This window comes from Salvelinus fontinalis, chromosome 39 (genome assembly GCF_029448725.1).
Source record: "Salvelinus fontinalis isolate EN_2023a chromosome 39, ASM2944872v1, whole genome shotgun sequence".
NCBI lineage: Eukaryota > Metazoa > Chordata > Actinopteri > Salmoniformes > Salmonidae > Salvelinus > Salvelinus fontinalis.
This window is the reverse complement of record NC_074703.1, coordinates 3,379,841-3,512,565: the sequence shown is the minus strand read 5'-3', so window position 1 is coordinate 3,512,565 and position 132,725 is coordinate 3,379,841. Positions and strand designations below refer to the sequence as shown.

Below are 132,725 nucleotides of genomic sequence, written 5' to 3'. Positions count from 1 at the left end.
TAGAAGACTGAGAGGCCCAAGACAGCTAGTGGTGGTGGTAGTAGACTGAGAGGCCCCAAGACAGCTAGTGGTGGTGGTAGTAGACTGAGAGGCCCAAGACAGCTAGTGGTGGTGGTAGTAGACTGAGAGGCCCCAAGACAGCTAGTGGTGGTGGTAGTAGTAGTAGTAGACTGAGAGGCTCCAAGACAGCTAGTGGTGGTGGTAGTAGTAGTAGTAGACTGAGAGGCCCAAGACAGCTAGTGGTGGTGGTAGTAGACTGAGAGGCCCCAAGACAGCTAGTGGTGGTGGTGGTAGTAGACTGAGAGGCTCCAAGACAGCTAGTGGTGGTGGTAGTAGACTGAGAGGCCCCAAGACAGCTAGTGGTGGTGGTGGTAGTAGACTGAGAGGCCCCAAGACAGCTAGTGGTCGTGGTGGTAGTAGACTGAGAGGCCCCAAGACAGCTAGTGGTCGTGGTGGTAGTAGACTGAGAGGCCCCAAGACAGCTAGTGGTGGTAGTAGTAGACTGAGAGGCCCCAAGACAGCTAGTGGTGGTGGTGGTAGACTGAGAGGCCCCAAGACAGCTAGTGGTGGTGGTAGTAGTAGACTGAGAGGCCCCAAGACAGCTAGTGGTGGTGGTAGTAGACTGAGAGGCCCCAAGACAGCTAGTGGTGGTGGTGGTAGTAGACTGAGAGGCCCCAAGACAGCTAGTGGTGGAAGTAGACTGAGAGGCCCCAAGACAGCTAGTGGTGGTGGTAGTAGTAGACTGAGAGGCCCCAAGACAGCTAGTGGTGGTGGTGGTAGTAGACTGAGAGGCCCCAAGACAGCTAGTGGTGGTGGTGGTAGTAGACTGAGAGGCCCCAAGACAGCTAGTGGTGGTGGTGGTAGTAGACTGAGAGGCTCCAAGACAGCTAGTGGTGGAAGTAGACTGAGAGGCCCAAGACAGCTAGTGGTGGTGGTGGTAGTAGACTGAGAGGCCCCAAGACAGCTAGTGGTGGTGGTGGTAGTAGACTGAGAGGCTCCAAGACAGCTAGTGGTGGAAGTAGACTGAGAGGCCCAAGACAGCTAGTGGTGGTGGTGGTAGTAGACTGAGAGGCCCCAAGACAGCTAGTGGTGGAAGTAGACTGAGAGGCCCCAAGACAGCTAGTGGTGGTGGTGGTAGTAGACTGAGATGCCCCAAGACAGCTAGTGGTGGTAGTAGTAGTAGACTGAGAGGCCCCAAGACAGCTAGTGGTGGTGGTAGTAGACTGAGAGGCCTCAAGACAGCTAGTGGTGGTGGTAGTAGACTGAGAGGCCCCAAGACAGCTAGTGGTGGTGGTAGTAGTAGTAGACTGAGAGGCCCAAGACAGCTAGTGGTGGTGGTGGTAGTAGACTGAGAGGCCCCAAGACAGCTAGTGGTGGAAGTAGACTGAGAGGCCCCAAGACAGCTAGTGGTGGTGGTGGTAGTAGACTGAGATGCCCCAAGACAGCTAGTGGTGGTAGTAGACTGAGAGGCCCAAGACAGCTAGTGGTGGTAGTAGACTGAGAGGCCCCAAGACAGCTAGTGGTGGTAGTAGACTGAGAGGCCCAAGACAGCTAGTGGTGGTAGTAGTAGTAGACTGAGAGGCCCCAAGACAGCTAGTGGTGGTGGTAGTAGACTGAGAGGCCCAAGACAGCTAGTGGTGGTGGTGGTAGTATACTGAGAGGCCCCAAGACAGCTAGTGGTGGTGGTGGTAGTAGACTGAGAGGCCCCAAGACAGCTAGTGGTGGTAGTAGTAGTAGACTGAGAGGCCCCAAGACAGCTAGTCGTGGTAATAGTAGTAGACTGAGAGGCCCCAAGACAGCTAGTGGTGGTGGTAGTAGTAGACTGAGAGGCCCCAAGACAGCTAGTGGTGGAAGTAGACTGAGATGCCCCAAGACAGCTAGTGGTGGTGGTGGTAGTAGACTGAGATGCCCCAAGACAGCTAGTGGTGGTGGTGGTAGTAGACTGAGAGGCCCCAAGACAGCTAGTGGTGGTGGTAGACTGAGAGGCCCCAAGACAGCTAGTGGTGGTGGTGGTAGTAGACTGAGAGGCCCCAAGACAGCTAGTGGTGGTGGTAGTAGACTGAGAGGCCCCAAGACAGCTAGTGGTGGTGGTGGTAGACTGAGAGGCCCCAAGACAGCTAGTGGTCGTGGTGGTAGTAGACTGAGAGGCCCCAAGACAGCTAGTGGTGGTAGTAGTAGACTGAGAGGCCCCAAGACAGCTAGTGGTGGTGGTAGTAGACTGAGAGGCCCCAAGACAGCTAGTGGTGGTGGTAGTAGACTGAGAGGCCCCAAGACAGCTAGTGGTGGTGGTAGTAGTAGACTGAGAGGCCCCAAGACAGCTAGTGGTGGTGGTGGTAGTAGACTGAGAGGCCCCAAGACAGCTAGTGGTGGTGGTAGTAGACTGAGATGCCCCAAGACAGCTAGTGGTGGTGGTGGTAGTAGACTGAGATGCCCCAAGACAGCTAGTGGTGGTGGTAGTAGTAGACTGAGAGGCCCCAAGACAGCTAGTGGTGGTGGTAGTAGACTGAGAGGCCCCAAGACAGCTAGTGGTGGTGGTGGTAGTAGACTGAGAGGCCCCAAGACAGCTAGTGGTGGTGGTGGTAGTAGACTGAGAGGCCCCAAGACAGCTAGTGGTGGTGGTGGTAGTAGACTGAGAGGCCCCAAGACAGCTAGTGGTGGTGGTGGTAGTAGACTGAGAGGCCCCAAGACAGCTAGTGGTGGTGGTAGTAGACTGAGATGCCCCAAGACAGCTAGTGGTGGTGGTGGTAGTAGACTGAGATGCCCCAAGACAGCTAGTGGTGGTGGTAGTAGTAGACTGAGAGGCCCCAAGACAGCTAGTGGTGGTGGTAGACTGAGAGGCCCCAAGACAGCTAGTGGTGGTGGTAGTAGACTGAGAGGCCCCAAGACAGCTAGTGGTGGTGGTGGTAGTAGACTGAGAGGCCCCAAGACAGCTAGTGGTGGTGGTGGTAGTAGACTGAGATGCCCCAAGACAGCTAGTGGTAGTGGTGGTAGTAGACTGAGAGGCCCCAAGACAGCTAGTGGTGGTGGTAGTAGACTGAGAGGCCCCAAGACAGCTAGTGGTGGTGGTAGTAGTAGACTGAGAGGCCCCAAGACAGCTAGTGGTGGTGGTGGTAGTAGACTGAGAGGCTCCAAGACAGCTAGTGGTGGTGGTAGTAGACTGAGAGGCCCCAAGACAGCTAGTGGTGGTAGTAGTAGACTGAGAGGCCCCAAGACAGCTAGTGGTGGAAGAAGGGTCGTACTGTACAGATGTTGTAGAGAATGAACGTAAAGGAGCGAGTCGCTGCTTTGATGTTTGCAGATGTTGACTGGAGTTTTGTCCAGGGTTACGCTAAGGTTGTTTACGCTCTGGGAGGGGGACACCGTGGGGTTGTCAACCGGGATGGAGAGGTCTTGGAGCGGGCAGGCCTTCCCCGCGAGGAAGAGCAGCTCCGTCTTGTTGAGCTTGAGGTAGTGGGCCGACATCCAAGCTGAGATGTGTGTCTGGCACGCAGAGATGTGTGTCTGGCACGCAGAGATGTGTGTCTGGCACGCAGAGATGTGTGTCTGGCACGCAGAGATGTGTGTCTGGCACGCAGAGATGCGTGTCGCCACCTGGGTGTCAGAAGGAGAAGAGTAGCTGAATGTCATCCGCATAGCAGTGATAGGAGAGACCATGTGAGGATATGAGGGAACAGAGTGACTTGGTTTATAGAGAGAAGAGGAGAGGTCCATCCGCATAGCAGTGATAGGTGAGGATATGAGGGAACAGAGTGACTTGGTTTATAGAGAGAAGAGGAGAGGGCCTAGAACTCAACCCTAAACCTAGAACAAATGGCACCCTATTTCTCTTTTTATAGTGCACTATTTTGTTTTTTTTACCAAATCCCTATCAAAAGTAGTGCACTAAATGGGGAATGGGGTGCTATTTGGGACGCATGAAGCCAGTAGACACAGCTAACACACTGTGACCGACGGCTTCTTTTTCCACTTCCATCTTAAATTATGTGGCTTCACGTCTGGCTGAGGGAAAAACACGGCTGTTAGAACAAGCTGTTAGCAAGATATAAAGACTGTTGTGAATATTCTCTCTCTCTCAGTAGCAGTATTTCTATTTTTACTCTCTCAACTTTGCAACTTTATGAGGCGAGTCGGCTCTGCTTGGTTTGTATTCTGATGGTTTTATGAGGAGCGTGGCTGTGCCAGAGGTGGTTCTGAACCCTGGTGTTAGAGCCGCCCTAGGCCTGTCGACAGTTTAGGGGAGAGGTGGTTAGAGCCGCCCTAGGGCTGTCAACAGTTGAGGGGAGGGGTGGTTAGAGCCGCCCTAGGGCTGTCAATAGTTGAGGGGAGGGGTGGTTAGCCGCCCTAGGGCTGTCAACAGTTGAGGGGAGGGGTGGTTAGAGCCGCCCTAGGGCTGTCAACAGTTGAGGGGAGGTTAGAGCCGCCCTAGGGCTGTCAACAGTTGAGGGGAGGGGTGGTTAGAGCCGCCCTAGGGCTGTCAACAGTTGAGGGGAGGGGTGGTTAGCCGCCCTAGGGCTGTCAACAGTTTAGGAGAGGGATGGTTAGAGTCACCCTAGGGCTGTCAACAGTTTAGGGGAGGGGTGGTTAGAGCCGCCCTAGGGCTGTCAACAGTTTAGGGGAGGGGTGGTTAGAGCCGCCCTAGGGCTGTCAACAGTTTAGGGGAGGGGTGGTTAGAGCCGCCCTAGGGCTGTCAACAGTTGAGGGGAGGGGTGGTTAGCCGCCCTAGGGCTGTCAACAGTTTAGGGGAGGGGTGGTTAGCCGCCCTAGGGCTGTCACCAGTTTAGGGGAGGGGTGGTTAGAGCCGCCCTAGGGCTGTCAACAGTTGAGGGGAGGGGTGGTTAGCCGCCCTAGGGCTGTCAACAGTTTAGGAGAGGGGTGGTTAGAGCCGCCCTAGGGCTGTCAACAGTTTAGGGGAGGGGTGGTTAGAGCCGCCCTAGGGCTGTCAACAGTTTAGGGGAGGGGTGGTTAGAGCCGCCCTAGGGCTGTCAACAGTTTAGGAGAGGGGTGGTTAGAGCTGCCCTAGGGCTGTCAACAGTTTAGGGGAGGGGTGGTTAGAGCCGCCCTAGGGCTGTCAACAGTTGAGGGGAGGGGTGGTTAGCCGCCCTAGGGCTGTCAACAGTTTAGGAGAGGGGTGGTTAGAGCCGCCCTAGGGCTGTCAACAGTTTAGGGGAGGGGTGGTTAGAGCCGCCCTAGGGCTGTCAACAGTTTAGGGGAGGGGTGGTTAGAGCCGCCCTAGGGCTGTCAACAGTTTAGGGGAGGGGTGGTTAGAGCCGCCCTAGGGCTGTCAACAGTTTAGGGGAGGGGTGGTTAGAGCCGCCCAAGGGCTGTCAACAGTTTAGGGGAGGGGTGGTTAGCCGCCCTAGGGCTGTCAACAGTTTGGAGGGGTGGTTAGAGCCGCCCTAGGGCTGTCAACAGTTTAGGGGAGGGGTGGTTAGAGCCGCCCTAGGGCTGTCAACAGTTTAGGGGAGGGGTGGTTAGAGCCGCCCTAGGGCTGTCAACAGTTGAGGGGAGGGGTGGTTAGAGCCGCCCTAGGGCTGTCAACAGTTTAGGGGAGGGGTGGTTAGAGCCACCCTAGGGCTGTCAACAGTTTAGGGGAGGGGTGGTTAGAGCCGCCCTAGGGCTGTCAACAGTTGAGGGGAGGGGTGGTTAGAGCCGCCCTAGGGCTGTCAACTAAACCCCCTTCCTCCATCCCCTCCAGGCTTCACTGTAAATAGGCTTCCACATCCCAGCATGGATCAGTAGTCAGTCCCCAGGAGCAGCCTTAAGGATCGTCCCAAATAGCACCCTATCCACTATGTAGGGCACGACTGACCAGGACCCTGGGCTCTACTCTAAAGTAGTGCCCTGTAGAGGGAATAGGATGCTATTTTGGATGCAATATTACTGTAGCTCCCTCCTCTAAGCTGAATGGACATGGTTAAGAGATACCAGATGACACACACACACACACACCAGATGAGGGGGCCTTTCCTCTCATTTCCCCCCAGCTGGGATGTAGCAGAGCGGTGTCACGGCGATGTCACAGTGCCTCTACTTCACCTGGGGGCACACAGGACATGTTCTGCTGCTCTGAGGGGCACACACACACACACACACACACACACACACACACTCATTCATTCATTTTCTCTCTGACTGTCCATTCAGAAGACTAGGCCTCAGGGCTAGCCGTGCTCCACTGTTGAAGTCTGAATATAATGGAGCATTATAGAATACCACAGTGCTCAGTGGACTGAGACACAATGGAACTACAATGTGCTGGAGATTAGGGATGGAACCATATGAATTCCATTGGCTCCGCTGATTCTAGTTCCGGAAGCTCTGCTGTTCTAGCCAGTGTTTTCTATTTGTGACAATCATCACTAACGGGAGTTAACCTTTCTGTGTGTTTGATCTTTGGACCAGTAGGTGAACTACTTCCTTCTCCTTGGCAGATTGAGTAGAAATGAAAAACTAATCGTGCTCTGTTTCTTCAAATGTTATTCAGCCTCTTCAAAACAGGCGACACTGCCCCCAAAACTGACATATTTGGCACGGAATCATTTGACTTATAGACTCATTTGACTATAGAGATGGGATGATGATGACTCATCTTCAATCACACATGCAGTACTTCCAGTAATAGTGTTCCATCCACAATGTCTTAGCAAATCAAGAACAGCTTGTATCGTGGTATTTTAACCTTGATCCAATGCCTCACCTGAGACTGAACCAAACTATTCACATCTCAGCTGTCTTCTAATGACTTTCTCTATGGCTCTTATCCTGCATGTTATACTATTATATCACAGTCCAGTACACTCTGGTTTTGAAGTTTGCCCCATCTATCATTAACAGTTCAAATGTGTTGTCAGGAATGGGGCTCTGTCCACAGTTCTAACTACAGCTGACTCTCTGAGGCTCTTTTAAACTGTCTATTGCACGTGTAATGATGGTTTACTGCGTGTAATGATGGTTTACTGCGTGTAATGATGGTTTACCGCATCTATGGTGATTATGCTAATGATATAGAACAAACTGCACCCTATGATTGGAACTGTACTCTGTCTCTCTTCTGGTGTAAAACGTGGTGGCTTGGCAGAGATGGATGGTTCTAGACTGATCTGGATGGATGGTTCTAGACCGGTCTGGATGGATGGTTCTGGATGGATGGTTCTAGACCGGTCTGGATGGATGGTTCTAGACTGATCTGGATGGATGGTTCTAGACTGATCTGGATGGATGGTTCTAGACTGATCTGGATGGATGGTTCTAGACCGATCTGGATGGATGGTTCTAGACCGGTCTGGATGGATGGTTCTAGACCGGTCTGGATGGATGGTTCTGGACCGATCTGGGTGGATGGTTCTAGACCGATCTGGGTGGATGGTTCTAGACTGATCTGGGTGGATGGTTCTGGACCGATCTGGGTGGATGGTTCTGGACCGATCTGGGTGGATGGTTCTGGACCGATCTGGGTGGATGGTTCTGGACCGATCTGGGTGGATGGTTCTAGACCGATCTGGGTGGATGGTTCTAGACCGATCTTAGTAAGCTGTGTGTTTCTTAGAAGAAAGTGACGACCAGTCTGAGTGAGGTGGTACTAGTCTGGTTAGTATGACTGGGGTGGTGGTGGCGTACTAGTCTGGTTAGTATGACTGTAGTGGTGAGGTGGTACTAGTCTAGTTAGTATGACTGGGGTGGTGAGGTGGTACTAGTCTGGTTAGTATGACTGTAGTGGTGAGGTGGTACTAGTCTGATTAGTATGACTGTAGTGGTGAGGTGGTACTAGTCTGGTTAGTATGACTGTAGTGGTGAGGTGTACTAGTCTGGTTAGTATGACTGTAGTGGTGAGGTGTACTAGTCTGGTTAGTATGACTGGGGTGGTGAGGCGTACTAGTCTGGTTAGTATGACTGTAGTGGTGAGGTGTACTAGTCTGGTTAGTATGACTGTAGTGGTGAGGTGTACTAGTCTGGTTAGTATGACTGGGGTGGTGAGGCGTACTAGTCTGGTTAGTATGACTGTAGTGGTGAGGTGTACTAGTCTAGTTAGTATGACTGGGGTGGTGAGGTGTACTAGTCTGGTTAGTATGACTGGGGTGGTGAGGCGGTACTAGTCTGGTTAGTATGACTGGGGTGGTGGTGGTGTACTAGTCTGGTTAGTATGACTGTAGTGGTGAGGTGTACTAGTCTGGTTAGTATGACTGGGGTGGTGAGGTGGTACTAGTCTGGTTAGTATGACTGTAGTGGTGAGGTGTACTAGTCTGGTTAGTATGAATGGGGTGGTGGTGGCGTACTAGTCTAGTTAGTATGACTGTAGTGGTGAGGTGTACTAGTCTGGTTAGTATGACTGTAGTGGTGAGGTGGTACTAGTCTGGTTAGTATGACTGTAGTGGTGAGGTGGTACTAGTCTAGTTAGTATGACTGTAGTGGTGAGGTGTACTAGTCTGGTTAGTATGACTGTAGTGGTGAGGTGTACTAGTCTGGTTAGTATGACTGTAGTGGTGAGGTGGTACTAGTCTGGTTAGTATGACTGTAGTGGTGAGGTGGTACTAGTCTGGTTAGTATGACTGTAGTGGTGAGGTGGTACTAGTCTGGTTAGTATGACTGGGGTGGTGAGGCGGTACTAGTCTGGTTAGTATGACTGGGGTGGTGGTGGTGTACTAGTCTGGTTAGTATGACTGTAGTGGTGAGGTGGTACTAGTCTGGTTAGTATGACTAGTGGTGAGGTGTACTAGTCTGGTTAGTATGACTGTAGTGGTGAGGTGTACTAGTCTGGTTAGTATGACTGTAGTGGTGAGGTGGTACTAGTCTGGTTAGTATGACTGTAGTGGTGAGGTGGTACTAGTCTGGTTAGTATGACTGTAGTGGTGAGGTGTACTAGTCTGGTTAGTATGACTGGGGTGGTGAGGCGTACTAGTCTGGTTAGTATGACTGTAGTGGTGAGGTGGTACTAGTCTGGTTAGTATGACTGTAGTGGTGAGGTGGTACTAGTCTGGTTAGTATGACTGTAGTGGTGAGGTGTACTAGTCTGGTTAGTATGACTGGGGTGGTGAGGTGTACTAGCTGCCTAAGCTGTTATTAAGGGTGTTGGTTAAGTATATTGAGTAGTGTTTGTGAATGAGTACAAGGGAGAGATCAAATCAAACTTTATTTGTCACAAGTGTAGACTTTACCTTGAAATGCTTACTTATACAAGCCCTCAACCAACAGGTGTAGACTTTACCTTGAAATGCTTACTTACAAGCCCTCAACCAACAGGTGTAGACTTTACCTTGAAATGCTTACTTATACAAGCCCTCAACCAACAGTGCAAGTTAAGAAAATATTTACGACGTAGACAGAAGTGACAACAGCGATGGGAGAGAGAGACTAAGGCTCCCTTCTGGTCCCAGCTTGTGTAGCTGGTTCATCATTATCCCAGCTTGTGTAGCTGGTTCATCATTATCCCAGCTTGTGTAGCTGGTACATCATTATCCCAGCTTGTGTAGCTGGTTCATCATTATCCCAGCTTGTGTAGCTGGTTCATCATTATCCTAGCTTGTGTAGCTGGGTCGTCATTATCCCAGCTTGTGTAGCTGGTTTATCATTATCCCAGCTTGTGTAGCTGGTTCATCATTATCCCAGCTTGTGTAGCTGGTTCATCATTATCCCAGCTTGTGTAGCTGGTTCATCATTATCCCAGCTTGTGTAACTGGTTCATCATTATCCCAGCTTGTGTAGCTGGTTCATCATTATCCCAGCTTGTGTAGCTGGTTCATCGTTATCCCAGCTTGTGTAGCTGGTTCATCGTTATCCCAGCTTGTGTAGCTGGTTCATCGTTATCCCAGCTTGTGTAGCTGGTTTATCATTATCCCAGCTTGTGTAGCTGGCTCATCATTATCCCAGCTTGTGTAGCTGGCTCATCATTATCCCGGCTTGTGTAACTGGTTCATCATTATCCCGGCTTGTGTAACTGGGTCGTCATTATCCCAGCTTGTGTAACTGGTTCATCATTATCCCGGCTTGTGTAGCTGGTTCATCATTATCCCAGCTTGTGTAGCTGGTTCATCATTATCCCGGCTTGTGTAGCTGGTTCATCATTATCCCAGCTTGTGTAGCTGGTTCATCATTATCCCGGCTTGTGTAGCTGGTTCATCATTATCCCAGCTTGTGTAGCTGGTTCATCATTATCCCAGCTTGTGTAGCTGGTTCATCATTATCCCAGCTTGTGTAGCTGGTTCATCATTATCCCAGCTTGTGTAGCTGGTTCATCATTATCCCAGCTTGTGTAGCTGGTTCATCATTATCCCGGCTTGTGTAGCTGGTTCATCATTATCCCAGCTTGTGTAGCTGGTTCATCATTATCCCGGCTTGTGTAGCTGGTTCATCATTATCCCAGCTTGTGTAGCTGGTTCATCATTATCCCAGCTTGTGTAGCTGGTTCATCGTTATCCCAGCTTGTGTAACTGGTTCATCATTATCCCAGCTTGTGTAGCTGGTTCATCGTTATCCCAGCTTGTGTAACTGGTTCATCATTATCCCAGCTTGTGTAACTGGTTCATCATTATCCCAGCTTGTGTAGCTGGTTCATCATTATCCCGGCTTGTGTAGCTGGTTCATCATTATCCCAGCTTGTGTAACTGGTTCATCATTATCCCAGCTTGTGTAGCTGGTTCATCATTATCCCGGCTTGTGTAGCTGGTTCATCATTATCCCAGCTTGTGTAACTGGTTCATCATTATCCCAGCTTGTGTAGCTGGTTCATCATTATCCCAGCTTGTGTAGCTGGTTCATCGTTATCCCAGCTTGTGTAGCTGGTTCATCGTTATCCCAGCTTGTGTAGCTGGTTCATCGTTATCCCAGCTTGTGTAGCTGGTTTATCATTATCCCAGCTTGTGTAGCTGGCTCATCATTATCCCAGCTTGTGTAGCTGGCTCATCATTATCCCGGCTTGTGTAACTGGTTCATCATTATCCCGGCTTGTGTAACTGGGTCGTCATTATCCCAGCTTGTGTAACTGGTTCATCATTATCCCGGCTTGTGTAGCTGGTTCATCATTATCCCAGCTTGTGTAGCTGGTTCATCATTATCCCGGCTTGTGTAGCTGGTTCATCATTATCCCAGCTTGTGTAGCTGGTTCATCATTATCCCGGCTTGTGTAGCTGGTTCATCATTATCCCAGCTTGTGTAGCTGGTTCATCATTATCCCAGCTTGTGTAGCTGGTTCATCATTATCCCAGCTTGTGTAGCTGGTTCATCATTATCCCAGCTTGTGTAGCTGGTTCATCATTATCCCAGCTTGTGTAGCTGGTTCATCATTATCCCGGCTTGTGTAGCTGGTTCATCATTATCCCAGCTTGTGTAGCTGGTTCATCATTATCCCGGCTTGTGTAGCTGGTTCATCATTATCCCAGCTTGTGTAGCTGGTTCATCATTATCCCAGCTTGTGTAGCTGGTTCATCGTTATCCCAGCTTGTGTAACTGGTTCATCATTATCCCAGCTTGTGTAGCTGGTTCATCGTTATCCCAGCTTGTGTAACTGGTTCATCATTATCCCAGCTTGTGTAACTGGTTCATCATTATCCCAGCTTGTGTAGCTGGTTCATCATTATCCCGGCTTGTGTAGCTGGTTCATCATTATCCCAGCTTGTGTAACTGGTTCATCATTATCCCAGCTTGTGTAGCTGGTTCATCATTATCCCAGCTTGTGTAGCTGGTTCGTCATTATCCCAGCTTGTGTAGCTGGTTCATCATTATCCCAGCTTGTGTAGCTGGCTCATCATTATCCCAGCTTGTGTAGCTGGTTCATCATTATCCCAGCTTGTGTAGCTGGTTCATCGTTATCCCAGCTTGTGTAGCTGGTTTATCATTATCCCAGCTTGTGTAGCTGGCTCATCATTATCCCAGCTTGTGTAGCTGGCTCATCATTATCCCGGCTTGTGTAACTGGTTCATCATTATCCCGGCTTGTGTAACTGGGTCGTCATTATCCCAGCTTGTGTAACTGGTTCATCATTATCCCGGCTTGTGTAGCTGGTTCATCATTATCCCAGCTTGTGTAGCTGGTTCATCATTATCCCGGCTTGTGTAGCTGGTTCATCATTATCCCAGCTTGTGTAGCTGGTTCATCATTATCCCGGCTTGTGTAGCTGGTTCATCATTATCCCAGCTTGTGTAGCTGGTTCATCATTATCCCAGCTTGTGTAGCTGGTTCATCATTATCCCAGCTTGTGTAGCTGGTTCATCATTATCCCAGCTTGTGTAGCTGGTTCATCATTATCCCAGCTTGTGTAGCTGGTTCATCATTATCCCGGCTTGTGTAGCTGGTTCATCATTATCCCAGCTTGTGTAGCTGGTTCATCATTATCCCGGCTTGTGTAGCTGGTTCATCATTATCCCAGCTTGTGTAGCTGGTTCATCATTATCCCAGCTTGTGTAGCTGGTTCATCGTTATCCCAGCTTGTGTAACTGGTTCATCATTATCCCAGCTTGTGTAGCTGGTTCATCGTTATCCCAGCTTGTGTAACTGGTTCATCATTATCCCAGCTTGTGTAACTGGTTCATCATTATCCCAGCTTGTGTAGCTGGTTCATCATTATCCCGGCTTGTGTAGCTGGTTCATCATTATCCCAGCTTGTGTAACTGGTTCATCATTATCCCAGCTTGTGTAGCTGGTTCATCATTATCCCAGCTTGTGTAGCTGGTTCGTCATTATCCCAGCTTGTGTAGCTGGTTCATCATTATCCCAGCTTGTGTAGCTGGCTCATCATTATCCCAGCTTGTGTAGCTGGTTCATCATTATCCCAGCTTGTGTAGCTGGTTCATCATTATCCCAGCTTGTGTAGCTGGTTCATCATTATCCCAGCTTGTGTAGCTGGTTCATCATTATCCCAGCTTGTGTAGCTGGTTCATCATTATCCCAGCTTGTGTAGCTGGTTCATCATTATCCCAGCTTGTGTAGCTGGTTCATCATTATCCCAGCTTGTGTAGCTGGTTCATCATTATCCCAGCTTGTGTAGCTGGTTCATCATTATCCCAGCTTGTGTAGCTGGTTCATCATTATCCCAGCTTGTGTAGCTGGTTCATCGTTATCCCAGCTTGTGTAGCTGGTTCATCATTATCCTAGCTTGTGTAACTGGTTCATCATTATCCCAGCTTGTGTAGCTGGTTCATCATTATCCCAGCTTGTGTAGCTGGTTCATCATTATCCCAGCTTGTGTAGCTGGTTCATCATTATCCCAGCTTGTGTAGCTGGTTCATCATTATCCCAGCTTGTGTAGCTGGTTCATCGTTATCCCAGCTTGTGTAGCTGGTTCATCATTATCCTAGCTTGTGTAGCTGGTTCATCGTTATCCCAGCTTGTGTAGCTGGTTCATCATTATCCCAGCTTGTGTAGCTGGGTCATCATTATCCCAGCTTGTGTAGCTGGTTCATCATTATCCCAGCTTGTGTAGCTGGTTCATCATTATCCCAGCTTGTGTAGCTGGTTCATCGTTATCCCAGCTTGTGTAGCTGGTTCATCATTATCCTAGCTTGTGTAACTGGTTCATCATTATCCCAGCTTGTGTAGCTGGTTCATCATTATCCCAGCTTGTGTAGCTGGTTCATCATTATCCCGGCTTGTGTAGCTGGTTCATCATTATCCCAGCTTGTGTAGCTGGTTCATCATTATCCCAGCTTGTGTAGCTGGTTCATCGTTATCCCAGCTTGTGTAACTGGTTCATCATTATCCCAGCTTGTGTAGCTGGTTCATCGTTATCCCAGCTTGTGTAACTGGTTCATCATTATCCCAGCTTGTGTAACTGGTTCATCATTATCCCAGCTTGTGTAGCTGGTTCATCATTATCCCGGCTTGTGTAGCTGGTTCATCATTATCCCAGCTTGTGTAACTGGTTCATCATTATCCCAGCTTGTGTAGCTGGTTCATCATTATCCCAGCTTGTGTAGCTGGTTCGTCATTATCCCAGCTTGTGTAGCTGGTTCATCATTATCCCAGCTTGTGTAGCTGGCTCATCATTATCCCAGCTTGTGTAGCTGGTTCATCATTATCCCAGCTTGTGTAGCTGGTTCATCATTATCCCAGCTTGTGTAGCTGGTTCATCATTATCCCAGCTTGTGTAGCTGGTTCATCATTATCCCAGCTTGTGTAGCTGGTTCATCATTATCCCAGCTTGTGTAGCTGGTTCATCATTATCCCAGCTTGTGTAGCTGGTTCATCATTATCCCAGCTTGTGTAGCTGGTTCATCATTATCCCAGCTTGTGTAGCTGGTTCATCATTATCCCAGCTTGTGTAGCTGGTTCATCATTATCCCAGCTTGTGTAGCTGGTTCATCATTATCCCAGCTTGTGTAACTGGTTCATCATTATCCTAGCTTGTGTAACTGGTTCATCATTATCCCAGCTTGTGTAGCTGGTTCATCATTATCCCAGCTTGTGTAGCTGGTTCATCATTATCCCAGCTTGTGTAGCTGGTTCATCATTATCCCAGCTTGTGTAGCTGGTTCATCATTATCCCAGCTTGTGTAGCTGGTTCATCGTTATCCCAGCTTGTGTAGCTGGTTCATCATTATCCTAGCTTGTGTAGCTGGTTCATCGTTATCCCAGCTTGTGTAGCTGGTTCATCATTATCCCAGCTTGTGTAGCTGGGTCATCATTATCCCAGCTTGTGTAGCTGGTTCATCATTATCCCAGCTTGTGTAGCTGGTTCATCATTATCCCAGCTTGTGTAGCTGGTTCATCGTTATCCCAGCTTGTGTAGCTGGTTCATCATTATCCTAGCTTGTGTAACTGGTTCATCATTATCCCAGCTTGTGTAGCTGGTTCATCATTATCCCAGCTTGTGTAGCTGGTTCATCATTATCCCAGCTTGTGTAGCTGGTTCATCATTATCCCAGCTTGTGTAGCTGGTTCATCGTTATCCCAGCTTGTGTAGCTGGTTCATCATTATCCTAGCTTGTGTAGCTGGTTCATCATTATCCCAGCTTGTGTAGCTGGTTCATCATTATCCCAGCTTGTGTAGCTGGTTCGTCATTATCCCAGCTTGTGTAGCTGGTTCATCATTATCCCAGCTTGTGTAGCTGGTTCATCATTATCCCAGCTTGTGTAGCTGGTTCATCATTATCCCAGCTTGTGTAGCTGGTTCATCATTATCCCAGCTTGTGTAGCTGGTTCATCATTATCCCAGCTTGTGTAGCTGGTTCATCATTATCCCAGCTTGTGTAGCTGGTTCATCATTATCCCAGCTTGTGTAGCTGGTTCATCATTATCCCAGCTTGTGTAACTGGTTCATCATTATCCCAGCTTGTGTAGCTGGTTCATCATTATCCCAGCTTGTGTAGCTGGTTCATCATTATCCCAGCTTGTGTAGCTGGTTCATCATTATCCCAGCTTGTGTAGCTGGTTCATCATTATCCCAGCTTGTGTAGCTGGTTCATCATTATCCCAGCTTGTGTAGCTGGGTCGTCATTATCCCAGCTTGTGTAGCTGGTTCATCATTATCCCAGCTTGTGTAGCTGGTTCATCATTATCCCAGCTTGTGTAGCTGGTTCATCATTATCCCAGCTTGTGTAACTGGTTCATCATTATCCCAGCTTGTGTAGCTGGTTCATCATTATCCCAGCTTGTGTAGCTGGTTCATCATTATCCCAGCTTGTGTAGCTGGTTCATCATTATCCCGGCTTGTGTAGCTGGCTCATCATTATCCCAGCTTGGTCAAAGGAAGAGGGGCAACAGACACTTATCACCAGCCCCTCATTGGCCTCGCATGCTTACAATAAAGGATCTCTGACGCACACACACACACACACGTGTGCACACATACACACAGGCGTGAGCGCACACACACACTCCCATCCGCAGAAGTGATCCTCAGAGAGAGAGGGGGGGGGGGGTTTGTTAGTCATAGACAGTCTGTTACAAACCAGCCTGGAGATGTCCTGAGACACAATACATTAGTCTGTCTGTATTACAAACCAGCCTGGAGATGTCCTGGACAAAATACATTAGACAGTCTGTCTGTATTACAAACCAGCCTGGAGATGTCCTGGACACAATACATTAGACAGTCTGTCTGTATTACAAACCAGCCTGGAGATGTCCTGGACAAAATACATTAGACAGTCTGTCTGTATTACAAACCAGCCTGGAGATGTCCTGGACACAATACATTATAAAGTCTGTCTGTGTTACAAACCAGCCTGGAGATGTCCTGGACACAATACATTATAAAGTCTGTCTGTATTACAAACCAGCCTGGAGATGTCCTGGACACAATACATTAGACAGTCTGTCTGTGTTGTCCTGGGACACAATACATTAGACTGTAACGGCAGTCCTCCTCCTCTTCATCTGAAGAGGAGGAGTATTGAGGGAACCAAGGCGCAGCGTAGTGAAATGACATATTTTATTAACGAAAACACGAACTTGACTAAACTAACAAAACAACAAAACGGTGTAGACAGACCTAGACGACGAACTTACATAAAACAAGAAGAACGCACGAATAGGAAACATAGGCTACACAAACCGAACAAACCGTAAACAGTCCCGCGTGGTGTACAGACACAGACACGGAAGACAATCACCCACAACGAACACTGTGACAACGCCTACCTAAATATGACTCTTAATTAGAGGAACGCCAAACACCTGCCTCTAATTAAGAGCCATACCAGGCAACCCAAAAACCAACATAGAAACAGAAAACATAGAATGCCCACCCAAACTCACGTCCTGACCAACTAACACATATAACAAACTAACAGAAATAGGTCAGGAACGTGACATAACCCCCCCCATAAGGTGCGAACTCCGGGCGCACCAGCACAAAGTCTAGGGGAGGGTCTGGGTGGGCATCTGACCACGGTGGTGGCTCAGGCTCCGGGCGAGGTCCCCACCCCACCATAATCAATCCTAGCCTCCCTCTCCCCCTAAAAATGTCCACCCTCAATTTACCCCCACAAAATCCTCTTAGTAACATCAATGACAGGGACAGCACCGGGACAGAGAGATAAATCAAGACAGAGGGATAGCACCAGACAGAGGGATAGATCAGAAAATAGAGGTAGCTCAAGATAGAGAGGGAGATCAGGATAGAGGGGCAGCTCCGGACAGAGAGACAGCTCTGGACTGAGGGGCAGTTCTGGGTATATAGCCGTTTCTGGCTGAAGGGCAGCTCCTGGCTGACTGACGAATCTGGACGCTCATGGCAGGCTGACGGCTCTCGACGCTCATGGCTGGCTGACGGCTCTCGACGCTCATGGCAGGCTGACGGCTCTCGACGCTCATGGCAGGCTGACGGCTCTCGACGCTCATGGCAGGCTGACGGCTCTCGACGCTCATGGCAGGCTGACGGCTCTCGACGCTCATGGCAGGCTGACGGCTCTCGACGCTCATGGCAGGCTGACGGCTCTCGACGCTCATGGCAGGCTGACGGCTCTCGACGCTCATGGCAGGCTGACGGCTCTGGACGCTCATGGCTCTCTGACGGCTCTGGCTGCTCATGGCTCGCTGGTGGCTCTGGCAGATCCTGTCTGTCTGGCGGCTCTGGCAGATCCTGTCTGGTTGGCGGCTCTGGCAGATCCTGTCTGGTTGGCGGCTCTGGCAGATCCTGTCTGGTTGGCGGCTCTGGCAGATCCTGTCTGGTTGGCGGCTCTGGCGGATCCTGTCTGACGGACGGCTCTAGCGGCTCCTGTCTGGCGGGCGGCTCTAGCGGCTCCTGTCTGGCGGACGGCTCTGTAGGCTCATGGCAGACGGGCGGCTTTGCAGGCTCATGGCAGACGGGCGGCTTTGCAGGCTCATTGCAGACGGGCGGCTTTGCAGGCTCATTGCAGACGGATGGCTCAGATGGCGCTGAGGAGACGGATGGCTCAGATGGCGCTGGGGAGACGGATGGCTCAGATGGCGCTGGGGAGACGGATGGCTCTGGCCGGATAAGGCGCACTGTAGACCTGGTGCGTGGTGCCGGAACTGGAGGCACCGGGCTAAGGACACGCACCTTCATGCTAGTGCGGGGAGCAGGGACAGGGCACACTGGACTCTCAAAGCCCACTCTATACCTGGTGCGTGGTACCGGCACTGGTGGCACCGGGCTGAGGGCAAGCACATCAGGATTAGTAGGGGGAGAAGAAACAGTGTGTACAGGGCTCTGGAGACGCACAGGAGGCTTAGTGCGTGGTGCCGGAACTGGAGGCACCGAACTGGATACACGCACTACAGGGAGAGTGCGTGGAGGAGGAACAGGGCTCAGGAGACGCACTGGTAGCCTAGTGCGTAGTGTAGGCACTGTAGGTACTAGGCTGGGGCGGGGAGGTGGCGCCGGAAATACCGGACCGTGCAGGCGTACTGGCACTCTTGAGCATTGAGCCTGCCCAACCTTACCTGGTTGAATGCTCCCGGTCGCCCGACCAGTGCGGGGAGGTGGAATAACCAGCACCGGCCTATGTAGGCGATCCGGGGAAACCATGCGTAAGGCAGGTGCCATGTATGCCGGCCCGAGGAGACGCACTGGAGACCAGACACGTTGAGCCGGCCTCATGACACCTGGCTCAATGCCCAATCTAGCCCTACCAGTGCGGGGAGGTGGAATAACCCGCACTGGGTTATGCACTCGTACAGGAGACACCGTGCGCTCTACTGCGTAACACGGCGCCTGCCCGTACTCCCGCTCTCCAGCCTGAAGATGTCCTGGACACAATACATTAGACAGTCTGTCTGTATTACAAACCAGCCTGGAGATGTCCTGGACACAATACATTAGACAGTCTGTCTGTATTACAAACCAGCCTGGAGATGTCCTGGACACAATACATTATAAAGTCTGTCTGTATTACAAACCAGCCTGAAGATGTCCTGGACGCAATACATTATAAAGTCTGTCTGTATTACAAACCAGCCTGAAGATGTCCTGGACACAATACATTATAAAGTCTGTCTGTATTACAAACCAGCCTGAAGATGTCCTGGACACAATACATTAGACAGTCTGTCTGTATTACAAACCAGCCTGGAGATGTCCTGGACACAATACATTAGACAGTCTGTCTGTATTACAAACCAGCCTGGAGATGTCCTGGACACAATACATTAGACAGTCTGTCTGTATTACAAACCAGCCTGGAGATGTCCTGGACACAATACATTAGACAGTCTGTCTGTGTTACAAACCAGCCTGGAGATGTCCTGGACACAATACATTAGACAGTCTGTCTGTGTCACAAACCAGCCTGGAGATGTCCTGGGGACACAATACATTAGACAGTCTGTCTGTGTCACAAACCAACCTGTAGCGCCGGGTGGTTGACGGCAGCGCCGGGTGGTTGACGGCAGCGCCGGGTGGTTAACGGCAGCGCCGGGTGGTTGACGGCAGCGCCGGGTGGTTGACGGCAGCGCCGGGTGGTTGACGGCAGCGCCGGGTGGTTGACGGCAGCGCCGGGTGGTTGACGGCAGCGTCAGGTGAGCAGCAGTGTGATTGTTATACAGACTGAAGAGGGATAACAGCAGGACCACATTAACCATGTAGAGGATTAGTTTAGCTGGTTGGTTAACCTTTGACGAGCCTCTACCTCGGGTCCGGGAGCACCCATCCCCCCCCCCCCCCCCACACACACACTGATTAGCATCGCTAGCATAGCGTCACAATTAAATAGTAGCATCTAAATATCATTAAATCACAAGTCCAAGACACCTAATGAAAGATACAGATCCTGTGAATAAAGCCACCATTTCAGATTTTTTAAATGTTTTACAGGGAAGACACAATATGTAAATCTATTAGCTAAACACGTTAGCAAAAATCACCATTTTCTTTGTCCACCATTTTCTCTCCAGTAGCTATCACCAATTCGGCTAAACTAAGATATTGATAGCCACTAACCAAGAAAAAACCTCATCAGATGACAGTCTGATAACATATTTATGGTATAGGATAGGTTTTGTTAGAAAAATGTGCATATTTCAGGTATAAATCATAGTTTGCCATTGCAGCCAGCATCACAAATCTCACCAAAGCTCCTAGAATTACTATACAGAGCAACGTGTATTACCAATTTACTCATCATAAAACATTTCTTAAAAATACACAGCACATAGCAATGGAAAGACACAGATCTTGTGAATTCAGACAACATTTCAGATTTTCTAAGTGTTTTACGGCGAAAACACAATAAATCGTTATATTAGCATACCACATGTGCAAACATTACCAGAGCATTGATTCTAGCCAAAGAGAGCAATAACGTAATCATCGCCAAAATATATAAATTTTTTCACTAACCTTCTCAGAATTCTTCAGATGACACTCCTGTAACATCATATTACAACATACATATAGAGTTTGTTCGAAAATGTGCATATTTAGCCACCAAAATCATGGTTAGACAATGACAAAAGTAGCTCAGCTGGTCAGAAAATGTCCTGCACCATATTAGACAGTGATCTAGTCTTATACATAAATACTCATAAACTTGACTAAAAAATACAGGGTGGACAGCGATTGATAGACAATTTAATTCTTAATACAATCGCGGAATTACATTTTTTAAATTATCCTTACGTGGGTTCACCAGTAGGGAAGGTCTCAGACAGTAGAATGTGGGTTCACCTGTAGGGAGGGTCTCTGACGTTCTGACAATGTGTCTCAGTTCATTCAGTGTTTTATCTGCTGCAGTCGTTCTGACAGTGTTTCTTTCAGTGTGTCTAGGGTTTGTTGACTACATTTTCTGAGACAGCATAAAGTATACCATTACCTAAAACACTGTTGTAACCATTGAATTAGAATACTAGAATCTTATGTCATTAAAGGTCAGATTGTCTACATTCATGGTCTGTTTACATATATTTTATAGACTAATTATACAGACAATTGGTATAAAATGTATTTATAATTATATGACAATATTTTAGGTTGACAATAATTCTATTACAGAATTTCCGATATCGCATGCCTTTTTATTTTCTTCCCGTTATGGAACTTTGAGGGTTTATGACATGGCCCTCTGGTAAGTCAATAGGATCTCTATGGTTGTAACTGTATCAATGCTTCTCCCTTTTAGGTGGTGGGCAGAGTTCTCCTGCTCCAGCTGATCGATCACCTGACCCGTGGTTACCTTAGCGACCCGCTGGTGACCCGCCTCCTGAACAGCACCCGCGTCCACATCCTGGTTTCCATGAACCCCGACGGCTTCGAGTCCTCCAGCAGAGACTGCATGTACTCCCAGGGGAGGTGAGATAGTGAGGAGCATCATGGGACTGCATGTACTCCCAGGGGAGGTGAGATAGTGAGGAGCATCATGGGACTGCATGTACTCCCAGGGGAGGTGAGATAGTGAGGAGCATCATGGGACTGCATGTACTCCCAGGGGAGGTGAGATAGTGAGGAGCATCATGGGACTGCATGTACTCCCAGGGGAGGTGAGATAGTGAGGAGCATCATGGGACTGGATGTACTCCCAGGGGAGGTGAGATAGTGAGGAGCATCATGGGACTGCATGTACTCCCAGGGCAGGTGAGATAGTGAGGAGCATCATGGGACTGCATGTACTCCCAGGGGAGGTGAGATAGTGAGGAGCATCATGGGACTGCATGTACTCCCAGGGGAGGTGAGATAGTGAGGAGCATCATGGGTTGTGTCTTAGTCACCGTGGCTGGAGGAACATCATGGGTTGTATCTTAGTCACCGTGGCTGGAGGAACATCATGGGTTGTATCTTAGTCACCGTGGCTGGAGGAACATCATGGGTTGTGTTTTAGTCACCGTGGCTGGAGGAACATCATGGGTTGTGTTTTAGTCACCGTGGCTGGAGGGACATCATGGGTTGTGTTTTAGTCACCGTGGCTGGAGGGGCATCATGGGTTGTATCTTAGTCACCGTGGCTGGAGGAAAATCATGGGTTGTGTCTTACGGTCACCGTGGCTGGAGGAACATCATGGGTTGTGTTTTAGTCACCGTGGCTGGAGGAACATCATGGGTTGTATCTTAGTCACCGTGGCTGGAGGAACATCATGGGTTGTGTTTTAGTCACCGTGGCTGGAGGGACATCATGGGTTGTATCTTAGTCACCGTGGCTGGAGGGACATCATGGGTTGTGTTTTAGTCACCGTGGCTGGAGGAACATCATGGGTTGTGTTTTAGTCACCGTGGCTGGAGGGACATCATGGGTTGTATCTTAGTCACCGTGGCTGGAGGGACATCATGGGTTGTGTTTTAGTCACCGTGGCTGGAGGGACATCATGGGTTGTGTCTTAGTCACCGTGGCTGGAGGAAAATCATGGGTTGTGTCTTACGGTCACCGTGGCTGGAGGAACATCATGGGTTGTGTTTTAGTCACCGTGGCTGGAGGAACATCATGGGTTGTGTTTTAGTCACCGTGGCTGGAGGGACATCATGGGTTGTATCTTAGTCACCGTGGCTGGAGGGACATCATGGGTTGTGTTTTAGTCACCGTGGCTGGAGGGACATCATGGGTTGTGTCTTAGTCACCGTGGCTGCAGGGACATCATGGGTTGTATCTTAGTCACCGTGGCTGGAGGAAAATCATGGGTTGTGTCTTACGGTCACCGTGGCTGGAGGAACATCATGGGTTGTGTTTTAGTCACCGTGGCTGGAGGAACATCATGGGTTGTGTCTTAGTCACCGTGGCTGGAGGAACATCATGGGTTGTGTTTTAGTCACCGTGGCTGGAGGGACATCATGGGTTGTATCTTAGTCACCGTGGCTGGAGGGACATCATGGGTTGTGTTTTAGTCACCGTGGCTGGAGGAAAATCATGGGTTGTATCTTAGTCACCGTGGCTGGAGGGACATCATGGGTTGTGTCTTAGTCACCGTGGCTGGAGGGACATCATGGGTTGTATCTTAGTCACCGTGGCTGGAGGGACATCATGGGTTGTATCTTAGTCACCGTGGCTGGAGGGGCATCATGGGTTGTATCTTAGTCACCGTGGCTGGAGGGACATCATGGGTTGTGTCTTAGTCACCGTGGCTGGAGGGACATCATGGGTTGTATCTTAGTCACCGTGGCTGGAGGGACATCATGGGTTGTGTTTTAGTCACCGTGGCTGGAGGGACATCATGGGTTGTGTCTTAGTCACCGTGGCTGCAGGGACATCATGGGTTGTATCTTAGTCACCGTGGCTGGAGGAAAATCATGGGTTGTGTCTTACGGTCACCGTGGCTGGAGGAACATCATGGGTTGTGTTTTAGTCACCGTGGCTGGAGGAACATCATGGGTTGTATCTTAGTCACCGTGGCTGGAGGAACATCATGGGTTGTGTTTTAGTCACTGTGGCTGGAGGGACATCATGGGTTGTATCTTAGTCACCGTGGCTGGAGGGACATCATGGGTTGTATCTTAGTCACCGTGGCTGGAGGGACATCATGGGTTGTGTCTTAGTCACCGTGGCTGGAGGGACATCATGGGTTGTATCTTAGTCACCGTGGCTGGAGGGACATCATGGGTTGTGTTTTAGTCACCGTGGCTGGAGGGACATCATGGGTTGTGTCTTAGTCACCGTGGCTGGAGGAAAATCATGGGTTGTGTCTTACGGTCACCGTGGCTGGAGGGACATCATGGGTTGTGTCTTACGGTCACCGTGGCTGGAGGAAAATCATGGGTTGTGTCTTAACCTGTCTAGGATCAGCGTGGCGCTAGCGGCACCCCCCCCCCCCCCCCCCACTGAAAAACCAGTGCCGCGAAATTCAAAAAAAATATATTTTTAAAATATTTAACTTTCACACATTAAAGTCCAATACAGCTAATGAAAGACACAGATCTTGTGAATCCAGTCAACATTTCCGATTTTTAAAATGTTTTACAGGGAAGACACAATATGTAAAGATGTACATCTATTACCTAAAAACACATTAGCATAATCCACCATCTTTTATTTGTCCACCAACACCAGTAGCCATCACCAATTCGGCTAAACTAAGATATTTATAGCCCCTAACCAACAAAAAAACTCATTAGATGACAGTCTGATAACATATTTATGGTATGGGATAGGTTTTGTTAGAAAAAAGTGCATATTTCAGGTAGACTTCATAGTTTACAATTGCACCCACCATCACAAATGGACTAGAATAATTACAATGAGCAACGTGTTTACCTAACTACTAATCATCAAACATTTCGTAAAAATACACAGCATACACGAATCGAAAGACACAGATCCTGTGAATACAGACAATATTTCAGATTTTCTAAGTGTCTTACAGCGAAAACACAATAAATCGTTATATTAGCTTAGCACATAGCAATTAGCAGCCCAGCATTGATTCTAGCCAAAGTGAGCGATAAAAGTCAACATCGCCAAAAGATATTAATTTTTTCACTAACCTTCTCAGAATTCTTCCGATGTCACTCCTGTAACATCACATTACAACATGCATATACAGTTTGATCGAAAATGTTTATATTTAGCCACCAAAATCATGGTTAGACAATGTGAAATGTAACTCAGCTGGTCAGAATTTGTCCTTGCGCCACTTAGACAGTGATCTACTCTTATACATAAATACTCATAAACGTGACTAAAAAATATAGGGTGGACAGGGATTGATAGACAATTTAATTCTTAATACAATTGCGTTATTACATTTTTTAATTTATCCTTACTTTTCAATACAATTTGCGCCAAGCGAAGCTACGTCAAAAAACATGGCGTCCTAAGCCACTAAAATGTTTCGACAGAAACACGATTTATCATAATAAAAATGTCCTACCTTGAGCTGTTCTTCCATCAGTATCTTGGGCAAAGGATCCTTTCTTGGGAGAAATCGTCTTTTGGTGGAAAGCTGTCCTCTTGCCATGTGGAAATGTCAACTGCGTTCGGGATGAACTGAAAAGCGTGCCCAACTTTTCACATCGTTGCAAAAATAAATGTCCCAAAATCGCACTAAACGGATATAAATTGCTATAAAACGCTTTAAATTAACTACTTCATGATGTTTGTAACTCCTATAACGAGTGAAAAGATGACCGGAGAAATATAACAGGCTAAACTAACGCTTGGAACAGGAGAGGGTCGGTGTCTTCCACGCGCGTTACGCAGCAAGAAAAGACTTGCTAGCTAAAGGTTTTTTTCATTTGTAGGGCCTGTTAACGAGCAATCGACCCCGTTGGAATCGTCATCACGTAAAGGCATCCAGGGGAAGACGTAAGAAGTGTCCGTATAGTCATAGCAACGACAGTGCCCTTTTAACTGACTTCAGAAAAGTGGCCAACATTTCTCAAATCTGACTCCATGTCAGGGAAATTGCTGTAGAATGGGCTCTGTTCCACTTAGAGACAAAATTTCAACTCCTATAGAAACTATAGACTGTTTTCTATCCAATAATAATAATAATATGCATATTGTACGATCAAGGATTTTGTGGGAAGCCGTTTAAAAAATTAGCCACATTAGCATAAATAGTCTAAACAGCGCCCCCATCCCCAACAGGTTAAAGTCAATAAGATCAATCTGTCCCTTCTGACACTGTACAGTAACTTCAAAACCAACTCACAGCCTTGGTCCAGTCTGACTTGTGTTGTAGAACTTTACAATGTGTTTTGGCGAGAGTGAGTGAATAGTTGATCTGACTATCTGATCCATTGGCCCGCTACATAGGGAATAGGGTTCCGTTGGCCCGCTACATAGGGAATAGGGTTCCGTTGGCCCGCTACATAGGGAATAGGGTTCCGTTGGCCCGCGACATAGGGAATAGGGTTCTGTTGGCCCGTTAGATAGGGTTCCGTTGGCCCGCTAGATAGATGAGGAATAGGGTTCCGTTGGCCCGCTACATAGGGAATAGGGTTCCGTTGGCCCGCTACATAGGGAATAGGGTTCCGTTGGCCCGCTACATAGGGAATAGGGTTCCGTTGGCCCGCGACATAGGGAATAGGGTTCCGTTGGCCCGTTAGATAGGGTTCCGTTGGCCCGCTAGATAGATGAGGAATAGGGTTCCGTTGGCCCGCTACATAGGGAATAGGGTTCTATTTGGGGGGGAGGCAGTGACGGTCACACCCATTAACAGATCCTGGAGTTTTATCTGAGCTGTTTGTAGACACAACACCTCTACATCACTCTGATGTGGGCGAGTGGCAGGAAGCCACGGCCTGAAAGCAAACTCTCTCTCGCTCTGTCTCCTCTCTCACACACAAACACTCTTTCACTCACACACACACAGATCCCATTCCCTGGTAGTGGAGTCCCCCCCCCCCCGGATGGGACAGGACACACACACACACACACACACACACACACACACACACACACAGATCCCATTCCCTGGCAGTGGAGTCCCCCCCGGATGGGACAGGACACACACACACACACACACACACACACACACACACAGATCCCATTCCCTGGCAGTGGAGTCCCCCCCGGATGGGACAGGACACACACACACACACACAGATTCCATTCCCTGGCAGTGGATTCCCCCCCCCCCCCCACCCCCCCCCCCCCCGGATGGGACAGGACACACACACACACACAGCCCCAAACAGTGACACACTCACATCGACTCACACAGATGTTATTCCCATTCCATGGAAGTGGATTCCTCCCCGATTGGGACAGGACACACACACACACACACACACACACACACACACACACACACACAGATCCCATTCCCTGGCAGTGGATTCCTCCCCAGATGGGATAGGACACGAACACCCACACTCTGACTCTAACACAGTCATCCCAGCCCCATACAGTGGAAAAAACTCACCTACTCGTCACCATAACAACTTGAAACAGGGAATGGTTCTTAGAACAAGAGACGTCTGCCTTCCGGGGGAAAAATATCATGAAGCAACAATACAATAACGCAACAAGTTGGTTTTCCAACGTTTTAGTGACTGGAAGAGATGACGGCAACGACTTCCTGGAACTTCCTGGACTCGTCATGTTTTTGTGGTAATATGGCTTAGATCAGTGTTCACCAGTTTAACTGAAACCACTGGCGTTGAACACAACCTGTTTGGTGGTAGATCTGTCTGCACTGGCCTGTTTGGTGGTAGATCTGTCTGCACTGACCTGTTTGGTGGTAGATCTGTCTGCACTGACCTGTTTGGTGGTAGATCTGTCTGCACTGACCTGTTTAGTGGTAGATGTGTCTGCACTGACCTGTTTGGTGGTAGATGTGTCTGCACTGACCTGTTTGGTGGTAGATCTGTCTGCACTGACCTGTTTGGTGGTAGATCTGTCTGCACTGACCTGTTTGGTGGTAGATCTGTCTGTACTGACCTGTTTGGTGGTAGATCTGTCTTCACTGACCTGTTTGGTGGTAGATCTGTCTTCACTGACCTGTTTGGTGGTAGATCTGTCTGCACTGACCTGTTTGGTGGTAGATCTGTCTGCACTGACCTGTTTGGTGGTAGATCTGTCTGCACTGACCTGTTTGGTGGTAGATCTGTCTGCACTGACCTGTTTAGTGGTAAATCTGTCTGCACTGACCTGTTTGGTGGTAGATCTGTCTGCACTGACCTGTTTGGTGGTAGATCTGTCTGCACTGACCTGTTTGGTGGTAGATCTGTCTGCACTGACCTGTTTGGTGGTAGATCTGTCTGCACTGACCTGTTTGGTGGTAGATCTGTCTGCACTGACCTGTTTGGTGGTAGATCTGTCTGCACTGACCTGTTTAGTGGTAAATCTGTCTGCACTGACCTGTTTGGTGGTAGATCTGTCTGCACTGGCCTGTTTGGTGGTAGATCTGTCTGCACTGACCTGTTTGGTGGTAGATCTGTCTGCACTGACCTGTTTGGTGGTAGATCTGTCTGCACTGACCTGTTTGGTGGTAGATCTGTCTGCACTGACCTGTTTGGTGGTAGATCTGTCTGCACTGACCTGTTTGGTGGTAAATATCTGTCTGCACTGGTCTGTTTGGTGGTAAATATCTGTCTGCACTGACCTGTTTGGTGGTAAATATCTGTCTGCACTGGTCTGTTTGGTGGTAGATATCTGTCTGCACTGGTCTGTTTGGTGGTAAATATCTGTCTGCACTGACCTGTTTGGTGGTAAACATCTGTCTGCACTGACCTGTTTGGTGGTAGATATCTGTCTGCACTGACCTGTTTGGTGGTAGATATCTGTCTGCACTGGTCTGTTTGGTGGTAGATATCTGTCTGCACTGACCTGTTTGGTGGTAGATCTGTCTGCACTGACCTGTTTGGTGGTAAATATCTGTCTGCACTGACCTGTTTGGTGGTAAACATCTGTCTGCACTGACCTGTTTGGTAGTAGATCTGTCTGCACTGACCTGTTTGGTAGTAGATCTGTCTGCACTGACCTGTTTGGTAGTAGATCTGTCTGCACTGACCTGTTTGGTGGTTATTTAGAAGACCCAATAGTACATTTGTACATTTCACTCTGCCTGTACCCGGCACTTTGCTGTCACTCATGTTTCCCCTAAATACAGAGGCAGTAACAAAGCCTCACAACCACAATACTGACCCGTAGTCTTTTATTTGACTGGCTGGAAACAGGAGGACTTCCTGAAGTCTCCAATTAGCCAGAGATGGGCCTTGAGAGTTCTGGTTTAGGTCCAAAATGGCACCCTATTCCCTATGGGCCCTGGTCAAAACTAGTGCACCCTATTCCCCATGGGCCCTGGTCAAAACTAGTGCACCCTATTCCCCATGGGCCCTGGTCAAAACTAGTGCACCCTATTCCTCATGGGCCCTGGTCAAAACTAGTGCACCCTATTCCCCATGGGCCCTGGTCAAAACTAGTGCACCCTATTCCCCATGGGCCCTGGTCAAAACTAGTGCACCCTATTCCCTATGGGCCCTGGTCAAAACTAGTGCACCCTATTCCCCATGGGCCCTGGTCAAAACTAGTGCACCCTATTCCCCATGGGCCCTGGTCAAAACTAGTGCACCCTATTCCCCATGGGCCCTGGTCAAAAGTAGTGCACGACATAGGGAATAGGGTGTTTTGGGACGTAGGTCCGGTCTCGACTCCATCTCTGTAATTAGCATTGTTAAACTGAAGAGTCTTTGGAGTGCAGCCTCATAGGAGGAAATGGGAACACACACACACACACACACACACACACACACACACACACACACACACACACACACACACACACACACACGGGCCTCTTGATGAGGTTGTGGTTCTTGGAAGTGGCAGGAAGTCCCTAGGAATAGATTGTGTTTCAAGAGACTCTACACATGCACACACACTGGCACGCATATAGATCTAAGCAATAAGGCACGAGGGGGTGTGGTATGAAGCTGGTTGAGAGAATGGCAATCACCTTTGTGATTGGAGGATATGTATGACTTATCGAATCAGGATCAAAACCTTTGATCTCCTCCCAGCTAATTCATGATATAATGTTCATATTTAAAGATAGAATGTCTAGTGTCTTTGGTATATGACAGGAGTGGAATGTTAGTCTGGGTACCAGTCTTCAGCTATCACATCCCCTCTTCATTACTGACATGCTGGACGCTGCTCTGGCCTGGACGCTGCTCGTGTCCTGGACGCTGCTCGTGTCCTGGACGCTGCTCGTGTCCTGGACGCTGCTCGTGGCCTGGACGCTGCTCGTGGCCTGGACGCTGCTCGTGGCCTGGACGCTGCTCGTGGCCTGGACGCTGCTCGTGGCCTGGACGCTGCTCGTGGCCTGGACGCTGCTCGTGGCCTGGACGCTACTCGGGGCCTGGACGCTGCTCTGGGCTTGCTCTTGTCCTGGACGCTGCTCCGGGCCTGGACGCTGCTCTGGGCCTGCTCATTATGGTGTTCCTGAAACTTTTTTAGCATTGAAGAAAAAGTTATTAAAGTCTCCAACACTGCTGTCCAACTTTGCCACATCTGACTAGGGCAGTCTCCCTCTCTCTACAACTAAAACAGATGCTTTTCCTTGGCTTTTTAAGGCTTTTCATCTTTTGAAGCCAAAGTTTATTGAAGTCTCTAACTAACACGTCCGTCCAACTCGGACCCATCCCATCTCGTGCTCCAACTGGGCCACAGTGGGTTGAAACATCACACCTCAGACCAGATCAGACCAGAACAAGTCATCCACAAGTTGCCGTTCTGTTATGCAACAAATCTGGCTCCAATACGTCTGTCTGTGGGTCAACAGAGTTATTTTCTCCACACTGAGTTGCATCCCAAATGGCAACCTATTCCCTATGTAGTGCACTACTTTAGACCAGAACCCTATAGGACCCTATTCCCTATATAGTGCACTACTGTTGACCAGAGCCCTATTCCCTATTATCTGTCGTTCTGCCCCTGAACAAGGCAGTTAACCCACTGTTCCTAGGCCGTCATTGAAAATAAGAATTTATTCTTAACTGACTTGCCTAGTTAAATAAAGGTAAAATCAAATATAGTGCACTACTTTTGACCAGGGCACGAGCTCTATTATACTATATAGGGAATAGAGTGCCCTGGTTAAAAGTAGTGCACTACATAGCAAAAAGAGGCCAATAGGGCTCTGGACAAAAGTAGTACTCCATATAGGAAATGGATTTCCATTTGGGACGCAGCTGAATGACAGAGCAGTGGTGCACCGTACACTACTGTGGTATAACTACAGGAGGTTACCTCCCTTCTAGGCTGTGGTATAACTACAGGAGGTTACCTCCCTTCTAGGCTGTGGTATAACTGCAGGAGGTTACCTCCCTTCTAGGCTGTGGTATAACTACAGGAGATTACCTCCCTTCTAGGCTGTGGTATAACTACAGGAGGTTACCTCCCTTCTAGTCTGTGGTATAACTACAGGAGGTTACCTCCCTTCTAGGCTGTGGTATAACTACAGGAGGTTACCCCCCCTTCTAGTCTGTGGTATAACTACAGGAGGTTACCTCCCTTCTAGGCTGTGGTATAACTACAGGAGGTTACCTCCCTTCTAGGCTGTGGTATAACTACAGGAGGTTACCTCCCTTCTAGGCTGTGGTATAACTACAGGAGGTTACCTCCCTTCTAGGCTGTGGTATAACTACAGGAGGTTACCTCCCTTCTAGGCTGTGGTATAACTACAGGAGGTTACCTCCCTTCTAGGCTGTGGTATAACTACAGGAGGTTACCTCCCTTCTAGTCTGTGGTATAATTACAGGAGGTTACCTCCCTTCTAGTCTGGTATAGCTGTTCTCTCTCTGCCTCTTTCTCTCTTTCACCACTCTCTCCATCTTTCTCTCTCTATACTCTCTGCCTCTCTCTCTCTCTGCCTCTCTTTCTCTCTCTCTCTCTATACTCTCTGCCTCTCTCTCTCTGCCTCTCTCTCTCTCTCTCTCTCTGCCTCTCTTTCTCTCTCTCTCTCTCTATACTCTCTGCCTCTCTCTCTCTCTCTCTCTCTCTCTGCCTCTCTTTCTCTCTCTCTCTCTCTATACTCTCTGCCTCTCTCTCTCTGCCTCTCTCTCTCTCTCTCTCTCTGCCTCTCTTTCTCTCTCTCTCTCTCTATACTCTCTGCCTCTCTCTCTCTGCCTCTCTCTCTCTCTCTCTCTCTGCCTCTCTTTCTCTCTCTCTCTCTCTCTATACTCTCTGCCTCTCTCTCTCTGCCTCTCTCTCTCTGCCTCTCTCTCTCTCAATTAATGTAGCTTTATTGGCATGGGTAACATGTTTAACATTGCCAAAGCTAATGAGATGAATAAACAATAAAAAGTGAACAATAAACATTACTCTCACCAGTTCCATGTTATGTCTATATACAGTGTTGTAGCGCCGTGCAAATAGTTAAAGTACGAAACAACACATATGGGTTGTATTTACAAGGGTGTTTGTTCTTCACTGGTTACCCTTTTCTTGTGGCAACAGGTCACAAATATTGCTGCTGTGATGGAACACTGTGGTATTTCACCCAGTAGATATGGGAGTCTATCAAAATTGGATTTGTTTTCAAATTCTTTGTGTGTCTGTGTAATCCGAGGGGAAATAAGTCTTTCAACACAAACTCACGTCGTTGACAACAGCTCTGCTCTGCGACGCCCCAGAAGTGTGACTACCCTGACTTCTGCCGTATCACCGTAAATGTTGTCCCACCAATGCAGACGTCGGATTGACCATACAGCCCAGATGCACAATACACTTCTCTCTCCATGTCACGTTCTGACCCTAGTTCTTTTGTATTTTCTTTGTTTTAGTGTGGTCAGGGCGTGAGTTGGATGGGTATTATCTATGTTTTCTGTTTCTATGTGGGGTTTCTCGTTTGGCCTGATATGGTTCTCAGAGGCAGGTGTTAGTCATTTTGTCTCTGATTGGGAACCATATTTAGGTAGCCTGTGTTCTATTGTGATTTGTGGGTGGTTGTTTTCAGTCTTTGTGTGTCTGCACCAGATAGAACTGTTTCGGTTTTCACTTTTGTGGTTTTGGTATTTGAAGTGTTCTGGTTTTTGATTATTATTAAATTAAGATGAACACTAACGACGCTGCGCTTTGGTCCTCTCCTTCCACCGATGAAAGCCGTTACACTCCAGAATGCACTGCTCTCTACCGCCAATTTGTGCACATTCATTGTTTCATAACTTTATTGTTTGTGTTTTGATTGTTTGTGTAAATCAATTCCCTCATTACATCACCAGTAGTATATTTACCGTTCATTTCTAATCTTGTGTTAATCCATTCAATATTATTATTCCAGTCTTCCTGTTTTATCATTGTCTGATTGGACAGATTGTTTGCAGAGTGCACAACCTATGCTACACTTGTGAGAAATAACTTTTGGTTGATTTATTTCCTACTTTTTTAAAAGAGTTTTGTCATTGTCTTTTGTTTGGAGCGCTCCTATCAATGTTGAGTAAGGACACGCGCGCATAGAAGTAGGCCTATAGGCTACCTGGCCTGATTTACACATAGAAGTAGGCCTATAAGCTACCTGGCCTGATTTACACATAGAAGTAGGCCTATAGGCTACCTGGCCTGATTTACACATAGAAGTAGGCCTGTAGGCTACTTGGCCTGATTTACACATAGAAGTAGGCCTATAGGCTACTTGGCCTGATTTACACATAGAAGTAGGCCTGTAGGCTACCTGGCCTGATTTACACATAGAAGTAGGCCTATAGGCTACCTGGCCTGATTTACACATAGAAGTAGGCCTATAGGCTACCTGGCCTGATTTACACATAGAAGTAGGCCTATAGGCTACCTGGCCTGATTTACACATAGAAGTAGGCCTATAGGCTACCTGGCCTGATTTACACATAGAAGTAGGCCTGTAGGCTACTTGGCCTGATTTACACATAGAAGTAGACCTATAGGCTACCTGGCCTGATTTATACACAGAAGTAGGCCTATAGGTTACCTGGCCTGATTTACACATAGAAGTAGGCCTATAGGCTACCTGGCCTGATTTACACACAGAAGTAGGCTTATAGGCTACCTGGCCTGATTTACACATAGAAGTAGGCCTATAGGCTACTTGGCCTGATTTACACATAGAAGTAGGCCTATAGGCTACTTGGCCTGATTTACACATAGAAGTGGGCCTATAGGCTACCTGGCCTGATTTACACATAGTGGGCCTATAGGCTACCTGGCCTGATTTACACATAGAAGTAGGCCTATAAGCTACCTGGCCTGATTTACACATAGAAGTAGGCCTATAGGCTACCTGGCCTGATTTACACATAGAAGTAGGCCTGTAGGCTACTTGGCCTGATTTACACATAGAAGTAGGCCTATAGGCTACTTGGCCTGATTTACACATAGAAGTAGGCCTGTAGGCTACCTGGCCTGATTTACACATAGAAGTAGGCCTATAGGCTACCTGGCCTGATTTACACATAGAAGTAGGCCTATAGGCTACCTGGCCTGATTTACACATAGAAGTAGGCCTATAGGCTACCTGGCCTGATTTACACATAGAAGTAGGCCTATAGGCTACCTGGCCTGATTTACACATAGAAGTAGGCCTGTAGGCTACTTGGCCTGATTTACACATAGAAGTAGACCTATAGGCTACCTGGCCTGATTTATACACAGAAGTAGGCCTATAGGTTACCTGGCCTGATTTACACATAGAAGTAGGCCTATAGGCTACCTGGCCTGATTTACACACAGAAGTAGGCTTATAGGCTACCTGGCCTGATTTACACATAGAAGTAGGCCTATAGGCTACTTGGCCTGATTTACACATAGAAGTAGGCCTATAGGCTACTTGGCCTGATTTACACATAGAAGTGGGCCTATAGGCTACCTGGCCTGATTTACACATAGTGGGCCTATAGGCTACCTGGCCTGATTTACACATAGAAGTAGGCCTATAGGCTACCTGGCCTGATTTACACATAGAAGTAGGCCTATAGGCTACCTGGCCTGATTTACACATAGAAGTAGGCCTGTAGGCTACTTGGCCTGATTTACACATAGAAGTAGACCTATAGGCTACTTGGCCTGATTTACACATAGAAGTGGGCCTATAGGCTACCTGGCCTGATTTACACATAGAAGTAGGCCTATAGGCTACTTGGCCTGATTTACATATAGAAGTAGACCTATAGGCTACGTGGCCTGCGTGCAAATGTAGGCATATAAATGTGGCCCATTTGGGGATCTGATGGTGTTTCTGATTGGCTTAACACAACACCACTAATGACTTGTGGAGCTTCTCAAAGTAATGTTTTCTACACCTCCAAAACAGCAAGCAAATCATCCATTGAGAATGATGATAGTTCCCTCAATGTATTGGAATAATCTTTCCAGCTCTCTCCCTTTTCGATAACCACTCAACGTGAAAGGGAGAAATATCCTGCTCTGATCCAGTTGAAACGTCATAAAATAGGCCTACCTGATTACTTATCAGTGCTTGACTTGGACTGAAATAGGTTCCAGTATTCATGTTGGGTTCCTGTACTGATTTATATTTAGGTGCAGGAACTCCTCAATACTTCTGAGCTAATATTCCATAAGAAGAATAAGAGTTCAAGCAGTAGAACATGTGAGGTGCCAGTACTCAACGCCGGTGAGGTCCTGCCCAAGTCCAGCACTGCTTCTTATCCCTTGCGCAAATAGTCTACAGCTGTGTCTGTCCCGAGCTCACTGGTGGGGAAACTCTGGAGGGCCCAGAATATTTTATACAATGTTGCAAGTTCCCTAGTGCATTAGGCTTCTGGCCTGACCCAAATTAATTGTTGATACAAGGTTTCAAGTTTGTTGCAGACAGGCCATGTGTAGCCAATGTGATTTTATAGGATATTCATTTTTCATTTAATTTAGATTTTGATAGAATTTTGATCAACCACATAACATTGATTTTGAGATATGAAGACATTATTGTTTCACGGAAATGTGCATATGAAAACCATAACTGGCACGTAGATGGGTAGAAATGGTAAGATAAATTGACATTCAACATGAGAAAGGTTCCTGGTGTAGCCTGTTACAGCAACTTCAGGAGAGTAATGGCAGAATCTGAGAAAGCCAGCAGGGGGTGAATAGTTGGGTCAGGTTAATTTTTTTTTTCTTCTTCTGGTAATCTTGATCTCTGGCACCCTCTTGAGGCATTTGTCATATTTCGTCAAACCGTAAACTTAAAGCACCAGACAAGCTCACATACATAGGTATGGAACAATACACGTAAAAACGTTTTGACCAATCGATTGGTCCAAAGAACAGACGACTTTTGGTCGACCAAGATGTTTTTGTTGTTGTTGTCGGAGACAGCCCTACTCCTCCTACAGTCACGATACTATAGCTGTTGAAACACCTCAGAGAGGCTCTGATGCTGGGGGAGAAGGAGATGACCTCAGAGAGGCTCTAAGGCTGGGGGAGAAGGAGATGACCTCAGAGAGGCTCTGAGGCTGGGGGAGAAGGAGATGACCTCAGAGAGGCTCTAAGGCTGGGGGAGAAGGAGATGACCTCAGAGAGGCTCTAAGGCTGGGGGAGAAGGAGATGACCTCAGAGAGGCTCTAAGGCTGGGGGAGAAGGAGATGACCTCAGAGAGGCTCTGAGGCTGGGGGAGAAGGAGATGACCTCAGAGAGGCTCTGATGTTTGGGGTGAGGAGGATATGGGCAGGGGTGAGGAAGGGTTGGGGAGGAGTAGGTTAGTGAGTAAGGTAAGACTGTCAAGCACCTGGAGGATACCCATTCACTTCACGGACAGAGACAGACAGACAGGCCTGCTCTCTCCCTTGCATAAATCACCAATGTTATGCGTTGTCAGGTCTGGTATACATCTGTTTATGTCTGGCTATAAACACTACACAGGCCCGGTCCATTTACCAGGCCATCCATCTCCCTCCATAGTACCCTCACCGGACCAGTGATGGCACCCCAGAGAGGGCACTCAGACAGGGGACCCACGCGCTCTGCCACAGCTTCTGCTGCTGGGGTACGGAGGCACCGTGGAGTGTTTTAACAGGTCAACTTCAAGGACAGCTCTTCAAGAACTATTCCTGGGTTGTTTTAAGGAATCTGTTTATAGTAACTGAAAGTGAGACGCTGTCTCTCGCCCACGTTCTCTCTTTCTCTCTCTCGCTGTCTCTCTACCTCTGTCTCTCTCTCCTCTCTTTACCTCTCTGTCTGTCTCTCTACCTCTGTCTCTCTCTCTTTACTCTGTCTCTCTCTCCTCTCTTTACCTCTCTCTCTGTCTCTCTACCTCTCTGTCTCTCTACCTCTGTCTCTCTCTCTCTCTCTTTACCTCTCTCTCTGTCTTTCTTTACCTCTCTCTCTGTCCCTCTACCTAGCACTGTCTCTCTCTCTCTCTCTTTACCTCTCTGTCTGTCTCTCTACCTCTGTCTCTCTCTCTTTACCTCTGTCTCTCTGCCAATTCAATTTAAGAGCTTTATTGGCATGGGAAACATATATGTTTACATTGCCAAAGCAAGTGAAGTAGATAATAAACAAAAGTGATATAAGCAAAAATTAACAGTAAACATTACACTCACAGAAGTTCCAAAATAATAAATACATTTCAAATGTCATATGTGCAAATAAGTACAAAGGGACAATATCTCTCTCTCTCTCTCTGCCCTGAGAGTGGACCGAATAGTATTTTATAAACACTATAAATGCCACATAGCTAGATAGGAAACATCCTCATGTCTTCTCATCTATCTCTGTGTGCCTCCCAAATGGAAGCCTATTCCCTACTGTATACAGTATAGAGCAGGACTCTAGTGCACTACAGAGGGGACAGATTCCTACTGTATACAGTATAGAGCAGGACTCTAGTGTACTATAGAGGGGACAGGTCCCTACTGTATACAGTATAGAGCAGGACTCTAGTGTACTATAGAGGGGACAGGTCCCTACTGTATACAGTATAGAGCAGGACTCTAGTGTACTATAGAGGGGACAGGTCCCTACTGTATACAGTATAGAGCAGGACTCTAGTGTACTATAGAGGGGACAGGTCCCTACTGTATACAGTATAGAGCAGGACTCTAGTGTACTATAGAGGGGACAGGTCCCTACTGTATACAGTATAGAGCAGGACTCTAGTGTACTATAGAGGGGACAGGTCCCTACTGTATACAGTATAGAGCAGGACTCTAGTGTACTATAGAGGGGACAGGTCCCTACTGTATACAGTATAGACCAGGACTCTAGTGTACTATAGAGGGAGATTCCTACTGTATACAGTATAGAGCAGGACTCTAGTGTACTATAGAGGGAGATTCCTACTGTATACAGTATAGAGCAGGACTCTAGTGTACTATAGAGGGAACAGGTCCCTACTGTATACAGTATAGAGCAGGACTCTAGTGTACTATAGAGGGAACAGGTCCCTACTGTATACAGTATAGAGCAGGACTCTAGTGTACTATAGAGGGGACAGGTCCCTACTGTATACAGTATAGAGCAGGACTCTAGTGTACTATAGAGGGGACAGGTCCCTACTGTATACAGTATAGACCAGGACTCTAGTGTACTATAGAGGGAGATTCCTACTGTATACAGTATAGAGCAGGACTCTAGTGTACTATAGAGGGAGATTCCTACTGTATACAGTATAGAGCAGGACTCTAGTGTACTATAGAGGGGACAGGTCCCTACTGTATACAGTATAGAGCAGGACTCTAGTGTACTATAGAGGGAACAGGTCCCTACTGTATACAGTATAGAGCAGGACTCTAGTGTACTATAGAGGGGACAGGTCGCTACTGTATACAGTATAGAGCAGGACTCTAGTGCACTATAGAGGGGACAGGTCCCTACTGTATACAGTATAGAGCATTACTTTGGAGCAGGACTCTAGTGCACTATAGAGGGGACAGGTGTCATTTGGGAGGCAGTTTGTAAATGTCAGGTACCTGACTGTGGTAACAAAGAGAACAACATTATGATGTCATCATTATATGTGATTGGCTATGATTTGTACATAATAATAAGACAATTGTAATATTCCACCTGACTGGTTTAGGATCAGCTCTGTAGTATTTTCCACAGACTGCTACACGGTTTGAATCTCTGTACAGCCACACTGTGGTGATTGTTGATGCGGATGAGTCTCAACTTCCTGTTGTACAACATCAAGACTAAATCCTGGCAACGTTTTTTAAATGGCAATAAAGTTTTTCCTGATATACTGTTGGGGTTTTCAGTAAAACAAAGCGACAGCAGAAAGAGCCCAGTCCAGCCTTCCATTAGGAAAGTGTTTTCTTGTATTTCCTAATGAGGATCAGCTGTATTGTGAGAGTCATAAACTGTTTGTGTTCCTTCAAAACAAACGATTATGGCGAGCGGTATGGTGGCGTTAAAACACAGTGAAGCGGTATGGTGGCGTTAAAACACAGTGAAAGATTTGACCAGGACATCCTGTTGGTTTACAGCCAGCGGTATGATGGCGTTAAAACACAGTGAAAGATTTGACCAGGACATCCTGTCGGTTTACAGCCAGCGGTATGGTGGCGTTAAAACACAGTGAAAGATTTGACCAGGGCATCCTGTTGGTTTACAGAGAGCGGTATGGTGGCGTTAAAACACAGTGAAGCGGTATGATGGCGTTAAAACACAGTGAAAGATTTGACCAGGACATCCTGTCGGTTTACAGCCAGCGGTATGATGGCGTTAAAACACAGTGAAGCGGTATGATGGCGTTAAAACACAGTGAAAGATTTGACCAGGACATCCTGTCGGTTTACAGCCAGCGGTATGATGGCGTTAAAACACAGGGAAATATTTGACCAGGACATCCTGTTGGTTTACAGCGAGCGGTATGATGGCGTTAAAACACAGTGAAAGATTTGACCAGGGCATCCTGTTGGTTTCTTAACTGTTGAGTTTTTCAAACCTTCGACCACCCAGAGATACGTCTGTTTTTACTACATTCTGATTCTTGGAAGTTAAAAGCCATTGGAGTGAGCCCCCCCCCCCCCCCCCCCCCGTAATGAAGATGAGTTAAAAGCCATTGGTGTGAGCCCCCCCCCCCCCGTAATGAAGATGACTTAAAAGCCATTGGAGTGAGCCCCCCCCCCCCCCCCCCCGTAATGAAGATGAGTTAAAAGCCATTGGAGTGAGCCCCCCCCCGTAATGAAGATGAGTTAAAAGCCATTGGAGTGAGCCCCCCCCACGTAATGAAGATGAGTTAAAAGCCATTGGAGTGAGCCCCCCCCCCCCCCCCCCCGTAATGAAGATGAGTTAAAAGCCATTGGAGTGAGCCCCCCCCGTAATGAAGATGAGTTAAAAGCCATTGGAGTGAGCCCCCCCCCCCCCGTAATGAAGATGAGTTAAAAGCCATTGGAGTGAGCCCCCCCCCCCCCCCCCCCCCCGTAATGAAGATGAGTTAAAAGCCTATGGAGTGAGCTCTCCCCCCCCCCCCGTAATGAAGATGAGTTAAAAGCCATTGGAGTGAGCCCCCCCCCCCCCCCCGTAATGAAGATGAGTTAAAAGCCATTGGAGTGAGACCCCCCCCCCCCCCCCCCCTAATGAAGATGAGTTAAAAGCCATTGGAGTGAGCCCCCCCCGTAATGAAGATGAGTTAAAAGCCATTGGAGTGAGCCCCCTCCCCCCCGTAATGAAGATGAGTTAAAAGCCATTGGAGTGAGACCCTCCCCCCCCATAATGAAGATGAGTTAAAAGCCATTGCAGTGAGGCCCCCCCCCCCCCCCCCCGTAATGAAGATGAGTTAAAAGCCATTGGAGTGAGGGCCCCCCCCCCCCCCCCGTAATGAAGATGAGTTAAAAGCCATTGGAGTGAGCCCCCCCCCCCCCCCCCGTAATGAAGATGAGTTAAAAGCCATTGGAGTGAGGCCCCCCCCCCCCCCCATAATGAAGATGAGTTAAAAGCCATTGCAGTGAGGCCCCCCCCCCCCCCCCCGTAATGAAGATGAGTTAAAAGCCATTGCAGTGAGGGCCCCCCCCCCCCCCCATAATGAAGATGAGTTAAAAGCCATTGCAGTGAGGCCCCCCCCCCCCCCCCCCGTAATGAAGATGAGTTAAAAGCCATTGCAGTGAGGCCCCCCCCCATAATGAAGATGAGTTAAAAGCCATTGCAGTGAGGCCCCCCCCCCCCCCCCCCCGTAATGAAGATGAGTTAAAAGCTATTGCAGTGAGGCCCCCCCCCCCCCCCCGTAATGAAGCTGAGTTAAAAGCCATTGGAGTGAGACCCCCCCCGTAATGAAGATGAGTTAAAAGCCATTGGAGTGAGCTCCCCCCCCCCGTAATGAAGCTGCTGTTGAAGATGCGTTGATGATATAAAGATGTCCGTTGTGTAGTGGATGACGAGCATTAGCAGACAACAACTCTCCACATCAAAGCGTTGTCAACATCGTTGTAAACATCTAAGTTCATAGGAATTCCTGTAGGGGATCATTTGTTTCTCTGTGGTCTGGTGTAAACAGACCTGATTTTGTGTGTGTGTGTGTGTGTGTGTGAGACCTGGTCGTGCTGTGTTTTAATCACTGTTAAAGGCACAATCTGGGATATTTCCTACTGGTCATTGGCTGAAAGGTCAGGCTGCGCTGACCCGCTGCTGGAGTGCATTGGGTTGAAATAGGAATTAAAATATACTAGACTCAATATTAATGCCAAGACAATGCTTTTTACATCCTTGAGGGGTAGTGAACAAGTGTACACAAGTGGATACACTTGGAGGATAAGGAATGATTGCACTACCTCCTTGAGAGGTAGTGAACAAGTACAGAAGTTGATTCAGAATTAGGGTTTCTCTCAGCCTACCTCAGCCTGCCTGGGCCAAGCCTACAGCCTCTTCCATCCTGACTACGACAGCTATAATAACCTCTGGAAGAGAAGGGTTAGACAGATAAACCAGGCAGTCAGCCACAGGCCAGACAGATAACCAGGCAGTCAGCCACAGGCCAGACAGATAAACCAGGCAGACAGCCACAGACCAGACAGATAAACCAGGCAGACAGCCACAAGCCAGACAGATAAACCAGGCAGTCAGCCACAGGCCAGACAGATAAACCAGGCAGTCAGCCACAGGCCAGACAGATAAACCAGGCAGACAGCCACAGACCAGACAGATAAACCAGGCAGACAGCCACAAGCCAGACAGATAAACCAGGCAGTCAGCCACATGCCAGACATATAAACCAGGCAGTCAGCCACAAGCCAGACAGCTATACCAGGCAGTCAGACACAGGCCAGACAGATAAACAGGGGAGTCAGACACAGGCCTGACAGATAAACCAGGCAGTCAGCCACAGGCCAGACAAATAAACCAGGCAGTCAGCCACAGGCCAGACAAATAAACCAGGCAGTCAGCCACAGGCCAGACAGATAAACCAGGCAGTCAGCCACAGGCCTGACAGATAAACCAGGCAGACAGCCACAGGCCAGACAAATAAACCAGGCAGTCAGCCACAGGCCAGACAGATAAACCGGGCAGTCAGCCACAGGCCAGACAGATAAACCAGGCAGTCAGCCATAGGCCAGACAGATAAACCAGGCAGTCAGCCACAGGCCAGACAGATAAACCAGGCAGTCAGCCACAGGCCAGACAGATAAACCAGGCAGTCAGCCACATGCCAGACAGATAAACCAGGCAGTCAGCCACAGGCCAGACAGATAAACCAGGCAGTCAGCCACAGGCCAGACAGATAAACCAGGCTACACCCGAGGCAGCTCTGTAAATGTTTTTACTCAATATACTGTCCATTTGAACGTTGACTCCCTGGAAAGCCGTGGCAATTGTTACTGAGGAGCTAAATAAAACACAAGTGTCGCTGGTAAGCTTTCTTGACTTGGACATTATGTTTGCCAACACATTTAACCAGCTAAACAGCTGCTCTTAGCGAACATGTTAAGAGTTTAGGATTGTTCAGAATGAGTACAGGTGACTGACGTTTCGACATCAAACAGACGTCTTCTTGAGAGCGTAGAAACGTCAGTCACCTGTACTCATCCTGAACGACGGAATAAAGTGAGCTGAATTATTCTCTGCCTTTTTGATGTTGAGTGTTCCAACTCCTTTCTGTCTTGAATCAGTTTCTTGGGAAGCCCTGTGTTCCAACTCCTTTCTGCCTTGAATCAGTTTCCTGGTAAGCCCTGTGTTCCAACTCCTTTCTGTCTTGAATCAGTTTCTCAGTAAGCCCTGTGTTCCAACTCCTTTCTGCCTTGAATCAGTTTCTTGGAAAGCCCTGTGTTCCAACTCCTTTCTCCTTGAATCAGTTTCCTGGTAAGCCCTGTGTTCCAACTCCTTTCTGCCTTGAATCAGTTTCTTGGAAAGCCCTGTGTTCCAACTCCTTTCTCCTTGAATCAGTTTCCTGGTAAGCCCTGTGTTCCAACTCCTTTCTGCCTTGAATCAGTTTCTTGGTAAGCCCTGTGTTCCAACTCCTTTCTGCCTTGAATCAGTTTCTTGGTAAGCCCTGTGTTCCAACTCCTTTCTGCCTTGAATCAGTTTCTTGGTAAGCCCTGTGTTCCAACTCCTTTCTGTCTTGAATCAGTTTCTTGGTAAGCCCTGTGTTCCAACTCCTTTCTGTCTTGAATCAGTTTCTCAGTAAGCCCTGTGTTCCAACTCCTCTCTGCCTTGAATCAGTTTCTTGGTAAGCCCTGTGTTCCAACTCCTTTCTGTCTTGAATCAGTTTCTTGGTAAGCCCTGTGTTCCAACTCCTTTCTGTCTTGAATCAGTTTCTTGGTAAGCCCTGTGTTCCAACTCCTCTCTGCCTTGAATCAGTTTCTTGGTAAGCCCTGTGTTCCAACTCCTTTCTGCCTTGAATCAGTTTCTTGGTAAGCCCTGTGTTCCAACTCCTTTCTGTCTTGAATCAATTTCCTGGTAAGCCCTGTGTTCCAACTCCTTTCTGTCTTGAATCAGTTTCTTGGTAAGCCCTGTGTTCCAACACCTTTCTGCCTTGAATCAGTTTCTTGGTAAGCCCTGTGTTCCAACTCCTTTCTATCTTGAATCAGTTTCTCAGTAAGCCCTGTGTTCCAACTCCTTTCTGTCTTGAATCAGTTTCTTGGTAAGCCCTGTGTTCCAACTCCTTTCTGTCTTGAATCAGTTTCTTGGAAAGCCCTGTTCCAACTCCTTTCTGCCTTGAATCAGTTTCTTGGTAAGCCCTGTGTTCCAACTCCTTTCTGTCTTGAATCAGTTTATTGGTAAGCCCTGTGTTCCAACTCCTTTCTGTCTTGAATCAGTTTCTCGGTAAGCCCTGTGTTCCAACTCCTTTCTGTCTTGAATCAGTTTCTTGGTAAGCCCTGTGTTCCAACTCCTTTCTGCCTTGAATCAGTTTCTTGGTAAGCCCTGTGTTCCAACTCCTTTCTGTCTTGAATCAGTTTCTTGGAAAGCCCTTTTCATGGTTTTTGCCATTGCTGTCCAGCGCCCCTCCTTTCCTGTGTTTGCTGAAGCCAAGGTCCAACTGAACTCTAATCTACCTAAATAGATTCATTATATAATGTTGATTACTTCTCCACGACATTGTCATTCACCTGATGAGACAAGATGTGAAGAAACTAAATGTTTTGTTAACGTATGATAGGGGCCCCTGGTTTGGCAGTTTTCCTGGAAGGGGGTCCCTGGTCAAAACAAAGTTAAAGACCCCTGATGTAGAGACACGGCCTGGGAGTGAATCAAACTGCAATGTCTTCTTCTTCCCTCGACTATAGCAGAGCTGTGATTCCCCCTTGAGAGGCAGTGTGAGGATAAAGAGCTCTCTGTTCTCTGGGTAGAGGGGAGGCAGAGAGGGGGGGTTTGAGATAGCCTTATAATGTTTACCTAATGCACCTCATATCGCGGCCCGGTCACGCACTGACGAATTCAGCAAACATCCTGGCACTTCCTCCTCCTCTGCTCAGAGCCTCCTTCCTTCTCATTTTCTCCTGGCTTGTGTCACAAATGGCACCCTATTCCTGTCACGCCCTGCTCCTCCCCTCCGGTGTTCGACGTCGCTGGAATACTAACCACCGGTCGTGGGATTCTTCATTACGCACACCTGTAGATCATTATGATTCACACCTGGACTTCATGACCTCCCCTTTATCTGTCCCTCCATGACCTCCCCTTTATCTGTCCCTCCATGACCTCCCCTTTATCTGTCCCTCCATGACCTCCCCTTTATCTGTCCCTCCATGACCTCCCCTTTATCTGTCCCTCCATGACCTCCCCTTTATCTGTCCCTCCATGACCTCCCCTTTATCTGTCCCTCTATTGCCTCCCCTTTATCTGTCCCTCCATGACCTCCCCTTTATCTGTCCCTCCATGACCTCCCCTTTATCTGTCCCTTCATGACCTCCCCTTTATCTGTCCCTCCATTACCTCCCCTTTATCTGTCCCTCCTTTACCTCCCCTTTATCTGTCCCTCCTTTACCTCCCCTTTATCTGTCCCTCCATGACCTCCCCTTTATCTGTCCCTCCATGACCTCCCCTTTATCTGTCCCTCCATGACCTCCCCTTTATCTGTCCCTCCATTACCTCCCCTTTATCTGTCCCTCCTTTACCTCCCCTTTATCTGTCCCTCCTTTACCTCCCCTTTATCTGTCCCTCCATGACCTCCCCTTTATCTGTCCCTCCATGACCTCCCCTTTATCTGTCCCTCCATGACCTCCCCTTTATCTGTCCCTCCATGACCTCCCCTTTATCTGTCCCTCCATTACCTCCCCTTTATCTGTCCCTCCATGACCTCCCCTTTATCTGTCCCTCCATGACCTCCCCTTTATCTGTCCCTCCATGACCTCCCCTTTATCTGTTCCTCCATTACCTCCCCTTTATCTGTCCCTCTATTACCTCCCCTTTATCTGTCCCTCCATGACCTCCCCTTTATCTGTCCCTCCATGACCTCCCCTTTATCTGTCCCTCCATGACCTCCCCTTTATCTGTCCCTCCATGACCTCCCCTTTATCTGTCCCTCCATGACCTCCCCTTTATCTGTCCCTCCATTACCTCCCCTTTATCTGTCCCTCCATTACCTCCCCTTTATCTGTCCCTCCATTACCTCCCCTTTATGTGTCCCTCCTTTACCTCCCCTTTATCTGTCCCTCCATGACCTCCCCTTTATCTGTCCCTCCATGACCTCCCCTTTATCTGTCCCTCCATGACCTCCCCTTTATCTGTCCCTCCATGACCTCCCCTTTATCTGTCCCTCCATTACCTCCCCTTTATCTGTCCCTCCATGACCTCCCCTTTATCTGTCCCTCCATGACCTCCCCTTTAACTGTCCCTCCATGACCTCCCCTTTATCTGTCCCTCCATTACCTCCCCTTTATCTGTCCCTCCATTACCCCCCTTTATCTGTCCCTCCAAGACCTCCCCTTTATCTGTCCCTCCAAGACCTCCCCTTTATCTGTCTCTCCATTACCTCCCCTTTATCTGTCCCTCCATTACCTCCCCTTTATGTGTCCCTCCTTTACCTCCCCTTTATCTGTCCCTCCATGACCTCCCCTTTAACTGTCCCTCCATTACCTCCCCTTTATCTGTCCCTCCATTACCTCCCCTTTATCTGTCCCTCCATTACCCCCCTTTATCTGTTCCTCCAAGACCTCCCCTTTATCTGTCTCTCCATTACCTCCCCTTTATCTGTCCCTCCAAGACCCTTTATCTGTCCCTCCCTTACGTTCATTCCTCAGTCGGTATTGTTCCTGTGTTTAATGCCGTACCACCACTGTTACACTGTCACATGTATTGTTCCTGTGTTTAATGCCATACCACCACTGTTACACTGTCTCGTGTATTGTTCTGTTAAACGTTTTCACCTGCTTCTCGACTCACAGCGTCGTCGTTACAATTCCCTATATAGTGCCCAGGCGCTGGTCAACAGTAGTGCACTATATAGGGAACAGTGTGTTATTTAGGACGCAGGGCTGGATAAACAGTAGGAATTTTAATCAAGGCCGCGACTGGCCCTGAACCTCTTGATTGGACCGACATAGGATTTATGTATTTCTTCACTAAGACCTGAAGACGCTCAAATGATGTTACTGGGTAGTATTAGAGGTCGTAAGTCACTGTGAGTGTCATCACAGAGCAGAGAGAGAGAACAGTAGAAAGACAGTGGTTTGGTAGAGGTTCACCTCAGTCTGTACGGTTACTGACTGTTTGGTATAGGGCCACCTTAGTCTGTACGGTGAGTGTGTGGTATAGGGCCACCTTAGTCTGTACGGTGAGTGTGTGGTATAGGGCCACCTTAGTCTGTACGGTGAGTGTGTGGTATAGGGCCACCTTAGTCTGTACGGTTACTGACTGTTTGGTATAGGGCCACCTTAGTCTGTACGGTTACTGACTGTTTGGTATAGGGCCACCTTAGTCTGTACGGTTACTGACTGTTTGGTAGAGGTCCACCTTAGTCTGTACGGTTACTGACTGTTTGGTATAGGTCCACCTTAGTCTGTACGGTGAGTGACTGTTTGTTATAGGTCCACCTTAGTCTGTACGGTTACTGACTGTTTGGTAGAGGTTCACCTTAGTCTGTACGGTTACTGACTGTTTGGTATAGGGCCACCTTAGTCTGTACGGTTACTGACTGTTTGGTAGAGGTCCACCTTAGTCTGTACGGTTACTGACTGTTTGGTAGAGGTCCACCTTAGTCTGTACGGTTACTGACTGTTTGGTAGAGGGCCACCTTAGTCTGTACGGTGAGTGACTGTTTGGTATAGGGCCACCTTAGTCTGTACGGTTACTGACTGTTTGGTATAGGGCCACCTTAGTCTGTACGGTGAGTGTGTGGTATAGGGCCACCTTAGTCTGTACGGTTACTGACTGTTTGGTATAGGTTCACCTTAGTCTGTACGGTTACTGACTGTTTGGTATAGGGCCACCTTAGTCTGTACGGTTACTGACTGTTTGGTAGAGGTCCACCTTAGTCTGTACGGTTACTGACTGTTTGGTAGAGGTCCACCTTAGTCTGTACGGTTACTGACTGTTTGGTAGAGGTCCACCTTAGTCTGTACGGTTACTGACTGTTTGGTAGAGGTCCACCTTAGTCTGTACGGTTACTGACTGTTTGGTAGAGGTCCAACTTAGTCTGTACGGTTACTGACTGTTTGGTATAGGTCCACCTTAGTCTGTACGGTTACTGACTGTTTGGTATAGGTCCACCTTAGTCTGTACGGTTACTGACTGTTTGGTATAGGGCCACCTTAGTCTGTACGGTGAGTGACTGTTTGGTATAGGTCCACCTTAGTCTGTACGGTTACTGACTGTTTGGTATAGGTCCACCTTAGTCTGTACGGTTACTGACTGTTTGGTATAGGCCCACCTTAGTCTGTACGGTTACTGACTGTTTGGTATAGGTCCACCTTAGTCTGTACGGTTACTGACTGTTTGGTATAGGTCCACCTTAGTCTGTATGGTTACTAACTGTTTGGTATAGGTCCACCTTAGTCTGTACGGTTACTGACTGTTTGGTATAGGTCCACCTTAGTCTGTACGGTTACTGACTGTTTGGTAGAGGGCCACCTCAGTCTGTACGGTAACTGACTGTTTGGTATAGGGCCACCTTAGTCTGTACGGTTACTGACTGTTTGGTAGAGGGCCACCTCAGTCTGTACGGTTACTGACTGTTTGGTATAGGGCCACCTTAGTCTGTACGGTTACTGACTGTTTGGTATAGGTCCACCTTAGCCTGTACGGTGAGTGACTGTTTGGTATAGGTCCACCTTAGCCTGTACGGTGAGTGACTGTTTGGTATAGGGCCACCTTAGTCTGTACGGTGAGTGACTGTTTGGTATAGGGCCACCTTAGTCTGTACGGTGAGTGACTGTTTGGTATAGGGCCACCTTAGTCTGTACGGTGAGTGACTGTTTGGTATAGGTCCACCTTAGTCTGTACGGTGAGTGACTGTTTGGTATAGGTCCACCTTAGTCTGTACGGTGAGTGACTGTTTGGTAAAGGTCCACCTCAGTCTGTACGGTGAGTGACTGTTTGGTATAGGTCCACCTTAGTCTGTACGGTTACTGACTGTGTGGTATAGGTCCACCTTAGTCTGTACGGTTACTGACTGTTTGGTATAGGTCCACCTTAGTCTGCATGGTTACTGACTGTTTGGTATAGGTCCACCTCAGTCTGTACGGTTACTGACTGTTTGGTATAGGTCCACCTTAGTCTGCATGGTTACTGACTGTGTGGTATAGGTCCACCTTAGTCTGTACGGTGAGTGACTGTTTGGTATAGGTCCACCTTAGTCTGTACGGTGAGTGACTGTTTGGTATCCTCGCTCGTCATCTTTCAATGCGGCAGGATGCCACTGGGTAAACAGCGACCACAGAATTTCAATCGAGCTCTCTGCCTGAATCTTATGAATGGACCAAGGACTGTTTTTAAATAAGGAATGGTCTGATGATACTGAATGGGACATCAGTGCTCTGAATGTCTTCGCAGAGCAAAGAGAGAGCAATAGAAAGAGAGAGGGAAACAATTCCACCAGCTGTTGGTGCTTTCAGACAGGTCCCCTTGACTGTCCCTAGTTGGACCCTCTTTATACATGTGGTTGTGTGTATAGATGACGCCATTTGTTATGACCCGTGGATCTCAGTTTGTACTGATGGCTATGTGGGGGGGATAAACCATGACCCGTGGATCTCAGTTTGTACTGATGACTATGTGGGGGGGGGGATAAATCATGACCCGTGGATCTCAGTTTGTACTGATGGCTATGTGGGGGGGATAAATCATGACCCGTGGATCTCAGTTTGTACTGATGGCTATGTGGGGGGGATAAATCATGCCCCGTGGATCTCAGTTTGTACTGATGGCTATGTGGGGGGGATAAATCATGCCCCGTGGATCTCAGTTTGTACTGATGGTTATGTGGGGGGGATAAATCATGCCCCGTGGATCTCAGTTTGTACTGATGGCTATGTGGGGGGATAAATCATGCCTCATGGATCTCAGTTTGTACTGATGGCTATGTGGGGGGGATAAATCATGACCCGTGGATCTCAGTTTGTACTGATGGCTATGTGGGGGGGGATAAATCATGACCCGTGGATCTCAGTTTGTACTGATGGCTATGTGGGGGGGATAAATCATGCCTCATGGATCTCAGTTTGTACTGATGGCTATGTGGGGGGGATAAATCATGACCCGTGGATCTCAGTTTGTACTGATGGCTATGTGGGGGGGATAAATCATGCCCCGTGGATCTCAGTTTGTACTGATGGCTATGTGGGGGGATAAATCATGCCTCATGGATCTCAGTTTGTACTGATGGCTATGTGGGGGGGTTAAATCATGCCTCATGGATCTCAGTTTGTACTGGTGGCTATGTGGGGGGGGATAAATCATGCCCCGTGGATCTCAGTTTGTACTGGTGGCTATGTGGGGGGATAAATCATGCCTCATGGATCTCAGTTTGTACTGATGGCTATGTGGGGGGATAAATCATGCCTCATGGATCTCAGTTTGTACTGGTGGCTATGTGGGGGGGATAAATCATGCCCCGTGGATCTCAGTTTGTACTGGTGGCTATGTGGGGGGGATAAATCATGCCCCGTGGATCTCAGTTTGTACTGATGGCTATGTGGGGGAATAAATCATGCCCCGTGGATCTCAGTTTGTACTGATGGCTATGTGGGGGAATAAATCATGCCCCGTGGATCTCAGTTTGTACTGATGACTATGTGGGGGAATAAATCATGCCCCATGGATCTCAGTTTGTACTGATGGCTATGTGGGGGGGATAAATCATGCCCCGTTGATCTCAGTTTGTACTGATGGCTATGTGGGGGGGATAAATCATGCCCCGTGGATCTCAGTTTGTACTGATGGCTATGTGGGGGGGATAAATCATGCCCCATGGATCTCAGTTTGTACTGATGGCTATATGGGGGAATAAATCATGCCTCATGGATCTCAGTTTGTACTGGTGGCTATGTGGGGGGATAAATCATGCTCCGTGGATCTCAGTTTGTACTGATGGCTATGTGGGGGGGATAAATCATGCCCCGTGGATCTCAGTTTGTACTGATGGTTATGTGGGGGGGGGGATAAATCATGACCCGTGGATCTCAGTTTGTACTGATGGCTATGTGGGGGGATAAATCATGCCCCGTGGATCTCAGTTTGTACTGATGGTTATGTGGGGGGGATAAATCATGCCCCGTGGATCTCAGTTTGTACTGATGGCTATGTGGGGGGATAAATCATGCCCCGTGGATCTCAGTTTGTACTGATGGCTATGTGGGGGGGATAAATCATGCCCCGTGGATCTCAGTTTGTACTGATGGCTATGTGGGGGGGATAAATCATGCCCCGTGGATCTCAGTTTGTACTGATGGCTATGTGGGGGGGATAAATCATGCCCCGTGGATCTCAGTTTGTACTGATGGCTATGTGGGGGGATAAATCATGACCCGTGGATCTCAGTTTGTACTGATGGCTATGTGGGGAGATAAATCATGACCCGTGGATCTCAGTTTGTACTGATGGCTATGTGGGGGGGATAAATCATGACCCGTGGATCTCAGTTTGTACTGATGGCTATGTGGGGGGATAAATCATGACCCGTGGATCTCAGTTTGTACTGATGGCTATGTGGGGGGATAAATCATGACCCGTGGATCTCAGTTTGTACTGATGGCTATGTGGGGGGATAAATCATGACCCGTGGATCTCAGTTTGTACTGATGGCTATGTGGGGGGGATAAATCATGACCCGTGGATCTCAGTTTGTACTGATGGCTATGTGGGGGGGATAAATCATGCCCCGTGGATCTCAGTTTGTACTGGTGGCTATGTGGGGGGGGATAAACCATGACCCGTGGATCTCAGTTTGTACTGATGGCTATGTGGGGGGGGGATAAATCATGACCCGTGGATCTCAGTTTGTACTGATGGCTATGTGGGGGGGATAAATCATGCCCTGTGGATCTCAGTTTGTACTGATGGCTATGTGGGGGGATAAATCATGCCCCCTGGATCTCAGTTTGTACTGATGGCTATGTGGGGGGGATAAATCATGCCCCCTGGATCTCAGTTTGTACTGATGGCTATGTGGGGTGGATAAACCATGACCCGTGGATCTCAGTTTGTACTGATGGCTATGTGGGGGGGGGGATAAACCATGACCCGTGGATCTCAGTTTGTACTGATGGCTATGTGGGGGGGATAAATCATGACCCGTGGATCTCAGTTTGTACTGATGGCTATGTGGGGGGATAAATCATGACCCGTGGATCTCAGTTTGTACTGATGGCTATGTGGGGGGATAAATCATGACCCGTGGATCTCAGTTTGTACTGATGACTATGTGGGGGGGGATAAACCATGACCCCTGGATCTCAGTTTGTACTGATGGCTATGTGGGGGGGATAAATCATGCCCCGTGGATCTCAGTTTGTACTGATGGCTATGTGGGGGGGATAAATCATGCCCCCGTGGATCTCAGTTTGTACTGATGGCTATGTGGGGGGGATAAACCATGACCCGTGGATCTCAGTTTGTAATGATGGCTATGTGGGGGGGGATAAACCATGACCCGTGGATCTCAGTTTGTACTGATGGCTATGTGGGGGGGGATAAACCATGACCCGTGGATCTCAGTTTGTACTGATGACTATGTGGGGGGGGGATAAACCATGACCCGTGGATCTCAGTTTGTACTGATGGCTATGTGGGGGGGGATAAACCATGACCCGTGGATCTCAGTTTGTACTGATGGCTATGTGGGGGGGGATAAACCATGCCCCGTGGATCTCAGTTTGTACTGGTGGCTATGTGGGGGGGATAAATCATGCCCCGTGGATCTCAGTTTGTACTGATGGCTATGTGGGGGGATAAATCATGCCTCATGGATCTCAGTTTGTACTGATGGCTATGTGGGGGGGATAAATCATGACCCGTGGATCTCAGTTTGTACTGATGGCTATGTGGGGGGGATAAATCATGACCCGTGGATCTCAGTTTGTACTGATGGCTATGTGGGGGGGATAAATCATGCCTCATGGATCTCAGTTTGTACTGATGGCTATGTGGGGGGGATAAATCATGACCCGTGGATCTCAGTTTGTACTGATGGCTATGTGGGGGGGATAAATCATGCCCCGTGGATCTCAGTTTGTACTGATGGCTATGTGGGGGGATAAATCATGCCTCATGGATCTCAGTTTGTACTGATGGCTATGTGGGGGGGTTAAATCATGCCTCATGGATCTCAGTTTGTACTGGTGGCTATGTGGGGGGGATAAATCATGCCCCGTGGATCTCAGTTTGTACTGGTGGCTATGTGGGGGGATAAATCATGCCTCATGGATCTCAGTTTGTACTGATGGCTATGTGGGGGGGATAAATCATGCCTCATGGATCTCAGTTTGTACTGGTGGCTATGTGGGGGGGATAAATCATGCCCCGTGGATCTCAGTTTGTACTGATGGCTATGTGGGGGAATAAATCATGCCCCGTGGATCTCAGTTTGTACTGATGGCTATGTGGGGGAATAAATCATGCCCCGTGGATCTCAGTTTGTACTGATGACTATGTGGGGGAATAAATCATGCCCCATGGATCTCAGTTTGTACTGATGGCTATGTGGGGGGGATAAATCATGCCCCGTGGATCTCAGTTTGTACTGATGGCTATGTGGGGGGGATAAATCATGCCCCGTGGATCTCAGTTTGTACTGATGGCTATGTGGGGGGGATAAATCATGCCCCATGGATCTCAGTTTGTACTGGTGGCTATGTGGGGGGATAAATCATGCTCCGTGGATCTCAGTTTGTACTGATGGTTATGTGGGGGGGATAAATCATGCCCCGTGGATCTCAGTTTGTACTGATGGTTATGTGGGGGGGGGGATAAATCATGACCCGTGGATCTCAGTTTGTACTGATGGCTATGTGGGGGGATAAATCATGCCCCGTGGATCTCAGTTTGTACTGATGGTTATGTGGGGGGGATAAATCATGCCCCTTGGATCTCAGTTTGTACTGATGGCTATGTGGGGGGATAAATCATGCCCCGTGGATCTCAGTTTGTACTGATGGCTATGTGGGGGGGATAAATCATGCCCCGTGGATCTCAGTTTGTACTGATGGCTATGTGGGGGGGATAAATCATGCCCCGTGGATCTCAGTTTGTACTGATGGCTATGTGGGGGGGATAAATCATGCCCCGTGGATCTCAGTTTGTACTGATGGCTATGTGGGGGGATAAATCATGACCCGTGGATCTCAGTTTGTACTGATGGCTATGTGGGGAGATAAATCATGACCCGTGGATCTCAGTTTGTACTGATGGCTATGTGGGGGGGATAAATCATGACCCGTGGATCTCAGTTTGTACTGATGGCTATGTGGGGGGATAAATCATGACCCGTGGATCTCAGTTTGTACTGATGGCTATGTGGGGGGATAAATCATGACCCGTGGATCTCAGTTTGTACTGATGGCTATGTGGGGGGATAAATCATGACCCGTGGATCTCAGTTTGTACTGATGGCTATGTGGGGGGGATAAATCATGACCCGTGGATCTCAGTTTGTACTGATGGCTATGTGGGGGGGATAAATCATGCCCCGTGGATCTCAGTTTGTACTGGTGGCTATGTGGGGGGGGATAAACCATGACCCGTGGATCTCAGTTTGTACTGATGGCTATGTGGGGGGGGGATAAACCATGACCCGTGGATCTCAGTTTGTACTGATGGCTATGTGGGGGGGATAAATCATGACCCGTGGATCTCAGTTTGTACTGATGGCTATGTGGGGGGATAAATCATGACCCGTGGATCTCAGTTTGTACTGATGGCTATGTGGGGGGATAAATCATGACCCGTGGATCTCAGTTTGTACTGATGACTATGTGGGGGGGGATAAACCATGACCCCTGGATCTCAGTTTGTACTGATGGCTATGTGGGGGGGATAAATCATGCCCCGTGGATCTCAGTTTGTACTGATGGCTATGTGGGGGGGATAAATCATGCCCCCGTGGATCTCAGTTTGTACTGATGGCTATGTGGGGGGGATAAACCATGACCCGTGGATCTCAGTTTGTACTGATGGCTATGTGGGGGGGGATAAACCATGACCCGTGGATCTCAGTTTGTACTGATGGCTATGTGGGGGGGGATAAACCATGACCCGTGGATCTCAGTTTGTACTGATGACTATGTGGGGGGGGGATAAACCATGACCCGTGGATCTCAGTTTGTACTGATGGCTATGTGGGGGGGGATAAACCATGACCCGTGGATCTCAGTTTGTACTGATGGCTATGTGGGGGGGGATAAACCATGCCCCGTGGATCTCAGTTTGTACTGGTGGCTATGTGGGGGGGATAAATCTTGCCCCGTGGATCTCAGTTTGTACTGATGACTATGTGGGGGGATAAACCTGAACTTGAACTAAAACATTCAAAACATTCCAACTCTGAAACAATAGAAAATTAAACGAGATCCATGACTGAACAACGTCATTAACATACAGCTGGCGGGTTATACACTCTATCGTCAGGACAGAACAGCAGCCTCTGTTAAGACACGGGGCCGGGGCCTATGCAGTTGCGTAAACAACAGCTGGTGCACGATATCTAAGGAAGTCTCAAGGTTTTGCTCACCTGAGGTAGAGTATCTCATGATAAGCTGTAGACCACACTATCTACCTAGAGAGTTTTGTATCTGTATTTTTCGTAGCGGTCTACATACCACAACAGACCGATGCTGGCACTAAAACCACACTAAATGAGCAGTAGAAGGCCATAAACAAACAGGAAAACACTCATCCAGAGGCAGCAATCGTAGTGGCCGGGGACTTTAATACAAGGAAACTTAAATCAGTTTTACCTAATTTCTATCAGCATTTTAAATGTGCAACCAGAGGGAAAATAATTCTAGACCACCTTTACTCCACACACAGAGACGTGTACAAAGCTCTCCCTTGCCCTCATTTGGTAAATCTGACCATAATTCTATCCTGCTTACAAGCAAAAATTAAAGCAGGAAGCACCAGTGACTCGGTCTATAAAAAATTGGTCAGATGAAGCAGATGCTAAACTACAGGACTGTTTTGCTATCACAGACTGGAATATGTTCCGGGATTCTTCCGATGACATTGAGGAGTACACCACATCAGTCACTGGCTTCATCAATAAGGGCATCGAGGACGTTGTCCCCACAGTGATTGTACGTCCATACACTAACCAGAAGCCATGGATAACAGGCAACATTCGCACTGAGCTCAAGGGTAGAGCTGCCGTTTTCAAGGAGCGGGACTCTAACCTGGAAGCTTATAAGAAATCCCGCTATGCCCTCCGACAAACCATCAAACAGGCAAAGCATCAATACAGGACTAAGATTGAATCGTACTACACCGGCTCCAATGCTCGCCGGATGTGGCAGGGCCTGCAAACTATTACAGACTACAAAGGGAAGCACAGCCGAGAGCTGCCCAGTGACACGAGCCTACCAGACAAGCTAAATAACTTCAGTGCTCGCTTCGAGGCAAGTAACATGCATGAGAGCATCAGCTGTTCCAGATGACTGTGTGATCACGCTCTCCGCAGCCGATGTGAGTAAGACCTTTAAACAGGTCAACATTCACAAGGCCGCAGGGCCAGACGGATTACCAGGACGTGTACTCAGAGCATGCGCTGACCAACTGGCAAGTATCTTCACTGACATTTTCAACCTCTCCCTGATCAAGTCTGTAATACCAACATGTTTCAAGCAGACCATCATTGTCCCTGTGCCCAAGAACACTAAGGTAACCTGCCTTAATGACTACCGACCCATAGCACTCACGTCTGTAGCCAGGAAGTGCTTTGAAAGGCTGGTCATGGCTCACATCAACACCATTATCCCAGAAACATTAGATCCACTCCAATTTGCATACTGCACCAACAGATCCACAGATCATGCAATCTCTATTGCACTCCACACTGCCCTTTCCCACCTGGACAAAAGGAACACCTATGTGAGAATGCTATTAATTGACTACAGCTCAGCGTTCAACACCATAGTGCCCTCAAAGCTCATCACTAAGCTAAGGACCCTGGGAATAAACACCTCCCTCTGCAACTGGATCCTGGACTTCCTGACGAGCCACCCCCAGGTGGTAAGGGTAGGTAACAACACATCCGCCACGCTGGTCCTCAACACTGGAGCCCCTCAGGGGTGCATGCTCAGTCCCTTTCTGTACTCCCTGTTCACTCATGACTGCACGGCCAGTCACAACTCCAACACCATCATTAAGTTTGCTGATGACACAACAGTGGTAGGCCTGATCACCGACAGCTATGAGACAGCCTATTGGGAGGAGGTCAGAGACCTGACCGTGTGGTGCAAGGACAACAACCTCTCCCTCAACGTGATCAAGACAAAGGAGATGATTGTGGACTACAGGAAAAAGAGGGCCGAACCCGCCTCCATTCTCTTCGACGGGCTGCAGTGGAGCAGATTGAGTGTTTCACGACAAAACCTATTCCCCCTCAGGAGACTAAAATGATTTGGCATGGGTCCTCAGATCCTCAAAAGGTTTTACAGCTGCACCATCGAGAGCATCCTGACGGGTTGCATCACTGCCTGGTATGGCAACTGCTTGGCATCCGACCGCAAGGCACTACAGAGGGTAGTACATCACTGGGGCCAAGCTTCCTGCCATCCAGGACCTCTATACCAAGCGATGTCAGAGGAAGGCCCTACAAATTGTCAGACTCCAGCCACCCTAGTCATAGACTGTTCTCTCTGCTACCGCACAGCAAGTGGTACCTGAGCGCCAAGTCTAGGTCCAAGAGGCTCCTTAATAGCTTCTACCCCCAAGCCATAAGACTCCTGAACAGCTAATCAAATGGCTACCCAGACTATTTGCATTGCCCCCCCCCCCCCCCCCCCCCCCCTCTGGAACGCTGCTGCTACTCTCTGTTATTATCTATGCATAGTTACTTTAATAACTCTACCTGTTACGGCTGTCATAGTCGTTCTCCTCCTCGGACGAGGAGGAGCATGGATCGGACCAACACGCAGAGTGGTCAGTGTTCATTATTTAATGAAAGTAAAACAGAACACTTCAAGACACAAAACAACAAACCGAAAACAGTCCCGTGTGGCACGAACACTGACACGAGATACAAACACCCACAAAACACACGTGAAACCCCGGCTGCCTAAGTATGATTCTCAATCAGGGACAACGATTGACAGCTGCCTCTGATTGAGAATCATACCAGGCCGAACACAAAACCCCAACATAGAAAATAACACATAGACAACCCACCCCAACTCACGCCCTGACCAACTAAATAAATACAAGAAAAAGGAAAAAACAGGTCAGGAACGTGACACTACCTATATGTACATAATACCTTGACACCGGTGCCTCCGCACATTGACTCTGTACCGGTACCCCCTGTATAAAACCCCGCTATTGTTATTTACTGCTACTCTTTAACCATTTGTTATTCTTATCTCTTACTTTTTTAAAGTATTTTCTTAAAACTGCATTGTTGGTTAAGGGCTTGTAAAGTAAGCATTTCACTAAGGTCTACCTACACCTGTTGTATTCGGCGCATGTGACACTAGGTCGGTACCTAGTGAACTTAATATTCTGTATTTGGTCATATGGTTCCCTGACAGGTTCAATAAGAACGGCATCGATCTGAACAGGAACTTCCCAGATGCCTTCTCTAAGAAGGAGAGTGGAATGAGAGAGATGGAGGTGAGAGCCATTATGGACTGGCTGAAGACTGAGAGCTTCGTCCTGTCGGCCAACCTGCACGGTGGGGCTGTGGTGGCCAGCTACCCCTACGACAACAGCAACGGAGGTACGTTACACCGTCACACACAGAGAGAGAGAGAGGCTGAGTGATCCCAATATAGAGACTACTAGAATGACTACAGAGTGACAACAGGTGTCTAATATAGAGACTACTAGAATGACTACAGAGTAGAGTAACAATATAGAGACTACTAGAATGACTACAGAGTAACAACAGGTATCTAATATAGAGACTACTAGAATGACTACAGAGTAGAGTAACAATATAGAGACTACTAGAATGACTACAGAGTAACAACAGGTATCTAATATAGAGACTACTAGAATGACTACAGAGTAGAGTAACAATATAGAGACTACTAGGATGACTACAGAGTAGAGTAACAATATAGAGACTACTAGAATGACTACAGAGTAACAACAGGTATCTAATATAGAGACTACTAGAATGACTACAGAGTAACAGGTATCTAATATAGAGACTACTAGAATGACTACAGAGTAGAGTAACAATATAGAGACTACTAGAATGACTACAGATTAGAGTAACAACAGGTGTCTAATATAGAGACTACTAGAATGACTACAGAGTAGAGTAACAATATAGAGACTACTAGAATGACTACAGAGTAACAACAGGTATCTAATATAGAGACTACTAGGATGACTACAGAGTAGAGTAACAATATAGAGACTACTAGGATGACTACAGAGTAGAGTAACAATATAGAGACTACTAGAATGACTACAGAGTAACAACAGGTATCTAATATAGAGACTACTAGAATGACTACAGAGTAACAGGTATCTAATATAGAGACTACTAGAATGACTACAGAGTAACAACAGGTGTCCCTGCCAAGAGATCACTAGATCAACCAATCAGTCAATCACATCAATATTTGTTATGTCTCCCTTGTGTCCCAAATAACCCAGGGCCCTGGTCAAAAGTAGTGCACTATATAGGGAATATGGCTCTGGTCTAAAGTAGTACACTATATAGGGAATAGGGCCCTGGTCAAAAGTAGTGCACTATATAGGGAATATGGCTCTGGTCTAAAGTAGTGTACTATATAGGGAATAGGGCTCTGGTCTAAAGTAGTGCACTATTAGGGAATAGGGCTCTGGTCAAAAGTAGTATACTATATAGGGAATAGGGCCCTGGTCTAAAGTAGTACACTATATAGGGAATAGGGCTCTGGTCAAAAGTAGTATACTATATAGGGAATAGGGTTCTGGTCTAAAGTAGTGTACTATATAGGGAATAGGGTTCTGGTCTAAAGTAGTGTACTATATAGGGAATAGGGTTCTGGTCTAAAGTAGTGCACTATATAGGGAATAGGGTTCTGGTCTAAAGTAGTATACTATATAGGGAATAGGGCTCTGGTCTAAAGTAGTATACTATATAGGGAATAGGGCTCTGGTCTAAAGTAGTGCACTAGGGAATAGGTTGACGTGTTGTGTTGTCACCCAGGTAGTGAGCTGCAGAGTGGATCCAGTGTTGCCCCTGACAACGACGTGTTGATCCAGCTGGCTAAGACCTACTCCTACACCCACAGCGAGATGCACAAGGGAGACCACTGTTACGACTCCAAGGACTTCAAGGAGGGCGTCACCAACGGTTACTACTGGTACCCTCTACCAGGTCAGTCAGTACACCTATCAGCTTACAGATCTGGGGTAATAGCTAAGGGTGTTGGGTTGACAGTCGCAAGCTCCCCCCGCCGCTGTCGGGTTCAAAGTTCACGGGACTAATTCGCTACAATACTAATACCAGAGGTACGATCTGGGGTAATAGCTAAGGGTGTTGGGTTGACAGTCGTCTGTTCAGTCTTTCCCTTCACCCTATAGATACTGGTCTAATAGACTACGGTGACTGGTAGAGTGACGTCCGTTCAGTCTTTCCCTTCACCCTATAGATACTGGTCTAATAGACTACGGTGACTGGTAGAGTGACGTCCGTTCAGTCTGTCCCTTCACCCTATAGATACTGGTCTAATAGACTACGGTGACTGGTAGAGTGACGTCCGTTCAGTCTGTCCCTTCACCCTATAGATACTGGTCTAATAGACTACGGTGACTGGTAGAGTGACGTCCGTTCAGTCTTTCCCTTCACCCTATAGACACTGGTCTAATAGACTACGGTGACTGGTAGAGTGACGAGCACCATTATGGCTCTAGTCTGGCTCAGTTTCATGTTTTTCTATCCGTTTCCTAGGAGGGATGCAGGACTATAACTATGTGTGGGGCCAGTGTCTAGAGATCACCTTGGAGCTGTCCTGCTGTAAATTCCCTCCAGAGAGTGATCTGCCTGGGCTCTGGGACGCCAACCGGGCCGCGCTGCTGGCATACATGCAACAGGTCCATCTGGGTTAGTACCACGCTGTCTATTGTGGGTTAGTACCACACTGTCTATCGTGGGTTAGTACCATGGGGTTAGTACCATGCTGTCTGTCGTGGGTTAGTACCATGGGGTTAGTACCACGCTGTCTATCGTGGGTTAGTACCATGCTGTCTATCGTGGGTTAGTACCACGCTGTCTATCGTGGGTTAGTACCACGCTGTCTATCGTGGGTTAGTACCACGCTGTATATCGTGGGTTAGTACCACGCTGTCTATCGTGGGTTAGTACCACACTGTCTATCGTGGGTTAGTACCATGGGGTTAGTACCATGCTGTCTGTCGTGGGTTAGTACCATGGGGTTAGTACCATGCTGTCTGTCGTGGGTTAGTACCATGGGGTTAGTACCACGCTGTCTATCGTGGGTTAGTACCATGCTGTCTATCGTGGGTTAGTACCACGCTGTCTATCGTGGGTTAGTACCACGCTGTCTATCGTGGGTTAGTACCACGCTGTCTATCGTGGGTTAGTACCACGCTGTATATCGTGGGTTAGTACCACGCTGTCTATCGTGGGTTAGTACCACACTGTCTATCGTGGGTTAGTACCATGGGGTTAGTACCATGCTGTCTGTCGTGGGTTAGTACCATGGGGTTAGTACCACGCTGTCTATCGTGGGTTAGTACCATGCTGTCTATCGTGGGTTAGTACCACGCTGTCTATCGTGGGTTAGTACCACGCTGTCTATCGTGGGTTAGTACCACGCTGTCTATCGTGGGTTAGTACCACGCTGTCTATCGTGGGTTAGTACCACGCTGTCTATCGTGGGTTAGTACCAGGCTGTCTGTCGTGGGTTAGTACCACGCTGTCTATCGTGGGTTAGTACCACGCTGTCTATCGTGGGTTAGTATCAATCAATCAATCAATCAAGTTTATTTTATATAGCCCTTCGTACATCAGCTAATATCTCGAAGTGCTGTACAGAAACCCAGCCTAAAACCCCAAACAGCTAGTAATGCAGGTGTAGAAGCACGGTGGCTAGGAAAAACTCCCTAGAAAGGCCAAAACCTAGGAAGAAACCTAGAGAGGAACCAGGCTATGAGGGGTGGCCAGTCCTCTTCTGGCTGTGCCGGGTGGAGATTATAACAGAACTATGCCAAGATGTTCAAAAATGTTCATAAGTTTCATAAGTGACAAGCATGGTCAAATAATAATCATGAATAATTTTCAGTTGGCTTTTCATAGCCGATCATTAAGAGTTGAAAAACAACAGGTCTGGGACAGGTGGCGGTTCCATAACCGCAGGCAGAACAGCTGAAACCGGAACAGCAGCAAGTCCAGGCGGACTGGGGACAGCAAGGAGCCACCACGCCCGGCAGTCCCGACGTATGGTCCCAGGGCTCAGGTCCTCCGAGAGAAAGAAAGAGAGAAGGAGAAAATTAGAGAGAGCCAAGATTTTCAAAATGTTCATAAATGACAAGCATGGTCAAATAATAATTAGGAATAAATCTCAGTTGGCTTTTCATAGCCGATCATTAAGAGTTGAAAACAGCAGGTCTGGGACAGGTAGGGGTTCCGTAACCGCAGGCAGAACAGTTGAAACTGGAATAGCAGCAAGGCCAGGCGGACTGGGGACAGCAAGGAGTCATCATGCCCGGTAGTCCTGACGTATGGTCCTAGGGCTCAGGTTCTCAGAGAGAGAGAAAGAAAGAGAGAACGAGAGAATTAGAGAGAGCATACTTAAATTCACACAGGACACTGGATAAGACAGGAGAAGTACTCCAGGTATAACCAACTGACCCTAGCCCCCCGACACAAACTACTGCAGCATAAATACTGGAGGCTGAGACAGGAGCGGTCAGGAGACACTGTGGCCCCATCCGAAGATACCCCCGGACAGGGCCAAATAGGAAGGATATAACCCCACCCACTTTGCCAAAGCACAGCCCCCGCACCACTAGAGGGAAATCTTCAACCACCAACTTATAATCCTGAGACAAGGCCGAGTATAGCCAACAAAGATCTCCACCACAGCACAAACCAAGGGGGAGGCGCCAACCCAGACAGGAAGATCACGTCAGTAACTCAACCCACTCAAGTGACGCACCCCTCCCAGGGACGGCATGAAAGAGCACCAGTAAGCCAGTGACTCAGCCCCTGTAATAGGGTTAGAGGCAGAGAATCCCAGTGGAGAGAGGGGAACCGGCCAGGCAGAGACAGCAAGGGCGGTTCGTTGCTCCAGAGCCTTTCCGTTCACCTTCACACTCCTGGGCCAGACTACACTCAATCATATGACCTACTGAAGAGATAAGTCTTCAGTAAAGACTTAAAGGTTGAGACCGAGTCTGCGTCTCTCACATGGGTAGGCAGACTGTTCCATAAAAATGGAGATCTATAGGAGAAAGCCCTGCCTCCCGCTGTTTGCTTAGAAATTCTAGGGACAATTAGGAGGCCTGCGTCTTGTGACCGTAGCGTACGTATTGGTATGTACGGCAGGACCAACTCGGAAAGATAGGTAGGGGCAAGCCCATGTAACGCTTTATAGGTTAACAGTAAAACCTTGAAATCAGCCCTTGCCTTAACAGGAAGCCAGTGTAGGGAAGCTAGCACTGGAGTAATATGATCAAATTTCTTGGTTCTAGTCAGGATTCTAGCAGCCGTATTTAGCACTAACTGAAGTTTATTTAGTGCTTTATCCGGGTAGCCGGAAAGTAGAGCATTGCAGTAGTCTAACCTAGAAGTAACAAATGCATGGATTAATTTTTCTGCATCATTTTTGGACAGAAAATTTCTGATTTTTGCAATGTTACGTAGATGGAAAAAAGCTGTCCTTGAAACAGTCTTGATATGTTTGTCAAAAGAGAGATCAGGGTCAAGAGTAACGCCGAGGTCCTTCACAGATTTATTTGAGACGACTTTACAACCATCAAGATGAATTGTCAGATTTAACAGAAGATCTCTTTGTTTCTTGGGACCTAGAACAAGCATCTCTGTTTTGTCCGAGTTTAAAAGTAGAAAGTTTTCAGCCATCCACTTCCTTATGTCTGAAACACAGGCTTCTAGCGAGGGCAATTTTGGGGCTTCACCATGTTTCATTGAAATGTACAGCTGTGTGTCATCCGCATAGCAGTGAAAGTTAACATTATGTTTTCGAATAACATCCCCAAGAGGTAAAATATATTGTGAAAACAATAGTGGTCCAAAAACGGAACCTTGAGGAACACCGAAATGCACAGTTGATTTGTCAGAGGACAAACCATTCACAGAGACAAACTGATATCTTTCCGACAGGTAAGATCTAAACCAGGCCAGAACTGGTTGTCTATTGTGGGTTAGTACCATGCTGTCTATCGTGGGTTAGTATCATGCTGTCTGTCGTGGGTTAGTACCACGCTGTCTATCGTGGGTTAGTACCATGCTGTCTATCGTGGGTTAGTACCATGCTGTCTATCGTTGGTTAGTACCACGCTGTCTATCGTTGGTTAGTACCATGCTGTCTATCGTGGGTTAGTACCATGCTGTCTGTCGTGGGTTAGTACCACGCTGTCTATCGTGGGTTAGTACCATGCTGTCTATCGTGGGTTAGTACCACGCTGTCTATCGTGGGTTAGTACCACGCTGTCTATCGTGGGTTAGTACCATGCTGTCTGTCGTAGGTTAGCACCACAGGGTTAGTACCACGCTGTCTATCGTGGGTTAGTACCACGGGGTTAGTACCATGGTGTCTGTCGTGGGTTAGTACCATGCTCTCTATCGTGGGTTAGTACCACGCTGTCTATCGTGGGTTAGTACTATGCTGTCTCTCGTGGGTTAGTACCATGCTGTCTGTCCTGGGTTAGTACCACGTTGTCTATCGTGGGTTAGTACCACGCTGTCTATCGTGGGTTAGTACCACGCTGTCTGTCGTGGGTTAGTACCATGCTGTCTCTCGTGGGTTAGTACCATGCTGTCTGTCGTGGGTTAGTACCACGCTGTCTATCGTGGGTTAGTACCACGCTGTCTATTGTGGGTTAGTACCACGCTGTCTATAGTGGGTTAGTACCACGCTGTCTATCGTGGGTTAGTACCACGCTGTCTATCGTGGGTTAGTACCACGCTGTCTGTCGTGGGTTAGTACCACGCTGTCTGTCGTGGGTTAGTACCACGCTGTCTATCGTGGGTTAGTACCACGCTGTCTGTCGTGGGTTAGTACCACGCTGTCTCTCGTGGGTTAGTACCACGCTGTCTCTCGTGGGTTAGTACCACGCTGTCTATCGTGGGTTAGTACCATGGGGTTAGTACCATGCTGTCTGTCGTGGGCTAGTACCACGCTGTCTATCGTGGGTTAGTACCATGCTGTCTATCGTGAGTTAGTACCACGCTGTCTATCGTGAGTTAGTACCACGCTGTCTATCGTGGGTTAGTACCATGCTGTCTGTCGTGGGTTAGTACCACGCTGTCTATCGTGGGTTAGTACCACGCTGTCTATCGTGGGTTAGTACCATGCTGTCTATCGTGGGTTAGTACCATGCTGTCTATCGTGGGTTAGTACCATGCTGTCTATCGTGGGTTAGTACCACGCTGTCTATCGTGGGTTAGTACCACGCTGTCTATCGTGGGTTAGTACCACGCTGTCTATCGTGGGTTAGTACCACGCTGTCTATCGTGGGTTAGTACCACGCTGTCTATCGTGGGTTAGTACCACGCTGTCTATCGTGGGTTAGTACCACGCTGTCTATCGTGGGTTAGTACCACGCTGTCTGTCGTGGGTTAGTACCATGCTGTCTATCGTGGGTTAGTACCATGCTGTCTGTCGTGGGTTAGTACCACGCTGTCTGTCGTGGGTTAGTACCATGCTGTCTATCGTGGGTTAGTACCACGCTGTCTATCGTGGGTTAGTACCATGCTGTCTATCGTGGGTTAGTACCACGCTGTCTATCGTGGGTTAGTACCATGCTGTCTATCGTGGGTTAGTACCATGCTGTCTGTCGTGGGTTAGTACCATGCTGTCTATCGTGGGTTAGTACCACGCTGTCTATCGTGGGTTAGTACCATGCTGTCTATCGTGGGTTAGTACCATGCTGTCTGTCGTGGGTTAGTACCATGCTGTCTATCGTGGGTTAGTACCATGCTGTCTATCGTGTTTTAGTACCACGCTGTCTATCGTGGGTTAGTACCACGCTGTCTATCGAGGGTTAGTACCACGCTGTCTATCGTGGGTTAGTACCACGCTGTCTATCGTGGGTTAGTACCACACTGTCTATCGTGGGTTAGTACCACGCTGTCTATCGTGGGTTAGTACCACGCTGTCTATCGTGGGTTAGTACCACACTGTCTATCGTGGGTTAGTACCACGCTGTCTATCGTGGGTTAGTACCACGCTGTCTATCGTGGGATAGTACCACGCTGTCTATCGTGGGATAGTACCACGCTCTCTATCGTGGGTTAGTACCACGCTGTCTATCGTGGGTTAGTACCACGCTGTCTATCGTGGGTTAGTACCATGCTGTCTATCGTGGGTTATTACCACGCTGTCTGTCGTGGGTTAGTACCACGCTGTCTATCGTGGGTTAGTACCACGCTGTCTATCGTGGATTAGTACCACGCTGTCTATCGTGGGTTAGTACCACGCTGTCTATCGTGGATTAGTACCACGCTGTCTATCGTGGGTTAGTACCACGCTGTCTGTCGTGGGTTAGTACCACGCTGTCTATCATAAATACAATCAAATCAATCAATACTTCTGTACAGTGTTTCACTACCAAGTGGTGGCTTGATCATTTCAATGGTAGAATGATTCATTTAGGTAAGAATCGTTTAGGTAGTACGATTCATTTAGGTAAGAATCGGTCTACCCTGGGATGACTCCTGGTCCAGGTCAGTCATCACAGTCAATAGTAGTGCATTATATAGGTATTAGGGTGCCATTTGAGATGCACAGGGAGAGTCAGTGTGATGCTTGGTGCCTCAACTGACATCACAACAATCACCACTGTAACGTGACCCTGGCTAAAAGGTCATATTTAATAACTAACCGAAGCTCCCCCTGTAGTCCAGTCAAAAGCTTTTCCAGAATAGTCTGACTGTCCTCCTGTGTTGTGTCGAGGTAAACACAGAATAGTCTGACTGTCCTCCTGTGTTGTGTCGAGGTAAACACAGAATAGTCTGACTGTCCTCCTGTGTTGTGTCGAGGTTAACACAGAATAGGGCGACGAAGGGTTCATTCATTCCAGTGAAGTTAAGAAGGGGAAACTCCACCCCTTCTGAATAGTTAATGGTGTATCGTCTAACTACCAACCGGACTATTGAGTAGCAGCGCGCAAGCTCCGCCCACCTGAGGATCTATTTCCTGAGGGGGAGGGGCAAAATCCACTTGACAATTAAATCTCGCTGGATTGATTAATTTAATTTTACTCCTTGCGAATCTTTTATACTCTTTGCTTGTGCCTGTCGTTTTTAATGTTTACAAATTAGATGCGCTGAAATGAAAGCAACTTCCTGAAAATAAACGCTGGGATGATAGTGATATTATGTCTGATCTCACAAACAATGTAAAGTCTGTTTAGATAGATGCCATCTAGAGCCAAGCCTGTTGATCTTTAATCTGAGGGCATCCTGCTAGTGACACAACATGTTGAATTATGCAACAGAACTTGACAACAGTAATTAATGAGGCTGTCTAGACCGAGCAGGTAGGCCTAGACAGAGCTAGTGTTTGGTAGTTTTAGGCCAGTGCCACTTATGTTAATTTATTCATATATGCACATTACCTAGTATGTTTATGCAAATGGTGCATATATACGTTTCTTTATTTTAACACATTTTTTAATTACTTGATACTATTAGAATATGGATATGAGTGCATTCTAAGGAAATAAGTGAAATTTTACAAATTGAGTACCAAAATCCCAGAAGTCCAGGTATTATTTGTCCGTGTTTAATGTGCTATAATCCAGTTAACACCTGATGGAGTTTAGGGGATCTTCATCCGTTGTTCAACTGTTCCATTTATTACAATGGTTTTTAAAACCTTTTAACAATTTGGATGACCGTTGCTAAATTGAGAACCAATTGGCTTGGGTTGGTTGGTATTGATTGTCTTTCTCTCCTTCCGTCCCGCTGTGTGTGTGTGTGTGTGTGTCTCTAGGTGTGAAAGGGCAGGTGTTGGACACAGAGGGAAACCCATTACAGAATGCTCTGGTGGAGGTGGAGGGGAGACAGAACCTCTGTCCCTTCAGAACGGACCGCCATGGAGAGTACTACAGACTGCTGCTGCCAGGCAACTACACCTTTACGGTGAGACAGCACCCTCTGGTGGTAGTATTGATAGTATAGAATGGTTTATTCAACTGCTGCGGCTGTCTCAAATGGCACCCTATTCCCTATGTAGTGCACTACTTTTAACCGGAGCCCTATTCCACTATACAGGGAATAGGGTGCCATTTGGGACCGGTCTGTGTATCTTGGAGGTAGTTATATATTTGGACGGTGAAGCTAAAACGTTTAATTTGGCTCTATTACTCCCAGCATTTTGGATTTGAGATCAAATGTTTCATTTGAAGCGACAAGTACAACATGTCACCTTTTTTTATTTGAGGGTATTTTCATACATATCTGTTTTAACGTTTTGAAATTAAAGCACTTTTATTAGGGTCCGATATCTGTGATGCGAAGAACATTGACAGAGTCACGGAATCTAGACAATAAAACGGAATTCAACTATATTCAAAACTGTATGGAATATAGTAGGAAATCAACTAAATATATTAATTTTCCCAAGTTTATTATAAAACATGAACAGAATGCGTCAGTGATTCGTATTTCTTTCAACTTTCTAAACCGGCATCGAGAATTCCCCTGTCTGTGTATATGGCCGTTTACCACTCTGTGTAGCTGTTAGCGATGATGCTAAATAAAAACAGTCTTCTGGTAGATGGAAAGGCTTTCCCAAAAACCTTCTCAATTAAATGTTAACTACAAAGTAACCTATTGCCTACCTGGCAGAATTATATCGTGATTATTTGATTCAGTCCAGTGGGTGATTTGTTTTTCCAACTCTACCATCACACGTGTGCTACAAAAACACCACTAAACAGCAGCCTCTTGCTAGGTGCACAGTGGAATTAAAGGGGAACTATTTCCCAGACCTCAAGTGGTCTCCTGATGTGGTTTGAGCATTGTTGTGGTTTTAGAAAATCCCATTTATATTATTAATATAATAATGGATTTTATAGGGCTCTGCTTTATGTATCTTTTGAAGGTCTCATAAGCGTTTGGACAAATGTACCTCCGTGTGTATTAAAGTAGTTTAGTGTAGTATTTGTTCCCATATTCCTAGCAAGCAATGACTTCATCAAACATGTGACTCTACAAATTTGTTGGTTGCATGTTTGCTGCTTGACCCCCCCCCCCCCCTCTTAAATACAACACTGAGATTGGACTGGGACCGATAGGAATGATTTAACTGCTCTCAAATAAACCAAGAGGGGTGGAGGGTAAACGTTCTCTAAGTGGCATGGGGAGGACATGGGGCTTTGGTCAAACTAGTGCACTATATATGGATTAGGGTGCCGTTTCGGACACAGTCTAGAGTGAGACAATCCTATGAGCTCTAGTCAAAAGTAGTGCACTATATAGGGAATAGGGTGCCATTTCAGACACAGTCTAGAGTGAGACAGTCCTATGGGTCCTGGTCAAAAGTAGTGCACTATATAGGGAATAGGGTGCCATTTTGGACACAACCTCAATGAATGTTTCTCCGTGTTTTTATTTTGACCCAGCTCATACAAAGCCATGTGGGTGGTCCTGCCGGGTCGTGTGGTGCAGTAGCACGTATGAGGTCCCACATCTCCCACAACTCCAGTAAACATCTGATCTACTAACAGATAACAAACCGTCCCTCTGCAGACAGATCAGAGAGAAAGCACCAGAACATTTTCAACAACAGAGATATTGTGAAACCATGAGAATAAAAATGTTTTACCCTTTATTATATTTATCCCATCTGTTCAGACGGAATAGATACTTGATCTACAGTACAATGCTGTATCTTTAGTTGGTATACAGCTGGGTATGAATCAATTCTTTACTGCATATTTAGTTGGTATACAGCTGGGTATGAATCAATCTACAGTACAATACTGTATCTTTACTTGGTATACAACTGGGTATGAATCAATCTACAGTACAATACTGTATCTTTACTTGGTATACAACTGGGTATGAATCAATTCTTTACTGCATATTTAGTTGGTATACAGCTGGGTATGAAACAATCTACAGTACAATACTGTATATTTAGTTGGTATATATCTGGGTATGAATCAATCTACAGTACAATAATGTATATTTAGTTGGTATACATCTGGGTATGAATCAATCTACAGTACAATAATGTATATTTAGTTGGTATACAACTGGGTATGAATCAATCAATCGTGTCAAATCAATCAATGTGATTGACATATTTGCCTGTGTGTGAAGTTAACTCAACATTGTAATAATTGATCAATACATTAACTAATCGATCAATGTGATTGACAGGTGACGTTCCCGGGCCACCAGGTGTTGACGGAGACGATGGCGGTCCCGTACGGTCCCGACTCATTCTCGGCCCTCGTCCACAACTTCCAGCTGCAGAGGTCCGCATCCACCACCCCTGGCCCCAGCCACCCCACCCAGTCCTGCACCCCACCCCAGGTCTGGAGGCCCCTGGGTGGCCACTCTCACAGCCTGGGCCCCTCGGGTGTCACCATCCTCCTGGGTCTCCAGGTTCTCTGGAATACCATGTTACTGTGACCGAGAGATGGGTCACGTCTCAAATGGAACCTTATTTCCTGTATAGTGTAGGGCTCTGGTCGAAAATAGTGCACTATATAGGGGATAGGATGCCATTTGGGACGTATCCATGGAGACGGACAGACAGACTGACTGAGATGGGATCTCCCAGTCCAGAGACTTGGGACATATCCATGGAGACGGACAGACAGACTGACTGAGATGGGATCTCCCAGTCCAGAGACATTGTCTTTTTTTCAGTATTTTTGTACAAACAAAAAAATCCTATATATATTTTCTTGTAACACTTTGCATTGCTCTACCTTGCACAAACACGTGAGCCATTTTGTGTTTTTTTTTTTATTGTATGTTTTGTATTGATGCTTTTAGTTTTTTTTTTATATTGTGCTGAAAGAAAGCAAAACTGCCAGCCAGCAATCTGTCATGCCAAGATAAGAAGAAGAGACAAAAGACAAGGGGGAAGGAAGGTTGTTGAGGACAAGGGGTAAGGAATGGAGGGAGGGGTGTTGAGAAGAACAAGGGGTAAGGGATGGAGGGAGGGGTGTTGAGAAGGACAAGGGGTAAGGGATGGAGGGAGGGGTGTTGAGAAGGACAAGGGGTAAGGGATGGAGGGAGGGGTGTTGAGAAGGACAAGGGGTAAGGAAGGGATAGAGGGAGGGGTGTTGAGAAGGACAAGGGGTAAGGGATGGAGGGAGGGGTGTTGAGAAGGACAAGGGGTAAGGGATGGAGGGAGGGGTGTTGAGAAGGACAAGGGGTAAGGAAGGGATAGAGGGAGGGGTGTTGAGAAGGACAAGGGGTAAGGGATAGAGGGAGGGGTGTTGAGAAGGACAAGGGGTAAGGGATGGAGGGAGGGGTGTTGAGAAGAACAAGGGGTAAGGAAGGGATAGAGGGAGGGGTGTTGAGAAGGACAAGGGGTAAGGGATGGAGGGAGGGGTGTTGAGAAGGACAAGGGGTAAGGGATAGAGGGAGGGGTGTTGAGAAGGACAAGGGGTAAGGAAGGGATAGAGGGAGGGGTGTTGAGAAAGACAAGGGGTAAGGGATAGAGGGAGGGGTGTTGAGAAGGACAAGGGGTAAGGAAGGGATGGATGGAGGGGTGTTGAGAAGGACAAGGGGTAAGGAAGGGATAGAGGGAGGGGTGTTGAGAAGGACAAGGGGTAAGGAAGGGATGGATGGAGGGGTGTTGAGAAGGACAAGGGGTAAGGAAGGGATGGATGGAGGGGTGTTGAGAAGGACAAGGGGTAAGGGATGGAGGGAGGGGTGTTGAGAAGGACAAGGGGTAAGGAAGGGATAGAGGGAGGGGTGTTGAGAAGGACAAGGGGTAAGGAAGGGATAGAGGGAGGGGTGTTGAGAAGGACAAGGGGTAAGGAAGGGATGGATGGAGGGGTGTTGAGAAGGACAAGGGGTAAGGGATAGAGGGAGGGGTGTTGAGAAAGACAAGGGGTAAGGGATAGAGGGAGGGGTGTTGAGAAGGACAAGGGGTAAGGAAGGGATAGAGGGAGGGGTGTTGAGAAGGACAAGGGGTAAGGAAGGGATAGAGGGAGGGGTGTTGAGAAGGACAAGGGGTAAGGGATAGAGGGAGGGGTGTTGAGAAGGACAAGGGGTAAGGGATGGAGGGAGGGGTGTTGAGAAGGACAAGGGGTAAGGGATAGAGGGAGGGGTGTTGAGAAGGACAAGGGGTAAGGAAGGTATGGATGGAGGGGTGTTGAGAAGAACAAGGGGTAAGGGATAGAGGGAGGGGTGTTGAGAAGAACAAGGGGTAAGGAAGGGATAGAGGGAGGGGTGTTGAGAAGGTCTAGAAGTGCCTCTAAGAACGCCTACCCGTCAACGTTAAACCTGGAATCACACCTCCACCTGCAAACGTGACAAGACTTGCTTTTAGACAGAGACTACCTGCCTGAGCTCACTGCACAGCACAGAGAACAGGGAACACACAGCAGATAACAAACACTATGTTCCTAGGTAACAAAAAGAACATCAATTAAAACACAGCCACGGCCATCCTCTTTCCAGACTGTATCACAATACCTGTACTAGTGGACTGTAGACTGTATCACAATACCTGTACTAGTGGACTGTAGACTGTATCACAATACCTGTACTAGTGGACTGTATCACAATACCTGTACTAGTGGACTGTAGACTGTATTACAATACCTGTACTAGTGGACTGTAGACTGTATCACAATACCTGTACTAGTGGACTGTAGACTGTATCACAATACGGGTACTAGTGGACTGTATCACAATACCTGTACTAGTGGACTGTAGACTGTATCACAATACCTGTACTAGTGGACTGTAGACTGTATCACAATACGGGTACTAGTGGACTGTATCACAATACCTGTACTAGTGGACTGTATCACAATACCTGTACTAGTGGACTATCACAATACCCGTACTAGTGGACTGTAGACTGTATCACAATACGGGTACTAGTGGACTGTATCACAATACCTGTACTAGTGGACTGTATCACAATACCTGTACTAGTGGACTATCACAATACCCGTACTAGTGGACTGTGGACTGTATCACAATACGGGTACTAGTGGACTGTAGACTGTATTACAATACCTGTACTAGTGGACTGTAGACTGTATCACAATACCTGTACTAGTGGACTGTAGACTGTATCACAATACCTATACTAGTGGACTGTAGACTGTATCACAATACCTGTACTAGTGGACTGTAGACTGTATCACAATACATGTACTAGTGGACTGTATCACAATACCTGTACTAGTGGACTGTAGACTGTATCACAATACCTGTACTAGTGGACTGTATCACAATACCTGTACTAGTGGACTGTAGACTGTATTACAATACCTGTACTAGTGGACTGTAGACTGTATCACAATACCTATACTAGTGGACTGTAGACTGTATCACAATACATGTACTAGTGGACTGTAGACTGTATCACAATACCTGTACTAGTGGACTGTAGACTGTATCACAATACCTGTACTAGTGGACTGTATCACAATACCTGTACTAGTGGACTGTAGACTGTATTACAATACCTGTACTGGTGGACTGTAGACTGTATTACAATACCTGTACTAGTGGACTGTATCACAATACCTGTACTAGTGGACTGTATCACAATACCTGTACTAGTGGACTGTATCACAATACCTGTACTAGTGGACTGTATCACAATACCCGTACTAGTGGACTGTAGACTGTATCACAATACCTGTACTGGTGGACTGTATCACAATACCCGTACTAGTGGACTGTAGACTGTATCACAATACCTGTACTGGTGGACTGTATCACAATACCTGTACTGGTGGACTGTATCACAATACCTGTACTAGTGGACTGTAGACTGTATCACAATACCTGTACTAGTGGACTGTAGACTGTATCACAATACATGTACTAGTGGACTGTATCACAATACCTGTACTAGTGGACTATCACAATACCCGTACTAGTGGACTGTAGACTGTATCACAATACCTGTACTGGTGGACTATATCACAATACCTGTACTAGTGGACTGTAGACTGTATCACAATACCTGTACTAGTGGACTGTATCACAATACCTGTACTAGTGGACTGTAGACTGTATCACAATACCTGTACTAGTGAACTGTATCACAATACCTGTACTAGTGGACTGTAGACTGTATCACAATACCTGTACTAGTGGACTGTAGACTGTATCACAATACCTGTACTAGTGGACTATCACAATACCTGTACTGGTGGACTGTAGACTGTATCACAATACCTGTACTAGTGGACTGTAGACTGTATCACAATACCTGTACTGGTGGACTGTATCACAATACCTGTACTAGTGGACTGTATCACAATACCTGTACTGGTGGACTGTAGACTGTATCATAATACCTGTACTAGTGGACTGTAGACTGCATCACAATACCTGTACTGGTGGACTGTATCACAATACCTGTACTAGTGGACTGTAGACTGTATCACAATACCTGTACTAGTGGACTGTATCACAATACCTGTACTAGTGGACTGTAGACTGTATCACAATACCTGTACTGGTAGACTGTATCACAATACCTGTACTAGTGGACTATCACAATACCTGTACTGGTGGACTGTAGACTGTATCACAATACCTGTACTGGTGGACTGTATCACAATACCTGTACTGGTGGACTGTATCACAATACCTGTACTAGTGGACTGTAGACTGTATCACAATACCTGTACTGGTGGACTGTATCACAATACCTGTACTGGTGGACTGTATCACAATACCTGTACTAGTGGACTGTAGACTGTATCACAATACCTGTACTAGTGGACTGTAGACTGTATCACAATACCTGTACTAGTGGACTGTATCACAATACCTGTACTAGTGGACTGTAGACTGTATCACTATACTATAAAAACAGAACCTTCCTGAAGCATTATGATGAATGGTAGACCCATAAATGGCACCCTATTTCCTACCTAGTGCACTACCTTTGACCAAAGCCCTATAGACCCTGGTTAAAAGTAGTGCACTATATAGGGAATAGATTGGGTGCCATTTGGGACAGAGACGATATTGTCCATAGATGCCTCTCATGTTGTTCTACCTCATTTAACAACTGACCTTTGACCTTTCAGCTGACAATGATTGTTGTGCCTTGATGATTAAATCTATCTCAATTTATGTTTTAGGATCAGTCATTTTTTCCACATCTGTGTTTCCATTGTTCATGTGTGGGCTATGTCTTAAGGTGTTATGTCAAAGTTAACCAATATAATGTAGCGATTAAGGTGTTGGCTTGACATTAGCTGTAGAGGTATTGTACACCTTCAATATATGTAGCTTAAATCATGACACTACACATTAACCTTGCTTGAGAGGTGATGATGGGTAGTGGATGGAGGAAGATTGCTTTTTACCAGCAGATGGAATCCTGTCTCCACTATGACTAAAGATCTGCAAGTCAGGCATAGGTCTACTGTAGTCAGTCACCTGGGCACCCAGCCAGACCCACACCACCATAACCCAGACCTGTAATTTTATTTATTCATTTATTCAGGGAAAACCAATGAGACCAGGGTCACATCCCCCAGGGTGCCCTGGTTTACAGTACTACAACAATCAAAAACGATGTGAAACCAAACAGCAATCAATACAATGTCAAATAAAATGTAAATACAGCACAACGTTCCATTCCTCATCTACTAGGTCCCCAACACCCTAAACTGCACCAGAACATCCACTTGTTATGAGTTCTGCAAATTGTTCCAGCAGTGAGGCGCATTAAAACTAAAAGCGGATTCTCCTAATTCGGTGGCGACCCAAGGAACCTCAAAGAGTTAACAAACCTTGTGTAATAGAGCTTTGTAAACAATGAAGGGAATAAGGAAGTGATCTACAGGACTTTAATGAGGACCAGACAACCTTTAATACAGGATGTAGTGATGAGTAGGAAGTGATCTAGGGGACTTTAATGAGGACCGGACAACCTTTTAATACAGGATGTAGCGATGAATAGGAAGTGATCTACGGGACTTATGTAGTGATGAGTATTAAAACTGTCACCTGTGATAAAAACCAATGGCACTCTGGTAGACTGCATCCAAAGGTTTAAGAGTAGTGGCTGCTGCATTCTGGTAAATGGTGTCACCGTAGTCAACAACTGTAACAGTCTTGTTATCTATTGTCTAGTCTCAACATGTATTAACAAGAACATGAGTATTCATATGATTCTTAGAAATTCTTTACATTGTTACATTAGCTGAAATGCTCAGTGGTAGTTGGGTATATACACTTTACAGTTAGAAATATGTTGAAACTGTATCCATCCTTAATTATTAAATATTTCATAGTGCACCATGGCTTTTTCTGCCCCCAGGTTAAACACCTGTTAGGTTTATGCTATACTATGGTGTTGAGTCACTGGACTTTGACCAGATATTATTGCATTCAAAAGATCAACTGTAACCTAGAACGTAGATACTGAGCACTCGTCATCAGGAAGTAAATATCTCAATGTCTTGACATGTTCTGGTTGTGAATTCAGGCTACAAGGTAAGACTTCTGCCAGGGCTTATTGTAAAGTGTGTAGGGAAATTAAATGTATGGTGATATTTTAGTAAAGTGAATGACAGGAACAGTCTATTTCACCTGAGACAGGCACTGTTCAGTCATACAAAATGGCAGTAATCGCTCACGGGCAAGTCAAATTCAAAGACATATTGTTAATATATTTCTACATCATGGTTATTATACAATTTGTTCATCTTTATATATTGTAGTTTTTTTTTAAATGACAATAAGCTCCTGCTTCGTGTTATTTGGTATGAAACCCATTGCCCATACTTTTCTTAACATTGCTATTATGATTAGGCTGATGCTACATCATTTGAGTCCCCTGGAATTCCTTAATAGCATACCTGCTGACCAAAGCAACACAATAGAAGGAGATGAATGATTTAAAGACACCGTGATGAGTTATTCGTAGCCCCACTAAGGCCAGAGGGCTATCCTACGAAGCACTAGATCTCCTCAGGATTGTCTGAAGCCAATCAGCTATACATTAATTCCAGCTCAGTTTGGTTAACTCATCCGTACAACAAACGGTAGATATTGCTCGTCCGCCTGCGGCTAACTAACTCTAGCAGACTTGTAACTACGCCTAACGAAAAGGCGGCTACAACTTCCACTCGGTTGAACTCGTTGCATTCCACCCAGAGGAAGTCCGTCTTGTGTAGTGTATATCCACTAGGGGGATATTTCTGCAACATCTTGCTAAATTAGTTGTGGCCAAAGGATTTTCTACAATTTCAACATGCGCAAAGCTAACAGCACAGTCACATTGGCTAGGTAGCAACATGACATCGTTAACATTCTGACGGCAGTGGAAACGCAATTCGAGCTAGAATACCAAAACCAGCCCGGGTTGACTTCAGAGTGCCAGGCTGTAGATATTGCTGTTTCTTCCCCCCTTGTCGGATTCGAACAGAGGTACGTTACAACAGGTCTTGCTCTTGGTTAACTGACTTGCCTAGTTTAAATACAGGTAAACAAATTATATTGAGAAAAGACCATACCACACGCCTTAAACCGGATATAGAATTCCCAGATTTTGCCCAACCCAGAAACGAAGTTAGAAGTTCAGCACAATAAAGTGAGGCTATATATAAATGACTCTCGTTAAAAAATAAATATATATTTAAACTAAACAATAAGGATTTATATCAGCCTAATCGATGTGTAGATTACATCACGGACGCCAGTGTTTGAACTTGAAATACGTCTGCATGGGATTTATAAAAAAATGCGACTGCACATCCAATGACAATGCCGGCGATAGGTATAAAATGTGGAGATGCTTGTTGATTTGACAGCTACAAAGCAGTTACACTTCTGACACCACCTAAAGAAAAGCGAGGTTACCGCGGATCCAATTCAATCCTGGCAGGAATGGAGAAGAGGTGAAAAATAGCAGTCATGACTACATGTACCTGTGATTTGCATTAAATCACCAGACTATTTGGATTTGTCTGTTTAGTAAATGTTTGATTTCTAAGAGAATGCTATGAATAATAGAGAACAATTCTCATTCAATACTGAGCTGTCACTGTGTTAACCACTATGCTGGATCTCTGTTTAGGGGTCAGTGCTCTAAAATGAGTCTCTCAGGGGAACTTGACACGGAAGCTAACAGGTAAGGTGAACATTTTACTTCCATATCTAAACACAAAGTAAATGAGACCTCATGTTTGACACTGTATGACTACAAACATCCCTGGGCTTTCTCAACAATCACAATTAATCAAACTATTATTATCGTACCACTGATTAAGGGTAAGAAGTCAAGACTCTTGTAGTATTTTACAGTGTTTTACATACTACTGCTGCTACTACCGAAATCACTGGTACCACTACTACTACCGCTACTACTACTACTACTACTACTACTACTACTACTACCACTTGTACAACAACTACTACCGCTACTACTACTACTGCTACTACTACTACAACCAATTGTACTACTACTACAACCACTTGTACTACTACTACAACCACTTGTACTACTACTACAACAACCACTTGTACTACTACTACAACAACCACTTGTACTACTACTACTACAACCACTTGTACTACTACTACTACAACCACTTGTACTACTACTACTACAACCACTTGTACTACTACTACTACAACCACTTGTACTACTACTACTACAACCACTTGTACTACTACTACTACAACCACTTGTACTACTACTACTACTACAACCACTTGTACTACTACTACTACTACAACCACTTGTACTACTACTACTACTACAACCACTTGTACTACTACTACTACTACAACCACTTGTACTACTACTACTACAACCACTTGTACTACTACTACTACAACCACTTGTACTACTACTACTACAACCACTTGTACTACTACTACTACAACCACTTGTACTACTACTACTACAACCACTTGTACTACTACTACTACAACCACTTGTACTACTACTACTACAACCTCTACTACTACAACCACTACTACTACAACCACTACTACTACAACCACTTGTACTACTACTACAACCACCACTACTACAACCACGTGTACTACTACTACAACCACTACTACAACCACTACTACAACTACTTGTACTACTACTACAACTACTTGTACTACTACTACTACTACTACTACTACTACAACCACTACTACTACAACCACTACTACTACAACCACTTGTACTACTACTACAACCACTTGTACTACTACTACTACTACTACTACTACTACTACTACTACTACAACCACTACTACTACAACCACTTGTACTACTACTACAACCACTTGTACTACTACTACTACTACAACCACTACTACTACAACCACTTGTACTACAACTACTACTACCACCACTACCCCTACTACCATAAGAGTGACTGGTCTATGGGAGAAGGAATCTATTTCAGAAAAAGCGATTGTACCACTGATCCAGGATAAGAACTGACAAGTGTGTGTGTGTGTGTGTGTGTAGTGGATGGTCTACTCTGTCAGAGGATCAGTCCAGGTGTGCAGTGTGTGAGCAGGTGCTGACAGATCCAGTCTCTATCACCTGTGGACACAGGTTCTGCAGACAGTGCATCACCAGATACTGGGTGCAGCCTGCTCCTTCAGGACACTATGGCTGTCCTCGGTGTAGAAAGAGGTTCAGGACACGTCCAGTTCTACTGCAACTGGCTGAACACAACGATGACGCGAGAGGCTCTGAAAACAGTAAGACCTTTTGCTCATTCTCATTTAAGCTCATGTTTCATTGACCAAACCATGTACACTGACTGGACAAAATATTGGACTCTACAAGGTGTTGAAAGCGTTCCACAGGGATGCTGGTCCATGTTGACTCCAATGATTCCCCACAGTTGTGTCAAGTTGGCTGGATGTCCTTTGGGTGTTGGACCATTCTTGACACACACAGGAAACTGTTGAGCATGAAAAAACCCAACAGCGTTGCAGTTCTTGACACAAACCGGTGCGCCTGGAACCTACTACCATACCCCGTTCAAAGGCACTTAAATATTTTGTCTTACCCATTCACCCTCTGAATGGCACACATACACAAGTGGCTTTAGAGCGTTGGACTAGTAACCGAAAGGTTGCTAGATCGAATCCCCGAGCTGACAAGGTAAAAATCTGTCGTTCTGCCCCTGAACAAGGCAGTTAACCCACTGTTCCTAGGCCGTCATTGAAAATAAGAATTTGTTCTTAACTGACTTGCCTAGTTAAATAAAGGTAAAATAAAAATGTCTCGAAGGTTAAAGAATGATTTTTAAGCCGTCTCCTCCCCTTCATCTACACTGATTTTTAAAGTGGATTTAACAGGTGACATCAATAAGGGACCATAACTTTCACCTGGATTCACCTGGTCAGTCTATGTCATGGAAAGACCAGGTGTTCTTAATGTTTTGTCCACTCGGCCCTTTGTATTTTCAAATGTTAGAACTTCTAGTCTCCCAGCATGTGGCAAGACGAGATACACAGGAATTCAAGTGAATGTGGCAAGACGAGATACACAGGAATTCAAGTGAATGTGGCAAGACGAGATACACAGGAATTCAAGTGAATGTGGCAAGACGAGATACACAGGAATTCAAGTGAATGTGGCAAGGCGAGATACACAGGAATACAAGTGAATGTGGCAAGGCAAGATACACAGGAATACAAGTGAATGTGGCAAGGCGAGATACACATGAAAATTCTCAGCAAATTCTATTCTTCTCTTTCAGTGGATGTCAGCCTGCAAAGAGCTATAGTAAACCATAAAGCCGGTCTGAAAAGGAGGTATGAATGTGTGATAGAAGGCCTGGTAAAAGCAGGGAGTCAAGCCCCCCTCAACAGGATTTACACAGAGCTGTACATCACAGAAGGAGAGAGTGAAGGGGTTAACGATGAACATGAGATGTGGCAGCTAGAGACAGCATGCAGGACGACAACCTCACATGACACAGCAATCCACTGCAATGACATCTTTAAACCCTTACCTGGCCAAGAGAGAAGCATCAGAACTGTGCTGACCAAGGGCATCGCTGGCATCGGGAAAACAGTCTCTGTGCAGACGTTCATCCTAGACTGGGCTGAAGGGAAGGCAAACCAAGATGTAGATATCATATTTGTGCTTCCTTTCCGGGAGCTGAACTTGATCAGAGATCTCCAGTACAGTCTTCTGAGACTTCTCCATGACTTCCACCCAGGACTAGACATGGGCAATGCAGAGAAACTCACTGCCTGTAAAGCTATGTTCATTTTTGATGGTTTGGATGAAAGCAGAATTCCGTTGGATTTTCAGTGCAACAAAATGATGTCTGATGTCACACAGACATCGTCTATAGATGTTCTGCTGACAAACCTCATCAAGGGGAATCTGCTTCCCTCTGCTCTCCTCTGGATAACCTCCCGACCAGCAGCAAGCGATCAGATCCCCCCTGAGTGTGTCGACCAGGTGACAGAGGTACGAGGGTTCAACGACCCACAGAAGGAGGAGTACTTCAGGAAGAGATTCAGTGATGATGAGGACCTGGCCAACAGAATCATCTCCCACATAAAGACATCAAGGAGCCTCCACGTCATGTGTCACATGCCAGTTTTCTGTTGGATTTCTGCAATAGTCCTTGAACACATGTCGAGTACAGACGAGACACGAGAGATGCCCACGACCCTGACTGAGACGTTCACACACTTTGTGCTCATTCACACCAGCCTGAAGAACCAGAAGTATCATGGAAAAGACGAAATGGATCAACAGGAGCTCATGGACTCGGATAAGGAAGTTCTTCTGAAGCTGGGGAAGCTGGCATTTGAACATCTGGGAAAAGGAAATGTCATGTTCTATGAAGAAGACCTGAATGAGTGTGGCATTGATGTCAGGGAAGCCTCAGTGTACTCAGGCGTGTGCACACAAGTCTTTAAAGAAGAGTCTGTGTTATTCCAGAGAGTGGTGTACTGCTTTGTTCATCTGAGCGTTCAGGAGTTTCTCTCTGCTGTCTACGTGTACCATTGTTACACAACCAAGAACATGGATGACCTGAAGCCCTTCCTCCAGGCGACTAGAGCCACGTCTGAAGAGCTAACCTTAAACGAGCTGCTGAAGAGGACCGCGAATAAAGCCCTGGAGAGTAAGACTGGACATCTGGACCTTGTGGTCCGCTTCCTTCATGGCATGTCACTGGAGTCCAATCAGAAGCTCCTACGAGGTCTGGTGACACAGACAGGAAGCAGTCCAGAGAGCGTCAAGAAAACAATCCGATCCCTGAAGATGATGCAGAGTACCGACATGTCCCCCGAGAGGTGCATCAATCTCTTCCACTGTCTGATGGAGATGAAAACCCATTCAGTTCAGCAGGAAATCGACAAATACTTGAGGTCAGAGAAAAGATCCAAAAACCTGCCACTTACGTACTGTTCAGCGCTGGCCTACATGCTGCAGATATCAGAGGAGGTTCTGGAGGTGTTTGACCTGAAGAAATACAAGACCTCACAGGAGGGTCGTAGGAGACTGCTTCCAGCTGTGAGAGTCTGCAGAAAGGCTCTGTGAGTATTCCTGGAAAGATCACTCACACCAAACTATACTGGTAGGTAGAGCAGTATTCTCACTGGCTGACTAGATTTTCTTTTCAAATAATAAACAAAAGCATTTTTTTTTAAATAGAAATTGATCAGGAAATGTATTGAGTCGTGTATTCATGGTGTACACCTTTACTTATGACAGTTGATCGTGTAACTGTAGATACTCAAATATAGCTGGGTTCCTGTCCAGAAAGGAGACACGTCTGATAGAGGACAAATATAGCTGGGTCCCTGTCCAGAAAGGAGACACGTCTGATAGAGGACAAATATAGCCGGGTTCCTGTCCAGAAAGGAGACACGTCTGATACAGGACAAATATAGCTGGGTTCCTGTCCAGAAAGGAGACACGTCTGATACAGGACAAATATAGCTGGGTTCCTGTCCAGAAAGGAGACACGTCTGATACAGGACAAATATAGCTGGGTCCATGTCCAGAAAGGAGACACGTCTGATAGAGGACAAATATAGCTGGGTTCCTGTCCAGAAAGGAGACACGTTTTGATAGAGGACAAATATAGCTGGGTCCCTGTTCAGAAAGGAGACACGTCTGATAGAAGACAAATATAGCCGGGTTCATGTCCAGAAAGGAGACATGTCTGATAGAGGACAAATATAGCTGGGTCCATGTCCAGAAAGGAGACACGTCTGATAGAGGACAAATATAGCTGGCTCCATATCCAGAAAGGTATAGGCTATAATTGCGCAGGTGTCCACAATTAACTTAGTAACAGAGTTCCATATTACTAAACAGTAACTCCAAACAGGGTCACAAAACATCTCACATTAATTATTCTGTAAGTAATACAGCACATGCCTGACAGAGGACGTGCCTGACAGAGGACGCGCCTGATACAGCAGCCATAATATAATTAAGAACTGGTGCCAACTGTTTGACAACTGACAAACCTTAAAGGGCCAGCGCACAATTTTACTATAGTGCCATACTGGTATTATCAACTTCCCTATGACATCCAAAGGTAACACAGGTTTACACTAGCAGGGAAAGCTAAACTTACACTAACATTAATACAACCTCTCATGTATCTACTCTGTATTTACAGACTTGCTGGCTGTCAACTCATAGAAGCATCGTGTGAACTGTTGGTCTCAGATCTCAGCTCAAACCCCTCAAACCTGAGAGAGCTGGACATGAGTAACAATGACCTGAAGGATTCAGGAGTGAAGCTACTCTCTGCTGGACTGGGGAATCGCCACTGTAAACTGGAGACTCTGAAGTCAGTACCCCACGTCTTGTTCAATAAGTGATCCACAGTTTGAAAATACTGTTTTTATAAGATTTAGAATGGTATCAAAATCACTTGTCCATTTTTATCAGTGATGAGAGGATATGGGTGTCTCATGTTAGAATGGGGGGGGGGGGGGGTCTAAAATGGGTCTCTAATGGGTGTACTGTACATGATTGGACATTTTTGTTCAAATACAAGGTAGAGGAATAAATGGCCAATTTTGATTGATTTTCATATGGAATGACCCTGCAGGCTATTTTGATTGATTTCATATGGAATGACCCTGCAGGCTATGTTGATTGATTTCATATGGAATGACCCTGCATGCTATGTTGATTGATTTCATATGACCCTGCAGGCTATGTTGATTGATTTCATATGACCCTGCATGCTATGTTGATTGATTTCATATGACCCTGCAGGCTATGTTGATTGATTTCATATGGAATGACCCTGCAGGCTATGTTGATTGATTTCATATGGAATGACCCTGCAGGCTATGTTGATTGATTTCATATGACCCTGCAGGCTATGTTGATTGATTTCATATGACCCTGCATGCTATGTTGATTGATTTCATATGACCCTGCAGGCTATGTTGATTGATTTCATATGGAATGACCCTGCAGGCTATGTTGATTGATTTTCATATGGAATGACCCTGCAGGCTATCAGGCTGTGGAGTTACAGAAGAAGGCTATGCTGCCCTGGTCTCAGCTCTGAGGTCAAACCCCAACCACCTGAGAGAGCTGGACCTGAGTGACAATCACCTAGGAGACTCAATAGTGCAACATGTCTCTCCTGGATTAGAAGATTCAATCTGGAGGCTGGAGATCCTAAGGTCAGTAATACGGTTGGCTTGTTTGCAAGTTGAATGACTTTGTTTTGAGTAATCCAACAGGTTTGATCTTCAGAGTTTGTAATTTACCATCAACTGCTGTGAAACTCAGAGGAGACCTCATGTATTGACTCTGTATCTGCAGACTCCCTGGCTGTAAACTCACAGAAGCATCTTGTGAAGTGTTGGCCTCAGCTCTCAGTTCCTCCTCACACCTGAGAGAGCTGGATCTGAGTAACAATGACCTGCTGGATTCAGGAGTGAAGCTGCTCTTTGCTGGACTGGGGAATTCACAGTGTCAACTGGAGATTCTGAGGTCAGTTTTCCTGTATTTGGTGATAACAGTTCACCAGATCTGTTTGTTATTAACAAACTCAGCATTATAGTCAATATATCTGACACCTCACTGTCTCTTATGGAGATGGTCCTTTTTAAACTTTGACCAAATATTGTAGTTGTTGTTCAATCTAGTTTGTCAATACGTGAGTCCAATAACTATGAATAGTTTTAACTTTATAAAGGCATGTTGATTTGTTGACTTGACGTGTCTTCACATTACCAGCAACATACGAGGCAGCAGCTAAGTGAGGATCCTTAGAAATAAAATGCTTAAAAAAAGTTCCCACAGGGCCTCATTAGCATATGACAGGGTAGGACCGAACCTTTTCTGTACATGACCCCAAATGGACACTAGAAAATGCAGTGTACCTCACTTGAAAACAATGATATTGCCTAGGTAACACTGCATTCATATTGCCTAGGTAACGCTGCATTCGTATTGCCGAGGTAACGCTGCATTCGTATTGCCGAGGTAACGCTGCATTCGTATTGCCGAGGTAACGCTGCATTCGTATTGCCGAGGTAACGCTGCATTCGTATTGCCGAGGTAACGCTGCATTCGTATTGCCGAGGTAACGCTGCATTCGTATTGCCGAGGTAACGCTGCATTCGTATTGCCGAGGTAACGCTGCATTCGTATTGCCGAGGTAACGCTGCATTCGTATTGCCGAGGTAACGCTGCATTCGTATTGCCGAGGTAACGCTGCATTCGTATTGCCGAGGTAACGCTGCATTCGTATTGCCGAGGTAACGCTGCATTCGTATTGCCGAGGTAACGCTGCATTCGTATTGCCGAGGTAACGCTGCATTCGTATTGCCGAGGTAACGCTGCATTCGTATTGCCGAGGTAACGCTGCATTCGTATTGCCGAGGTAACGCTGCATTCGTATTCACTCAAGTTGATGTCCCTCAAGCTATCCCAACACATACAGATGTCCTGTCTTAATTTGACCAGTTTCTCACAGCAGGGAAATAATCCTGCAGAAACAGGAAATGTGAATGATTATGTGGATTATAATTAATGGATGTTTTTGTAGGGCTTGATACTTTTTTCCCTTCGTTAGGGCAAATCAAGTCTGATGTTTTAAAGTGGAAGTTACAAACTTTAAAAGCCTTTTTAAAATTTGAATACACTACACGTTTCCATTTTCTGGCGTGCAGGAACATTCTCTGCGACAACGGAGTGATCAGGACATCTGTGATAATGATATGAAAGCCATTCTAATAGTGTAAAAGGTTTGTTTGCCGGTTGAATTACTTTGTTTTAAGTAATCCAACAGGTTTGATCTTCAGAGTTTGTAATTTACCATCAACTGCTGTGAAACTCAGAGGAGACCTCATGTATTGACTCTGTATCTGCAGACTCCCTGGCTGTAAACTCACAGAAGCATCTTGTGAAGTGTTGGCCTCAGCTCTCAGTTCCTCCTCACACCTGAGAGAGCTGGATCTGAGTAACAATGACCTGCTGGATTCAGGAGTGAAGCTGCTCTCTGCTGGACTGGGGAATTCACAGTGTAAACTGGAGATTCTGAGGTCAGTTTTCCTGTATTTGGTGATAACAGTTCACCAGATCTGTTTGTTAACAAACTCAGATATAAATCTGACTCTCTCTTGACTGACACTTATGGAGCTGTTACTTTTTAAACTTTATTTTTTATTTAATTTTACAAGCAATGCTGTGATAATTTCATATCAAATATTGTAATTGTTGTGCCGATCTAGTTTGTCTATATGTGAGTCCAATAACTAGGAATGGTGTAGCTTTACGAAGACATGATAATTTGTTAACTTGACGTGTCTTCACATTACGATCAACAAAGGAGAGCGATGCTTTCCTTGTGATCGCAACACATAACGATGACATGAAAGCGCTGTGATTGGCAGAGAGGTTTGGAACTCTCTTTTGTTATTGGATCTATTAACCAATTTACCCGCATGGTGATGTCACAATGGAGAGCCAAAACTCCCGCCCATGTGAACCTGCTGATCAGAAGGTTCAGGGTAGATTGTATTTTCAACCAACCAACTATCAGGAAATAACACGGATCACGGTTTTTCCCCACAGTTTTACACTCTTAGTTTCCCTCGGCTGTTGTTACGATGTAATATCAAACACCTCTGTTGAACAATATGATTTGAAACACAGGGGAAAAACAGAATTGTGACTGCGCTCGGTCTTTAAGTTTAGGTCCTGAAAGCCATCACATACTGTAATGATGACATGAAGGCATTGTGAAGCTAACAGGTTGAATTCTATACCCATCTGAAGAGAACAAACATTTTTAAACATTACACATTTAATCAGGGGACCCCATCCCCCGACCCCAATTTTGGGAACCACTGGCATATGGCCAAACTTCAAAACAGCATCTGATTGGCCATATGCCAGTGGTTCCCAATCAGATGCTGTATTACGGATATTATGCAAATAACACCACAGTAATGATATTATGAATGCATGTATAAATGGATACAGCTGCCAGTCTATTTTCACCACCATAGAATAGCTGTGTGATTTTGGAATCATGTTAAAACTCTCTGCAGGTTGGCATTCTGTGAAGTCACCGAGGAAGGCTGTGCTTCTCTGGCCTCAGCTCTGAAGTCAAACCCCTCACACCTGAGAGAGCTGGATCTGAGTTACAATCACCCAGGAGACTCAGGACTCAGACTGCTCTCTGCTGGACTGGAGGATCCACACTGCAGACTGGAGAAACTCAAGTATGTAGAGGGTTTATGTCAGTCCATGTTGAGTGACATACTGTAAGACATGTTTCTGACCTATCAGGTTAGTTATGCTAATTTATGTATACTGTAAGACATGTTTCTGACCTATCAGGTTAGTTATGATAATTACATGTACTGTAAGCCAAACATACTTACCACCACCTGGACGGTGTGATGTGGTGACCTTGTGTGTACATTGCCTGTCTGTTCTTACTCCCTACAGTGTGGAACATGGCGGACAGTACACAATAAAACACGAGCTTAGAAAATGTGAGTGTTGACTGCTATGAAAAATCCTGTTAATCTTATTTCAAGTTGACTCGAAGAAAGATCATTTTTCAGAACCTGAGTTGTGTGTGTGTGTGTGTGGTTACACTAACAGGACCTTGCTCTGTTGGGATTATTGATTGGTGTGTTATGATCATACAGTATAACATATGATCATTCAACAAATTTGACTGGACCTTTTCCCTTGGCTCTTTAATACCTAGAAACATTATCATTCTGATGGAGCTCTTTAATACCTAGAAACATTAACATTCTGATGGGGCTCCTTAATACCTAGAAACATTATCATTCTGATGGGGCTCTTTAATACCTAGAAACATTATCATTCTGATGGAGCTCTTTAATACCTAGAAACATTAACATTCTGATGGGGCTCCTTAATACCTAGAAACATTAACATTCTGATGGAGCTCTTTAATACCCAGAAACATTATCATTCTGATGGGGCTCTTTAATACCTAGAAACATTATCATTCTGATGGGGCTCTTTAATACCTAGAAACATTATCATTCTGATGGGGCTCTTTAATACCTAGAAACATTAACATTCTGATGGGGCTCTTTAATACCCAGAAACATTATCATTCTGATGGGGCTCTTTAATACCTAGAAACATTATCATTCTGATGGGGCTCTTTAATACCTAGAAACATTATCATTCTGATGGGGCTCTTTAATACCTAGAAACATTCTGATGGGGCTCTTTAATACCCAGAAACATTAACATTCTGATGGGGCTCTTTAATACCTAGAAACATTATCATTCTGATGGGGCTCTTTAATACCTAGAAACATTATCATTCTGATGGGGCTCTTTAATATCTAGAAACATTAACATTCTGATGGGGCTCTTTAATACCCAGAAACATTCTGATGGGGCTCTTTAATACCCAGAAACATTCTGATGGGGCTCTTTAATACCTAGAAACATTCTGATGGGGCTCTTTAATACCTAGAAACATTCTGATGGGGCTCTTTAATACCTAGAAACATTATCATTCTGATGGGGCTCTTTAATATCCAGAAACATTAGCATTCTGATGGGGCTCTTTAATACCTAGAAACATTAACATTCTGATGGGGCTTTTTAATACCTAGAAACATTCTGATGGGGCTTTTTAATACCTAGAAACATTCTGATGGGGCTCTTTAATACCTAGAAACATTCTGATGGGGCTCTTTAATACCTAGAAACATTAACATTCTGATGGGGCCCTTTAACTTCTACCGACTCAGAAACCCGGATCCGGGAGCACCCCCACCTCCCCCACCAGTAAAAAAGCTGAATAGCATAGCTAGCATAGCATCACAAGTAAATAGTCGCATCTAAATATCATTCAATCACAAGTCCAAGATACCAGATGAAAGATCCACTTCTTGTGAATCCAGCAATCATTTCTGATTTGTAAAATGTTTTACAGGGAAGACACAATATGTAAATCTATTAGCTAACCACGTTAGCAAAAGACACAATTTTTCTTTGTCCACCATTTTTTCTCACCACCAGTAGCTATCACCAATTCGGCCAAATAAAGATATTGATAGCCACTAACCAAGAAAAAAACCTCATCAGATGACAGTCTGATAACATATTTATTGTATAGGATAGTTTTTTTTAGAAAAATGTGCATATTTCAGGTAGAAATCATAGTTTACAATTGCACCCACCATCACAACTCGACTAGAATAAATACAGAGAGCAACGTGTATTACCTAATTACTAATCATAAAACATTTCTTAAAAATACACAGCGTACACTAATTGAAAGACACAGATCCTGTGAATCCAGACAATATTTCAGATTTTCTAAGTGTTTTACAGAGAAAACACAATAAATCGTTATATTAGCATACCACATGTGCAAACATTACCCCAGCATTGATTCACGGCAAAAAGAGCGATAGCATTATCACCACCAAAATGTATTAATTTTTTCACTAACCTTCTCAGAATTCTTCAGATGACACTCCTGTAACATCATATTACAACATACATATAGAGTTTGTTCGAAAATGAGCATATTTAGCCACCAAAATCGTGGTTATACAATGAGAAAAGTAGCCAAGCTGGTCAGAAAATGTCGGGCGCCATATTGGACAGTGATCTAGTTTAATGCATAAATACTCATAAACTTGACAAAAAAATACAGGGTGGACAGCGATTTAAAGACAATTTAGTTCTTAATGCAATCGCTGAATTACATTTTTTAAATTATCCTTACTGTTCAATACAGGTTGCGCCAAAGCGAAGCTACCCCAAAGAAAATGGCGGCATAAGCGTCTAACATTTTTCGACAGAACAACGATTTATCATCATAAATAGTTCTTACTATTAGCTGAACTGCCATCAGAATCTTGGGCAATGAATCCTTTCTCCGGTCTAATCGTCTTTTGGTCGAAAGATGTCCTCTTGTCCCGTCGAAATGGCCACTAACGTTCACCATGTACTAGAAAAGTGCCCAGCTCCTCGAGGTGCGTCACACAGAAATGCCATAAAATCGCCCTAAACGGATATAAATTGCTATAAAACGGTTTAAATTAACTACCTTATGATGTTTTTAACACCTATAACGAGTAAAAACATGACCGGAGATATATTACTGGCTAAACAACAGCTTGGAAGGAGGCCAGTCCGACGTCCATCGTGCGTCAGGCGCAGAGACGAAAAGAAATGTACTTCCGGTCATTGGTCTTTATAGAGGCCCTGATTGCGCAATCGACTCCATTCAAAATGTCACCACTTACTGACATGTAGAGGAAGACGTAGGCAGTGTTTGTTTCCCCATAGTATTCACAGGGACATTACAACTGACCTGGGAACAGGGGCCAAGATTTCTGAAATCTCACTCCCTGTCATGAAAAGTGTTGTAGAAGGAGTTCTGTTTCACTCAGAGACATAATTCCAACGGCTATAGAAACTAGAGTGTTTTCTATCCAATAATAATAATAATAATAATATGCATATTGTACGAGCAAGAATTGAGTACTAGGCAGTTTAATCTGGAGACCAATTTATGCTAAGTCGAAACAGCACCCCCTATATTCGCAATTAATACCTAGAAACATTAACATTCTGATGGGGCTCTTTTAATACCTAGAAACATTCTGATGGGGCTCTTTAATACCTAGAAACATTCTGATGGGGCTCTTTAATACCTAGAAACATTATCATTCTGATGGGGCTCTTTAATACCTAGAAACATTCTGATGGGGCTCTTTAATATCTAGAAACATTATCATTCTGATGGGGCTCTTTAATACCTAGAAACATGAGCATTCTGATGGGGCTCTTTAATACCTAGAAACATTATCATTCTGATGGGGCTCTTTAATACCCAGAAACATTATCATTCTGATGGGGCTCCTTAATACCTAGAAACATTATCATTCTGATGGGGCTCTTTAATACCTAGAAACATTTACAGTCCGATGGGGCTTTTTAATACCTAGAAACATTCTGATGGGGCTTTTAATACCTAGAAACATTCTGATGGGGCTTTTTAATACCCAGAAACATTCTGATGGGGCTCTTTAATACCTAGAAACATTCTGATGGGGCTTTTAATACCTAGAAACATTCTGATGGGGCTCTTTAATATCTAGAAACATTATCATTCTGATGGGGCTCTTTAATACCTAGAAACATTATCATTCTGATGGGGCTCTTTAATACCTAGAAACATTATCATTCTGATGGGGCTCTTTAATACCTAGAAACATTATCATTCTGATGGGGCTCTTTAATACCTAGAAACATTAACATTCTGATGGGGCTCTTTAATACCTAGAAACATTCTGATGGGGCTCTTTAACTTCTACCGACTCAGAAACCCGGATCCGGGAGCACCCCCACCTCCCCCACCAGTAAAAAAGCTGAATAGCATAGCTAGCATAGCGTCACAAGTAAATAGTCGCATCTAAATATCATTCAATCACAAGTCCAAGATACCAGATGAAAGATCCACTTCTTGTGAATCCAGCAATAATTTCTGATTTGTAAAATGTTTTACAGGGAAGACACAATATGTAAATCTATTAGCTAACCACGTTAGCAAAAGACACCATTTTTCTTTGTCCACCATTTTTTCTCACCACCAGTAGCTATCACCAATTCGGCCAAATAAAGATATTGATAGCCACTAACCAAGAAAAAAAACTAATCAGATGACAGTCTGATATCATATTTATTGTATAGGATAGGTTTTTTTAGAAAAATGTGCATATTTCAGGTAGAAATCATAGTTTACAATTGCACCCACCATCACAACTCGACTAGAATAAATACAGAGAGCAACGTGTATTACCTAATTACTAATCATAAAACATTTCTTAAAAATATACAGCGTACACTAATTGAAAGACACAGATCCTGTGAATCCAGACAATATTTCAGATTTTCTAAGTGTCTTACAGAGAAAACACAATAAATCGTTATATTAGCATACCACATGTGCAAACATTACCCCAGCATTGATTCACGGCAAAAAGAGCGATAGCATTATCACCACCAAAATGTATTAATTTTTTCACTAACCTTCTCAGAATTCTTCAGATGACACTCCTGTAACATCATATTACAACACACATATAGAGTTTGTTCGAAAATGAGCATATTTAGCCACCAAAATCGTGGTTATACAATGAGAAAAGTAGCCAAGCTGGTCAGAAAATGTCGGGCGCCATATTGGACAGTGATCTAGTTTAATGCATAAATACTCATAAACTTGACAAAAAAATACAGGGTGTACAGCGATTGAAAGACAATTTAGTTCTTAATGCAATCGCTGAATTACATTTTTTAAATTATCCTTACTGTTCAATACAGGTTGCGCCAAAGCGAAGCTAACCCAAAGAAAATGGCGGCATAAGCGTCTAACATTTTTCGACAGAACAACGATTTATCATCATAAATAGTTCTTACTATTAGCTGAACTGCCATCAGAATCTTGGGCAATGAATCCTTTCTCCGGTCTAATCGTCTTTTGGTCGAAAGATGTCCTCTTGTCCCGTCGAAATGGCCACTAACGTTCACCATGTACTAGAAAAGTGCCCAGCTCCTCGAGGTGCGTCACACAGAAATGCCATAAAATCGCCCTAAACGGATATAAATTGCTATAAAACGGTTTAAATTAACTACCTTATGATGTTTTTAACACCTATAACGAGTAAAAACATGACCGGAGATATATTACTGGCTAAACAACAGCTTGGAAGGAGGCCAGTCCGACGTCCATCGTGCGTCAGGCGCAGAGACGAAACGAAATGTACTTCCGGTCATTGGTCTTTATAGAGGCCCTGATTGCGCAATCGACTCCATTCAAAGTGTCACCACTTACTGACATCTAGAGGAAGACGTAGGCAGTGTTTGTTTCCCCATAGTATTCACAGGGACATTACAACTGACCTGGGAACAGGGGCCAAGATTTCTGAAATCTCACTCCCTGTCATGAAAAGTGCTGTAGAAGGAGTTCTGTTTCACTCAGAGACATAATTCCAACGGCTATAGAAACTAGAGTGTTTTCTATCCAATAATAATAATAATAATATGCATATTGTACGAGCAAGAATTGAGTACTAGGCAGTTTAATCTGGAGACCAATTTATGCTAAGTCGAAACAGCACCCCCTATATTCGCAATTAATACCTAGAAACATTATCATTCTGATGGGGCTCTTTAATACCAAGAAACATTAACATTCTGATGGGGCTCTTTAATACCTAGAAACATTATCATTCTGATGGGGCTCTTTAATACCTAGAAACATTATCATTCTGATGGGGCTCTTTAATACCTAGAAACATTCTGATGGGGCTCTTTAATACCAAGAAACATTATCATTCTGATGGGGCTCTTTAATACCTAGAAACATTCTGATGGGGCTTTTTAATACCTAGAAACATTAACATTCTGATGGGGCTCTTTAATACCTAGAAACATTAACATTCTGATGGGGCTCTTTAATACCTAGAAACATTATCATTCTGATGGGGCTCTTTAATACCCAGAAACATTAACATTCTGATGGGGCTCTTTAATACCTAGAAACATTATCATTGTGATATCATGATGATTTGTAATAAATTGTGTACTGGTCTCCCCCATCAGATGGCTGTGTGCTCACACTGGACCCGAACACAGCACACCGAAACCTCTCTCTGTCTGAGGAGAACAGAAAGGTGACGTGGAGGACAGAGGAGCAGCCGTATCCTGATCACCCGGAGAGATTTCAGGATTTCGACCAGGTGCTGTGTAGAGAGGGTCTGTCTGGGCTCTGCTACTGGGAGGTAGAGTGGAGTGGGAGAGGGGCTCATATCGGCGTGACATATAGAGGAATCAATAGGTCAGGAAGGGGTGATGACAGTGGGCTTGGACCTTGTGACAAAGCTTGGTGTCTGGTCTGTTGTGATGACCGTTACTCTGCCTGGATCCATAATAAGCTCACTACCATACCTTCCCCCTCCTCCCCCCCGTCCAACAGAGTAGGACTGTATCTGGACTGGCCAGCCGGCACTATGTCTTTCTACAAGGTCTGTTCTGATACACTGACTCACCTGTACACATTCCACACCACATTTACCGAGCCCCTCTACCCAGGGCTTTTTGTTTGGTGTCACTCCTCAGTGTCCCTGTGTCAGGTGGTGGCCCCTGTGTCAAAAACACAACGTGATGTTTCACTCTAATCATGGTCCTGTTCAGTAGTAGGAGACGCCGTGTCGTGTACCACACCACCCGGACCTTATTGCTTAATTATAAAACGGCTCCCTGGGAAATCTGCAATTTGACGGGTTTAAATGGTATGTCAAGACATTGACCAATTCCCCTTTTCCCACACATCATTTAGATGTAGTATCATTTGTAATATAGATAGTAATATTGGCCATTCAATCTTGTCTTGACCATATTACCACAAACCCCCATGAGGTGCCTTTATTACTATTATAAAACGGGTTACTAATGTAATTAGAACAGTAAAAATACATGTTTTTGTCATACCCGTGGTCTGATATACCACGGCTGTCAGCCAATCAGCATTCAGGGCTCCCAACCACCCAGTTTATTACCTTTTTATGATAAAGATCTGCTTCCTTGTGAACTAACTTACACAGAATGGAAATGACATGTCACAGATTTGACCTGTGTGAAATGAAGACAATGGAATAAGAGTTTGAATTGTTTTAAATGGTATTTCAATAAATACAATAAAGTTTGGCCAAAGTTTCTTCCCTTTTATTCCTGTAATTACACATGAAAATTAAATGTAGAACTAATGTCACACGTTGACATTGACACACTAATATATCACATGTTGTTTATGGAATAACCTTTTACACAAAGGTATAATGTTACATCGTTTGAATCAGAGTAAATGACCACAGTAATGTCACCGGGTAGTTGTTGAAAGCTCTAAACTGGAGTTCCTGTCCAGACAGGATCCATTTTTATTTTATTTAAGCAAGTCAGTTAAGAACAAATTCTTATTTTCAATGATAGCCTAGGAACAGTAGGTTAACTGCCTTTTTCAGGGGAAGAATTCAATGACAGCCTAGGAACAGTAGGTTAACTGCCTTTTTCAGGGGAAGAATTCAATGACAGCCTAGGACCAGTAGGTTAACTGCCTTTTTCAGGGGAAGAATTCAATGACAGCCTAGGAACAGTAGGTTAACTGCCTTTTTCAGGGGAAGAATTCAATGACAGCCTAGGAACAGTAGGTTAACTGCCTTTTTCAGGGGAAGAATGACAGATTTGTACCTTGTCAGCTCGGGGATTCGAACTTGCAACCACTAGGCTACGCTGCCGCCCCATTTAGAGACGACGGAGCAGGATAGCCTGTAAACTCTAAACTAGAACGAAGAAAGTACTTCAGAACAATAATTTAACTGAACAAAGACCTGATGTGTCAAGATCTATTTGTGCTGCCTCATTCAATATCAATATCAATATTGGTAGACTGGACAGAAAGCAACATATCCTGTTTAGAAAGAAAGTTGACCAGTCTCTCCTCCTCGCTGTCCTCACCACAGACCCTACAGGAGGTAGTCTCTCCTCCTCCCTGTCCTCACCACAGACCCTACAGGAGGTAGTCTCTCCTCCTCCCTGTCCCCACCACAGACCCTACAGGAGGTACTCTCTCCTCCCTGTCCCCACCACAGACCCTACAGGAGGTACTCTCTCCTCGCTGTCCTCACCACAGACCCTACAGGAGCCATGACAACCAACACTAAGACCACTGTGGAGGGGAAAGCCATGATGGCTAAAAGTACTAGATTGGAGGCTTGTCTGGTGGGGGAAGATTTAACTACAAAAACAGGGTTTAAAGAACTAGAATCACAGCAAATCAAAACCTGGGTTTTAATAGGTTGAGGCATGTTTCCTGAAGATTTAAATGAAAAGCCGTCCCCCTAGCAACTACTACCCACTCGCTCTCTTGTCGACGAGTCAACAACAAATGTCTCTTTCTACTGGTGAACTTTGAGACATTAGACGTTCACGTAGCTTATTAAACCCCATATCATTATAGATACAATTATAAAAGACTGTCATTATCATCTGTGCAGAATAGAGGGAAGACACAAGGTGAAAATAAACAAAGAAAAACCAAAATATATATCTGTTAATTTGCTAGATATATTCAATATATTTTTGATTGAATAAAGAATATGACTGCTAAGAGAATTTGATCCATTTGAAAAACTATTAAGGCTATTTGACTGAACACTAGAAATCAAACCCACATCAACAGGCTCCTTGTTTGATAGTCAACAAACTGTTAATAAATAAAATCACTTCCAAATAAACAAATTAAAACATATTACTTATTCATTCAGGATTTAAGTTGTTTTGAGGATCAGGGAGCTGTGTAGCTTTGGGTTACATCCTATTCCCTATGTAGTGCACTACTTTAGACCAGAGTCCTATGTGGCCATGGTTGAAAGTAGTGCACTACATAGGGAATAGACTGCTATTTGGAATGTACAGTCTTAGCCGATAGCCGTCCTCAGCTGAGATAAATTAAGACGACAGACTGGATAGGCTCCCTGCAGACAGGACACAGCTTGTTCCTCTTCTTCAGTTTCCTGGCGCAGGTGTAACAGGCCATGAGGTGTCCGGTGCGTCCGTGTACGATGCAGCCGTTCTTGGGCCTGGTCTGACAGATGACGCAGGGCTCCAGGCAGCTGGCGGGGAGGTGAGCCTCCAGGCTGTTGAAACGCTCCAAGTCTGGTGCCATCACTTCTTGGCTGAAGGGGGCGCTAGAGGACGAGCATGAGCCTACACCATTGGAGTTCGAAGAAGAGGTGGAGGGCTGGGAGGAGCAGGCCGAGTCTTGGGAATCGGGCCCAGAGACCAAATCCTGGGAGTCTTTGAGGAGGGGAAGGGGCGACCTGGCTCTCTTCCCGTCTGGGACATCCAGTCCTTCGGTCTCGTCGGGCTCTGTCGGGGCTGGGGAAGGCTTGGGGGGAAAGGGTTTGAGGTTAGGGGCTATGGTGGTGGTGGTAGCAGAGTTGCTGTCGGCCTCGGGAAACCAATCCATTCTACGCGTCCAGCAGCGGTTGCAGTTACGGGGGAGGGGAGGGTTCAACTCCTCACACTTTGAGCACTTCCAGTAGTCCTGAAACAACACCGCTAGATTAGACCACACCGCTAGATTAGACCACAGGCACCACCGCTAGATTAGACCACAGCCAGCACCGCTAGATTAGACAACACCGCTAGATTAGACAACACCGCTAGATTAGACGACACCGCTAGATTAGACAACACCGCTAGATTAGACGACACCGCTAGATTAGACAACACCGCTAGATTAGACCACAGGCACCACCGCTAGATTAGACCACAGGCACCACCGCTAGATTAGACAACACCGCTAGATTAGACCACAGGCACCACCGCTAGATTAGACAACACCGCTAGATTAGACAACAGGCACCACCGCTAGATTAGACAACACCGCTAGATTAGACAACACCGCTAGATTAGACGACAGGCACCACCGCTAGATTAGACCACAGGCACCACCGCTAGATTAGACCACAGGCACCACCGCTAGATTAGACCACACCCCTAGATTAGACCACACCCCTAGATTAGACCACACCGCCAGATTAGACAACAGGCACTAACCAACCAGAACATTGGTAGCGAGTGACAAAAAAACAGCTAAGCAGCATGTTGGCCAATCAGAATTCTGAGAAATGATCTGTGGTATCCTTGTGTTGATTAGATGTGTTTTATTATGGGTAATATGAAACATACCGCTTCCGTGATTTCAGTGTCGTCATCGAACGAGTCCTCCTCCTCTGCCTCAAAGATGGTGACTTCATACACCTGTGAGAGAACGACAGAGACACAGGGAGTCAACAGCTGCAGTTTGACCCCAGGACACTAGAGGGAGCTGTTTGAAATGACACACACACCAATGTTTCCTCGGGGGGTCCGGGAGCATGCCCCCCCGTGATAATTTTAGAACCACTGAAAATGTCTGCTTTTTGTTGGTGTGGTGGTGGTGCACCACAGCTAAATAAATGCAGCGGAAACACAGTTGAAAAGACAGTGAGCCGAGACCTCGTCCTCTCCAGACACTGAAGCCTCTTCGGGATCGCTGTAGGCATCCGAGTCGATGGACTCCACCTCAAACTCCACGCTGAAGTTATCAGACTCAGAGTCCAGATCCTGGCTCAGACCATCGTCACACACGTCACTGACCAACGAACCTACTTCCTGTTGAGAGAGACAAGAGAGAGAGCTCAGTAACATGGGACTTACACAGCTGCCGATAGATTTACAAATTACAATCATCATTTTTTACTCAGAATCTAAAGTACTGAACAAACCGATGTCACACACTAGACGTGAAACATTTAGTCTGACCATTATGTGTAGGAATTAATAAACTCATTCCTTCATCTGTATAATTTTGTAACCCAGCAGGTATTCTCTAGTTTAGGATCTCACCCTCCTTTTATTTAGGATTGTTGAAACTACAGTGACAGGGTAAATAGTTGTACTGCAGGAGGCTCCCCCACAGAGTTACAGGAGGCTGACCCACAGAGTCACAGGAGGCTAACCCACAGAGTCACAGGAGGCTGACCCACAGAGTCACAGGAGGCTGACCCACAGAGTCACAGGAGGCTGACCCACAGAGTCACAGGAGGCTGACCCACAGGAGGCTGACCCACAGAGTCACAGGAGGCTGACCCACAGAGTCACAGGAGGCTGACCCACAGAGTCACAGGAGGCTGACCCACAGAGTCACAGGAGGCTGACCCACAGAGTCACAGGAGGCTGACCCACAGAGTCACAGGAGGCTGACCCACAGAGTCACAGGAGGCTGACCCACAGAGTCACAGGAGGCTGACCCACAGAGTCACAGGAGGCTGACCCACAGGAGGCTGACCCACAGAGTCACAGGAGGCTGACCCACAGAGTCACAGGAGGCTGACCCACAGAGTCACAGGAGGCTGACCCACAGAGTCACAGGAGGCTGACCCACAGAGTCACAGGAGGCTGACCCACAGGAGGCTGACCCACAGAGTCACAGGAGGCTGACCCACAGAGTCACAGGAGGCTGACCCACAGAGTCACAGGAGGCTGACCCACAGAGTCACAGGAGGCTGACCCACAGAGTCACAGGAGGCTGACCCACAGAGTCACAGGAGGCTGACCCACAGAGTCACAGGAGGCTGACCCACAGGAGGCTGACCCACAGAGTCACAGGAGGCTGACCCACAGAGTCACAGGAGGCTGACCCACAGAGTCACAGGAGGCTGACCCACAGAGTCACAGGAGGCTACTCACAGTGTTACTGTGGGAGTTTGAAGACTCGCTGCTCCTCCGGTCTCGTTTCAGGCCTCCAATCACACACCAGAACATGCTGTCATCAAAGGTCAGAGAAAAGCTGTCTGACCTATGTCTCTTCCTGGGCTCACACCCGTCCTCCTCTTGTGTCGATGATGTCCCCTCTGGAATAGAACAGAGGTGAGCAGTGGTTTTAGTCGGGTTGACACATCAAATACGACTGTCAACAATTTCTTTCAAATGAGCCATTTCTCCTCTGATGGCCATAGAGAGGAACATTGTGCATCCGATCACTCCGTTGACATATTGAAACATACTGATAAGTCTTTAACAAAGCTGTTTCTCCCTTGATGACAATTTAATATCTTATGTGATGTTCACAAGACATGAAGGATTTGTTTATAGCCGTATCTGTGTACTGGGCCCTGAGGTACGATCAGTAGCTAAGAGCAATAAAATCCCCAGTCTTTAAAAATGGTCCATATCAATTCATCAGGCGAGGACTTGTGGATTCCCCCCCTGGTCCGTTGGGAACAGGACTGTCTTTGTGGTTGTCTGTGTGTGGAGGCCGTCAGGCTGCTTTGGGACTGAAGAGACTCATTGTGAGGAAAAGTCATCTGAAAACATTCTCCACAGCCTCCAGACCAGAGTGTTCCTACGGTCTGATAGCTGGTCCTATCCTACACAGAGATACCATCTCAGACCACCACGTCTGCCTGCCGTGCTACAGATGGCCAGAAAACCCCTGTCAAGAAGGACAAGTCTGGGCGGACCCATTAAAAGTGACTGTGGTTCTATGCTTTGATGGATCCATAACTCAGTCTTTGCTTCCCCAACAGACTTGACAGGGCAACACATGAAGCCATGCGGTCTGACACGACATCAGTCTTTCTCCAGGAGGAAATTACAGCACAGATTCACATGAGCAGGACTGGTGTAGTTAGTAGGTGTAGGCTTATGTACACACTGCTGGAGTACTCCAACAACACAGACAGAGAGACAGACAGACAGAAAGGCAGGCAGGCAGACAGACAGAAAGGCAGGCAGCGAGGCAGGCAGACAGACAGAGAGAGGCAGCGAGGCAGGCAGACAGACACAGAGACAGGCAGCGAGGCAGGCAGACAGACACAGAGACAGGCAGCGAGAGAGTCAGACAGACAGAGAGAGGCAGGCAGACAGAGAGAGGCAGGCAGACAGAGAGGCAGAGGCAGGCAGACAGAGAGGCAGAGGCAGGCAGACAGAGAGGCAGAGGCAGGCAGACAGAGAGGCAGAGGCAGGCAGACAGAGAGGCAGAGGCAGGCAGACAGAGAGGCAGACACACTCACCAGGGTCACTACTCCTCCTCCTTCTCCTGCGTTCTGAGGTAGATGATGAATGACAGTCTGAGTCTGTGTCCTGTAAACAGATGAAACAGGAGGAAGCGTTAGAGAAATCAACCAGTGAACCAGGACACTGAGGGAGGTCTGCCTATAAAACTCACTCAGGCACAGCTACCACTTAAAACGACATCACAGGAAAAACCGCATCAGCAGCTCCAAGGGAGACCGTCTTGGAACACGTGCCAGTATAAACATCACTCTGACACCAAACTAAAGTTGTTTCAACTTGAGGTTGAGTATGTTTACATCCCCGACCCAGAGCTAGGCAATTAGTTTGATCACAAGCATTTTCATTACACTCACAATAACATATGTGTGTGACCAATAAAATTTGATTTGATTTACAGTTTGTTTGTAACTATTTAAAATGGAGGGTGATGGAGAAGTGTTTCCCCTATATTAATTTAGTAACGGTGGCCCACCGCTATACAACTATTTTTGAGCCCGGTTGTAAACCAAGGTTTCCAGAACCCTTCTGCTGCTCTCTTAGGTGGTTTAACTAAGGGAAAGCAGTGGTGAAATACAGAACCCTTCTGCTGCTCTCTTAGGTGGTTTAACTAAGGGAAAGCAGTGGTGAAATACAGAACCCTTCTGCTGCTCTCTTAGGTGGTTTAACTAAGGGAAAGCAGTGGTGAAATACAGAACCCTTCTGCTGCTCTCTTAGGTGGTTTAACTAAGGGAAAGCAGTGGTGAAATACAGAACCCTTCTGCTGCTCTCTTAGGTGGTTTAACTAAGGGAAAGCAGTGGTGAAATACAGAACCCTTCTGCTGCTCTCTTAGGTGGTTTAACTAAGGGAAAGCAGTGGTGAAATACAGAACCCTTCTGCTGCTCTCTTAGGTGGTTTAACTAAGGGAAAGCAGTGGTGAAATACAGAACCCATCTGCTGCTCTCTTAGGTGGTTTAACTAAGGGAAAGCAGTGGTGAAATACAGAATTGAAAGATGTGAGAAAAGTCTGGTAAGCAGACTCCACATCGGCCTAAATATTTTCCCATGAAATACCATCAAACAACATCTTAAAAGTGCTCGCAATTACTTTTGTTAAATAGTCTACATTTAAAAATGCTACTAATCATTCCTCTCTGTTTATTTCCAACTGCCAAAGAGAAGTGGAAAATTAGAAAGAATGCATCTGAGTAGGATTCTAGTTGCATTGACAGGCACGACTCATGCCTGTGAGCCATAACCAATCAGAACTGCAGTAGGCCTATATGCAAATAGACCATTGCCATATATGGACCTGTGCCATTCACTGGACTGTTTTTACAGCATGAGCGGTCGTGAGTAGATGAACTGGACTGTGTTTACAGCATGAGCGGTCGTGAGTAGAAGCGCTTGTTTTGAGATCAAAGCGAGAGCGACTTGTGCACATTTGTTCATATCCTTTGCTAGTGAGTTATTAGCCCAGCTTTTAGTTAGTGAGTTATTAGCCCAGTTATAGATCATTTGTAGTCAGCAATAGGGGAGTGATTGCTTCTTACAAGACCACGAAACGTGTACATTTCTAGACATATTTGAAAAGCCAGTCAGGTAAAAAGTTATTTTTTTGTCTTAAAGGGGCAGTATTTCCATGTTAAAATGTTATGGGATGCATTTTCTCCATTGTTTTTGATGGTAGGCCACTCTGGTAGGCCTACATTATGATCAAATAGCCACAGTAGCAGCCTCAATGTTCACAGTAAGCGCGTGCCGGAACGTTGAACAGGATTTTCACAACGTTCAAGTTTGTGCTCATCAGACCTGAGATTTGCTCAGTGATAAAAAACAGAGAACAGTGGTTGGGACAGAGTGCAGATTGGAGTGGGTCTACGGCAGTGCTCTCCAATGGGTCGATAGCCAGCGACCAGCTCACCTATGACTAGCTCGACAAAACTATTCTGGAAGTACATGCAATTTTCACGTGTTCCACCGCAAACTGTCATAAACAGATCTCACTAGTATCAGACAGTACCAGCTACTGTATAATCAATGCAACATTATCCCAGCCCTGGTTAAACACTAGTATCAGACAGTACCAGCTACTGTATAATCAATGCAACATTATCCCAGCCCTGGTTAAACACTAGTATCAGACAGTACCAGCTACTGTATAATCAATGCAACATTATCCCAGCCCTGGTTAAACACTAGTATCAGACAGTACCAGCTACTGTATAACCAATGCAACATTATCCCAGCCCTGGTTAAACACTAGTATCAGACAGTACCAGCTACTGTATAATCAATGCAACATTATCCCAGCCCTGGTTAAACACTAGTATCAGACAGTACCAGCTACTGTATAACCAATGCAACATTATCCCAGCCCTGGTTAAACACTAGTATCAGACAGAGCCCGGGGCTCTTATGAGTCGAAGCCAGAACTGATGTTCAAAAGGTCTTGTCGGTTGTAATAAATTACAGCGGAAAAAAATTCATGGGAATTTATTTTTATTTCTATAATTACGACTAAAGAATGACAAAATAGCAAAGTTGGGTCGGATCTTGTAAAACAGCTGCCATCTAGTACGGCAACATTATAGCAATGCCCCCAACTGGAATGTATCAACCAACCACATGCTCTTGTCCCCCCCCCTCATTTAGTTTAATGTGTCCAGCATAGAAATACAATGAATAGATGCTCTTTCTATGTGGTCTTCTTACCTTAGGCCCTCTATCCGGTTCACTCTGGCTCCTGGGTTCCGTGAAGACAGATTGGGATTCTAAAAAGGAAAAAAAGAAACATCTACATTTAAAAATCAGAATAGACTACTTCCTCACTTGTCTTATCAGCCCAATACATTGAACTGCCTAGCGTACAAATGGCTTTTTCAAAAGAGAGATGTATATCAACTAGAAACTACAGGACAATAGGAAGTGACAAAAGGAAAGCTAAAAGTACCTTGATTTTTCACCGCGAGGAGATTTTGTGTGATCATAGCGAAGAGGACTCTGAAAGAACAAAAAACATACAAAGGCTAACATTAGCATAGTGAAACGGTTTCACTATCAGACATCTCATTTGTTTAGCAAACAGAAGGCTGCTCATCAGTAACTTCTTTTTGAAACATCAGTGCACATCTGAGCCAACACATGCAACAGGTGACAGCATATTAAGTGGCTGTACTAGAGGCCAGAGTCTGTATTAGAGGACCAGAGGAGCTGTACTAGAGGCCAGAGTCTGTATTAGAGGCTGTGTAGAGGGGCTGCATAGAGGGGCTGCATTAGAGGCTATGTAGAGGGACTGCATTAGAGGCTGTGTAGAGGAGCTGCATTAGAGGCTGTGTAGAGGAGCTGCATTAGAGGCTGTGTAGGGGGCTGCATTAGAGGCGCTGCATTAGAGGCTGTGTAGAGGAGCTGCATTAGAGGCTGTGTAGAGGAGCTGCATTAGAGGCTGTGTAGAGGGACTGCATTAGAGGCTGGCTGTGTAGAGGGGCTGCATTAGAGGCTGTGTAGAGGGGCTGCATTAGAGGCTGTGTAGAGGGGCTGCATTAGAGGCTGGCTGTGTAGAGGAGATGCATTAGAGGCTGGCTGTGTAGAGGAGCTGCATTAGAGGCTGGCTGTGTAGAGGGGCTGCATTAGAGGCTGGCTGTGTAGAGGGGCTGCATTAGAGGCTGTGTAGAGGGGCTGCATTAGAGGTTGTGTAGAGGGGCTGCATTAGAGGTTGTGTAGAGGGGCTGCATTAGAGGCTGTGTAGAGGGGCTGCATTAGAGGCTGTGTAGAGGGGCTGCATTAGAGGCTGTGTAGAGGGGCTGCATTAGAGGCTGTGTAGAGGGGCTGCATTAGAGGCTGTGTAGAGGGGCTGCATTGGAGGCTGTGTAGAAGGGCTGCATTGGAGGCTGTGTAGAAGGGCTGCATTAGAGGCTGGCTGTGTAGATAAGCTGCATTAGAGGCTGTGTAGAGAAGCTGCATTAGAGGCTATGTAGAGGGGCTGCATTAGAGGCTGGCTGTGTAGAGGGGCTGCATTAGAGGCTGGCTGTGTAGAGGGGCTGCATTAGAGCCTGGCTGTGTAGAGGGGCTGCGTAGAGGGGCTGCATTAGAGGCTGGCTGTGTAGAGGGGCTGCATTAGAGGCTGGCTGTGTAGAGGGGCTGCATTAGAGGCTGGCTGTGTAGAGGGGCTGCATTAGAGGCTGGCTGTGTAGAGGGGCTGCATTAGAGGCTGGCTGTGTAGAGGGGCTGCATTAGAGGCTGCGTAGAGGGGCTGCATTAGAGGCTGCGTAGAGGGGCTGCATTAGAGGCTGTGTAGAGGGGCTGCATTAGAGGCTGTGTAGAGGGGCTGCATTAGAGGCTGTGTAGAGGGGCTGCATTAGAGGCTGTGTAGAGGGGCTGCATTAGAGGCTGTGTAGAGGGGCTGCATTAGAGGCTGTGTAGAGGGGCTGCATTGGAGGCTGTGTAGAAGGGCTGCATTGGAGGCTGTGTAGAAGGGCTGCATTAGAGGCTGGCTGTGTAGATAAGCTGCATTAGAGGCTGTGTAGAGAAGCTGCATTAGAGGCTATGTAGAGGGGCTGCATTAGAGGCTGGCTGTGTAGAGGGGCTGCATTAGAGGCTGGCTGTGTAGAGGGGCTGCATTAGAGCCTGGCTGTGTAGAGGGGCTGCGTAGAGGGGCTGCATTAGAGGCTGGCTGTGTAGAGGGGCTGCATTAGAGGCTGGCTGTGTAGAGGGGCTGCATTAGAGGCTGGCTGTGTAGAGGGGCTGCATTAGAGGCTGGCTGTGTAGAGGGGCTGCATTAGAGGCTGGCTGTGTAGAGGGGCTGCATTAGAGGCTGCGTAGAGGGGCTGCATTAGAGGCTGCGTAGAGGGGCTGCATTAGAGGATGTGTAGAGGGGCTGCATTAGAGGCTGTGTAGAGGGGCTGCATTAGAGGCTGTGTAGAGGGGCTGCATTAGAGGCTGTGTAGAGGGGCTGCATTAGAGGCTGTGTAGAGGGGCTGCATTAGAGGCTGTGTAGAGGGATTGCATTAGAGGCTGGCTGTGTAGAGGGGCTGCATTAGAGGCTGGCTGTGTAGAGGGGCTGCATTAGAGGCTGTGTAGAGGGGCTGCATTAGAGGCTGTGTAGAGGGGCTGCATTAGAGGCTGTGTAGAGGGACTGCATTAGAGCCGGCTGTGTAGAGGAGCTGCATTAGAGACTGGCTGTGTAGAGGAGCTGCATTAGAGATTGGCTGTGTAGAGGGGCTGCATTAGAGGCTGTGTAGAGGGAATGCATTAGAGGCTGTGTAGAGGGGCTGCATTAGAGGCTGTGTAGAGGGGATGCATTAAAGGCTGTGTAGATGGGCTAGAGGGGCTGCATTAGAGGCCTAGAGAGGTTGTATTAGAGCAACGCGAGCCGAGCAAACGGAGTGTGTGTGTGTTGGGGGTTTATTGTCCGTCCCAAGCTGTGTGTGTTATTGTGTGAGTGGGTGCGGCTCTTTGATAGAGAAGATGTGTGTGTGTCCTCACCGTGGTTCTTTAACAGAGAAGCTGTCCACTCCCAGTACAGCCCCCAGTGGGTCATCAGCACAGTGCACTATGTGTTGCTGCTTCATGTCATAAAGCTGTTTCTTCATGATGTACTGTCCCAGGTAGAATATCACCTGACAATAGACAGAACAGGGGTCAGAGGTCAACACCACAGCGTAACACACACAAGAGAGAGAGAAACAGGGTACAGGCAGAGGTCAAGACAAGAAGCCTGGGAATGTCTCAGGATAAGACTGCACCACCAATAGTCCTGTCTCAGTCTAGTTGATATCCTCCATATACTGATCCAGACAGTCCTGTCTCAGTCTAGTTGATATCCTCCATATACTGATCCAGAGTATTCTGGGTCACAATTTAGACAGGCAACTGATAGATACATTATCACTGCACTGAGTAGAAGTGTATGACTCCACCCAATATACTTCTCTAGCTGACAGGAGGCTATTGTGATAGACTGATCACTGCCATGAAGGCATCAGTTCCTTATGATAAAAGCAGATTACACAGACTGTAAACACATTTTCCAGCAATCAATGTGGACCAGTAAAACGCTCAGCACTCCCATACACTCTATAAACTACAGCATCAGAGGAGCGCCTCTCTCTCTGAGATAACTCTGTCTCCCCGATGAACAACAGAGAGGAAGGAGCCAAACACGGAGTCCCAGACTAGTTAGACATTCCAGAGGTCCATTAGAACCCCAGTGAGTCAGAGGTGACTGAACACTCTAACATTCTAACTAAGATAATCACCAGTCTCTCTCTATGACTCAGACTCTCACACAGACAGACCCCCCCTGACATGTCTCATCAAAGCTGTGTGACGTGTCCTCAAACCAAGGTGGCCTGCTAGCCAATCATAGCTCGTAAATGACAGTGCATTTGTATTCTAGTTTAGTAGACACGGTTATCCAGTGACTTACAATCAGTTCAATCAACTAAAGTAGGTAAAACAGCATACCAATAGGAAAACAATAGAACCAAGTCAAAAGCCATTCTAATGTTTAAGAGCAACTACCGTATGCAGTGCTTAGTTGATGAAAGCGACAATCAATAGTGAAACTAGTGTAAATCCAACGATGCAGAGAATAATCCAGAAACAAATACAAAGTAGATACCAGTAGTTTGGCTGCTAACGACAAATTAAGAGTGACTTTCCCCCCTTTAGAAACTAATACCCACTATTCTAGGAGTAAACGCTAAGATATACTGCAATTGGAAATTCAAAACATAAAATATTTAAATGTAAAAAATGTATTTAAAAAAATGTGAGACTAGAAAATAATTACAGAAACTGAAAAGTCTGGGAGATAATGTCTATTGAAGATCTTAAAATATTTTCTCTGTCTGCTTCATGGAACAATAACTTGATTAACTAAAGTTAAGCCAAAGACTAGTGGTTCTATATCAGCAGGATATAGGAAACAAAACAGCCAGCTGTCAGGTCACGTCTTACCTCTTTCAAGGTGAAAATGTCTTTGTCTGCACCTGCCTGTTGTAATAAGATATGCAGTTTCTCTTTTGGTCTTACCTGTGAAAATATAGCACATAAACAAAAAATATTATTTTAGATTCAATGTAACTGTAAACAAATATGACTTAAATAGTGTGATAGAGAGAAAGCGGTTTAAATTCATACTTACAAGTTTCTCATTGTCCAACGTATTTATTTGGGAACTATTTCTATGCCATTCTGCCATTCTCTCACAATTCTCTGCCATTCTGTCTTTCACCTGTCGAAAAGTAGAGGTAAAATACATGTTAATTTCCAAGTTAACATGCAATGCCTTATAAAAGTACACAACTACATACATGTCAAGACAAGCTTTGGAAGACAAAAACAAGTTTACCTAAATAAATAAATAGAAGTACTAATGAGTAGATGTTATTTATCTACCCCCTCTATAATACACCCTTCATATTCTGTACATAAAGTGCTTCAGCTCGGCTGGTAGCATTAGGAACCACTTCCCCGTCTCCCCCGGATTTAAATAGGCTCTGAGAGACATGTCAGGACTAGCACTGTTGACGCTAGGATGCTATTGGGCGCAGCCGGCGTCTGGTTGAAGCGAGATTACTAACCGTAACATGTTTTAGCATGACGAGCACACCGCTTTGACTCGCCCACCTAGCGGTCACCCTGCGTCGGTGCACCCGCCTCCACCCTTAGTGCGGAGTTGGCTGCTAGAGTTGGATATGCCCGGGCATGTCCCAGTTTACTACAGCCCTGCATTGTGTAACAATCAGCTGTTTTACTGACATGGGCAGGGTTGGAGGAAGGGTGTCTCGACTGACTCTCTTAGCTATTGCTTTTCCAAACAAAGAAAGAGCCATGCAAGTTGACAGGTGAAATATTGGACATAAACTGGTTGCCACTGGATATTAACGTTACCACCGTGGATATGAAATTACAAAGTACGGGATTAAAGCCAAAGTAACGATTTGTCACTAACATTTAAGAGGGGTTTGACATCTGGACTCACTGATAACAATTTTTATCTGATCTAACATTTGGTCATGAGTTTAGTTTTTCTGTTGTAGATATCCATCAATGTTATTCAATCGCATGAAAGAACCTGACCTGCGAAAAGTAACGTTACCTACACTTCAATCCTCATCCTGTTATTGCTACCAATCCAAATGGGATAGTTTCCTATCAATCTGTCAAAACACAATGAAGACAAACAGCTTGGAAAGACCCACGACCCAGTTGTGGGGCTCTGGAAGCCAGTAAAGTAGACCAGTGTGCAATATTGGCAAGTTAGTATAGCTGATTAATAACAAACGTTACAGTCAAGTGTATTTAACATAGGCATCTAGCTAGATTCAATGTGTGGTATTTACAATATATGTTTTAACTAGCTAACCACTAACGTTACGCTGTACCGCCAAAAATAAAACTGTTGAACGAGCAACTACAGTCCAGACGTTGACTAAGTTAGCAAGTTGGTGTCGCTGACCAGGCAGCGATTTTTGATATATCTTCATGTGCCTTTTGTTAGATGAGTAACTACGACACCACAGATAAACATATTTGACGACACTCTTGCTAGGTTAACATTACATTGCAGGTTTAGCCGTTGTACTACTAGCTACCACACTTCGCTACTATGTGTTAACGTCTAGCTATTCAACGTTAACTCCTTACTAGTAGTTTCCGTTTTAGCCATCAGGAAAACACGAGGATGAGAGGCCTTGTAGCATGTGGCTAATGCTATTCAAACATCAACTATAAAATGTAGTGGTTGTACAAATTACATGTCAAAATAACGCATAGTTAAACTATTATACACAATAGCTTGCATTTAAACTTCCATAGCAATATTTAAATAGATTTAGAGCACATTATTGTCTTCACTTACGTTACTTTCACAATCCAATAACTTGCTTCTAAAGTTAGCGAGGCAAACGAACGTTAATTTTGTCGCCTCTAGTGGCGGTTCCAAAGTAGGGCACGTGCACCGAAGATGAATCAGGTTGACTAATCAATCACAAGAAGAAGACAAATATGTCTGTTTTTACAAGAAGAAGAAAAGACTACCTGCATGTGGGGAATGTTCATAGTTTTATAGTGGAAAGAAACATTGGAACTGATTGGCTGGATTGATTAATCATTGATACAATCATCAGAGGGTAAAGGGCATTGGTTGTCATTCAAATCACACAGTCAGTGTGAAGAAGAAATCAGCCACATTGAATTAATATAATAGACAGGTTTCTGTATGTCTGGATTTATAAGTGTATTCATCATCATTATCCCCTGAGAAAGGAATACATCAGTGTTCTGTATCTTCACTCCAATATGGGTCAACTCTTGACATTGCACTCGCTCGTTGAAACAGGGGGTATTGTGACTCTTCACATGGCTACTTGCTGACTGCGAAATCATTGCCTCCTTCTGCCAGAGACAAAAGTGTGTTTGTGTTACGTTCTGTTATTCTGTCAACCAGCTCTGCTCTAGGGCCATGTATCAAGCGTAGGAGTGCTGATCTGGGATTCGTTCTGCCTTTTAGATCACAATGAATCGGATAACATGGACATGGGGGACCTGATCCTAGATCAGCAGTCCTATTCTGCCCCTGGTCTGGTCGGATGCTGAGACATGTCCTGGCAGTTCACACTTCATCATCATAGTGCCATGATGCTAGTCCTTATGATGCTAGTCCATATGATGCTAGTCCATATGATGCTAGTCCTTTGGTTCGAAGAACAGAGAATAAACTGGTATCAGTGAATCTACAACAGAAGATACATGGAAATAATGGTCATGGAACTAGTGGTCATTGAACTAGTGGTCATTGAACTAGTGGTCATTGAACTAATGGTCATTGAACTAGTGGTCATTGAACTAGTGGTCATTGAACTAGTGGTCATTGAACTAGTGGTCATGGAACTAGTGGTCGGTCATTGAACTAGTGGTCATTGAACTAGTGGTCATGGAACTAGTGGTCATGGAACTAGTGGTCATTGAACTAGTGGTCATTGAACTAATGGTCATGGAACTAGTGGTCATGGAACTAGTGGTCATTGAACTAGTGGTCATGGAACTAGTGGTCATTGAACTAGTGGTCATTGAACTAGTGGTCATTGAACTAGTGGTCATTGAACTAGTGGTCATGGAACTAATGGTCATTGAACTAGTGTAACGTTACATTGGTGCCGTGACCCGGATCACTGGTTGCTGCGGAAAAGGAGGAGGTTGAAAGGGGGGTGAGTGTAACGGATGTGAAATGGCTAGCTAGTTAGCGGGTACGCGCTAGTAGCATTTCAATCAGTTACGTCACTTGCTCTGAGACTAAGTAGGGTTGCCCCTTGCTCTGCAAGGGCCGCGGCCTTTGTGGAGCGATGGGTAGCGATGCTTCGTGGGCAACCGTTGTTGATGTGTGCAGAGGGTCCCTGGTTCGCGCCCGTGTCGGGGCGAGGGGACGACGTAAAGTTACATCTGTTACATTGGTGCCGTGACCCGGATCACTGGTTGCTGCGGAAAAGGAGGAGGTTGAAAGGGGGGTGAGTGTAAAGGATGTGAAATGGCTAGCTAGTTAGCGGGTACGCGCTAGTAGCATTTCAATCAGTTACGTCACTTGCTCTGAGACTTTAAGTAGGGTTGCCCCTTGCTCTGCAAGGGCCGCGGCCTTTGTGGAGCGATGGGTAGCGATGCTTCGTGGGCAACCGTTGTTGATGTGTGCAGAGGGTCCCTGGTTCGCGCCCGTGTCGGGGCGAGGGGACGACGTAAAGTTACATCTGTTACATTGGTGCCGTGACCCGGATCACTGGTTGCTGCGGAAAAGGAGGAGGTTGAAAGGGGGGTGAGTGTAACGGATGTGAAATGGCTAGCTAGTTAGCGGGTACGCGCTAGTAGCATTTCAATCAGTTACGTCACTTGCTCTGAGACTTTAAGTAGGGTTGCCCCTTGCTCTGCAAGGGCCGCGGCCTTTGTGGAGCGATGGGTAGCGATGCTTCGTGGGCAACCGTTGTTGATGTGTGCAGAAGGTCCCTGGTTCGCGCCCGTGTCGGGGCGACGACGTAAAGTTACATCTGCTACATTGGTGCCGTGACCCGGATCACTGGTTGCTGCGGAAAAGGAGGAGGTTGAAAGGGGGGTGAGTGTAACGGATGTGAAATGGCTAGCTAGTTAGCGGGTACGCGCTAGTAGCATTTTAATCAGTTACGTCACTTGCTCTGAGACTTTAAGTAGGGTTGCCCCTTGCTCTGCAAGGGCTGCGGCTTATGTGGAGCGATGGGTAACGACGCTTCGTGGGCGACCGTTGTTGATGTGTGCAGAAGGTCCCTGGTTCGCGCCCGTGTCGGGGCGAGGGGACGACGTAAAGTTACATCTGTTACACTAGTGGTCATGGAACTAGTGGTCATGGAACTAGTGGTCATGGAACTAATGGTCATGGAACTAGTGGTCATTGAACTAGTGGTCATTGAACTAATGGTCATTGAACTAATGGTCATTGAACTAATGGTCATTGAACTAATGGTCATGGAACTAATGGTCATTGAACTAATGGTCATGGAACTAATGGTCATGGAACTAGTGGTCATTGAACTAGTGGTCATTGAACTAATGGTCATTGAACTAGTGGTCATGGAACTAGTGGTCATGGAACTAGTGGTCATGGAACTAGTGGTCATTGAACTAGTGGTCATTGAACTAGTGGTCATGGAACTAGTGGTCATTGAACTAGTGGTCATTGAACTAGTGGTCATGGAACTAGTGGTCATTGAACTAGTGGTCATTGAACTAATGGTCATGGAACTAGTGGTCATTGAACTAGTGGTCATGGAACTAGTGGTCATGGAACTAGTGGTCATGGAACTAGTGGTCATGGAACTAGTGGTCATTGAGACCGAGAGAAACGTCACGACTTTCCTTGGTTAATGAAAGTCAAACCACAACATCTAAAAAGGAAAAGGCCTACTGGTCAGAAATGGCTCCTTGATTTGGATTAAATCATTTCACAAATGTGTTTATTGATGGACAAAATGAAAAGTGGAAGATTCATTATAAATGGTCTGTTTTGTTGATAACTTCTGTGTGCATCAAAATACATCAAAACTTCTATTTGTCCTTGAATCAGCAGAAAGTTTTTGGTCTCTGGTACCGTTGGCATATTTACCAGTCTGCTCCCCCTCTCCTTCCTAGAAGGCCTGAAATCATGAGTCAGATGTTATTTTAGAACGACCTGTTCTTTCAGAGCCTCAACATGTCAGGGCATGTTATAAAGCCTTATAACCTCCAATAAGTGTTATTAATCCTTTATAACTTCTAATTAGTACAAATGGAATGACAAAGGCCTCTAACACACATTTGGATTTAGCCTTAAGTGATTAAAGTCAAGTTATCCACTTGCTTCAATGAATTAGGATGAGTATAGAATTTGTAAAGTAATTGACATTGTGATCAGATTTACTTGATGGGTCTCTGGCGACTGGAAATCATTTCTATAATACTAAATCTTACATGATGCCGTCTCATCAGTCTCACAACAAGTCTCTCACCGGCTTCATTGACTTTGCAAATGAGCAGGATAGGCTAACGTTGAAGTGTTATAAATAGCCACGTAACCATTCAGTTCCAGTTTATACTGAAAGGGGAAGCCGTCTCTCAAATGGCATCCTATTCCCTTTATAGGGTACTACTTCCCCATGGGGCTCTTGTCAAAGGTAGTGCACTATATAGGGAGTAGGGTGGCATTTGGGACTGAGGTTCTGTGCTACCACAGATATGTCCTTGTTATTTGGCTCATGTGTTTTTGTTGGCCTCCGGTGGTTGGGTGTGTACACACTAGACTGAGCCACAATGGCAGGCCTGTGAACGTAGAGAGGCTGAGCAGACAGCAGAACACACTGAGGCCTCTCTCTGAGACCAGGGAACTGCCTGTACCTTGTAGCACAGTCCCCACCTAGATTTTTCTCGTCCACACCACCTCCCATCGCAGGTTCGTATTCACTAGATAACAAACATTAGAAAACAGACTGAAACAGGTAAGGAATAACTTAACTTGTCCAGTAAGAAACGCCTCTTGGTTTTCTGTTGAAAAACGTTTTTGCTACAGTGTGCACTAATGAATATGACCCAACTCTTATTCCAGCCCTGTATGATACCATGTTGACTAACTTGTAAAGGGCAAGCCCATGTGTAACTCTGTGTTGTTGTATGTGTCGAATTGCTATGCTTTATCTTGGCCAGGTCGCAGTTGCAAATGAGAACTTGTTATCAACTAGCCTACCTGGTTAAAAATTAAAAGCTGTATGTACTCCTGTTTCTCAGGACTGTCCCAGCAGTAATCAGAGTGTTCAACAAAGAATGTGACTTAGTCATTTTCCCATGAAACAATCTGTACTTAGAAAGTATTTGAGATATGCATTACTTTTCACTCAGTAACCGTTGACATAAATAGGTTGTGAGCAGCACTATGAAAACAGAGTCCTTTTCTCTACGACCACAATGAGTGGTAGCCCTACCTAACCTCCATTCATACAGCTGTCAATGGGCCTCTCAATGCTCTGTGGCAGGTTCAGGTAACTTCCCCAAGCTTCCTAAATGAGACAAAAACTATCAATAAAATACAATTTATTGAAGATCACAGTATGAAAAAAGAAAATCATTAAATAATGCAAAAGTATCTTCAGCATTTGGAAATTGTTAAAGAGCAAGTTGTCCTCTGTTTGATCGGACCGGCAAAAATACTGAAATATAAGACAGCATCTTGAGTAATGCAAAAACAATGTAAATACTGAGCTCCCACATCTTCCAATACACTATACATTCCACTTCTTTAGCAGTGTATTATCATCGTCATCATTATCTTACAAAACATGATCATTAGTGTTCCCTGCCAGAACTACCTCCCTTTATCTCACTGTTTGGCCAGTTCCCCTTTCACTCAACAATCACATTCCAACTACAGAATTCTAGTTCTATGATTCCAAGCTCTAGTTCTATGATTTCAAGCTCTAGTTCTATGATTCCAACCTCTAGTTCTATGATTCCAACCTCTAGTTCTATGATTCCAACCTCTAGTTCTATGATTCCAACCTCTAGTTCTATGATTCCAACCTCTAGTTCTATGATTCCAACCTCTAGTTCTATGATTCCAACCTCTAGTTATATGATTCCAACCTCTAGTTCTATGATTCCAACCTCTAGTTCTATGATTCCAACCTCTAGTTCTATGATTCCAACCTCTAGTTCTATGATTCCAACCTCTAGTTCTATGATTCCAACCTCTAGTTCTATGATTCCAGCCTCTAGTTCTATGATTCCAACCTCTAGTTCTATGATTCCAACCTGGCCCTTCCCTCAAACAGACCTAGGGAACCAGTGAGTTGTCGAGCAACCAATGAGAGCAGCAGCCTCTATGGATTGGCACTCCGGTGGGCCTATCATGGCCTCTGGACCAGCTTGCTTTTGCCCTCCTCCTGCTCTGCCAGCTTGAAGTGGGTGTAGGAGAGGATGCCAGCGAGGGTACAGAGGATGCCCAGACCCTGGTTTAGAGACAGGGGGTCCTGGAAGAGAACATAGCCCCCCAACAGGGTGATGCAGAACTTGAAGTGGCCAAACATGTTGTAGCTGTAGGAGTTCACGGTTAAGGTCAAATAAAAAAGGAGCACACAGTGAATTTGAAATGTATCACATACACACCTTTGTAATATTGACCCCAGAGTTATACTAGTTGTCATGGTGATTCCTCATATCATATCTCCGCCCTCCTTATCAACAATATTGGAGGAGAAGGTCAAAGGTCCCTCCACTCTGACCTTATTCTTCAATGAGTTTTGAGAAGGAGAGAGGATGTGAGGAATCAAGGACAGATTAATTGACATTTTGAGACAGTCCTATTGGTTGACCCTTGACCTCCAGAACAAAAGGATACGTAACAGCAGAGGTGTTCCCTATGATCCAGTAGATTGACAGGTTGACTAGGAAGGCAATGAGGCCAGATAGCATCACCATGGCCTGAAGGGAGAGATACAACATGTTAGCATCACCATGGCCTGAAGGGAGAGATACAACATGTTAGCATTACCATGGTCTGAAGGGAGAGATACAACATGTTAGCATCACCATGGCCTGAAGGGAGAGATACAACATGTTAGCATTACCATGGCCTGAAGGGAGAGATACAACATGTTAGCATCACCATGGTCTGAAGATAGATACACAACATGTTAGCATCACCATGGTCTGAAGATAGATACACAACATGTTAGCATCACCATGGCCTGAAGGGAGAGATACAACATGTTAGCATCACCATGGTCTGAAGATAGATACACAACATGTTAGCATCACCATGGTCTGAAGATAGATACACAACATGTTAGCATCACCATGGCCTGAAGGTAGAGATACAACATGTTAGCATCACCATGGTCTGAAGATAGATACACAACATGTTAGCATCACCATGGTCTGAAGGTAGAGATACAACATGTTAGCATCACCATGGTCTGAAGATAGAGATACAACATGTTAGCATCACCATGGTCTGAAGATAGAGATACAACATGTTAGCATCACCATGGTCTGAAGGTAGAGATACAACATGTTAGCATCACCATGGTCTGAAGGTAGATACACAACATGTTAGCATCACCATGGTCTGAAGATAGATACACAACATGTTAGCATCACCATGGTCTGAAGGGAGAGATACAACATGTTAGCATCACCATGGTCTGAAGGGAGAGATACAACATGTTAGCATCACCATGGTCTGAAGATAGATACACAACATGTTAGCATCACCATGGTCTGAAGGTAGAGATACAACATGTTAGCATCACCATGGTCTGAAGGTAGAGATACAACATGTTAGCATCACCATGGCCTGAAGGTAGATACACAACATGTTAGCATCACCATGGTCTGAAGGTAGAGATACAACATGTTAGCATCACCATGGTCTGAAGGGAGAGATACAGCATGTTAGCATCACCATGGCCTGAAGATAGATACACAACATGTTAGCATCACCATGGTCTGAAGGTAGAGATACAACATGTTAGCATCACCATGGCCTGAAGGTAGATACACAACATGTTAGCATCACCATGGTCTGAAGATAGATACACAACATGTTAGCATCACCATGGTCTGAAGGTAGAGATACAACATGTTAGCATCACCATGGCCTGAAGGTAGATACACAACATGTTAGCATCACCATGGTCTGAAGATAGATACACAACATGTTAGCATCACCATGGCCTGAAGGTAGATACACAACATGTTAGCATCACCATGGTCTGAAGGTAGATACACAACATGTTAGCATCACCATGGTCTGAAGATAGATACACAACATGTTAGCATCACCATGGCCTGAAGGTAGATACACAACATGTTAGCATCACAATGGTCTGAAGGGAGAGATACAGCATGTTAGCATCACCATGGCCTGAAGGGAGAGATACAACATGTTAGCATCACCATGGCCTGAAGGTAGAGATACAACATGTTAGCATTACCATGGTCTGAAGGTAGAGATACAACATGTTAGCATCACCATGGCCTGAAGGTAGATACACAACATGTTAGCATCACCATGGTCTGAAGGTAGATACACAACATGTTAGCATCACCATGGCCTGAAGGTAGAGATACAACATGTTAGCATCACCATGGTCTGAAGGGAGAGATACAACATGTTAGCATCACCATGGTCTGAAGGTAGATATACAACATGTTAGCATCACCATGGTCTGAAGATAGATACACAACATGTTAGCATCACCATAGCCTGAAGGTAACAACAGCACAGTAGCATGTTAGCAGAATTAGCAACACCAGTACCACTGTTTGTTATTACTTGTCTATCTCCAGGGGGTGGAAGTGGAGGCTTGTCGACCTTAGGGGTCAGAACAATGGTGTTGAAGTGAGCTCCGAGTGGCAGGTTTGGTTGCTGGGCGGACTACAGGCCACACACAGCTGAACATGCTTCGACATGTTCGTAGAGGACTAGTGCTTGTGTGCCTTCAGTGACTCATCTTATATGAGTAATCCATCACAGGATGTAGTCTCTCACTCATTCTCAAGACAAACTGAAAGTATGAAACACCTCTCTCAAAATAATTTACATAAACAAAATAGACTATTTGAATATTTAGGCTAAGCCAGGAATTCCCCCAAAGTCCCGCCCCCCCCCCCCTTCTAACCTTGCATGCAAAAGAGCTGATCGTTTCTTTGGCCCATCTGCTTAGGCCTGGTCTTAAAGTCTCTTACCCCAGTCATGCAGTATGAGATAGGTAGTGGGATTACAACTTCCCCATCCCTGAACCAACCAAGGCCATGGCATTCATAGAGTTCTGAACAGACTCACAATGCTGAGTTCTTCCAAAAGTATGTTTCCCTGTGCGTCTCAGAGAGCGAGAGGAAACTGTAGAATAACTCTGTGACAGAGTCAACGCTGAGATCTGATTAGGTGTACTATCCATTAGCTAACTGATTGGTGATCCCCCCCTCCCCCCCCTCTGTCTCTTACCAGTGCTGGGAAGGACCAGGGTCCGAAGATGCCCCCCTCCCCAGAGAGAGGTTCGAAGAAGGGCACGAGGGAGAGGAGGAAGGCAGAGGACATGGGGGCCTGGTAGTAGAGTAGCTGCATGGAGTTGACCTGGAGCTCATGCTGTTTCACACCTACCCACTGAGATAGAGGGAGGTGGGGGGGAGAGAGGGAGGGAGGTGGGGAGAGAGAGGGAGGTGAGGAGGGAGGTAGGGAGGGAGGTGGGGGGAGAGAGAGAGGTGGGGAGGGGGAGAGGGAGAGAGGTGGGGGGGAGAGGGAGGGAGGTGGGGAGGGAGAGGGAGGGAGTTGGGGAGGGAGGTAGGGGGAGGTGGGGGGAGAGAGGGAGGGAGGTGGAGAGGGAGGGAGGTGGGTAGGAGGAAGGTGGGGGGAAGAGAGGGAGGGAGGTGGGGAGAGGGAGAGAGAGAGAGGGAGGAAGGTGGGGGGGAGAGAGATATGTATTATCAATCAATAATGAGGCCTGAGATAATAGTACAATCACCCTTGATAATAAGAAGTATGAATAAGGCAAGAAAGTCCACTAACATGTTCTAGTCTGTCTGCATCCCAACTAGCACCCTATTCCCTTTCTAGTGCACTACTTTAGACCAGGGCCATTAGGGAATAGGGTGCCATTTGGAAGACAACCGGTTCACCCATAGACTGTAGTGTTCACCAGGTCCAAGTGCACTTCAAAGCATCACTACTTACCACCTGATAGAGGGAGGTGACGAACACTCCTAGTGTGGCAAAGACCATCCCCAGGAGGTTGAATCTCACATCATAGTAGGAGTTGAGGATCACACCTAACGTTATGGGCACCTAGTAGACAGACACACATCACCTAACGTTATGGGCACCTAGTAGAGACACACATCACCTAACGTTATGGGTACCTAGTAGACAGACACACAGGAACACACATCAGGTAAATAGTGTTACTGTAACCATAAAAATACATTATAAAAAGTTAGGATTAGGCATTAGGATGGTTAGAAAACAAAAATAACATTTAAAAAAACCTTTATTTTAACTAGGCAAATCAGTTAAGAACAAATTCTTATTTACAAATACGGCCTACTCCGGACGATGCTGAGCCAATTGTGCGCCGCACTATGGGACTCTCAATCAAGGCCGGATGTCATACAGCCTGGATAGCACTGAGATGCAGTGCCTTAGACCGCTGCGCCACTCGGGAGCCCTGGTTAAAGGGATACTTCAGGATTTTGTCAATGATGTCCTTTATCTACTTCCCCAGAGTCAGATGAACTAGTGGATAACATTTATGTCCAATGCGTGCAGTTTGATGGAAGTTGCTAACTAGCGTTAGCACAATGACTAGAGGTCTATGGATATCTGCTAGCATGCTAGTACAGGGACTGGAAGTATGGTAACTGCTAGCAGATAGCATAATGACTGGAAGTCTATGGATATCTGCTCGTGAAAGTACCTCTAACGTCCTTCATACCGGACAGAGAGATTTTATAACTTTGCCAGCTAGTGACCACTCTGCAAAGCTACATGAGTCATCTTGATTCAATGTAGAGCGTAATCACTGTACATTTTGTGGGAATGGCATTGGAACTACGAAATATAATTTAATTTTGCTGTGATTATTTTACCACTTTCTGGGTGGAGTTATAGGATTTATTATTTTCGAACAATGTTAATATTGCCAATTTCACATACAATGACATCAAATTTCGGGTTTATTCCAAGATGATAATGAATTCAATTTCCTGGTCAATAATTTAATTGTATTATTGAAATTCTTTATACACAAATGCAGATTAATGAAGGCTACTATTCCTCCTCATTTATTTTTTGAAGGAGAGCTTTATCTTTTTGTTGCAATCATTAAGAGTTAAAAATAAACTAAAACTCACTACTACATTTGAAACAAAGGATACGCATAAATTACTGTATATAAGACCTCTGTTTGTAAAAGTTAGTTTTTCTTTAAACTTGTGTGCTTGGTTGTGTATAATTCAACTTCGGTATGTTTGTACAATAGAAAAGTATTTTATATAAAATAAAATAAATCTCAATAAATGCCAGTCTGCCATTCTGTGTGGGATGATAGATACATTGTAGCAGACAGCAGCATTTGTACATTGCAACCCCCCCCCCCCCCCTAATGTGTCAACACGTGCAAATAATTTAGGATATTTAGATACTTAAGATATTTTTAAAAATGTAGGTTATAATAGCTTTATTGCTGACTGCTATATTCTATGCAAATTAGCCAACTTGTTTAATTTCAAATGAAAGCCAATGATAATTAAATATCACCACACAAAACTGGTATTTATTTTCTCTTATTTACTCAGACAGCAGCATTTGTACATTGCAACCCCCCCCCCCCCCTGCCATTCTGTATGGAATGCTAGATACATTGTAGTAGACAGCATTTGTACATTGCAACCCCCCCCCCCCCCCTACCATTCTGTATGGAATGCTAGATACATTGTAGCAGACAGCAGCATTTGTACATTGCAACCCCCCCCCCCCCCCTGCCATTCTGTATGGAATGATAGATACATTGTAGCAGACAGCAGCATTTGTACATTGCAACCCCCCCCCCCCCCCCCCCCCCACACACCTACCAAAGTCAACTTGATCTTGGTGGAGAAAGTCTTCTTGTAGTACATTGTCTGTATGACAATGATCACAGGGGTTGTCATCACTTTGGCCAGCTGGTAAGTACCGATGGTGTTGTTTTGTAAAGACAGATTGGTGAAAGCCACGAAGCCACAGAAGCTTAGAGCGAGCCAGATAATTTTGGTGGGTTGGAGACTCTTTGGCGCAAATATGTCCATCTTCTGGCATACCCATAGTCCAAGCCATGTCACAACGAAATGGATCAGAGTCAGAGTCATGTTCGGGAAGCCATAGTGAACATAGATCCATTTGTTGATGAAAACGATGCATATCGATGATAGCAAGTTGGCCAATAATCCAATGACGAGGCGGCTATTCGAGAAAAGGTCCGACAGTCGGTTAGCCATGGTCGTTTTGAGAACTGTCCTGTAAAAATCTACATACAGGTTTCAGTAGTACTGTATAGTATGAAGCTAGGTAGCTAATGTAAACCAACAAAAATGTCTACCCTCTGCCACACATCAGGAAAAGTTGCGGGGGTCTCTCTCCAAGCTTCGACACTAACGACTGATCGGGCATACATCTCCTTTCGTAAACATTTACAGAGCCTATACAGTAGCATTACATTCTATAGTGTTCCGGTCCTGCATGTACAGTTACACAACGCTTTCATACTTTTCCATCGCATGTGGATCATACAGGAGAAAGAGCCTGGTTGCAACTTAACGGGAGCAGTGACGTCAGATGATGCGATCTTTACTTCCGTGTTCTGCGAAGAGAACTAGCCACGTCAGTGCCCTACAGCGCCTACCCGTGGACACTTTGGAAAGTTGCGAAGGCGATAACCTAAACCATCTCTTCTCGACCTATACAAGGTGGTCTCAAACATTCCTTATACTCTTCTAGATTCAGATACGTATTTTGCATTCTGCCTGTGCATGTCCCAAAGACAAACAATATTTCAGTCAAGTCACTTTTATTGTATACAAAATACAGAAAATCATTCACTCCATTACTTAAATTTGGCAAAAAAAAAAAAAAAAAAAAAAAAGAGAAACAAAATGTCCAGGTGGGGTGTATTTATGGTTGGATCTCGTACCCCAGCGGGTCCAGACCCTTATCCAATAAGAGAAGAGACGACTCCCTCATCTTCTGAAGGAACTTCCTCAGCTCATCCTTGGAGAACACCTGAAAGAGAGCGAGAGACAGAGGGAACATAGTTAGCAAAAAGAAGAAGAGGATGGGAAAGTAGATGAGGGAAAGAGAAGAAAGCAACGCAGTGACAGGGAGAGATACTGTAAGATAGTGTTGATATTGTGTTGAGCTACAATGTTGAAGGGCTTCTACACCTGCATTACATTGCTGCTGGGGGTTTCTGTACAGCACTTTGTGACATCAGCTGATGTAAGAAGGGCTTTATAAATACATTTGATTGAAGTCCCTAGGCCAGGCTCACACTCAACCTCCCGTCTACCCAGAAATTCAGCTTGACTGGTGGTGCTTTCCAATAGTCTAAAGTGGGCTCCTCTCCGAGTCTCATTGCCTTCATCAGTACTGATGTGAAAGAACTGGACAGGTGCCAGATGAAGGAGGAGAGGAAGGCACACTAGACTATTAGGTGAATGTCAATAGTGTTTCCTTAAAGCCACAGTAGACTATTAGGTGAATGTCAATAGTGTTTCCTTAAAGCCACAGTAGACTATTAGGTGAATGTCAATAGTGTTTCCTTAAAGCCACAGTAGACTATTAGGTCAATGTCAATAGTGTTTCCTTAAAGCCACAGTAGACTATTAGGTCAATGTCAATAGTGTTTCCTTAAAGCCACAGTAGACTATTAGGTGAATGTCAATAGTGTTTCCTTAAAGCCACAGTAGACTATTAGGTGAATGTCAATAGTGTTTTTCCTAAAACCACAGTAGACTATTAGGTGAATGTCAATAGTGTTTCCTTAAAGCCACAGTAGACTATTAGGTGAATGTCAATAGTGTTTCCTTAAAGCCACAGTAGACTATTAGGTGAATGTCAATAGTGTTTCCTTAAAGCCACAGTAGACTATTAGGTCAATGTCAATAGTGTTTCCTTAAAGCCACAGTAGACTATTAGGTGAATGTCAATAGTGTTTCCTTAAAGCCACAGTAGACTATTAGGTGAATGTCAATAGTGTTTTTCCTAAAACCACAGTAGACTTGAGAAGCACCTCAGAGCAGAGTAGTTGCAGAACGTAGCAGACGAAGGAAAGGAGACATGAGAGAGAAGAGGATGCCCTCAGCCCAGGTCAGACCATGTAAATATCATGCCTAAACTACAGACCGTGTAAATATCATGCCTAAACTACAGACCGTGTAAATATCATGTCTAAACTACAGACCGTCTAAATATCATGTCTAAACTACAGTGCAGACCATGTAAATATCATGTCTAAACTACAGACCATGCAAATATCATGTCTAAACTACAGACCATGTAAATATCATGTCTAAACTCCAGTACAGACCGTGTAAATATCATGTCTAAACTACAGTACAGACCATGTAAATATCATGTCTAAACTACACTACAGACCGTGTAAATATCATGTCTAAACTACAGACCATGTAAATATCATGTCTAAACTACACTACAGACCGTGTAAATATCATGTCTAAACTACAGACCGTGTAAATATCATGTCTAAACTACAGTACAGACCATGTAAATATCATGTCTAAACTACAGTACAGACCATGTAAATATCATGTCTAAACTACAGACCATGTAAATATCATGTCTAAACTAAACTACAGACCATGTAAATATCATGTCTAAACTACAGTACAGACCGTGTAAATATCATGTCTAAACTACACTACAGACCGTGTAAATATCATGTCTAAACTACAGACCATGCAAATATCATGTCTAAACTACAGTACAGACCATGTAAATATCATGTCTAAACTACAGACCATGCAAATATCATGTCTAAACTACAGTACAGACCATGTAAATATCATGTCTAAACTACAGACCATGCAAATATCATGTCTAAACTACAGTACAGACCATGTAAATATCATGTCTAAACTACAGACCGTGTAAATATCATGTCTAAACTCCAGTACAGACTGTGTAAATATCATGTCTAAACTACAGACCGTGTAAATATCATGTCTAAACTACAGTACAGACCGTGTAAATATCATGTCTAAACTACAGACCGTGTAAATATCATGTCTAAACTACAGTACAGACCATGTAAATATCATGTCTAAACTCCAGTACAGACCGTGTAAATATCATGTCTAAACTACAGACCGTGTAAATATCATGTCTAAACTACAGACCGTGTAAATATCATGTCTAAACTACAGACCGTGTAAATATCATGTCTAAACTACAGACCGTGTAAATATCATGTCTAAACTACAGTACAGACCGTGTAAATATCATGTCTAAACTACAGACCATGCAAATATCATGTCTAAACTACAGTACAGACCATGTAAATATCATGTCTAAACTACAGACCGTGTAAATATCATGTCTAAACTACAGACCGTGTAAATATCATGTCTAAACTACAGACCGTGTAAATATCATGTCTAAACTACAGTACAGACCATGTAAATATCATGTCTAAACTACAGTACAGACTGTGTAAATATCATGTCTAAACTCCAGTACAGACCGTGTAAATATCATGTCTAAACTACAGACCGTGTAAATATCATGTCTAAACTACAGACCGTGTAAATATCATGTCTAAACTACAGACCGTGTAAATATCATGTCTAAACTCCAGTACAGACCGTGTAAATATCATGCCTAAACTACAGACCGTGTAAATATCATGTCTAAACTACAGACCGTGTAAATATCATGTCTAAACTACAGTACAGACCATGTAAATATCATGTCTAAACTACAGACCGTGTAAATATCATGTCTAAACTACAGTACAGACCATGTAAATATCATGTCTAAACTACAGACCATGTAAATATCATGTCTAAACTACAGTACAGACCATGTAAATATCATGTCTAAACTACAGTACAGACCGTGTAAATATCATGTCTAAACTCCAGTACAGACCGTGTAAATATCATGTCTAAACTACAGACCGTGTAAATATCATGTCTAAACTACAGACCGTGTAAATATCATGCCTAAACTCCAGTACAGACCGTGTAAATATCATGCCTAAACTACAGACCGTGTAAATATCATGTCTAAACTACAGACCGTGTAAATATCATGTCTAAACTACAGTACAGACCATGTAAATATCATGTCTAAACTACAGTACAGACCGTGTAAATATCATGTCTAAACTCCAGTACAGACCGTGTAAATATCATGTCTAAACTACAGACCGTGTAAATATCATGTCTAAACTACAGACCGTGTAAATATCATGTCTAAACTCCAGTACAGACCGTGTAAATATCATGTCTAAACTCCAGTACAGACCATGTAAATATCATGTGTAAACTACAGACCTCGTAGAGGCGGTGTTGGTCTGAGGCGATGATATCAGCCAGTCTGAGACTCTCCTGGTGACGTTGTGTTCTCTGCAGGACCGTTTGCAACAGGAAGGACATCATGGGCAGACAGAGTCTACGGAGCAGCACCATCTGGTGACCTCTCTCCGGGTCCTCCTCCGTATCCTGGAATACAACCACAGTGGTAGAAGTAACCTGTACCTAGAAAGAACACAGTAGGTCTGGAGACAGAGCGCTAATACAGGCTGCTAACCTAGCGCTGAGCCCTCATACCACCAACTGGCAATTACTAGCATTAATAGTCAGACAGACCTCTCTGACGTCGACCATCCAGCCCCCGTCCACAAACAGCAGGACGTTGTAGAATCTCTCCTTCACGTCTTCAGTCAGAGCCTCCAGACGGCCCGTCCAGCTCTCATGTTCCAGCTACAGGAGAGTAAACACTTTACACACCTTTTTTACAAGTTTTTTGTTGTTGTCAATTACGCTAAATAATAGCATTGTTGGCATTAGCGTTCTTCATCTGATCTAGGAACAGCTACACTAAACAAAATAAACTCCTCACCAGTTCTACCATAACACAGAGACTGATCCAGGAACAGCTACACTAAACACATTAAACTCCTCACCAGTTCACCCATAACACAGAGACTGATCCAGGAACAGCTACACTAAACACATTAAACTCCTCACCAGTTCACCCATAACACAGAGACTGATCTAGGATCAGAGTGTACCTGGTTCCCTATCCCCTACATAGTAACCTCATTTTGACCTGGGTCTCCTAGAGAGTGCACTAGTTTGAACCATAACCCCATGGTGCACTATATAGGGAATAGGGTGTATCTATGGTGCACTATATAGGGAATAGGGTGTATCTATGGTGCACTATATAGGGAATATCTATGGTGCACTATATAGGGAATAGGGTGTATCTATGGTGCACTATATAGGGAATAGGGTGTATCTATGGTGCACTATATAGGGAATAGGGTGTATCTATGGTGCACTATATAGGGAATAGGGTGTATCTATGGTGCACTATATAGGGAATAGGGTGTATCTATGGTGCACTATATAGGGAATAGGGTGTATCTATGGTGCACTATATAGGGAATAGGGTGTATCTATGGTGCACTATATAGGGAATAGGGTGTATCTATGGTGCACTATATAGGGTGTATTGTGTACCTGGTACTCGTTCTCCTTCATCTCGTAGGCCACCGTCGCAGTGAACTTGGCCTGAGCCGGCAGGCTGGGCTTCTGAGGGGGGGAGTTCATGTGATGGAACCACTCATTAAACGCCTCATGAGCTTCCTGGGGGGGGGGGGGGGGGGGGGGGGTAGAGAGAGAGACTCACCACTTATACAACTACAGGAGACCTCTCTAAAACCACTCATTAAACACCTCATGAGCTTCCTGCGGGGGGGGAGAGACACACCACTTAAACAACTACAGGAGACCTCTCTAAAAACACTCATTAAACGCCTCATGAGCTTCCTGGGGGGGGGGGGGGAGAGACACACCACTTATACAACTACAGGAGACCTCTCTAAAAACACTCAATAACCAGTCGAGCCAATCACAGCGCTGCGAGAGCTTGTCCCCTCACCAGGTAAGCGCGGACGCACAGGTGTTCCCTGATGGCGTTCTCATCCTCCGCGGGAAGGGGCGTGTCCAGGCCTAGCTCCTCCCACTGGCGGTATATCTCCCTCATGGAGTCCTCTGGGACCTTACTGAACACCACCTTCGCTGCATGGTGTTTCTTACAGGCTGGAGGAGATGACAGAGAGAGAGAGACAGAACACTGGATCAACAGCGTGGTTGGAAATGCAGGACAGCCAATACAATGTTAATGTGTGGGGATGTGTTGGTAGTCTGGGAGAACAACTCTGTCAACACAGGAAGCAGTGATCGGTTTCAGAACCTTGTGTGTAACGTACCCAGGAACCTCCTCATGATGGCGTTGCTCTGTTTCAGGGCCTCGGCTCTCTGGGCGGGGTCAAACACCAGCCAATCAATCACATCGATCTTCCTCTGGTCCTCCTGGGGGGGGGGGGGGGGATATACAGGGTTAACATGACCACATGGTGTCCTTCGTACTGCTGAGGTGACGGTGTCCTGTGTGTGTGTGTTTCATACCTCTGAGGTGCCGGTGTCCAGTGTGTGTGTTTCATACCTCTGAGGTGACGGTGTCCAGTGTGTGTGTTTCATACTGCTGAGGTGACGGTGTCCTGTGTGTGTGTGTTTCATACCTCTGAGGTGACGGTGTCCAGTGTGTGTGTTTCATACCTCTGAGGTGACGGTGTCCAGTGTGTGTTTCATACCTCTGAGGTGACGGTGTCCAGTGTGTGTTTCATACCGCTGAGGTGACGGTGTCCAGTGTGTGTGTGTTTCATACCTCTGAGGTGCCGGTGTCCAGTGTGTGTGTTTCATACCTCTGAGGTGACGGTGTCCAGTGTGTGTGTTTCATACCTCTGAGGTGACGGTGTCCAGTGTGTGTGTTTCATACCTCTGAGGTGCCGGTGTCCAGTGTGTGTGTTTCATACCTCTGAGGTGACGGTGTCCAGTGTGTGTGTTTCATACCTCTGAGGTGACGGTGTCCAGTGTGTGTGTTTCATACCTCTGAGGTGCCGGTGTCCAGTGTGTGTGTTTCATACCTCTGAGGTGACGGTGTCCAGTGTGTGTGTTTCATACCTCTGAGGTGACGGTGTCCAGTGTGTGTGTGTTTCATACCTCTGAGGTGCCGGTGTCCAGTGCAGGCGTGAGGTCATGATGAGCGAACTCCTCAGTGTCTCTCTCTCTGATGTTCTCCACCACCATCTTAGTGACCGCTGCCACGTCCAGACCTGACCACAACACAACACCTGTACCTTTAATAGACTGCTGCCACGTCCAGACCACAACACAACACCTGTACCTTTAATAGACTGCTGCCACGTCCAGACCTGACCACAACCTGTACCTTTAATAGACTGCTGCCACGTCCAGACCACAACACAACACCTGTACCTTTAATAGACTGCTGCCACGTCCAGACCACAACACAACACCTGTACCTTTAATAGACTGCTGCCACATCCTTACCACAACACGACAGGACAGTTAGAAACCTGGACCTTTAAATGTGCAATATGCTCCACCATTTCCTGGTTGCTAAAATTCAAATATAAACTGAAATGAGGTGAACTATGACAAAATAAGCAAGTATACTGTAGAGAATCATTGTACCATCTAAACCACTGAAATATATGATCAATAACCAAAAGAATACTGTGTTTTCAGCTGTTTGAAACTGGTGCACAACACCTAAAGACGAAAAAAACTAAACTTAAGAACGGGAAGCATAGAAATAGAACAGATCTACCGCTTCTTAGGCTCGCTTTCAATGAGAATTACAGATCTATAACTCCTTATGTGAATTTGGTCGGGTCACCCCCAAAAAGTGACATATTGCAGCTTTAACAGACCTTGGTTTTTCCACCTTCCTACAGTCCTTAGCTGCAGAAAAGAGAAAGTCTGCATGGCCTATTTTAATATATTTACGAACCTCATTGAATTGGCGGCTGTAGAATCTCAGAGGTATGTCAGACCGTGTGACTCTGTAGCTTCACACCAAGAGGTTGTCAAACATCTGGCCCATTGGCCTATTCAATTCTCGCTGGACCTTGGAGTATTTATAATGTGGTTTTGTTTTTTGGGGGTGGATATAAACGATCTTAAATGGACATTGAAATGACTAAGACCAAATAAAATAAATGTAGAAATGATAATGAACCTACATTTATAGTCTCTTCACTCTGACCAGCTTGATAAGTCTTCAAACCAAAAGTTAACCCAACAGGGAGAATAGTCCTCCATCCATCACTTTTGGAATTATTTTTAGGAAATTTCAAATGGCGAGGAAATCTAACACATTTTAAGTGTGGACCTCAGTGAAGACCAAATGTGGCACGGCAGGTAAAATTAGTTTGACACCCCTGCTTTAGACTAAAGAACCCCCCCCCCCCCCCCCCCCCCCCCATCCCAGCAGCCTCTGTGTGAGACACTGACCTGCCTCCCTGGCCAGCTCCAGACAGCGTTGTCTCTGCTCCGCCTCGGTGACCTCCTCCAGGAAGAGAGCGTACTGGGCGGTGGCCAGGTCTGGCGGCAGGTGACTGACATAGAAGGCTATCAGATCAACGTGCTTCTCCCTCATCAACAGAGAGATGTAGGCCTTCAGGACATCCACTGAGACCTCCTCCTGATTGGGTGGGGGGGGGGACGACGACACGAGTGGCCGGATTAGAGAGGGGGGACATGAGTGGAGGGATTAGAGGGGGGGGACATGAGTGGAGGGATTAGAGGGGGGGGACATGAGTGGAGGGATTAGAGGGGGAGACATGAGTGGAGGGATATGTGGATTGTGTGAGGAATGGTTGATGTTTATATGGGTGAAAGACAACAGAAGTGTGTTTCTCTCTCTCTGTGTGTGTGTGTGTACTACTGTACCTTGAGCTGCATGCCCAGGCTGCGGTAGAACAGGTGTGTGTGTGTGTGTGTGTGTGTGTGTGTGTGTGTGTGTGTGTGTGTGTGTGTGTGTGTGTGTGTGTGTGTACTACTGTACCTTGAGCTGCATGCCCAGGCTGCGGTAGAACAGGTGTGTGTGTGTGTGTGTGTGTGTGTGTGTACTACTGTACCTTGAGCTGCATGCCCAGGCTGCGGTAGAACAGGTGTGTGTGTGTGTGTGTGTGTGTGTGTGTGTGTGTGTGTGTACTACTGTACCTTGAGCTGCATGCCCAGGCTGCGGTAGAACAACACCAGGTGTGTCATGAAGCGCAGCAGGTGAGCGGGCAGAGCAGGACTCCTGGTCAACCAGTTACTGAACTCCTCCAACAGACCTGACACACACACACTGTTTAATACTCTGACACTGTCATACAGCAGTAACACACCTGACACACACACAACACACTGTTTTATACTGACACTGTCATACAGCAGTAACAGACCTGACACACACAACAGTGTTTAATACTCTGACACTGTCATACAGCAGTAACACACCTGACACACACACACACACACTGTTTAATACTGACACTGTCATACAGCAGTAACAGACCTGACACACACACTGTGTAATACTCTGACACTGTCATACAGCAGTAACACACCTGACACACACACATACCTGCATTAACCAGAACCACAAAGTCACACTGGATAGTGACTGTACGACAGCTAGTTATAGATTAACAACAGACTCACCGTCCAGGTCTCCCAGGATAACTAACTTCTGGATGATGTGGTAGTGTTCTTTAGTCTCTTCCAGGACTTTCTGTGGAGAAGAGGGAAGGAGAAATTCAGCATCTTCCACGGGACTCTGGAAGTCCCTAAGACCGGCGCGACGTACCCAGCCAGTAGACCGGCGCGGCGTACCCAGCCAGTAGACCGGCGCGACGTACCCAGCCAGTAGACCGGCGCGACGTACCCAGCCAGTAGACCGGCGCGGCGTACCCAGCCAGTAGACCGGCGCGGCGTACCCAGCCAGTAGACCGGCGCGACGTACCCAGCCAGTAGACCGGCGCGGCGTACCCAGCCAGTAGACCGGCGCGGCGTACCCAGCCAGTAGACCGGCGCGGCGTACCCAGCCAGTAGACCGGCGCGGCGTACCCAGCCAGTAGACCGGCGCGGCGTACCCAGCCAGTAGACCGGCGCGGCGTACCCAGCCAGTAGACCGGCGCGGCGTACCCAGCCAGTAGACCGGCGCGACGTACCCAGCCAGTAGACCGGCGCGACGTACCCAGCCAGTAGACCGGCGCGGCGTACCCAGCCAGTAGACCGGCGCGACGTACCCAGCCAGTAGACCGGCGCGACGTACCCAGCCAGTAGACCGGCGCGGCGTACCCAGCCAGTAGACCGGCGCGACGTACCCAGCCAGTAGACCGGCGCGGCGTACCCAGCCAGTAGACCGGCGCGGCGTACCCAGCCAGTAGAGCGACGTACCCAGCCAGTAGACCGGTGTAATGTAGACAGCTAGTAGACCGGTGTAATGTAGACAGCTAGTAGACTGGTGTGATGTAGATAGCTAGTAGACTGGTGTGATGTAGACAGCTAGTAGACTGGTGTGATGTAGATAGCTAGTAGACCGGTGTGACGTAGCTAGCTAGTAGACTGGTGTGATGTAGATAGCCAGTAGACCGGTGTGATGTAGATAGCCAGTAGACCGGTGTGATGTAGATAGCCAGTAGACCGGTGTGATGTAGCTAGCTAGTAGACCGGTGTGATGTAGACAGCTAGTAGACTGGTGTGATGTAGACAGCTAGTAGACTGGTGTCTCAACCTTTAGCTAGTAGACTCAGTCTCAACCTTTAAGTCTTTACTGAAGACTTATCTCTTCAGTAGGTCATATGATTGAGTGTAGTCTGGCCCAGGAGTGTGAAGGTGAACGGAAAGGCCCTGGAGCAACGGACCGCCCTTGCTGTCTCTGCCTGGCCGGTTCCCCTCTCTCCACTGGGATTCTCTGCCTCTAACCCTATTACACGGGCTGAGTCACTGGCTTACTGGTGCTCTTTCATGCCGTCCCTGGGAGGGGTGCGTCACTTGAGTGGGTTGAGTTACTGACGTGATCTCCCTGTCTGGGTTGGCGCCCCCCCTTGGTTTGTGCTGTGGTGGAGATCTTTGTGGGCTATACTCGGCCTTGTCTCAGGATTATAAGTTGGTGGTTGAAGATATCCCTCCAGTGGTGCGGGGGCTGTGCTTTGGCAAAGTGGGTGGGGTTATATCCTTCCTATTTGGCCCTGTCCGGGGGTATCTTCGGATGGGGCCACAGTGTCTCCTGACCGCTCCTGTCTCAGCCTCCAGTATTTATGCTGCAGTAGTTTGTGTCGGGGGGCTAGGGTCAGTTGGTTATACCTGGAGTACTTCTCCTGTCTTATCCAGTGTCCTGTGTGAATTTAAGTATGCTTTCTCTAATTCTCTCGTTCTCTCTTTCTTTCTCTCTCTCTGAGAACCTGAGCCCTAGGACCATACGTCAGGACTACCGGGCATGACGACTCCCTGCTGTCCCCAGTCCGCCTGGCCTTGCTGCTATTCCAGTTTCAACTGTTCTGCCTGCGGTTACAGAACCCCTACCTGTCCCAGACATGCTGTTTTCAACTCTTAATGATCGGCTATGAAAAGCCAACAGATTTATTCCTGATTATTATTTGACCATGCTTGTCATTTATGAACATTTTGAAAATCTTGGCTCTCACTAATTTTCTCCTTCTCTCTTTCTTTCTCTCGGAGGACCTGAGCCCTGGGACCATACGTCAGGACTACCGGGCATGACGACTCCCTGCTGTCCCCAGTCCACCTGGCCTTGCTGCTATTCCAGTTTCAACTGTCCTGCCTGCGGTTATGGAACCCCTACCTGTCCCAGACATGCTGTTTTCAACTCTTAATGATCGGC

The 132,725-nt window shown here is 46.0% G+C and overlaps 5 protein-coding genes across 8 annotated transcripts in view; 2 read left to right on the top strand and 3 right to left on the bottom strand.

Annotated features, from left to right (window-relative positions):
- Positions 1 to 20,745: 20,745 nt before the first annotated feature.
- Positions 20,746 to 70,560, top strand: LOC129838341 (carboxypeptidase M-like). The gene is made up of 7 exons (XM_055905277.1): positions 20,746 to 20,757; positions 21,009 to 21,178; positions 57,793 to 57,980; positions 59,409 to 59,579; positions 60,153 to 60,305; positions 67,402 to 67,550; positions 69,798 to 70,560. Exons 1-7 carry the CDS (start codon positions 20,746 to 20,748, stop codon positions 70,050 to 70,052), a joined length of 1,098 nt encoding a protein of 365 aa, XP_055761252.1. The 3' UTR covers positions 70,053 to 70,560.
- Positions 70,561 to 77,059: 6,499 nt separating this feature from the next.
- LOC129838649 (NLR family CARD domain-containing protein 3-like) lies at positions 77,060 to 94,800 on the top strand. Of its 2 annotated transcripts, XM_055905767.1 has the most exons (11): positions 77,060 to 77,491; positions 77,671 to 77,724; positions 79,069 to 79,307; positions 80,318 to 82,118; positions 83,216 to 83,389; positions 84,069 to 84,242; positions 84,385 to 84,555; positions 85,941 to 86,111; positions 87,123 to 87,296; positions 87,526 to 87,572; positions 93,697 to 94,800. In XM_055905767.1, exons 1-11 carry the CDS (start codon positions 77,481 to 77,483, stop codon positions 94,269 to 94,271), a joined length of 3,591 nt encoding a protein of 1,196 aa, XP_055761742.1. In that variant the 5' UTR covers positions 77,060 to 77,480; the 3' UTR covers positions 94,272 to 94,800. The 2 variants fall into 2 exon arrangements, with proteins under 2 accessions (XP_055761742.1, XP_055761743.1); XM_055905768.1 differs by lacking the exon at positions 85,941 to 86,111.
- Positions 94,801 to 96,390: 1,590 nt separating this feature from the next.
- LOC129838651 (E3 ubiquitin-protein ligase Mdm2-like) lies at positions 96,391 to 110,284 on the bottom strand. Of its 2 annotated transcripts, none has more exons than XM_055905771.1 (11): positions 109,560 to 110,284; positions 107,841 to 107,930; positions 107,654 to 107,728; positions 106,178 to 106,311; positions 103,647 to 103,696; positions 103,409 to 103,467; positions 100,713 to 100,782; positions 99,388 to 99,551; positions 98,155 to 98,310; positions 97,846 to 97,917; positions 96,391 to 97,198 (listed from the first exon to the last, which is right to left on the bottom strand). In XM_055905771.1, exons 2-11 carry the CDS (start codon positions 107,916 to 107,918, stop codon positions 96,587 to 96,589), a joined length of 1,470 nt encoding a protein of 489 aa, XP_055761746.1. In that variant the 5' UTR covers positions 107,919 to 107,930; positions 109,560 to 110,284; the 3' UTR covers positions 96,391 to 96,586. The 2 variants fall into 2 exon arrangements, with proteins under 2 accessions (XP_055761746.1, XP_055761747.1); XM_055905772.1 differs by lacking the exon at positions 109,560 to 110,284 and adding an exon at positions 108,048 to 108,289.
- Positions 110,285 to 114,260: 3,976 nt separating this feature from the next.
- On the bottom strand, positions 114,261 to 121,589 carry LOC129838652 (solute carrier family 35 member E3-like). The gene is made up of 5 exons (XM_055905773.1): positions 120,812 to 121,589; positions 118,917 to 119,027; positions 118,191 to 118,349; positions 115,581 to 115,663; positions 114,261 to 115,276 (listed from the first exon to the last, which is right to left on the bottom strand). Exons 1-5 carry the CDS (start codon positions 121,211 to 121,213, stop codon positions 115,090 to 115,092), a joined length of 942 nt encoding a protein of 313 aa, XP_055761748.1. The 5' UTR covers positions 121,214 to 121,589; the 3' UTR covers positions 114,261 to 115,089.
- A 176-nt stretch (positions 121,590 to 121,765) lies between these two features.
- LOC129838650 (nuclear pore complex protein Nup107-like) overlaps positions 121,766 to 132,725 on the bottom strand; it is a 27,675-nt gene continuing 16,715 nt past the window's right edge. The window contains exons 17-26 of one of the 2 annotated variants that reach the window (XM_055905769.1): positions 130,541 to 130,610; positions 130,055 to 130,170; positions 129,344 to 129,533; positions 128,027 to 128,139; positions 127,234 to 127,336; positions 126,903 to 127,063; positions 126,482 to 126,607; positions 125,603 to 125,716; positions 125,288 to 125,455; positions 121,766 to 121,994 (exon numbers count right to left, since the gene is read on the bottom strand). In XM_055905769.1, the coding sequence (XP_055761744.1) occupies positions 121,887 to 121,994; positions 125,288 to 125,455; positions 125,603 to 125,716; positions 126,482 to 126,607; positions 126,903 to 127,063; positions 127,234 to 127,336; positions 128,027 to 128,139; positions 129,344 to 129,533; positions 130,055 to 130,170; positions 130,541 to 130,610 (1,269 nt within the window). In that variant the 3' untranslated portion in view covers positions 121,766 to 121,886. Of the gene's footprint in view, positions 121,995 to 125,287; positions 125,456 to 125,602; positions 125,717 to 126,481; positions 126,608 to 126,692; positions 126,791 to 126,902; positions 127,064 to 127,233; positions 127,337 to 128,026; positions 128,140 to 129,343; positions 129,534 to 130,054; positions 130,171 to 130,540; positions 130,611 to 132,725 lie in introns of those variants that run through there. The other variant, XM_055905770.1, reaches the window with a different exon arrangement.

Excerpts from the sequence above, each read along its gene's own strand:
- LOC129838341 (XM_055905277.1), top strand. Across the intron at positions 21,179-57,792 it reads TGCATGTACTCCCAGGGGAG|GTTCAATAAGAACGGCATCG; the intron begins GTGAGATAGTGA and ends GTTCCCTGACAG. Across the intron at positions 57,981-59,408 it reads CTACGACAACAGCAACGGAG|GTAGTGAGCTGCAGAGTGGA; the intron begins GTACGTTACACC and ends GTTGTCACCCAG.
- LOC129838649 (XM_055905767.1), top strand. Across the intron at positions 83,390-84,068 it reads TGTAAACTGGAGACTCTGAA|GCTATCAGGCTGTGGAGTTA; the intron begins GTCAGTACCCCA and ends ATGACCCTGCAG. Across the intron at positions 86,112-87,122 it reads TGTAAACTGGAGATTCTGAG|GTTGGCATTCTGTGAAGTCA; the intron begins GTCAGTTTTCCT and ends AACTCTCTGCAG.
- LOC129838651 (XM_055905771.1), bottom strand. The coding sequence starts at position 107,918 with ATGGCAGAGAATTGTGAGAGAATGGCAGAATGGCATAGAAATAGTTCC. Across the intron at positions 98,311-99,387 it reads CAAACTCCCACAGTAACACT|GAAGTAGGTTCGTTGGTCAG; the intron begins GTGAGTAGCCTC and ends CTCTCTCAACAG. Across the intron at positions 97,918-98,154 it reads CAGTGTCTGGAGAGGACGAG|GTGTATGAAGTCACCATCTT; the intron begins GTCTCGGCTCAC and ends GTTCTCTCACAG.
- LOC129838652 (XM_055905773.1), bottom strand. The coding sequence starts at position 121,213 with ATGGCTAACCGACTGTCGGACCTTTTCTCGAATAGCCGCCTCGTCATT. Across the intron at positions 119,028-120,811 it reads CCAAGATCAAGTTGACTTTG|GTGCCCATAACGTTAGGTGT; the intron begins GTAGGTGTGTGG and ends TCTGTCTACTAG. Across the intron at positions 115,277-115,580 it reads GGGAACACCTCTGCTGTTAC|CTACAACATGTTTGGCCACT; the intron begins GTATCCTTTTGT and ends GAACTCCTACAG.